We start from the raw sequence: 144,179 nt of genomic DNA on the forward strand, positions 1-144,179 counted from the left end.
CGTCCTAGTTTTTCAGTCTTTCAATCCTGATGTCCTCGAACCTCATTACGCTCTAAGATTTCATTTAATTCAAATCTCCTCAGAATCCCAATTTCAATTGCGCGATAACTGTTGGCCATGCCTTCATGTACTCAAATTCCTCAAATTCCCTCACTAAACCTCTTCAGCAATTGACTATATCCTTCTCCCTCCAACCTACATTTTTGACCAAGCTTTTGCTCATCTGTCCTAACATTGTGAAATGTGATTAAATGTCAGGTTTTTTTTGGCTTCTAACATGCCTATGAAGCACCTTGGGACATTTTATTCAGTTAACAATTCAACGTAAATTCAAGTTGATGTTTTTGCTTCATTTCAGCAAGTGTGGGAACAGTCTAGTTGACTGACTTGTGGTGTTTGTATACTGACCAGACAACAGCAGTGGAATGCCATTGGAGTATTGCGATTTGTAAAGGCGACAACATGTACCAAGTCCATGTCATCCCTGCCTCAGGGAACTGTCACACCAACACACCCGCCGGGGAAAGGGCAAGGGACTGGTACTTGTTGAGCGGCTCCTACAGAGATCCAGCATAGCCACAATCAATGACATCCTTCTGTGCTGTGGTCATTACAGGATTGATTCTATGCTCATACAATGAACAGATTCAATGAGAGTCAATGAGTTAAGATTAGATTTAGATTTAGATTAGATTAGATTACAGTGTGGAAACAGGCCCTTCGGCCCAACAAGTCCTCACCGACCCGCCGAAGCGAAACCCACCCATACCCCTACATTTACCCCTTACCTAACACTACGGGCAATTTAGCATGGCCAATTCACCTGACCCTGCACATCTTTTGGACTGTGGGAGGAAACCGGAGCACCCGGAGGAAACCCACGCAGACACGGGGAGAACGTGCAAACTCCACACAGTCAGTCGCCTGAGGCGGGAATTGAACCCGGGTCTCAGGCGCTGTGAGGCAGCAGTGCTAACCACTGTGCCACCGTGCCGCCCACTAACTGGAGACTGTCTCAATGCCTCCCTCTCGGAAGATGAGGTGGTAGACCCCAGGGACTGTATGGCGATTCTACTCCTGCGCAAGGGTCCTATTCCATTTCAGGCTCCCTCGTAGCGACACTATTGCAGATTAGCTCAGCATGAGGAGGTGCTGCATGGCGAGGTGCTGAACAATAAAACTCCATATGCAGAGATTTGTAGTCTCCTCCACATTATTCAGCACATTGGGCTGAAAGTTCCATGGAACATTCTCCAGTTAAGCCTCTAATAATCAATCATATTCAGAAAAAAAACCTCATGATCTGAAGAAAAACTAAACTGGAGTGGCCTGCATTCCCATTCAGAGAAAAATATGGATATGCTCTGGTTGTTGGCCCTTTTCTCTTCCTGCGCTACTGTTAGCTGTTCTTGTTTGCTTACATTTCATGCCTCTGCCTGTGCACTCTCCCCAAGGTCGCTGTCTATTTCCCATAGGGTGGCTATTGACTTCTTTGGCAGCAAGAACACCACTATCCTTTTAAGCATTTGCTCCAGTTCCTTGGCAGAACTCCAGCAGCATGCAATTTCCTGTTCCCTAACAGGCCAGCTCCCAGTTCCAGGCATGACTCATGACTGCAGCTCGCTGACATGATGGAAATTTGGCTGAACCTAGAAATAGCAAACTTGTGGGCAATACTTGTGGACATGCCACCAGTTCTGACAACAGACATTAAAATCGGCCTGAACAAGCTGATCTGAAGCAGTTCGTCTTTCAGTCACATTGAATTTAAGATTTCCTTAATAATCGTAACCCCCTCCCCCATCCATTCTCTTCAGTGTAAATAAGTCTAACCTCATTGATTTCTTTCAACATTCCCTAACTTTATAGATCTGAATTTTCCAATTTGACAAATACCAATGCACTTTGTTTGGGGTAAAAGTTCCACCCACTCTGATGATCTAACATCAGTTGATGTCTTGTTGTTGGTCTAACTCACACATCCTAAGGAGACTCTCATTGGAGCAAGCTGCCCTCTGTCACTTCAACCCATTCCCCATGTCCCTTGACAACAACCTCCCCCCCCCCCAAGCTAAAAAAATATCTGATGTCATTCTGAAATGATCAACCTTTTATCCTGAGACTGTGACCAAATTCCTCAGCTCTGGGAAACAATCATTCAGTGCTTGCCTGTGAACCCCTCTTATGCTGCTAAACATTGGAAAGTAGATGGCCAATTTACCCAGCTTCTCATCATAGGATAAGAGTCTCATCCATGGAACTAAACTTGTGGACTTTCACTGTCTTTCCTTCAATGCTATCCTCCCTTAAATATGGAGATACAAAATATGAACAGTACTCCAGCTGTGCTCCCCACTCTCTGCTTGCAGCCTATTAATCAATCAGGAAACCACACTGATATTTTACTTCACAAGCCCTTATCTTGCAGATTATCCTTTTTGTATAGCATCTATTGAATGCCTTTTGGATGTCCAAGAATAATATATCAATTGATTCCTATTTATCGATCCTATTAGTTACATCCTCAGAAGTCTTTAACATATTTGTCAAACACCATTTCCTTTTCAGAAAACAGTGTTCATTCCATCTGCTCATTGTCTGATTTTCTAAGACTTCCATAATACCTTAATTTCCATGACAACGGATGTCAGGCTAACTGTCCTGTCGTTCCCTGTTTAATGTGATTGTTACATTTGCAAGTGTATCTTCCATTGGGACTATTCTTCAATCTGGGGAATTTTGGAAAATCACAGTAATCTTGCAAAAAAATTATAAATCATGCCAGGGAAGAGGATGTCTACTTGCCTAAACTCAATCCTTATACTTGATACCTTACCTCACTATTCTGGCTGAATTCAAATTCACATCAAAAAGTTAAAGGACACTATCCAGACTCCTAACAACAAAGAGACAAAGATATGTGAACATTCCATTTAATGCCACGTTCTCTCCTCTTTAAAAGTTAAAACCTTGAGTTTCAAAGGTTTTCACCTTTCTTTGATCTTTGTCTCAAGACTAGTATATTTTACAAGTATATTAATCAAAACCGATACAAAATAATTCCAAGGGTCATCATTATCTCCAGTACTTTCTCACAGGAATCATAGTCCATTTATGCTCAAACTTCCTTTAATTGCATGTGAAGTGTTACTTTTCCTGTGAGAAATTTTATCAAAACATTTACAAAACATCAGAATACCTTACTTTCATTTCCCAATTCTGCTGCATTCCCAGAGAATTTCAAATAAGAAAGTGGCAACAGACTGAGGAATCATTTAATCTATAGGGGCTACTGCATCCAATCAATGAGCTTATGGCTGAACTGTGACTTAATTCTAGATACCTGCCTCTGTTCCAAACCTTTATTGTTTAATACCTTTGTCAAGTCATAACCTATCAATGTCAGATTTGAAATGAACAACTGATTTAACATTAATTGTTGTTCAAATTTTTAAAAAATCACTCATCCTTGGTGGGTAGAAATGTTTCCTAATTTCATTCTTGAAAAGTCAGATTCCCTTGTTCTGCACTCCCTATTTGGCAGTAATGGTTTCTCTTTCTGTCCATCTGGTCCCCTTAATTATTTTGAAATATTGGATCAACTGATTTCTTAAATTTTTAAATTCTTGGAAATAGAAGCCTAACTTGTAAATTGTCGATCGTGACCCTTGAATCCAGTCATCATTCTGGTAAATCTATGCTATACTCTGTCCAAAGCCAAACAAATCCTTCCTAATGTTCTGAATTCACTGATTATAAGATGATTTTGCTTTGGGATGGTTTTGTAAACTTAGGGTAAATGAAAGCAATTATGTGACATGTTCAAATATTTACCTGAAAATAGACTGGTAATTTGGTTGTTACAGGTCAAAGGAAGGCTGGGATTCCCTTATTGAGAAAAACACACAGGATATTTAACGTTGGAGACAACAGCAGCTAGAGTCGGGGGATTGTGTATGAATGGAGATTTGACTGGCAATCAGTAACTGATTTGGTAAGATGACCAGTCATCAATGACAAAGGCTTTCTGCCTGTTAACAACTGTGTAATTGGCTCCCAGGTTGCTAAACACTTTGGGGTATAAATGTTCGGATCAGAAGCATCAGATTTCCAACAATGAAAGAGCAGTCTGTGGTCTGTAGTAAAAAGCATCTCAAGCCTGAAGATAGCCAGTTGATTCCCCTTACAATTTGCAAAAAATTGTGACTTTTAATTAATAGACTGGAGACCACTGGAACTATGAACAAGTCACCCTGCGCCTCCTTCAAACAAGTGAACGTACCTGGAGAAGGAAGATTGAGAAACAACGTCCTGATCAGTAAAAGGATCATCTAAGCAAACTTTGAGGATTGGGACAACTGACATGTCTTCCCAGTCTTTCTTTTCGTCCATAATACCTATCTTAATTTGTGTGTGTGTATGTACAGTTTTATAATTGAGTTAGAGCATTAACTAGTGGAGTTATATGCCTATAATTCATAGTTGTTTATTTATAGTTACTTGCACTAAAGAGTCATTCCTGTTAAGTACAGAAATCTGTCCATGCATTCTGTCAACATGAGTCTGAAATATAGGTAAATTGGGGAATTCTGCACATGTTTTAAAATCCTTAACTGACTCTGGGTATAATGGGGCTTGATTTCTAGTGCGTTATCTCAGTGAAATGTAATAAGACCTGTGTCCACCCTTTGGATTGTGGGAATGTGGAAATAGGGAAAGCAAGTCAAGATCACACAAGGTCAAAGGTTGGATTCACATTTTGCGCCTTCAAATTCTGAGGGAAACCATTTGATTCTCCAAAGCATCTACTAGTGCGTGTTGTACTTTATTTTATTACCTTTGTTTCATTCAATGATTACCTTCAAATGCTTAAATTTCAGTTAATCATTACTTTCTCTTCAAACCCGAGTGCATCATTTATTCTTCAGCTTATCAATTGCTGGAAACCTGCTAACATCTTTTGAAGTCAACATTTTGTGAACAAAAACATCTTCCATACAAAAATGTAAACAGTGAAGATCAAACACCGGGGAAATTGAACCTAAGACAAATCTGGCTTTATCTGATTGCCAGTGATGGCACTTCCAATCACAGCAATGAGGAGCAGACATTTCTCCATAATGGACTGGAGTCCATGATGGCACTTTTAGTGTTTCCATGACCACCTGAGCTGATGTTCACCAAAGTCTGAAAATCCAGCCTCTTATCTGTTTGTGCATGGTTCACTTCTATGCTAATCATTGCACTCACCAATTCAACCAGTAAGAGGATTTATTCTCTGCTATCATCTGATAAATACCTAATGTACGTTTACTCCAGTATATCTTAAACAGAACCTCGTTCTTGTTTAACTTTTCCCATTACTAGTCCTGAAACTGTTTCTGAACAATTGTAAAATCATGCAATAAGACAGCATAGAAAGAGGCATTTTGGACAATTGTGCCCATACTGTGAAAGCTATCGAAATTGATTCCATTCCATCTTGATTTATGTTACTATTTGCTTTGATTTTTAATATATTCATAGGGTGTGAGTACCGCTTGCCTTTATTGCTTTCTCTAATTTACCCTTAAGAGTTGGTGCTGAATCATAGAAACATAAAAGATAGGAGCAGGAGAAGGCCATTCAGCCCTTCAAGACTGCTCTGCCATTCATCATGATCATGGCTGATCATCCAGCCCAATAGCCTACTCCTGCTTTCTCTCCATAACCTTTGATCCTATTTGCCCCAAGTGCTATATCTAGTCGCCTCTTGAATAGATTCAATGTTTTAACATCAACTACTTCCTGTGGTAATGAATTCCACAGGCTCACCACTCTTTGGATAAAGAAATGTCTCCTCATCTCTGTCCTAAAAGGTCCACCCCAAATCCTCACACTGTGACCCGGGTTCTGGACACACCCACCATTGGGAACATCCTTCCTGTATCTAACCTGTCTAGTCTTGCTAGACTTTTATACATCTCTATGCGTTCCCCCTCACTTGTCTGAACTCCAGTGAAAACAATCCTAATCGAGTCAATCTCCCCTCGTACGTCAGTCCCACCATCCCCAGAATCAGCCTGGTAAATCCTGGCTGCACTTCTTCAAGAGCAAGAGCATCCTTCTTGACCCATTACAGCTCATGTGGTTTAGTGAAGGAACTGTAGCATTTCGACTCAGTGATATTGAAGGAACAGTGAGGGATACCTGCCTGACCTCAATGAGAATGGTGTGTAACGTGAAGGAGAAACTGAGGTCTTTCAAATGCTCCTGCTCCTGTGTTCGGAAGATGCTGCCACAGGAGCCTTGATGAGCTGTGGCAGTGCATCTTGTACTTGTTAAAAGGACACTCTATTGCCCTGTACACTGATCATGGAAGAAGTGACTGTTTAAGATGGTGAATGGGTTGCCAGTCAAGCAGGCTGCTTTGCCTTGAATGGTTTTAGGCTTTTTGTGTGTTTTTGGATATGCACTCACCTAAACTATTTCATGAAAATCCTGAGTTGTGCCTTGTGGTTGATAGAATATCAAAAAGTATTTTCTTTATCGTATATTATGAACATTTTAGTTTCGTTTTTAGGTTTTTCTTTATATTTTTAAGTGCATCGTCAACTTGCAGGTTCATTATGTATTTTTCAAATCAAGTTGAGATGCTTTGAGAAATTATCTTCATTTATTTTGTCTGCTGACATTTGCTCTTGTGTACATTAAAAAAACACCTCTATGAACATACAGACACATGAACAAGAAACAAAAGTAAGTCCATTGGGCTTCAATTCAGTAAGATCATAGCTGATTTGATTTACCATCAACACTACATTTCTGCATATCCCCAATAATCTATCATTCCCTCTGTCATCAATATTGCTTTCTAGACTTTTGGTTTTGATAGGTTTTCTGAGTCTTACTGTGACTTTTAAGATGTTCACCATTTTTTTTCTTAAAAGTCCATTAAAAAGAACATGTAGTTTTTGTTTATTGCTCCATAATTCTGCTGACCTTTAGTTTCTATGTTTGAACAGAGGTCATTGAAGATGCCGTCCTGCGATTCCCACATTGGAGACTCGAGATTTGACAGTTCCAGTGAGTTATGCACGTTATTCATATTTCTCCTGTAAAGAAACAGAATTCTCATTTTAAGAAGCAGTTCAAATTTGACTGTCATTTGTAAATGCTGCAGTGGGTGACTTTTTAATACTAGCATATGTAAACGGTAGCAATTCAACTTATCTAGGACATGCAGCCTCAAGCCAAATGCTGCCACCATAAGTGAAAGAATGTCAGTAGTTTTTAAAGTGGAATTCTAAATTTACAGAAACATTTTAATTAAAAACATTGTTTTCAGCACAATCAGTTAGCACTGCAGAGGCTGGAGCATGTACTGGATAATAATGGTCTTCAATTATGCATTCGAAACATTTTATGGTTTAGTTCTTTATCAGTTCTGCATCTCTAAGAAGGGAAATGATTTTTGCTCATAGTTGGACAACACTCAGGGTCTTAATTAGAAAAGGTATGATGGTGAACTTACCTGTGGGGTCATTTCCGATAGACAGATATTCTTGAAGAAAAATAATTAAAACAAATGCAATTCTAGGTTGAAGAAAGTATCCAACACATCCTCTTTCTAAACAGCATGTAAGTGTACTTACAACTCTTAGACCGTACCAGTTCAAGAAGGCAAAGCTTCTCAAGCCCAGTTAGGGATGAGCAACAAAGAGGAAGCAATGGCCTCATGATATTATCATTATTAGATTAATCACTATTAGACTATTAACCCAGATAACGTTCTGAGGAATTCAATAAAATTTGAATTTGAATTCAATAAAAATATGGAATTAAGAGTCGAATGATGACGATAAAATCTTTGTTGATTGTTAGGAAAAACTCATCTGGTTCATTAATGTCATTTAGGAAAGGAAACTGCTGACTTTACCTGATGTGCTCTCCATGTAACTTCCAACCCACAGCAATGTGGTTGACTCTTAACTACCGTTTGGAATGGGCAATAAATGCTGGCCCAGCCAGCAACACCCACTGTTGACACTGGCTTGTTAAGTCTATTCAAAACTGTCTTACAGAGCCAGAGACCTGGGTTCGATTCCAGCATCAGGCAACTGTGTGTGGAGTTTCCATCTTGTGTATGGGTGGGTTTCCTCTGAGTCCTCCAGTTTCCTCCCACAGTCCAGAGATACAATCGTAGAGTCATACAGCACAGAAACAGATCCTTCAATCCAACTTGTTCATGCTGACCAGATATCCCAATCCAATCTCATTCCACCTGCCAGCACCTGGCTCACATCCCTCTAAACCCTTCCTATTCATATACCCATACAAATGCCTCTTAAATGTTGCGAGATGTGCCAGGTGGATTGGGCATGCTGAAATTGTCCTTAGCCTTCAGGGATATGTAGGCTAGTTGGATCCGCCATGGGGATTACAGGATAAGATAGGGACCTGGGTCTGGATAGGATGCTCTTTGGAGGGTCAGTGCAGACTCAACCGGCTGAAAAGCCTCCTTCTGCACTGTAGGGATTCTTTAATTCTATGAAAATCCTATGAAAACACACAGATTTCTAATCAAAAGAGTCAGGTTTATGAGGATAAAGCAGTGAAGTGAAATTGAGGATTTTTAGATTCGCCATGGAGTCACTTAATGATGGTGCAGACTTGTTGGACTTGATTGGAGTTAGTGTTTTGAAATGGATAGAAAATTGATTAGCAAACAGAAAACAAAGAGGAGGAATAAATGGGCTTTTTTTCTGATTGGTAAACAGTGACCAGTGAGTATTACAGGAATTGGGCCGAGCATTACAGTTATTCACAATACACATTAAAGATTTAGATGAGGAAACAAAATGTAGCATTTCAGAATTTGCAGATGACACAAGGCTGGGTGGAAGGGTGAGCTGTGAGGAGGATGAAGCGTTGTTGCAGTGTGATTTGAACAGGCCGAGTTGGAAAATGCATGGCAGATGCAGTTTAATGTGGATAAGTATAAGGCTATCCACCTTGGTAACAAAAAGGAGGGCAGATTATTATTGGAATGGCTGTAAATTGAGAGAGTGGAATGTTCAATGACACCGAGGTCTCCTCATGCGCCAGTCACTGAAAGTAAGTATGTAGGTGCAGCGGGTGGTAAAGAAGGCCAACTGTATGTTGGCTTTCATAGTGAGAGGAGTTGAGTACAGGAATAAGAATGCCTTAGTGTAATTATAACGGCATTGGTGAGGCCAGACCTGGAATGTGTGCAGTGTTTGGTCTCCTTATCTGAGGAGGGATATTCTTGCTCTAGAGGGATTGAAGCAAAATTGGTAGGACCGATGTATGAGGAGAGACTGAGTCAGTTAGAATTGTATTCACTGGAATTTAGAAAAATGAGGGAGGATTTCATAGAAACCTATGAAATTCTAAGAAGACGAGCCAGGTCAGATGCAGGAAGGACATTCTTGATGATCGGCGAGTTCAGATGCAGGGGTCATAGTTTAAGGATATAGCAGCAAACATTTTAGGACTGACATGAGAACTTTCTTCATTCAGTGAGTTGTGAGCCTGTGGAATTCACTGCCACAGAAAATGGTTGAGAGCTTGTGGCTAAAGGGATCAATGGCATTGGTTAGGCCACTTTTGGAATGTTGTGAGCAATTCTAGTCTCCCTCCTATAGGAAGAATGTTGTGAAACTTGAGGTTTATAAAATCATGAGGGGCATGGATAGGGTAAATAGACAAGGTTTTTTCCCTGGGCTGAGGGAGCCCAGAACTAAAGGGCATAGGTTTAGGGTGAAGGGGAAGAATTTAAAAGGGACCTAAGGGACAACTTTTTCCCGCAGAGTTTTGTGTGTGTATGGAATGAGCTGCCAGAGGAAGTTGTGGAGGTTGGTAAATTACAACATTTAAAAGGCATCAGGATGGGTACTTGAATATGAAGGGATTAAAGGGATATGGGCTAACTGCTGGCAAATGGGAATACATTAGATTAAGATTGAGGGTTTGTTTAAGAAAAAGAAGGAAGCATATGTAAGGTATAGACAGGATACATCGAGAGAATCCTTGGAAAAGTATAAAGGAAGTAGGAGTCTAATTAAGAGGGAAATCAGGAGGGCAAGAAGGGGACATGAGATAGCTTTGGCAAATAGAATTAAGGAGAATCCATAGGGTTTTCACAAATACATTAAGGACAAAAGGGCAACCAGGGAGAGAATAGGCCCCCTCAAAGATCAGCAAGGCGGCCTTTGTGTGGAGCCGCAGAAAATGGGGGAGATACTAAACGAGTATTTTGCATCAGTATTTACTGTGGAAAAGGATATGGAAGATATAGACTGTAGGGAAATAAATGGTAACATCTTGCAAAATGTCCAGATTACAGAGGAGGAAGTGCTGGATGTCTTGAAACGGGTAAAGGTGGATAAATCCCCAGGACCTGATCAGGTGTACCCTAGAACTCTGTGGGAAGCTAGAAAAGTGATTACTGGGCCTCTTGCTGAGATATTTGTATCATTGATAGTCACAGGTGAGGTGCCGAAAGACTGGAGGTTAGCTAACCAAGTGCCACTGCTTAAGAAGGGTGGTAAGGACAAGCCAGGGAACTATAGACCAGTGAGCCTGACCTCAGTGGTGGGCAAGTTGTTGGAGGGAATCCTGAGGGACAGGATGTGTGTGTATTTGGAAAGGCAAGGACTGATTAGGGATAGTCAACATGGCTTTGTGCATAGGAAATCATGTCTCACAAACTTGATTGAGTTTTTTGAAGAAGTAACAAAGAGGATTAATGTGGGCAGAGCGGTAGATGTGATCTATATGGACTTCAGTAAGGCGTTCGACAAGATTCCCCATGGGAGACTGATTAGCAAGGTTAGATCTCACGGAATACAGGGAGAATTAGCCATTTGGATACAGAACTGGCTCAAAGGTAGAAGACAGAGGGTGGTGGTGGAGGGTTGTTTTTCAGACAGGAGACCTGTGACCAATGGAGTGCCACAAGGATTGGTGCTGGGTCCTCTACTTTTTGTCATTTGCATAAATGATTTGGATGCGAGCATAAGAGGTACGGTTAGTAAGTTTGCAGATGACACCAAAATTGGAGGTGTAGTGGACAGCGAAGAGGATTACCTCAGATTACAACGGGATCTTGACCAGATGGGCCAATGGGCTGAGAAGTGGCAGATGGAGTTTAATTCAGATAAATGCAAAGTGCTGCATTTTGGGAAAGCAAATCTTAGCAGGACTTATACACTTAATGGTAAGGTCCTAGGGAGTGTGGCTTAACAAAGAGAGACCTTGGAGTGCAGGTTCATAGGTCCTTGAAAGCAGAGTTGCAGGTAGATAGGATAGTGAAGAAGGCGTTTGGTATGCTTTCCTTTATTTGTAAGAGTATTGAGTACAGGAATTGGGAGGTCATGTTGCGGCTGTACAGGATATTAGTTAGGCCACTGTTGGAATATTGTGTGCAATTTGGTCTCCTTCCTATCAGAAAGATGTTGTGAAACTTGAAACAGTTCAGAAAACATTTACAAGGATGTTGCCAAGGATGGAGGGTTTGAGCTATAGGGAGAGGCTGAACAGGCTGGGGCTGTTTTCCTTGAAATGTTGGAGGCTGAGGGACGATCTCATAGAGGTTTACAAAATTATGAGGGTCATGGATAGGGTAAATAGGCAAAGTCTTTTCCCTGAGGTCGGGGAGTCCAGAACTAGAGGGCATAGGTTTAGGGTGAGAGGGGAAAGATATAAAAGAGACCTAAGGGGCAACCTTTTCACGCAGAGGGTGGTACTTATATGGAATGAACTGCCAGAGGAAGTGGTGGAGGCTGGTACACTTGCAACATTTAAGAGGCATTTGGATGGGTATATGAATAGGAAAGGTTTGGAGGGATATGGGCCGGATGCTGGGAGATGGGACTAGATTGGGTCGGCATGGATGGGTTGGACCGAAGGGTCTGTTTCCATGCTGTACATCTCTATGACTATATGATATGAGGGGTAGGTGTGATTAGGATACTGAGTTCAATGATCAGTCATGATTATAATGAATGGCAGAACAAGCTCGAGGGGTTGAATGGCCTACTCCTACACCTATCTTCTATGTTTCGATGTCCTTCTGCTCCAACGTCTTGTGAACTCTGGCAGGGGCAATATTTATTACCAATCCCTAGTTGCCCTAGAAAGATGACGAGGGCTTTTTTGGTTGAGTCATTTTGGATACTGATGTTAAATACTCTCCACTACAGTTTAATTCAATGACAGCTTCAGAGACACTTCAGAAGGCAGTTGGCCTTGCTGGAGTCACAGTCAGTCCACATTGGATTTTTTTAGAACAGAACATGAAGAAAATCTGATTTTTCATACAACTTCATGGCCACTTCCACAGATATTAACATTTAAAAAATATTTCCAGCGACATTTCCTTCCTTTCTAAAATCACATTCTCAAACTGCTGTGGTGGAATCTGGACTCATCATTCTCTGAATTACTCATCCATTCCTCGAGGTTGGCCGGGATTTCAATAACACGATCACTTTTTAAAAAATGTATTCATTCTTGTGACGTGAGTATCACTAGCTAGGCCAGTACGTATTGTGTTTGCCTAATTTGCCTTTAGTGGGCACAGCTTTGAGTATAAGAGTTGTGATGTCATGTTGCGGCTGTACAGGACATTGGTTAGGCCACTTTTAGAATACTTGCGTTCATTTCTGGTTTCCTGTTCTAAGATTTATGTTGTGAAACTTGAAAAGGTTCAGAAAAGATTTACAAAGATGTTGTCTGGGTCAGAGGATTTGAGCTATAGGGAGAGGCTGAACAGGTGGGATTATCTTCCCTGGAGTGTCGGAGGTTGAGGGGAGACCTGCTTAAGGTTTATAAGATCATGAGGGCCATGGATAGGATGAACAGCCAAGGTCTTTTCCCCAGGGTAAGGGAGTACAAAACTAGAGGGCGTAGCTTTAAGGTGAGAGAGGAAAGATTTAAAAAGGACTTAAGGGGCAACCTTTTCATGATGAGGGTGGTGTGCATATGGAATGACCTGCCAGATGAAGTGGTGGAGGATGGTACAATTAGAATATTTAAAAGGAAGCTGGACAGAGACATGCATAGAGGGATATGGGCCAAATGCTGGCAAATGAGACTAGATTCATTTAGGATATCTGGTCGGCGTGGATGGGTTGGACTGAAGGGTCTGTTTTCATGCTGTACATCTCTATTGACTCTAGTTGCATTTGAGATGGTGGTGGTGAGATAACTTATTGAGTTGTTGTAGTCCAAGCATGGGAAAGGGTAAGTAGATACACCAATGGTGCTGGTAGGGAGGGAGTTCCAGGATGTTGAGCCAGTGAAGGAATGGCATATTATTCCATTGGAGGATGGTGTGTGTATCATGACCATGTTGGACAGAGATGAGACCCCTTTCTCACAGGGGGCAGTGAGACTTTAGAACTCTTGACCTTGAAATTCAGTGAGGACAGAGTCTTTGAATATTTTTAACACAGAGGTAAATAGAATATAGATGAGCGAGGGGATCAAGGGTTATCGGGATGGTAGGAATTTGGAGTAATCAGATATCAGCATGAGAAAACCATCAACTCCAAGTTCCCCTTCAGATCATAAATGATCATGACTGAGCTCAGGCATGTATCACCTTGTGTTCAATGTCACTGTGTCACAACACTTATTAAGAATGGAGCAGGTACAAATCATAGAATCCCTTCAGTGTGGAAGCAGGCCATTCAGCCCATAGAGTCCACACCGAAACTCTGAAGAGCATCTCACCCAGATTCACCTCCCTACTCTATCCCTATAATCCTGTATTTCCCATGTCTAATCTGCCTAGCTTGCACATCCCTGGACATTATGGGCAATTTAGCATGCCCAATCCATCTAACCTGCACATCTTTGGACTGTGGGAGGAAAACACACGCACCTGGAGGAAATCCACACAGACATGGAGGAACTGTGTAAATTCCACACAGTCACCCCAGGGTGGAATCAAACCCGAGTCCCTGTCACTGTGATGAAACAGTGCTAACCATTAAGCTACCATGCTGCCCAAGGATGACCTTCTGGAGAAATACCAGTAAAAAAAAAGAAATGTACTGCAATTACATTTTGAGGTATACGAGAGTTGAACCAGTGTGAATCATTTCGAAAGTTTTGCTGATTTTTGTCTCTGGGAGCTACTTGTGCACCTGGCTGGAGAGGGTCATTTTTGAAAACATCATAACTTTTCAAATTGGAAAGATTCAGTATTTGCTGAGGAGGTCTTACTGAAAGTGCTGGAGTATCTCAGTCAGTCCAACGGCATCTGTGGAGAGAGAAACAAGAGTTAATGTTTTGAGTCTGGTATGACTCTTCTTTGAAACTCATTTTGTTTTACTTCTGGAATTGTTCAGGGAGAAACAAGACTAGAAGTGGGGCGGGGCGAAAGAATACAATTTCTGAGCGGGCAGACAATTGTAATTGGGAGGTGTGTCAGCTCCATATTTGTTTTTGTTATTCACTCATGTCATTCAAGTGTCTCTGGCTATAAGTGTCACTTATTGCCCATCTCTTAGCACCAAGGAGGGCAGTTAAGAATCACTGTGGGTCTGGGGCCAAATGTAGGCCGGAATGGATAAGGACAGCAGATTGAAGGGTGTTTGTGAACCACACTGGTATTTACAAGAATTGATGATGGCTGCCATTAGATTACTTTTTAATTCCAGATTTCTAACTGAGTAGAATCACATGTAGGCCAGACTGGATAATGACAGTGGATTGTCTTCCTTGAAGGATGTCATTGAACCACATGGTTCTTTATGACAGTTGACAATGGTCTCATTAGACTAGCTTTTAATACTTTTGCTTCTTTATCTGGAAGCTTTTATCACAAACAACTGAATAGCTTTTTGTCCGACTAACAAATCACCATTAAATCACTTGTATTTCCAATTTTTCAATTTATATGCATAGCCCATTGCTTGCATTTAAGTGCAGATTTTAAATTGAATTCAATCAAATCTATGTCTCCATAACATTCGCCTAGGATTCTTGATTTCTACCCAGGACATAGTCTAAAAATTAGGGCCAGGCCATTCAAGAGACAAGTTCGGAAGCACTTTTACACACAAAGTGTGGTAAGAGGTTTGGAACTCTCTTGCACAAACAATAGTTGATGCCAGATCAGTTATTAATTTTAAATTTGAGAAAGACAGATTTTTCTGAAGCAAAGGCAGAAAGGGATATGGGCCAAAGGTTGGTATATGGAAGAAAAAACAAAAATTGCTAGAGAAACTCAACAATCTTATAAAACATTGTTTAGGCCACAGATAGCATAACAGTGTGCAGTTCCAGATGCTGCACTACGAGAGAGACATAATTGCACTCGAAAGCGTGCAGAGGAGTTTTACCAGGTTTTTGCCTGGAATGAAAAGACTCAGTTATGTAGAAAGACTGGATAGGCTGGATTAGTTTTCCTTGGAGCAAGAGAGGTTGAGGGAGGATCTGACAGAGGTATACAAGATTATGAGCGGCAGAGACAAAGTAGATCATGAGAATCTTTTCTCCATGGCAAATGTATCTAAGACCACAGGGCATAAGTTTAACAAAAATAGAAGTTGCTGGAAAAGTTCAGCAGGTCTTGAAGAGAAATCAGAGTTAACATTTTGGGTCGGGTGACCCTTCCTTAGAATTGACATAAGCTGAAGGAAAGGAATAGGTGGTTGAGAGGAGACCTAAACTTTTCACACAGTGGGTGGTAAAAAATATGGAACATGCTGCCTGAGATGCTGTTGGAGGAAGGTACTCTCACATTTAGTAAACACCTGGATAAGTATAGAACATAGAACATAGAAGAATACAGCGCAGTACAGGCCCTTTGGCCCTCGATGTTGTGCCGATCCAAGCCCACCTAACCTACACTAGCCCACTATCCTCCATATGTCTATCCAATGCCCATAAAGAGGGAGAGTTCACCACTGCTACTGGCAGGGCATTCCATGAACTCACGACTCGCTGAGTAAAGAACCTACCCCTAACATCTGTCCTATACCTACCACCCCTTAATTTAAAGCTATGCCCCCTCGTAATAGCTGACTCCATACGTGGAAAAAGGTTCTCACGATCAACCCTATCTAAACCCCTAATCATCTTGTACACCTCTATCAAGTCACCCCTAAACCTTCTTTTCTCCAATGAAAACAACCCCAAGTGCCTCAGCCTTTCCTCATACGATCTTTCTACCATACCAGGCAACATCCTGGTAAACCTCCTCTGCACCCGTTCCAGTGCCTCCACATCCTTCCTATCGTATGGTGACCAAAACTGCACACAATACTCCAGGTGCGGCCGCACCAGAGTCTTATACAACTGCAACATGATCTCAGGACTCCAGAACTCAACTCCTCTACCAATAAAAGCCAGTACGCCATATGCCTTCTTCACCGCACTATTTACCTGGGTGGCAACTTTCAAAGATCTGTTCATCCATACTACCAAGTATCCGACCATTAGCCCAGTACCCCATCTTTTTGTTACTCTTATCAAAGTGAATCACCTCACACTTAGCTACATTGAACTCCATTTGCCACCTTTCTGCCCCGTTCTGCAGCTTATCTATATCCCGCTGTAACCTGCCACATCCTTCCTCACTGTCAACAACTCCTCCGACTTTCGTATCATCTGCAAACTTGCTCACCCAACCTTCTAGCCCCTCCTCAAGGTCATTTATAAAAATGACAAATAGCAATGGTCCCAAAACAGATCCTTGCGGAACACCGCTAGTAACTGCACTCCAAGATGAACCTTTACCATCAACTACTACCCTCTGTCTTCTTCCAGCCAGCCAATTCCTAATCCAAATCTCCAACTCACCCTCAATGCCATACCACCGTATTTTTTGAAGTAGCATACCATGGGGAACCTTATCAAACGCCTTACTAAAATCCATATACACCACATCTACCGCTTTCCCCTCATCCACCTCCTTAGTCACCTTCTCAAAGAATTCAATCAGGTTTGTGAGGCACGACCTGCCCTTCACAAAACCATGCTGACTATCCTTGATCCCATTATTCCTATCCAGATGTTCATAAATCCTATCCCTTACAATTCTCTCTAAGACTTTGCCCACAACAGAAGTGAGACTCACCGGCTTATAGTTACTAGGGTTATCCCTACTCCCCTTCTTGAACAAGGGAACCACATTTGCTAGCCTTCAGCCTTCTGGCACTACTCCTGTAGACAACGAGGACATAAAAATCAAGGCCAAGGGCTCTGCAATCTCCTCCCTTGCTTCCCAGAGAATCCTAGGATAAATGCCATCAGGCCCAGGGGACTTATCTATTTTCACCCTTTCCAGAATTTCCAACACCTCTTCCCTACATACCTCAAAGCCATTCATTCTACTTAATTGTGACTCAGTATTCACATCGGCAACAATGTCCTGTTCCTGAGTGAATACTGACGAAAAGTATTCATTCAGTGTCTCCCCAATCTCTTCAGCCTGCACACGCAACTTCCCACTACTATCCTTGATTGGACCTATTCCTACCCTAGTCATGTATGTAAAATGCCAGGACATAGTAGCCTGTGGACCAAGTGCAGGTCAATGCGATCAGTATAGTTTGGTATTTGTTGTTCAACATAGACATAGGCATGTTTCTATGCTGTATGACTCTATGGCTAGATCCAGCAGTATCTGTGGCAAGACACTTCACTTCAGCTCTGATGAAGAGTCATCTATACTCAACACATTAGCTTGCTGTCTCTTCATGAATGCCGTCAGACTCGCTATGATCTCCAGCATTGGTTCTTTTCCATGGACAAAGTCAAAATTCACACCACACTGGGTTATAGTCCAACAGTTTACTTGAAACTGCGAGTTTGGACTATAAACTGGTGTCATGAGATTTTTGGCTTTGTCCACCCCAGCACCTCCACATCACATTTTCTGTGGAGACAAAGCAGAGTTAACATTTCCAGTCCACTTCTTCACTGGGGAAGGTTAGGTGGAGTTAGGCCACAGATCATCTCAGTGGGTGGTGGAATAGGTTGGAGGGGCCTGTTCCAGTGTCAAGCCCAATACCCCACCCTGGCTGCCCAACCCACCCTGAAAATACTGGTGTTGTGGAGGATGTCCGTGACATCAGACGGCCCACCCCTTCCTAAACTCCGCCCCCTTGCGACCGGGCCCCGCCCATTTCCCACAAAAGCCCACCCCTGTCTCCACTTGGTTCCGCCCCCTTTCCCATCGGAGCCGCGTAGCTGCGCCTGCGCGGTGTCGAGTTGACATCTGCGTCGCGCCGCCATTTTCTCCACCGTGCGGAGCCAGCGGGGCCGAGGAGAACGGAGGCCAGAGAGAGAAGGAAGGAAGAGAGGGAGAGTCAAAGAAAGAAAGAAAGAGAGAGGAGGGGGACAAACCAAAAGGAAAGAGACGAGGACTGTGCAGCCTGAGGAAAAGAGGAGGAGGACCAGAACCACTGTCCGGGGGGTGGGGGCCCCGGCGGCCGTCTGCCCCGCCACAGGGACGACAACAAGTCACAATCAGCCAAACCCCCTCCTCTTCCCTCCCACCTCTCCTTTCCCACCCCCCCCCCATCCCTTCACCCACCCCCGTTCCCAAACCCCATACAAACAAACAGCCCATACGTTCCCCCCCCTCTCTCTCTCTAAAAGTACAAAACTCGCCCTCCCGCCTCCCCTTTTCCACCGAATAAAAATCCGCTAATTTTATTTCCCGCGGCCCCCCCTGTTGTACCTTCACCTCTCCCTCCCGCACCGCCAAGACCCCCCCCCCCCCACCCCACACACCCTTGCACTCTCCTCACTAGGGGGAAGGTTTCAAAAAAAAACTCCTCCGGGGAGGGGGAGAGGCGCTGGCTCTCCCCGCACCTTTCTCGGGGCAGGTCGAGGCGAGTTCCCCCTTTGCCGTGACAAACGGGGAGGGGGGAGGGAGCTTCGAGCGCAGCACTCGGCCGAGATTGGGCGCATAGCGAGCAAATACGTCCGGGTTTCCGTTCCTGCCAGCCGCGAGCCGTCCCTCACGTCGTCCCAGCCGCCGCCGCCGGCCGCCAACGCCGCCGCCAGGAAGGCCGAGGCCTTCTCCGAGACCATGAACCACTGCACCAAGCCGAGCGAGCAGAATGAGCAGCACCTCAGCGAGCCCGAGGAGATGGAGATGGAAGGTAGGCGAGACCGAGGCCTGGTGTTTGTGTGTGGGGGGGAGGGCTATTCTCTACCCCAACCCCGACCCTTCCCAATCCCTTCACCACCCCCCCCAGGTCCTACCTCATCCTTTGAAATCCGGTTCAATTTTTTAAAATTATCTCTCTCTGTTCATGTGAGCAAAGTGTGAAGTGACGGTTAGGCCTCAGGGCCGAGTGAGCGCGGGGTTTCTCACCTATCCCTGCCCCCCCCCCCCCCCCGTAATGGGAACCACGCGTAGGCCACAGGCGCCATGCTGCAGCCTTCCCTGTGTTCAATCCCCTGGCCGTTCCCCATCAGCGTGTGCGCTTTTGCTTTCAGCCCCATTGACTGCGGCGGGCGGGGGGGGGGGGGGGAATATCTGAATTCACGTGGAATGTGAAAGCCCGACCGCTTTGCATCTCCCAAGCTTGACAATCTCTCTTTCCTTCTTTTCTCACTTCTCCATCTCTTTCTCCCCCCCCCCCCCGTTTATTTATGTTTGTGGCCTTGTTTATCCTTCCCCTCTCTCGCCCTCGATTTGCTAAACGCAAATAAAACAAATAAGGCCCGCTTTCGTGGAGGGGGTTTGAGAGGTGATGGAGACGACTGCTCTCAGAAGTCTCTTCCTGCAGTATTTGCTAGCTCATGCTGGCATTTCAAAGCTATCTTATTTCATCTGCCACCCCCCACACATCGAGATCTGGGAACGACGGTATATTCATAAGCCTTTACTCAAGTGCCCCTTCAAGTGTAGTAGATGTTTTAAAGCAATCAAAGTGGATATTTGCTCTAGTTTTTTTTTGTATGTTGCATTAAATTCATTGAAAGCTCAAGCCCGTTAAGACTTGATTTTGCCTTATTGTAAAGTATGAATTTTTGAGCCTGTTGTGTAATTTCAGTTTTGCCCTCTACAGTTTACATTTGTTCATATTTGGAAATGAACATTGATCACGAGTCTTAAAACTAGGTTCTGTATTTAAACCTCTCAGATCATGGTTTTCACTGTTTTAAAAGCAGTTTTCCAAGCTTCTTCGAGACCAAGTATAGTAGGATTCTATTTCCCAAGGATTAGACTAAATGAAAGAGTCATAAACACCAAGAAATGTTTTCTGTGCAAGAATAATGTTTTGATGAGTTCTTCACTTCAATTTTTCTTGCATCCAAAAATATAGTTCAAGGAACTATTCAGTCCCATTGTCAATAACTTTTGAATTGGAGGTGGTCTTAATTCTCATTTGCAAGCCTTTTCTATATTTTCCTTTTTGTTTGTAACTGTCTTAACAACTACTCTTATCTGGGAAAATGGTTTATTTCATTCTTCAGTCATACATATGCTAACCCTTAATCTGTGCCATTTTGTCACCTTTTCGCAGGCCATTTGAAACATCCATCAGCTGTTGTAAAATTGATTGTATTCAGCCATTGCACAAGTGTGTGAAAATAAACAGTTTGGGATTTACAATTTACATGGCATGAATCTTTGGTACTGTGTGCATCTGTAAATTGCTATTAGGACCCAGAATTTACTTACCTAGAAAGACTCCGTATTTTTCTGACCCAGGTTGTATCTACACAGCTGAGAAATAATTGACAAAGTTATAATGTTAATTATTTTGTAGTTACTGGCAATATGTCAGTCATAGATATTTTCACAGCATCTTCTACAATTTTTGGACACCCTGAAGCACTGTACATGGGGCGGCACGGTGGCTCAGTGGTTAGCACTGCTGCCTCACAGCACCAAGATCCCAGGTTCGATTCCAGCCTTTGGCAACTGTCTGTGTGGAGTTTGCACATTCTCCCCCGTGTCTGTGTGGGTTTCCTCCAGGTGCTCCGGTTTCCTCCCACAGTCCAAAGATGTACGGGTCAGGTGAATTGGCCACGCTAAATTGCCCATACTGTTAGGTGCATCATTCGAAGAGAAATGGGGCTGGGACTCTTCAGAGGGTCGGTGGGCCTGTTTCCACACTGTAGGGAATCTTGAAGTCCTGAAATATAGAGTTTTTATGCAATGAGGTTCCACAAGTGGCAAAGTGATAATGACCAGATAATCTGTTCTTAGTGATGTTGAGTCATGAGTTTTGATATAAGGCTCTCATTACCTCAAGCTTAATGTCTTTTGGATTTTCCAGTAGTATCTGTTAATCTAAATATATGGCCAAGTAGAATACTGAGCCATATTGACCAGGAAGATCAAGTTGAGACTTGGCTTCAGTTACTGTATGGAGTTTGTCTCCACCTCTATTCAGTGAGGGGTAAAAAGAAAATTGCATGCTTCCTTTTGATCAATTTTTAGGAGTAACCTGCTAGAATGCATATACACAGAATTACGTCTTCAGCTGTGACACCAGATGACTCCTAACACCAATTAAAGTAACTGTTTTAAAGTCGGGATGCAAGCGGGAGTGGGCTGCTAGTCTCAATCTTTGCGTTTGAGTATTGAAGTACAGTAGGAATTTGTCAGTGCCGTTTCATGTTGCACCGACCATTAATTTGCCAGAAAACTAATGTGGCATGATGCTTTTTTCCAATGCCTACATGCACTTTTTTGAAATTTATAGATACCTCATTTGGCTCTTTTTTTTTAAGATCTAAAATTTTGAATTGTACTTTGCAGCGCACCTTGGCAGAGATACGTTCTCCAAGTCCTGAGCTGAAATTGAAGTTTGGGAATAGTTATAGTTAGTAATAGTTAAATTGTTGACTCTGCGTTTCAAGTAGAAGTTCTATTCAATGTTATCTTCCCTTTCCCCAAACCCAAGCGATGCCAATGAAAATTTGGGTTTGTTTTATTGGGACTTGCAATTCAAATTTTGTTGGTCTGCCTTGATAGTTAACATCCTAACATGTTGAAAGGCAAATGAGCATCAAAATAAAATATTGCTCAACCTCCAATGCGATAAATTTGATACATCTAATAGAATTATAACATGCACTAAATGTTTAAGGCGAGGACATTTTTCTTAGTGTTACTTGGGGGGACGAATTGTATAACAGGTACAACTTGTCCTGAAGCGCTAATGTTTAAGTGTACTCGGAATGTGGGATTTAGGAAGGAAGAATTATTGAGATGGAACACTCTTTTCAAATGACAGGTTCATGGATAGATTAAATTACTTGCCTTCTCAACCAAAACACAAGCATACTTTTAATAAGATCTTGGATGCTGATGTTGACTGAAGATAAGAAATGGTTGTGTGACAGGTTTCATTACTTGAAGTCTTATTTCTCTGACTGATGACACGTTATGACATCTTTGGGCAGGCAGTTCATGAAATTATAAAATCACACCATGTGAATCACAGATTGAATTTTCCTGAAAGTAATTTGACCGTGGGTAATAGTTAAATTGTGCAGTCTGTTTCTAAAAAATGTTGTAGATAGAACATTTCAGAGTTTTCTACAGTTTTTTGATAAAACCTCATGTGTTCTGTTGTGATCCTGTGCACCCCTTTTTAGTAAGCTGTTGCATTTCACTGATCATGTAGAATCTTGCCTTTTGGGTCCAAGCTTCATTCTAGAGCCTGGAACATATAATTAGATTCCCTATAGTGTGGAAACAGGCCCTTTGGCCCAACAAGTCCATACCGACCCTCCAAAGAGCAACCCACCCAGACGCATTCTCCTACATTTACCCCTAACTAATCCACCTCATACGGGCAATTTAGCATGGCCAATTCACCTAACCTGCACATCTTTGGACTGTGGGAGGAAACCGGAGCACCCGGAGGAAACCCACGCAGACACTGGGAGAATGTGCAAACTTCACACACAATTGCCTGAGCCAGGAATCTAACTAGGGTACATGGTGCTGTGAGGCAGCAGGCTAACCACTGAGCCACCATGCACAGGCTAAAATTTCATTCCAGCACTCCCTCAGTATTGCATTTTCAAAGATGCAGGCTTTCACATGAAATGTTAAACCTAGGTACTGTTTACACCCAGGTGCATATAAATTACACCATGGTGGTATTGATCATCCCATCACCACTAAGACTGATATCCAGTCATAATTGATTTGCTATTTTAGGGACCTTACTGTGTGCAAATTGACTGCCACTGTCCAATATCTTCAAGTTTTTCAATGGCTGTAAAAGCCCTTGTGGCTGTTCTGACTTGTGATTTATACCCAAGTCGTCATTATTTTAAAACAAACTTTCCAGTACAGTTTAAAAGGTGCTAAAGTGATTGGAATGAAAACATCTTGCAGATACCACCATACTACTTTAACTTGCCTTTTACACTGTATAATTTATTAAAATATATTTAAGAGAGCATGATTTTAGTTTAATATGTGTTGCAATGAAGTTAGACATTTTAGAGGCAGGCTTAAAGTCAATTTAATCACACCTAATTATTGCAATGTAGAGGAAATGAGTTAAAATAGACTGAGGAGAGCAGCCACTCAAGTTATCAAGTAAATTGATTTATGATTTTTGCTGACAAGCAAAAAAGGCTTTCACTGTTAGTTTTGTTTTCAGTTAATTGTTTGTGTGTTGGTCACTATAATGGGAGTCGTACAATATTTAAGCGAAGATGCTATGGTTAATCTTTAATATGCACTGCTTTAGCTTCAGCTACAATACTCTGTTCAATCTTGGGAAAAATTCTACACTTTGGGAATGTTGTGAATCCATTGGAGAGTGTGCAGAGAAAATGGTCATGACACCCTGAGATGATAGACTCTTGGTACACATTAGACAAGCCGGTTGTAGAGAAAGTTGGGAGAGGATTTGTCAGAGGTGTTGAACAGTCGGTAAAGAAGCTATTCTAATTGGTGGATGGGAAGACAACCAGAAGACATCATTTTTGAAGCGGATGCAAGAAAAAATGCTGAAGTTGAGATGGAGCTGAAGTCATTCATTCATTGTCGGAGAGCAAATCCAAATGGCAGGTGCTCTGAACTGTGCTTGCATTATACATTTTACTTTGAAGGTAATAGAAAGTCAAATGTGATGGAAAACTTTTTTGTCTGCCTCTTTTTGTGCTATAACCATTTTATTCCAGTTTTCCTGGCATGTTTCCTTTGTTCCCATGCTTTTTGTACACTATCTTCCTTTCTTGTCACTTTTCATGTTTACCACTTTGGGCTTCAAACATGTTACTTCACTGATTTACTGAATATATTTTATGTTGGTTTGAAACCCAGACTTTGAGTAAGAGGTAAATGCCTTTCATTAAGGTGAAGGACCATGGCTAGAAGATACAATATCATAATCCTTGCAGATGGAAACCAAGCTAACAGCTGGAGCAGAGGATTACCAGATGTGCTGTTTCCTACTGTTTCGGAGGCCTAACTCCAGTGGTGCGGCAATATTTGAATCTGAAATTGCCATAGTCATCTTGGCTGGGCAGAGGGACAAGAGTAGAATATGCAGTCTAAGTCAGAGCAAAACCAAGCCAATCAAGTGAAATGTTGGAAGTTGTTTTTTTTCCCACGATGTAGTCTGTGGTTTTGCATGTGGTTAGCATGGATCAATGTTGGGAAGCTGATTGGTCTACAAGCTTAGTTAGGAACAAAAGGTAATATTATAAGCTTATTCCAACATTTTATAAGTATAAAAAGGAAGCCTTTTGTGTGCATATCTAAAGATGCAGTTCTGTTTTAAAATGAAGTTGCCACAACCTAGAGATTATAGTTCTCCTCATTTTACAGTAAATTGATATTAAATTAGTATCTGCTTACTGGCTTAATTGTACTGTTTTGAATGTGCATTGCATATTAATGGTCTCCAATTTTAAAGTGTACTGCTTTTTAAATTTAATCTTTTGTAGTTCAAAGATAGCAATGTGGAAGTTTTCATGGATCCATCCAAGATAATTTATCAGGCAATGTTGGTGAAAATTGCAGAGCTTTGGGACTTGTACCATAATTTTGTGTATGTTCACACAAGCATCATCTGTGGTTTTTGGTAAAGTTAATACACACTTGATACCATAACTGCCTAAGTTTAGCTTCAGCTGTGGTTATTCATGGGTACAGGCCAATACACTAGTCCATTTGCAGGTCCTATGACCAATACTTTATCTTCTGGGGCATAATATAGAAGCAATGGAAAGTCAAATGTAGATTTATTTAAAAAGTTGAATCTTTATTTTGATAACTTTATCTGTTTGGAACTTTTGCTACAAGAGAATTTGGTGCAGATTCCTTTTCCTTATAACTGTGAGAATGTAATTTCTATATTTCAAGTTTTTGCCCATGTGATTTTAATTGCTGTCACCCTCCTCCCCTGACTGCTCATGTTGTGCCTTGTAATAGTCGCAATGAAATTTTGACTTTATAAACACCTTTAGTATTGTTAAATGCTTGAATGTTCATGTGAACCATGATAAATCTTTATGTTCAGATGTTAATGTCTTGCAATTTATGCAAATCTATTTTAACATGCTAGTGCTATAGAGAGACAATCTTGCTATGAAGTTGTTCTTTAAATGTCTATGCCAAATTCAGCAAAAGGGACGTATTCCATTGAAAAAGGCTAGTCTAGTTTAGGCATTATTTTAAATTGTCTTTATTATGTATTAGTCATGGAGAGATTACTTCTGTACTTGTAATTGTCAATATAATTTATGCATGTTCATATTTTGTGCTCAAGTTGTTCAGAACTTCAAGTTTATGCATCAGAATGTGCAAGCTTTATTTTTGCACTCTGTAGCACTTCAACTTTATAGCTGTGAGTAGCCATTGTTGCAGCAGACTATTTCTTCATGTGTTTGAAGAAACCTGGTAAAGAACTGGTAGAAAACGCTGATGTTTCCAACCACTGGTGAAAAACCTTGTTGGTTTTCGTACACTAATGACTGCATATGCTTATCCCAGATAGTTTGTGAAGTTATTGGCAAAGAACCAAATATATCAGAGTACACCTGTGGCCATTTGTTGTGAAGTGCGTAGTCTTCACTGTGCGGTTGGAGGGTTTTGAGCGGGGGGGTGGAAGGAGGGAGAGTAGTGGAGAGAAATGTGGAGATGAAAACATGCTTTATCTGAAGAAAATATGCTGAGAATTGTATCTTATTTTGTTCCTGATAGTGTAGTGATCTATCAATGCATACAATGAGAACAGTGAAATCTTATCTCTTTTAATGTAATGATTCCTAACTGATGGGAATACTGGACAAGTCAGATTCCAGATTGAAACATGGCTTGTAAGATCTGAACTTTGTCTCTTTAAATCATGGAGGTAGTTTAAGTACATTAACAAAAGGTGACCAGTGTAGTTAGAATTTATTTCTTAAATGATAAGTGTTATATTACACTAGGCGAAATAAAAGTTTCATCCTGGGCCTCCAAGAATTCATTCTCCCACTACCCTTTTTCAACAATATCCTTACAAACGCCAAACCCTCTGTCTGGAGTTAGTACTATTTCCACCCCAAAGCTCCTAGCTCCTGGTTCAGGCTCAGATTCAGGTGGGTCTAGTTGTAATCAGTTTCCTTTTGGCAAATTTCTTTGTGGTTACTGGAGGCTTTTTCCCTTCATTTGTTGTTTGTTTCTTTGATACCTAAACAAGTCAAATTCAACATTACTTCAACTTCAGAACAGCATTAATGAAGTTCCCTAAACAGTGTCCAGTAGTTGTTTATTCTGAATGCACCACACTGCTGACTTTGTTTTATCACTTGTCATTGGACCCTGGTTGTAAGACAACATCAGTTTTGATATGTGAAATGTTAGCATGAATGCCAAAAACATCCTCTTGACATGCCAGTATCATGGCTTCAAGCTCTCAATTACCTACTCATGCCTTCCCTTTCATAATGCTTCATACAAAATATATATTAAACTTGAAGTCATATTAATCCTACTCATGTATTATGAATCATATTAATTGAAAGTAAGAATCTTAGGCTTATACAGAAACCCAAGATTCTAATTAACTTTTGATGTATGAGCTCTAGCGATCCTTGTATACTTCAAAGAATATAAGAAGTTGGAGTAGGCCATTTGGCCCCTCAAGTTTGATCCATCATTGAATAAGGTCATGGCTGATCTGCCTCAGGCCTCAACTTTGATACATATTCTTCATTGCCCTCAGCTCTGATATTTCTAAAATCTACTTAGTTCCATGACAAAGACTTTGCTAACACCCTGGATTTGAACATTTTTGATGTTCACTATCTTATGACAGAAGAATTCCTTTGAATCACCACTGAAAGAGGATGGCCAGAGTGACGGTAGGGCAAATCCAGGATAGTGAAGAGAACCTGTGCCTAGAGGTGGAGGAAGTCCTTTAATGAATACTTTGCTTCAATATTCACTAACAAGAGGGACTGCTGTCATCTGAGAGGACAGTGTGAAACAGGCTGATATGCCCGAAGAGGGTAATGGGAGGAGGAGAATTTGTTGGAAATTTTGAAAAACATGAGGATAGTTAAGTCCCATGGGCCAGACAAAATACGCCTCAGGTTACTACGGGAGGCGATGTGGGAAATTGCTGCGCCTATGGCGATGGTCTTTGTGTCGTCACTGTCCACTGCATTAGTACCAGATGATTGGCGGGTGGTAAATGTTCCCTTGTTCAAGAAAATGATTGAGGATGACCCTGGGAATTACAGAAGTCATTCTTATGTCTGATAGGCAAATTATTGGGAAATATCCTGAGACACCGGATTTAGATTATTTGGAAAAGTATAGTTTAGAGATAGTCAGCATTGCTTTGAGGGGGCAGGTCATGTCCCAAAACTTTGCTGAATTCTTTGAGGATGTGGCAAAACACATTGAAGGTAGAGCAGTGGATGTGGTGTACATGGATTTGGGCAAGGCGCTTGAAAGGTTCCCTATTGTAGGCTCATTCATTTAGGAAGGAAACATGGGATACAGAGAAATTTGGCTATCTGGAAACAATTGGCTGTTCCATAGAAGACAGGGTAGTAGTAGATGCAAAGTATTCAACCTGGAGCTCAGTAATCAGTTGTACTCCACAGGGATCTGTTCTGGGACCTCTGCTCTGTGATTTTGTAAATGACTTGGATGAGGATGTGGGAGGGTGATTTAGTAAGTTTACCCATGACACAAAGGTTGGTGGAGTTGTGGATAGGGTGGAGGGCTGTTGTAAGTTGCACTGGAACGTTGAGGATGCACAGCTGGGCTGAGAAGTGGCGGATGGAGTTTAACCAGGAAAAGTGAAGTGATTCATTGCAAAATACAGTATGGAGGAACAGAGGGTTCTTGAGATCATAGATCCCTCCAAGCTGCCACCCAAGTTGATAGGGTTATTAAGAAGGCATATGGTGTGTTGGCTTTCATATGCAGGGGGATTGAATTTAAGAGCTTATGAGGTTATGCAGCTCCATGGAGCCATGTTTAGCCCACAATTGGAGTAAGTATTCCGTTCAGGTTGCCTCATTATAGCAACGATGTGGAAGCTTTAGAGACTGCAGAGGAAATTTACCAGTGTGCTGCCTGGACTGGAGGGCATGCCTTCTGAAGAAAGGTTCAGTGAACTAAGGCTTTCCTCATTGGAATGATGAAGGGTGAAAGGTGACTTGGTCGAGATGTACATGATGAGAGGCATAGATGAAGTGGATAACCAGAAACTTTTTCCCAGGGTGGAAATGTCTGTCACAAGGGATCAGAATTTTAAGGTGATTGGAGGGAAGTTTTAGGGGAAATGTTAGAGGTAGGTTCTTCACACAGTCGTGGTTGTGTGGAATGCACTGGCAGCAGTGGGACGAGAGCCAGATACATTCGTGGATATTTAAGCGACTCTTAGGAAAGGTGCATGGATAATAGTTAAATTTAAGGTTATGTAGGTTAGTTTGGTCTTGGAGGTCAGCATAACATAGAGGGCTGAAGGGCCTGTACTGTGCAGTACTGTTCTGTGTTCTAATTCCATGTCCCCTCGTTCAAGATTTTCCGACTAATGACATTTTTCTTTCATTATTTGTCCTCTTCAGCCCCCTCAGAATTTGCTACACTCCAAGGTCACACATCATTATTCTAAAGTACCGAATAAGTTTAACCATGTCTAGCTGTTCTTGGTAATTCAACCCTTTCATCACAGGAATCAGTCCAATGCATCTGTTTTGAATTGCTTCTAATGCCAGTATATGCTTTGAAAATATGACACCAAACCTGTACGCTGCTCCAGGTGCAACTCACTAACAGTCTGTACAGTTTTAAAACTACTAACTCCAATCCTTTAGCATGAAAAGCCAAAATTCAATTTTCCTGCATTACCTGCTGCAAATTTATGCTAACTTTTGTGTTCTATGCACAAGAATATTGTGCTTTTTGGCATCTCACTTAATTTAAATCTGCTTTAGGATTATTTCCCAACTACCCCTTCTCAGCTCCCCCACTTTAAATCTGTCTTAATGTGGTCAAGGTAATTGTTATCCATGTTTGACTCTTACCATCTTCAATCTTGCATTGACTTCAGTTTCCTTGAATGCTTGCTCAATCAAACCAAGAGGCAAGCAACCTTCGTTTCCTACTCAGCTATGATTGCTTTGAATAATTTTCATGGGTTGGGATTAGAATTTTTGAGCCAACAAGTGAGAGTTTTCTTCGTGAGATAAGAAATCTGCTCATGCTTTGCCTCTTGTGTCCCATGAAAGAAACTCATTAGTTTTTCAAGTCCTTCTATGGTCTTGTGCTATAATTCTATTTGTTTAGACGTTTCCAGAGCGCACACTGCTTTCCCTTTTATTTATTCCTGTGTGATTATTACTAATGTTTCTTTACTGGCAGATTCCTTTGGTGACTTAAATCTTTTGGTTCATTTATGGCATTTAAACATCATTAGCTAGGTCAACATGTATTGTTCATCCCTAATTGTCTGAGGACAGTCGAACAGTCACATTGCTCTGAGTTTGGGGTCGCATGTAGACCAGACGAGGTAAGGTTGGCAAATTCCTTCCCTGAAGGACACTAGTGAACCAAGTGGGCTTTTCCAACAAGTGATATTTGTCTGAGGATTAAGTGCTTTTAAACTGTGAATTGAAAGCATTACCAAAAATGGCAGCAAAGGAGGTCATTTAGCCCATTTTGTCTTCAGTGGTAAAGTAACCTAATTTTTTTTTGTGCTTTATATTTAAAGTCTATTTGTTAATGATTTCTACCTTTGTTATCCTTATGATCATTGAACTAACCAGTCAGGCTCCAGTTCCCTGAAAGCTACTTGAACGTAGAATCTGACTTCAGAGGCCTTCTGTGTTCACAAGTTGTTTTCCGTCACAAACTCTATTTCTCCTAACACAAAGCTTCTTCCTTTGTCAACTACTGGTCCCTTTCTGTCCTTAAATCTGCTGTTACTGTTGTGCTCATAAAAGAGATTATTCTCAATGCCAGGATTAAAATTTTTTTAACTGGGATATATGTATATAAATGCTTATTTTAAGTAATCTAAGACTCCTATTTGAAATAACTTTGTTGATTTCTTAAGAGTATAGCAAAGTTTGCAGTTACAGTAGCGGAATAATACTTTGGCTAATGTCAGGTGAACAGAAATCTATACCCCTCTAATTGAGTTTCTCCATGGGCTTGTACATTGTACTTTTTACTGATCCCTTCAAGTGTACTTTTTATATTTTGTTCGAGTTATGATCTGTAGAGTGAGTTAACTGTTTATTTAGTAAGTCTTAACAATTTATGAACCAGCCACATGAGCATCTTCATCACTGGTGAATCATTTGGTAGATTTCAGATTGTGTCACATTATTTCAATTACTTGATCTGTGACTGCATTATTGCAGTTTTAACCATATGATGGGCATCTGTCTAGAATTAACCAAAATGATTGCAGTTATTGCATTTAACTAAAGGTGGATGCATTCTGTGGCTGGCTAGGAACAAATTTGACCCTGTAACACTAGAAATAAGCTCTTTGCTGAAGCACATTGTGTTTTCAGCCAAACAGTCTTAACTACGGCTTTCCTAGATGGAAATCAAGTTACATGTACAGGAGTTGGTCAGACTGGTAATCTACTCTGGTATTTGCTAGCAACTAGATTATTTTGATTGTAACATAATGAGAATTTCCCCTCTGCCATTTGGCCTTATAAAAGAATTCATAATTGTTACCTCCAATGAAGTACCACTGAAGTCGTAGCTTTGTTACTTTATGGAATCTAATTACTTTTGAATGTGTTGAATGCTGAAGGCAGTTGGGCTGTTGTATGACATCATGAGAAAGTTCTTCTGGCACAGAAGACGTTGCAACAGTAAGAACTTACAGCCTAACTAGATATATATTTTACAGGCCAATATTTATTTTCTGAAAGAAAAGATTAGGTGACATCATTTACTACACATGTTTCTTGTGCTTCTCAGCTCTCCCCTGTTCCTGTGGTGTAAAGAATTGTTTTCTTTGTAGACAGTTTAGAATGAGAATGATGGAGCGTTGAGTAAATTTATTTCACACTACGATATTTAAGTTTATTACTGCTCACAGTTGTTGGGCTGTTAGCTGAAGAACAGCAGGCAAACAAGAGACCATGAAAAGTAAGTGGATGGATATAATACAGAACTGTTTCCTCCAAAAGTTGAGGCTTCAAAACCTGGATTTTAGTTTTAAAAATCTCAATTGGCATGTTGGGAAGCCATCATGATGTGAGCAAGGGCACTGGGGAAGGTCTACTCCTCATTCATTTGGGCCTGCTCATTTTCCATTAGCTACAAGATAAGTTCCAGCACAAGAACCTAGTTAACTGACATTTTGTGCAAGGTACATTCTAATTGTACACTTCTAGTAAAACAAACTGTTATTAATTCTTGTTTAGAGCTAGGTAAAAACAAAATTGCCAGTTTAGAATTGATTTTTTTTGAAGGGAGGAAAATATGTCTGAACTGCCAATGTAAATGGACTCAAGAGTTTAACAGTACTAAAACGTTAGCTTCTCTTCTCAGTATGTACAAGAAATTACAAATTTCAAAAACATTTTGTTCATGGGATGTTTCGCAGCTTTTGCCAGCATTTATTGCCATTGTACGGAAGAAAAAAGTGGTTGAACTAATGCAGTCAATTGTGTTGCTACATCCACCGTGCTATTAGGAAGGGAGTGGCAGGGTTTAGACCCAGCAACAGTGAAGCAAAGGTGGTACAATTCCAACACAATAGTGCATGGTTTGGAGGTGAACTTGCTGGAGATGGTGTTCCCACATCTGTTGCCATTTTCCTTTTTTAAATGGGAGAGGTTGGGGGGATTTAGAAGATGCTGTCAAAGGAGCTTTGGTGAATTGTTGCAGTGGATCTTTGAAATGGCATACACTGCTCATTGTGGTGGATGGAGTGCCAGTCAATTGATCTGCTGAATAGTGTCAAGCTTCTTGACTGCAGAAACATTTGTTGCCAGGTCGTCCTTTGGTGTTCTCGGATGTTAAGTTTGAAGGAATTTGATTAACTAAATCACAGTGCAACAGTAGAACCCCAAGTTCCTAGTTTTAAAAATTAATTTTATTATGAGTAAATGGAAATAAATTTTTAACTTCTCTAGTTGTGTTAACTGCCTCCCCTGAAGTAGTGAAGTTCTTGAAGGTGCATCTTTCTATGTAGTCCTGTGCAGTTTGTCTGCACTTCAGACACAAGCCTCAGTGAGTGTCGAGAAGCATTTTGACTGTAAAAGGCTTTGCTGCCAAGATCTCTTTTGATGTTAGCAAATGCTTGTTGCACACAACTAAAGCAGATGTTGCTGGATCGCAATCTTCAAACCACTCCCAACTGTTTATCCCTCCTCCAAATTTAGGGAATGAACATAGTTTTAGTACGTCAGGTGTTGATCCAGAAGTAATCTAACACTACAGACCAGAGAGAACAGTGAGAACATCAGGATCCTGAACTTGTACAGCTTAACTCATTTGATAAACGTAATGAGGTTTTAATAAGTTGAAATTTGCATCATTTGTAGATTTTGACAGTCAGGTGGTCCATTTGGATATTGGGTCTTGTACAGAGAGAGTATACTGCCTGTGATTGTGTCAATTGCATGGTTATAGAAATAAAAAATATCATTTAAACATCTTTAAATATTTAATAGTTTGAGTTGATGATTCTAATTGATTGTGGAGAATGAAGCAGCACCTTAATGTGTTGACACCTTTTGCAGTTGCTTGGAATCCCTGATTAAGTTAGAGTAATAGATATGTACAGCATGGAAACAGACCCTTCAGTCCAACTCATCCATGCAGGCAAGATATCCAAAATTAATTTAGTCCCATTTGCCAGCAGGTGAAAGCCCATATCTTGCTAAACCCTTATTCATTTACCCATCCAGATGTCTTTTAAATGTTGTCATTGTACCAGCCGCCTCAACTTCCTCTGGCAGCTCATTACATACACACACTACCCTTTGCATGAGAAAGTTGCCCCTTGGGTCTCTTTTTAAATCTTTCCTCTCAACATAAACCTATGCCCTCTATTTTTGGGCTCCCCTGTTCTGGGGAAAAGACTTTGACTATTCACCCTATCCGTGCCCCACATGATTTTATAAATCGCAATATGGTCACCCCTCAGCCTCCTAGATTCCACAGAAAATAGCCCCAGCCTAGTCAGTGTTTCCCTATAACTCAAATCTTCCAACACTGGCAACATTCTCGTAAATCTCTTCTGAGCCTTTTTAATTTGCGCAACATTGTTCCTCTAGCAGGGAGACCAAAACTGAATGCAGTATTCCAAAAGTGGTCTAACTGGTCCTGTACAGCTGCAATGTGACTTCCAGCTCTGCTCGATGCATTGACCAATAAAGGCAAGTGATGCCTACACTGTCCTGTCTCCCTGCAAGTCCACTTTCAAGGAACAATGAACCGGCATCCCAAGGTCTCTTGTTTGGCAATACTACCTAGGAACATTAAATGTACTCATTAATCCTATCTTGATGTGCCTTACCAAAATGCAGCACCTCATTTGTCCAAATGAAACTCCATCTGCCACTCTGGCCCATTTGCCCATCTGATCAAGGTCCCACTATATTGAGGTAACTTTCTTCGCTGTCCACTGCACCACCAATTTTGGTATCATCTGCAACCTTAAGAACTATACCTCCTATACTCACATCCAATTCATTTATTAAATGACAAAAAGCAGTGGATCCAGCACTGATCCTAATGGCATACCACTGGTCACAGGCCTCCAGTCCAAAAGAATGCTGCACCACATTCTTCCTACTTTCAAGCCAGTTTTCCACCCAAATGGTTTTTCTCCCTAAATTTGATGTGATTCCAACCTTGATAACCAGTCTAATGTGCAGAACCTTGTTGAATGCCTTGAAGTCCACATGGACAATGTCCATTACTCTGTCTTCATCAATCATCTTGGTTTCTTAAAAAAATGAATCAAGTTAGACAATATCCCATGCAAAAAGCTATATTGACTATCCCGAATCAGTACTTGCCTTTCCAAATACATGTAAATCTTGTCAATCAGAATTGCCTCCAACATTGATGTCAGACTCACTGGTCTGTAGTTGCCTGGCTTTTCCTTACCAGCTTGCTGAAATTAAAGCACCATTTTAGCCAACCTCCAGTCTTCCAGCACCTCATCCATGGCTATCAATGGTACAACTATCTCTGCAAGGGGCCCAGCCTTTCCTAATTTCCCATAAAATTCTGGGTTGCACCTGATCAGGTCCCCAGGCTTTATCCATTTGTGCATTTTAAGATTTCCAACACCCCCACCTCTGTAATATGGGCACTTCTCATGATATCACTGTTTATTTCTCCCAAGTTCTCTAGCTTCCATATCCTTCTGCAGCAAACACTGGTCTAAAATACTCATTTAGTATCTCACCCATGTTCTGTGGTTTCATTCAGAGGCAGCCCTGTTGATCTTTAAGGGGTCCTATTCTCTCCCTATTTTTTTTAATTTTAATGTATGTGTATAATCTCTTTGGATTCTCCTTAACCCTATTTGCCAAGGCTGTCTCATGTTCTCCCTTGGCCCTCCTGATGTCCCTCTTATACTTGTTCTCCCCCAGCACAGAGACTAATTCAAGCACAACAAATTCTGCCACATCTGAGCATAGACCTGAATTTGAACCAGAGCCTTCAGTGTTTTAATGCTCAGTATTATAGTGGCAATGTTACCAGTGATTAATTGATTTAATTTTTCACTCACCAACCATATCTGCTGTTTCTGTATTATCCAAGTTTTTCCATGTGTGGGTCGCATGCTCAGGAACAGCCGGTTTGCATACATTCTCCCATGAAAATGGGAAACTGGTGTCCCTAGATCCAATAAGATATGTTTTGTCAATCTTTGATTTTTATTAAATGACCGATATGCTTTTGCCTTTGCTATTTGCCAGATGTTCGCAGCCTGCTGTGACCTTTCCTTGGATGGACCTTAAGCATTTGATGCCAGTACTGGATGTTGTAGATCCTTTGTAGCCACCAGAACCTGTTTTCATTGCGTAACTTCCAGCACTGGAGAGCTTGTGCACCGTTCTGCAAGAATATCTTGTCTGCTGGAAAACCGTCTTGTGGTCAAACATGTTCATAGTTGGTTCATTCCTGTATCCGTTTCAGTCCTGGAGCTCAGCATTCTAAGCAAAACATGCTTCCATCTACAACTTCGAATCAGTGCTTCAAGAAGCAGCTTAAGAATACATTTAAAGCAGGTCGCAAAATTTTAGTTCCTGGATTCTGGGACATACAGAAAATAACAATTTCAAGTGTTTGGGTGATAGAGTATATCCTTGTGCATTATAAGTTATGGCTTGTTGGCTACAGTTGAGATTTGTAAAACAATAATGCTAGTTATATGGTGCTGAATGAGCTGTTAAGTTTCTTGTGACTGAGGCTAGACCATTGAGAGCGATGTAATAGGATCTCGGAATATAACTTTACTATTTCAACTGATCTAGAACTTGATTCAAATTGATCAGCCATTTTTAGAACCTTGATTGGTTTGTGTGAAAACATCCAGTATTGTATTAAAATTAACCTCACTAAGTGTTTTATTGGAGACACTTTTTATTCAATGATTGGAATAAGTAGTAAAATGTTTTGAAAGCGCCAAAACATGAAATTGCGCCAAATGACCACCATTGTTCTCTCAAGCTCCATGGGAAAAATAACTGCATGGGTTAAATATTTGTTGTTTCAATAACCTCCAAAAATGCAAAAGTAACCTTAGATTTTTTACTGATTATGCAAAATGTTGACAAAAGCTCGAGGCCAGTATAGCAATCACTAATGGTCCAGAAACATAGTACATTTGGCCTTCCCATCCTTCCCAATAATTGTTCTCCCAAGTATTAGGATAGATTTCAAATGTTGTCTTTCATTTGGGACTGGATGTCAGACCTCCTCAAGTCAGGACTTTCTCAGGATACTTGAGAGTTGATGGCTTACAGTCCAAAGCTATATGTGTTTAGACCGTGGATGCTAAGTTCTAGTTTCCATGTCTGAGAAAGGAGATTACTGAGTTCGATCCTGAAACTGTGATGTAACTGTAGTACATAAATAGCTTGCCTTCCCTTTGACCATTCACTTTAGGAGAATGGGTCAACATCCAGAAGCATTGTTTTTGGCGATTTAAGTGTTCAAGGTTACCCAAATGCCTTGTCTTGTGTGGAAGAACCGTCGTGTTGGGATCTGGCATCAGAAATCAGACTGCGGGTTGCAACTGAGCTTAGCTATGTCAGCCTAGTAATGGAAAATCCTGAAATTTGCGAGCTTCTAGCAATGGCAGCTTCATGCTAAGTGGCAACTGTTGGTGGCTCTTAAAGTATCATATTCCATCTGAACCTGGATCATATTTAAATGTCCAGTTCACTTAGCATGAAATGGGCTACCGAGATCATCTTGAAGTGGGAAATTTATTACAGAATACTTGACGTACTTGAGCTTCATAAACTACTTCAGTTTAAAGACGTCTCTAGCAATGTACAGGTAACTGCAAGACCAATATGATGTGCTTTAAAGGCTATTTATACCTCATACCTGAAATAGTATTAAGCTATAAAACTGTGCTTGTAAATACTGAGAATGCTGATCTTTTTGGTTACGCTTTTTATGCAAATTTCAAGGTGATTCCCAAGTTAATTGTGATTTATGTGGTTAACGTAGTCTGAATGTAATTCAGGTCAACTTGCCAACCTCTAACCTTGCTATCCTTTTTGTTTTTTTATCTCAGATTCTAGCCGGAACTAAAAATCTGTTTGTGTTCTATTTGGTTGTGCCAGTTTTATAGATGTTCATTGGAGTCCCATGGATTGGCACACAATATAACTGAAGTGATTTCACCTTATGCAGGCTTGGAGAGCATCTCAGATGGAGCTCTTTGAAAATTTATGTACCACTTCCATTGATCTGTTAACAATTTTTTCCATCGCTGTTTCAAGATGGATGCTTTTTTGTGTGGTTGAAGCCAATTTAACAGGCATTCAGTAAATGAGACTCTGCCCAGTGTAAGCTAGGTGTCATCTATAGACTATAGTCTGCAGAACGTGCTCAAGCAATTGATCTAACATTTTATGACTAATTTTTTGGAAGATTTTTGAAGATTTTGGTCTACGTATTGGATGTTTATAGATTTCCAGTCGTCCTTTGATAAGGTGCATGAATAAGATTGGGGTTGGAGTGGTGATTAGAAATCATGGCAGCTGATAGATGTTGTAAATTATTTTGAATCATCATTTTTGGGTATGTTATAACATCTCTGACACAGGGGGGAATCTAAACCTGGACATTCTGCTCCAGAAATGGCAACATTTCTAGAGAATTACAGACAGGTGAGGAAGGAGCTCAAAAATGGTCTGAGGAGAGCCAGGAGGGGGCACAAGAAAGGCTTGGCAGAACGGATTAGGGAGAACACAAAGGCATTTTACACTTGAGGTATAAGAGAATGGTCAAAGAAAGAGTAGGGCCGATCAGGGATAGCATAGGGAATTTGTGTGTGGAGTCTGAGGAGGTAGGGGAAGCCTTAAATGAATTTTTTTTTTTTTTTTTTTTGCTTCTGTCTTTACAAAAGAAACTAACTTTGTAGTGAATGAAACCTTTGAATAGCAGGTGTGCATGCTGAAATGGATAGAGATAGAGGGAGCTGGTGTGCTGAAAATTTTGTCAAACATTATGATTGACTAGTCGCCAGGCCCAGACCAGATTTGTCCTCGGCTGCTTTGGGAAACGAGAAATGCAATTGCTTCGTCACTCCTCGCTCTCCACTGGCGTCGTACCTGAGGACTGGAGAGAGGCAAATTTAATTCCTCTCTTCAAGAAAGGAAATAGGGAAATCCCTGGCAATTACAGACCAGTAAGTCTCACCTCTGTCGTCTGCAAGGTGTTCTGAGGATTCTGAGGGATAGGATTTATGACCATCTGGAAGAGCATGGCTTGATTAAATGCAGTCAACACGGCTTTGTGAGGGGCAGGTCATGCCTCACAAACCTTATAGAGTTCTTTGAGGATGTGACTAGAAAAGTTGATGAGGGTCGAGCTGTGGATGTGGTGTGTATGGACTTCAGCAAGGCATTTGATAAGGTTCCCCATGGTAGGCTCATTCAGAAGGTCATTAGGAATGGGATTCAGGGGAACATAGCTGTCTGGATACAGAATTGGCTGGCCAACAGAAGACAGCGAGTGGTAGTAGAAGGAAAATATTCTGTCTGGAAGTCTGGTGAGTGGTGTTCCACAGGGCTCTGTCCTTGGGCCTCTATTGTTTGTCATTTTTATTAATGACTTGGATGAGGGGATTGAAGGATGGGTCAGCAAGTTTGCAGACGACAAAGGTTGGAGGTGTCGTTGACAGTATAGAGGGCTGTTGTAGGCTGCAACGGGACATTGACAGGATGCAGAGATGGGCTGAGAGGTGGCAGGTGGAGTTCAACCTGGATAAATGCGAGGTGATGCATTTTGGAAAGTCGAATTTGAAAGCTGAGTACAGGGTTAAGGATAGGATTCTTGGCAGTGTGGAGGAACAGATGGATCTTGGTGTGCAGGTACATAGATCCCTTAAAATGGCTACCCAAGTGGACAGGGTTGTTAAGAAAGCATATGGTGTTTTGGCTTTCATTAACAGGGGGATTGAGTTTAAGAGTCGTGAGATCTTGTTGCCGCTCTATAAAACTTTGGTTAGACCGCACTTGGAATACTGCGTCCAGTTCTGGTCGCCCTATTATAGGAAAGATGTGGATGCTTTGGAGAGGGTTCAGGAGGTTTACCAGGATGCTGCCTGGACTGGAGGGCTTATCTTCTGAAGAGAGGTTGACTGAGCTCGGACTTTTATTGGAGGAAAGGAGGAGGAGGGGGGACCTAATTGAAGTATACAAGATAAGGAGAGGCATAGATAGAGTCGATAGCCAGAGACTATTTCCCAGGGAAGAAATGACTAACACGAGGGGTCGTAGTTTTAAGCTGGTTGGAGGAAAGTATAGAGGGGATGTCAGAGGTGGGTTCTTTACACAGAGTTGTGGGAGCATGGAATGAGTTGCCAGCAGCAGTTGTGGAAGCAAGGTCATTGGGGACATTTAAGAGACTACTGGACATGCATACGGTCACAGAAATTTGAGGGTGCATACATGAGGATCAGTGGTCGGCACAACATCGTGGGCTGAAGGACCTGTTCTGTGCTGTACTGTTCTATGTTCTACGTCTGTCACCAGACCCTGTAGATTAGTGCATTTTAATCACATGGAATCTGGGTAATGCTTTATAGAGATTTAAAAATATGAATTGGTGCATGTGTATGAGAATGGCATTGAAGTTTGGTGCCAGAATTTTTTGACTATAAATGAATTGCAGATTTTGGGGGGAAAAGGTGGGCTTTTGGAGCCAGGTTGGACCATCCTCTACTGTCGCGTCATTCAATAACGTCATGACTAATTTCATTGTGGTTTCAACCCTGAATTACTGTCAGCTCCCAATAGGTTGTGAATCCACTGTGTTTCAAGAAGCTGATTCTGGCTTCAAGAAATTCAATAACACACTTGACTACTTTCTGGGGAAGACTGTTCCACTGGTAACAACCCTCCAAGCAGGCAACACTGAACGGTGTGGCTGCACAGTGACTCTGGGACTCCATACATGCCAATTAGTGTGTGAATGAATGGCTTCCACTTATTGAAGCTTTTGACATGTGTGGACCTCCAAGGTCTACCCAAAACTAAAGAAGTTAAAAGAATCATAGTGAGCAAGGCTGGTGATAGTTACCTATCCCTAATTACCTTTGAAATGAGTGACTTTCTAGCTTTTGTGGCAGATAGTTAAGAGTCCACCACATTGCTGTAAATCAGGAGGCAGATGTTGAGCAGTTAAGGATGTCATATGTTTTGTGAAAAGGAAGTTAATAACCGGCTGGATTTTTAAGATTGAAAACTGTCATTTTTACCATTCCTCGGACTAGCTTTATGTTTCCGATATGTTAATTGAATTTAGATTGTAAGAAGTGCTCTGCTGGTGTCTGACCCATATCACCAGTGAATTAACTGGGACTTTGGTTTGAATCAAATGATATTATCACTACACCACCATCTCCTCCAGGTCACCAATTTTAACCATAATGGGTACAGGCCCAGCATAACAAATTTGGATAACTTTTTGACAATATTCTCCCAGGAATTAGTTTTCTGAGCCTTCACATAATTGCTCTGATGCAATTCCAAACTATACCATAACCCCACAGATGGACTGCAAAATTGTAGAAATGGATAATTAGGTTAAGACAGATATGTTCATCATAAATTTTAGGTGAAAATGTCAGAAATGGTAAGGACATTGTAATACATCTAGAACTTTTATTCTATTTGCATGTTTAAGACTCATGAAGGGCTAAAAAATAAAATCTCTTTTGGGTTCAAACACAAAAGTAGTGCATTTCTAGATTTAAAAAAAAAATGAAGCTAAACAATGCTGAAAATGTGAAATTAAAAATAACAAACATATATTTTGGTTCTGTTGTATTTTGAACAATTTGAGAAGCAAGAGACACGAAAGAAAGCTGTTGAAGACATTGGCAGACTTTAAGCTTTGCTGAAAGGAGATACAAAGTTGTAACTTTTCACCTTGCAGTCAGCAGGGGTAGGACACAAGAAACAGACTTTGGAGTAGGAACACCAATTTCTACAGCCTGAGAATAGGGTGTTGATTGATTGGCCTGTTGATTGTTGGCATGGAGATGGAGCAGGAACAGGCATCTTCCAACCTTAGTTCTCAGATCAGAGCCAGTACACAATGACATTACACACCGTGCATGTATCTTGCATATTTGCATGTATCTTGCAAATTTGTCAAGCAGCCTACTGTGTAAATAGGTGATGTGATATTAGTTTCAAGACCTGTGGCTGCTGTGTTTCTACAATGGCACATTTTCCAGCAGCTGGCAGACTGTATCAAACATGTCCCATTGACTGCTGGCAGTAGACTGATAATGCTGAACTAGCCATGCTTGTAAGCTTCTGGACACCATGTCCATAACATAATGGGATTGGGAATAAATGATTGCAAATTATGCTAATAATAAGGTCAGTAATACTAATTATATTGCTGATGACTAATCTGTACTTGGAATTGCATGGAAACCATTTGAATGTTATCTGGCATGCTTGCATTTGTGCGCTGGAAAGCGTGTGTGTGAACACAGGGCTCTGACTATTTGAAGTCAGCAAAAGAAATTTGTCAACTGCTCTTTTTGTTGGGGAAGTGGTTATGAGAACTGCCAGTCTCTCATGTGCCATAACAACACACTGATCAGTCTGTCTACCTACCTAGCCTATGGACTAAGATTAAAGGTCACCTGTTCCTGCTACATCTCCATGTCATTGGCCCAACCAATCAGCACCATTACCTTGCGCTGCATTAATTTGTGCTCCTCTGAAGTCTGGTTTCTTTATATTTCTGGTGAATCCAAGGCAAAAGCCTTCAACTTTTATCCATGTATGTGTTCTGTTAATTATTTGCATACCTTCTGGATTTTGGGACCATTATCTTTGACTTGTTACTATTGTATATGTTTTGATTATTATGTCTCATTTCCATCTATCCGTTTTGCTCTTTTATATCTTTGAATAAAAGAGGTTTACTTCTGAACCAAGGTTCAATTTTCCTCCAGCAGAAATAAAAAGTAAAGGAAACATGCTCATGGATATCCTTGAAAGAGTATGAAGTTTTAAGAAGGAATTACTGTTCAATGTTCTATATGAATATGATGCAAGTCTTTCCCCTGTTTAATTAATAACAAGGAGTTTCAGACTTGATCATTAGCCAAAAGGAATTGCATACATTTTAGAAAAACATTTAATGAGGGCCATACAAGAAGCTGCATTGTCTCTTAATGCATGTAGCTGGACAAATGAACATTAGAATATATCTCGCAATAACTTTGTGTTAGAAGCCATAATACCTCAAAGATAAAATACTTGAAAAAAATGGACAATGACTCAGAGGATTTGAAGTAATGGCACTGGTGCAAAAGACTAAATTTCAGTAATTGTATGCTTAAAGGCTAGTGATTTGACTTGTTGATTAACATACCTTATTGATTTTTGCATGGTTAAGGCATTCTTTAAGGACAGTTTAGGGATTAAACTGTCTTAAATTGTTTCATTTCCCTCTGGAAGTTAGTGTTGGAATTTTGTCCTTCACACATTACTTTCCTGAAAGGGCAGTATCACTTGGATCATTGCTTTACTGTTCAATGTAACAAAGTAAGGATATCTGCCTAAATAGGCAGTTTGCATTTGGCAACAAAAGCATTTGTAAGCCCATGACACAGCAATCCGACTAAATAGGCTGTAGAATATATTTTGTTGTTTTGGCTGCTTTAGAACCATCAGGAAAAGTTGTTTTTGATCTGTTATGTAACCATAATACACAGTGCAGTTGCTTCTTTTGTCACTATCTGCAAGGAAAGACTTCTTCTGTTTTCACATAGTTACTGTTTTTATGTAGCATCTAAAGCCAACTGGTGCTTTCTGCTCAGCCAAGGTTTAGTGATGAGAATTAGTCATTCTCTGCATTTCACAAATTATGGCTACCAATTAATTAAAATTTTAGTTGGTGTGCTATTGTGGCATTTGTGCACTGGCTAGACCCCAATTGTCATTCAGTTTGCTGTTGCTGATTTGTTTAATATTAATTTCTATGTTGCAATTTATCATTATCAAATGTGCAGGTGAACTTTTATTTTCCCTTTTGAGCCTGGGATGTGTCTTGCAAAGCACATACAGACATCCCTTTCTGTTCACAAAGAAGCAGTCCTTTCAGGTTTTTAATTTGGTTGATTGTCTGAACCAGAAGGTTAGCTTCCAGCTCATCTAAAGGACTTGAGTGCGCTGTTTGGACTTAACACCTAAATCGATGACAAGTGCTACATTGTCTCCCTATGGTTCTGTCATTCAATTCCGATGCGATATCTGAGCTGCTTGAAGTAAAAGATCCAGTTACACCATTTCATGTCTTGTATTATTCTCCCTTAATTACGAAACAATAATTATCTAATTTACTGTTAGTTTTATGTGCAAATTAGGTACATTGTTCAAGAATGACTTAGTTTACTGATAGAGTTCTTACAGTCCTACAGCATGGAAACACACCCTTTGGTCCATCCAGTACATGACAACCCTAATCCCAAACTAAACTAATCTCTCTTTAGTGTGCTTGGAGTGGTTCAGAATAGAAGTTCTAGTATGGTGGTAAGTTGGATGATCAGCCATGATCATACTGAATGGTGGAGTGAAATTGCATGCCCAAATGGCCTATTCTGCTCTTCTGTGCAAGTCAAGAGGTGGTGTCCTCACATCAAAGAGCAATTGATCAGCCTTTGTGACCGCTGTTAGCACTGTTTGAGTTGAGGTCTTGCAAAGCGACCCTATTAAGTGTCTGTTGCATTGGTTCAGGAGGAACCTGCTTCCCTGGGGGCAAACCAATATGTCTGGGCGCAGAGTGGGAGAAGAGGGTATGGCAGAGGTACATTAGCCCAGGTTGATGGGGCTGAAGTGGGATCTTGCTGTGCTCACCACCCCCTGGGGAAAAAAAGCTTGTATTTATCAATTGGAAGCTCTCACCAGGCAACACCATCCATGCTGAGCCTAGAATCTTTCCGGATCATTTTGCTGGGAAGGATAAACTGGTCTATAGAAGACATCTTGTCAACCATTCACAATCAGGTTTGGTATGTCTTGAGAGCTTCCCCTGCGTAGCTGCCTCGGTCTGTGTTACTGGGTCTGTTTTTGCTACAAATGCATTTAAGGACATCATTGATCTAACACCGTATTTTACGAGCCACCTCTTTGTAATGAAATGCACAGTGAAAGTGTCACAAATGTCATTCACATTTTTCATACTTGCTTTCTTTGCTGATTACTTACTACAAAGCTCATGAAGTGTTGATGTCTACAGTTGGATGAATGTGAACCATAAGTTTTAAGGAAACTACTTTCAGTAAACCTGTGTTTTGATTTTGAGTGAAATACAGTGCAGTCAGACCTAGAAGTCTCTTCCTTCTATTTGAAGGTGGAGTAAGGTTCTGGGTTAATCAGGAGTTTATTGCTTTCAGATTTGCTTAGAACTGTCTGCAAGTAAAAGGCAGAATCTTCTGCAGTTAGGCTGCTGTTACCACATATTTCAGTTTACTGCCTCTTATTTTTTCCCTGTCTTAAAAACTTGGGACTAGAATTATGTAGTTGTCAATTCTATACAACTCCAAGTTGCATGTGGTTCTGCTCCTTGGAAGTACTGGCAAGTGTGATTTTTAGGTTAATAGTGTTAACAAATCTAGTCCATAATTTATGGTAGCTATTGTAAGCCGTAGTCTTCTAGGAAGATTTTTCTTCCCATAATTTTCTTGACAACCCAGTGTTCAAAGAGGAAACCAAACCCAAGTGATAAAGTTGTTCAAGTGATTATTTTCCATATTACAAGTTTTCCAGCTCAATTTGGAAAATATTTTGCTGTACTAGTTTTACGTCCATACTTGTTTTTATGGGGCTCAAGTAGTCAATTTGACCCCGTGAGCAATCTCTGACATTCAAGGTCTTGGCTGATCTGTTGTGTTCTAAATTCCACATTACCATTTATCCCTGACGATTTTTGATTCCCTTGCCTAACCAGAATTTATGTAGCTCTGTCTTTTATTTAAAAAGTGACCTTGACCCCATGACCTTGAGTCAGAGTACCAAAGTAGCACAAGCTGTGAGGAGGGATAATCTCATCTCTATCTTAAAAGGGTATCCCTAATTTTAAAATCATACGTCCTAGTTCTCGACTGACTCTGATAAGGAAACATTCTTTCCATGTCCACCCTCAAGACCTCATGGAGTTCAATCAAATCACTTACTCTTCTACACTCCAGTGGAAAGGAGCTCAGCCTGTCCAGTCTTTTTTGAGGCAACTTGCTCATTCAGTTATGATTCTTGTAAGCATCCTCTGATCTGCCTCCAATGCATATAAGTTCTTCCTAAATTTAGAGAGGAATGGAGATAGTGATACTTGTTTTTATTTCAGAACTGATTTCAATGGGGTTATGGTATTGCAAATCATAGTTCGTTAGTAACGTGAGTTCAGAGAGTTGACTTTCCTTCTAGCCTGGCCTCTGATTACATATCAAGAAGTTACTGCAATAGGAAATTACTGCTATCCAGCATTTTTTAGTGCCATCTGCTACCTTGCTACACGGCTGTTCTTTAGAAGTAATATTGAAGTGAGAATAAAACACTTCAGTGCACAGTGTAAACCAAATAGTGGCACACTGACTAACTTGCTGTCCTTTCTTCTTAGTAATTAAATGTTATGGTCATTTTTTGTGTTGGAATGGTATTTGCTTTTTTTAAAACGGCCTCAAATGTGGCTTTTGCATTTCCTGTAATTTGATTGTGATGTCTTTAATATTCCCCAGTCTTAAATTGTAACCTTATTTTGTGATATAAACATACAATGCAGTTATGATCTACAGATTATTAGGAAAAGTGTAAATGTTAAGTGTCCTAATTTAGAGTAATGCTTAAGAAAACGCAAATTCTGTGGTGAAAACCTGTTGCCTTTAGCAGTAATTTATTGATTTTTTTTTTCCAGCTGGGGATGCAGATGATCCCCCACGAATCACACCAAACCCAGTCATCAATGGTAACGTAGCAATGGCAGATGGACACAACAACACAGAGGAAGACATGGAAGATGGTAACATTTTGTTTTTTAATCTGTTCAGTAGTGAAGAAATCCTTTATAATTGGGAATATTAGTCTTAAGTTAGGCTAGCATCTATTTTTCAAAAGTTTGCTCTACAAATGTTTGCTGGTAGAAGGCATAACTTGAAAAATGTTTCTGGAAAATTATTCGAACAATAAACTGAAACTATTTTATTTAAGACTTCACATCCAACCAATGACTTTCTATCTTCATGGCTTAAGTTTTATGTTGGGTGGCTAATTCTTTTGCATAGCAAAGTAGTGATGGCTGTGCTGGAAATGAAAATATTTTGTCATATCTGTTTTAAGGATATTTGAATGTCCGGTTACACAGCTGAACTTCCTTTCTCCCTCCCCCTCTGCAGGATGTTTTAATATCATCAATAGATTGCTTAAGCAGCAGCCATTGATTTGACCTCCATACATTTGGGCTGAATATTGACAGCTTGGTGTGGATTTCTCCAATTCATTTGATTGGACAATGTCGTAACACGTGATTGGCTGTGAAAAGATGACATACCATCCACTTTGACCTCCTTTCCATGTATATTTTCTGATTGTTCTTGCTTTTTCAAACGAGAAAATCAGTCAAGAATAAATGTACTTGAAATGGGTTACATGGAAGTATTCCACTTGAAGATTAATAATAGATTGTGACTGATTTACAAATGTGCTAGGTTTAGTTTGTTATTACATAATGCAAAATGCTGGGGAATGAAACCTGAGGCTCTGCAACTGGTGTTTTGATAGTATCTTTTTTTCCCCTAAATTGTTTTAAGCTGAATAATACTAAAGGTGGAATAACTGGAAACATTGAAACTCCTTGAAATCCGTTTCCGGTAGCTCCCTAAAATTTGGAGAATAGATGATCCACGAGTAAGTTTTTAAACCTAGCAAAGAAGTTAGCTCCACTTCCTTTGAATTAGGTAAAGGTTTGCAAAAAAATTTTTTGAAGGCATATTTCATACATTGACAATCTCAAATGCATATGCCAACTTAATATTCTGAATCAAGATAGTAAATGTGACTAAAGTTGTTTTTGTTTGGTGGCAGAACTGTTTTGTCTTTAATTCTAGATATGTAGCAGTAATTATTAAAATAGCTTTGGATGTTTTGATACCTATTGTGAAACTTTTAAGGTTGAACAACAGTTTTGATGAAAATGGGACTAATAACAATGCTGTTGGTTATATTTTGCTAAATCTTTCTTGAAGACCAGATTTATTATACACATTCTCCTCCAGATCAGATATTCTACAAATGAACACTTGTGGGTTTTATATGCCTGCGCAGCTAAACGGAAGATTGAGAATTGCACACAGTTCTAGCAAGATGCCTCCCCATGGGGTAGGTGCTCTCTGATTAAAAATCCTGGTCACAAGGAATTATTTTCCTACTTGGAGCATGTTATGAGAGTTTCCTCAATTCTTCCTCATTCATTCAACTTCTGCATATAAATAGGAATTTCAGTTATTTGATAGAGGAGGTGGAAGAGGGAATGAGCATTTTAAGAAATTCACCATTGCACTAGCATTTTGGTCAGATGATCTTCCCTCCTCTGGTTTAAGACTGTACTTCCCTTGAATTTGTCTTGCTGTTGATTTTTTTTTTCTTTTGCTTTGTTCCTCATTATAGGATGAGATTTATTATGGAAAATCTGCAAAAATGTTTTTTCAAATTTAACTATATTTTTAAGAATGTTTTCCCTAAGTTGATGCTTCTCAATATTGGTCCCTAAGGGCTACATTAGTGGGTTTGGTTATAGTGCTGAATTTGAAATTTGTAAAGTAGAGGTTTCCCCTCAAGTCACTGACGTTTTAGCCGATCTTCAGTGCAGTTTCAGAATTGTCAAACTTGTGCTAATGTTTTTGAAAGTAGTTATTCATTGAATTTGAAAGCCAGAATTATTCAGTTACAAGAAAATCTGCAAATCCAGGTCAGGCAAAGAGTTGGCTTAAAGCAGGGAGTGCTTTTGAAAGATGATATGGCCTACTGCGGTGCTAACTAAAGAGAACATTGAGTTCCTTCCTGCTTTATCCAGTCATGTCGCAAGTCAGCAATTTTTTTTTTTGTCATCAGGCAATTGTCCAGTTTTTGTTCCAATTAAGCAGTAATGCTGTTGATCTGCATTTAGGCATTGCAGTAGTTTTATACGTAATGGGATATGGAACTTCAGTTTCAAAACAAGAGATACTGATTGGGATCAGGAAACGTTTTTCTCAAAGGGTAATGTCTTAGGACCTTTTTTTTTTTAAGTTGATTGAAGTAACATCTTTTGAATATTTTTAAGTGAGAGGTAAATTATAGATAAGATGGAATGAAAGAGGTAGATGAAAATGTGGAGTAATTTGCTTAACCTCTACCTTTATTGACTAGCAGAGCAGGCTCAAGTGGCTGAGTGATCATCTAATTTTTCTGTTCATAGCTATTGTAAATGGGAGTTGCCCTGGATAGCTGTTGAGCATGTAATGGAAGTGTTTTTAATGTTAGACAAACATTACAGAATTTTGACCCATGTGTTAAGTCAGGCCTGAAAACATGAAATGCTGGAGGTCACAGTGAGTCAGGCAGCATCCATAGAGAGAGCAAGCTAACGTTTTGAGTCTGGGTGATTCTTCGTGGGCTGGAGTGAAATGTGGAGGAGGCAGTGTTTGTGCTGTAGCTTGGCAGGGAGGGAGGTGGTGGGAATACTGGTTGTGCGTGTTTTGGATGTTCAGTACATTCAGCCATGTCCCTTTGGGTAGAAAGTATAATTGGTTCTCTAGTCATTGAAGAAGCTTTGGCTATGGGTGAGATCTATGTCAATAGAAGGAGTGTATAAAGTCACAGTCATAGAGATGTACAGCATGGAAACAGACCCTTCAGTCCAACCCATCCATACCAACCAGATATCCCAACCCAATCTAGTCCCACTTGCCAGCACCCAGCCCATATGCCTCCAAACCCTTCCTATGCATATACCCATCCAAATGTCTTTTAAATGTTGCAATTGTACCAGCCTCCACCACTTCCTCTGGCAGCTCATTCCATATACGTACCACCCTCTGCATGAAAAAGTTGCCCCTTGGGTCTCTTTTATATCTTTTCCCCCCTCACCCTAAACTTGTGCCCTCTAGTTCTGGACTCCCCAACCCCAGGGAAAAGACTGTCAATTTATCCTATCCATAACCCTCATAATTTTGTATACCTCTATAAGGTCATCCCACCGCCTCCGAAGCTCCAGGAAAAACAGCCCCAGCCTGTTCAGCCTCTCCCTGTAGCTCAAATCCTGCAATCCTGGCAACATCCTCACAAATCTTTTCTGAACCCTTTCAAGTTTCACAACATCTTTCTGATAGAACTGGTTAGGCCACTGTTGGAATATTGCATGCAATGTCCTGTACAGCCGCAACATGACCTCCCAACTCCTGTACTCAATACTCTGACCAATAAAGAAAAGCATACCAAACGCCGCCTTCACTATCCTATCTACCTGCGACTCCACTTTCAAGGAGCTATGAATCTGCACTCCGCGGTCTCTTTGTTCAGCAACACTCCCTAGGACAATTGATTTGTCAGGCTGTTGTGATGTTGCTGCTGCACCTGTCTGAGCAAGAGAGCAAGACTTGATTGGAATTACGACTTCTGTTTTAAAGATTATGCAGCAGCTTTGGCAAGTCAGGAGGTGAGCTTATTGTCAAATATTTGGTTCCTGAACTGAAAGCAGTAATTGCATTTATGTGGAAACGCCACCACCTGCAAGCTCCCCATCTAGTCATTCACTGTCTTGACTAGGAAATATATTGCCGTTCCCTCACTGTCACGAGGTAAAAGTCATGGAGTTCCCTCCTTATGGCATTATGGGTCTAGCGACAGCACTTGGACTGCAGTGGTTCAAGGAGGCCCTTCATCATCACCTCAAGGGCAACTAAGGATGGGCAATAAAAGCTCATGTCACATGAGTGGAGAAAAGAATTTCAATTTCATTCATGGTTAAACATTTGTGGGAGATTGTATCCAGGCTTTGCAACATGAATGTTTCTTGTCACTTCAATGTAGCCAGGTTTTGCAGCACTTTTGATTATTCCCCTGGAGCAGAATGAGTGATAGAAGGTCATTCTACTGCTCCCCTTGCTCAAAAAACGACTGTTGAATCAAGTGTTCTTCTATGAAAATATATGCAACTCTTCTGTGATATTTCTTGCCTCATTTTCTTGCGATGCATCACTGACTAAGTCTCCTGAAATAAGATCGTAAGAAACACAAGGAAGACCAGAACATTCAGACTGCAAAGCCTACTCTGCTGTTCTTAAGTGGCTCTGATTTGGGAGTAAACTCTATTTTCCTGTTTGTATTTTTTTCCCCAGAGCCCGAAAATCATTGACTCCCTTGTTGATCAATAATCTGTCTAACTCAGCCTTGACTATATTCAGCAATCTGCTCTGCACAATACTTCTCAAAATTCCAAACCTGAAGAAACTTCATAACTACTTCCTCATCCTTCCATGAGTGGTACTGATGATTGAGTATTGCTATTTCTTGTAAGAGCTTATGACACTTGGGTATCATTCGTGTTGTCCTTTGACAAACTGCTGCTTTTTGAGCTGAGTCACAGAACAATTATTTCCAGACGTAGTTGGGAATGTGTAAAAGTGAGTAAGTTGTCATGGTAATTTGCTTTTTCACCCACCCCCATTTCTTTTGGATTACTAACTTCATTAACTAAAGATGTAAACCTAAAAAACACATGAGGGAGTAGCATTTATTCAATTTCCATTTTCCAAAATTGGTCTGTCTTTTCACTGTATCTGTGGATGTCTTTCACTTGTGCAACCGCAACACTGCTGTGGGTGTAGTGGCTGAACTGTCTCAACCAGTCTCAGTGCCTCACATATTGGAAGCTACCTCCAGCTGTTTGAAAATCTGCAGTCTTTGATCAATGTATTTTGGCCTTCAATAACTTGGTAGAGGCACAGCATGCAACATAAACAATGGCAAAGCAATGTTAAGTTCTAGACCCATTGTTAAAACCTGAGGGACAAAATGTTGGGAAAACTGAGGCAATCAGTATCTGTGACCTCTGAAACTGAGCTCAATTGCAATAACTGGGGGTCCAGTCGAGCATATGTTGAATGAGCTTATTTACCTTGTGCATTCTGCACAAGATTACTTGTGCAAAACAAACCTTGTTTTGGACGTGGGCTTTCATCAAGATCTAAATAATCCACTAGGGGTAGGAGGAATGTTTTATTTTTCTTTTGGCCTTAACAAGTAACTTGATGAGGACTACATATTTCAGCATATTAGGTTTAAAAAAAGTCAGGAAGATTGTATCTCACTACCAAAGCTTTGCCATGTTTTCCTCCTCAAGCCCCAATTTTGATGTCACCAGAATGTACAGAAGAAGAATGACAAGTGATGCTGAAAGACCCTAGATAATTTCAATAACTTGGGGTGAAAATTGTGTTTTTGAGGTGACCTGAGTATTAGAAGAATGCAGAATAATTAAAGAGACTTTGTACTCTGCCAATAAAAAGGAGAACAAAAGTATTGGGTAAAATAAAAGCTGTGGCAGTCCCCTGCAGTATGCACTTTGTACAAATAATTGGCTGGTAAGTAAATCCTAGGAGCTTGCAGACATTTGTTTCTGTAGTTTTTTGTCCTTGTGTACTTAACTATTGACTCTTCTCTCCCTATTGGAAAAAGATGCTGTCTCCATGTACACTTGCCTGTAGTCCTGTAAATGGTACATCTATGGTGCGAAAATGCCTGCAAATTATCTGATTTAAAGAATATAGTACATGATAATGATAACTCCCACTTCTCTAAAGGAGGATCTTCCACACAGACATAAACCACCCACCGTCCTCTTCTGTTCTCTAACTATTTCATTTTAGCTCGGCTGTTCTTAGATCTACCTGCAAGTGGTGCATGCAATCTTCAATATTCCAGTTAATTGGATTGGTGCAGATTAACGCTTGTGTCTGTGGAAGACTCTCTGTGGAGAAATGGTGAGTTATGACAGTGTAAAGTATTGCTTTCTTTATAATTAGGTTGTGACTAAAGTAATGCAGAACTCAAATGTAAGGCCTGTATACAAAGAAGAAAATGCAGTCATAGAATTGCTGTATTCTACCACTGAATGTGGGAAAGTATTCAGTGATGTGAAGAGGATTTGCCTTAAGATGTGTAATCAGTGTTTCATATTGTGTAGATTTGTCTAAGTTAGCAAGTCTGTTCACTTTATTATTTTTTAATGTTGCTTGCCTTTCTATATTAATAACCAAAGAACAATTTTTCTGGTGGCTACTTGACTGGAAGTTGAGACCAGAAGAGCACAGTTCACTGTGTACCCTTCATGTTAATTGATTTATTCTAATTAGTTAATAAATTGATGCTAAAAGGGACTAATCTGAATACCCACCATCAAGAATATTTTGATCTATGTTGTATGATATATGCTTAGTTTATATTTCCATTGGGCGATTGGCTTTATTGATGTTTTGCCCTTTGGAGCAGTGAAAATGTTGCCATTTCTTCACAAATTTCGCTCAACTATTATTTTTAGTCTACAAAACTTTCATTTATTGATATCCTTGACCCGTTTCATCTGCTGTCTGTCTTGGCTAAGACTGCCACAAAGAAGTTCTGTTGCTTTATAACCGCTCTTCATTTTCCAAAACATTGATTTAACACTCAAACGTGAATGGCTGGCTACAGAAAAGATACACGTTGAGAATGGGCAAGAATATGAAAGAGAATACAATATGGCAGAACGTCTTGTTTTAAAAACCCTGGGAAATGTTTGTTGTGAGGCTCCTGGATGTAATTGCCCATGTTAACTTAGAGTAAACAATTAATTAAAGCAAATGGCATGTTAGCATTTGTTACCAAGGAATTGGAGCATAAGTGTAACTAATAAAATAATGCATAGCATTTGAGACCAAACCTGAAGTTTTACTGTATTGAGGCTTGTTCTCTGCTTAAAGATCTTTCACTTTAGAATGTGCACCATATCCATTAGATTTAACTTGAGGAATGTTCAAGACGATGAAGCATGAATTGCCTAGAGTTTGTACAAATCAAATCAAATGTAAATATTCTTCAGGGACTGTGCAGGGTCATAACCTCAGAATATCCAAAGGTCTGTGACACACTAATCCTGATGCTGAGATGTTGAAGCTGCAGGAGGGCTTTTGAGGTGACGTTTTGTGCCTGTACCTCTGTCAGAACGTCCAGGTTCAGATCCCACCAACCCTCAGTCTATGCATAATGTCTGTGAACAGGATGATTAGAAGTATGTATAACGGGGTTTGTTGTTTAGGACTAAGATGCGCAAGTTCTTGACTCAATTGACTGAATTGTTGGAATGACGCTGAGGGATGTGAGATTGAGTTGGATGATCAGCAAACACCTTGAAAGATTAATCTAAGTTTGAGCACCTCCTTTATTGTGCTTGTTTTCTCAGCAGTACCTTGTCTCAATTTCCCATCTTACTGAGCTCTTTCCAGCTTTGTTCATTGTCACTGGATTGATCCTTTATTTCCACTTCAATGTTAAATTAACTTGTATATTCTTGCCTTAACTTGGATCAAATCTTTATTTCACTTGGAGAATGAAACATGGATTTGTAGTCCTTTACCCTAAGACTCTTAATGGAGCTCTACTGAAAAGTTGTGGTATCATATCATGTCAGAGGGCAGATAAGCATGAGCTTGGTCAAAGAGGCAAGGGTAACGAGTGTCTTTTGTCTGAGGAAGTAACCAAAAAGATTAATGGGGGCAGAGGGGTAAGACATTGTTTACTTGGACTTCAGTAAAGCCCTTGACAAGGTTCTGTGTGGTAGACTAATTAGTAAAGTGAGATCACATGGGATTCAGAGAGAGTTTGTCAATTGGGCACAAAATTATCTTAATGGTAGGGGACAGAATGGTGGTGGAGGGGTTTTTCAGACAGGAGGCCTGTTTCCAGCAGTGCTTCTCAGGTATTTGTGCTGGGTCCAGTTTTGTTTCATTTGTTTAAATGATTTAAATGAGAATATAAAAGGCACAGTTAATAAGTTTGCGGGCAACACCAAAGTTGGTCATCTAGTGAAGCAGGTAACCTAAGATTACCAAGATATCTTGATAAATACAAGGGCAGGACTTCAAAACTTAAAAGTAGGGCCTTGGGTAGTGTGGTAGAACAGGAGACCTTGGGGTTCAGGTGCATAATTCATCGAAGTTTGCAGCACATATAGGATGGTTAACAAAACATTTAGCATACTTGCCTTTATTGCTCAGCCCATTTGAGTATAGGATTTGCAATGTCATATTTAGATTGTACAGGATGTTGCTGAGGCCTCTTAGGGAATACTGTGTCCAGTTCTGGTCACCCTGTTCGAGGAAGGATAATATTAAGCTGGCAAGGGTTCATAAGAGATTTACTAGGATGTTGGCAGGAATGGATAGTTAGAGTTAAAAGGAGAGGCTGGATAGGCTTGAATGTTTTTGACTGGAGTATAGGATTTTGAGTGGTGGCCTTGAAGCTTTCTAAAAGCATGGGTATAGCTAAGGTGAATGGCATGTGTCTGATTGGGGGATTTCAAGACTAGGGAGCATTATTTTTAAGGTGAGAGGAGAGATTTTAAAGTCATGAGGGGCAGTTTTTCTTTTGAGGTTTGTGTATGGAATGAACTGCTAGAAGTGGTGGATGCAGATGGAGTTTAAAATATTGAAACTACATGTAAGTAGATAAGTACATGAACAGGAAGGTTTGGAGGCATATGGCCCAAGCTCAGGCAAGTGGGGACTAATTTAATTTGGGATTATAGTCACCATGGACTGTTAAACCAAATAGTTTGTGTCTGTGCTGTATGACTTGCTGACTTTAAGTAGGAAAGCAAGGTGGAGAGTTACAGAGATGGAAGATTAAACATGGGCATGGCCATCAGTAGTTAAAATGAGGGCTTCTCAAGTCTAAAGTCACATGAGTGCATATTTTGGTATGTAGCAGGATGGATAAGATTAGAGATTGGAAGGGCAAGGCTGGAGAGAGATTTGTTAATGAGTATGGAAATTGGTGTATTGAAGGTTTCCAACACACAGGCACCATAGTGCTGTTCGCTGTTCATTTTTCAGGACTCCAAACTGAAATTGCTTAATTCGTTGATCTTTTCTCTCTCCGAATATGTGCAGATTCTAAGCCAAAGCTTTCCTTTCCTTGATCACTGGATTCCTTTATTTTACCTTCTGAACTTCATATGATTCTTGTTGCACAATGAATCTCGGTGCCTTTAACAATAAAGTTAAAGCGGGCATATGCCAATGAAACAAATTCTGAAGTTTCCCCATTAACTTAATTTCCCATTGATCTAATTACTCTTTTTCTGTAACTTCCATGGAATACTAATAAGGATAAATAGATATGGATTTTTGTTCTTGGGCAAATCAAGGGTGTAATTTTCTTATCTGATGTTGACAAAAGTTGTTGTAAGCCCAACTGCATCCCTCCCTCCCTTGATGTACATGCGCAGCATCAATCAACCTTTAGTAGTATGCTGTTTTGATAGAGTACTACCATTAGATGGTATTTCAGAGGTGTCCATTTGTATAGGCACAAGTTGTGGTCCTGTTCAGGAGAGCCAATGAATCGTTTATTGCAGCTGAGCAGGTTGCTTACTTCCTGAGCATTTCACTGCAACGGTGTTGTGCTACAATATGTAACTATATATTGGGCTTAAAGACATGAGGAAAATATTATCAACAGTGGGCATTGACTTAAACTTTTTGACCCTTGCATCCACTACTCTTGATGGGCCTAATCCAAACTGACAATACTGTCCTGCAGTTGTGTTTTGGCACTCTTAGAAATTTAAAGCAGCCCCCTGGAAGAAAAGGGCAAATGCTTGCATGCAGAAGCATGGGGCAAGACCAGTTAACACCTCACGGTGAAAAGTTTTCAAGAGAATCTATATCCCAGTTTTCCCGTTCCAATCTTTCATTTGTTTCCTGTTTACAAAGAATGAGGAAAGCTTATATATGGTAAGTAAAATGTGGACAACAAAGAATGTCACTGTCATGTACTCAGTTGATTTAAGTAGCTGCTTTTGGATGGTGTTTTGTTTCGCATATTTCATAAAATTGGTGGAGTGAGTGACTGTTTTATCCTTAATTGATCTGCGTTACTGTGTGCTACCTCCGTGAGCTGCTCTGTTTGTTGACAAATTTGGTCCTTCAGTTAAATCAGTCTGTAGCACACGGTTGTCAATAGAAAATATTGTCTGGGGTTGTGGAGAAGCTGTCTCAACTTGCTTTCCAGAACACACTATCGGTATACAGTGATCTAAAAAGCTGAAACTAATACTTTTTATTTTAGAAATGTATATAGGTGTTCATGTCCATTTGTAACTAAAATTGTTTGCTAAAAAGTTCACAACATGCAACAATGGTTGTGTTTTGCTAGTGAAAATATTTTTACCTCTGTCAAATGGTTACAGGATTGACTTGGAATTCTGCCAGCTCTGTGGAAACCACAGATTAGATTTGGGTGCTGTTCAACAAGGTAAGGTGTTAACCTTAAAATTGATTTTAGCTTTAATGTAAATATAAAAAATGTTTTTATTTTAACAGACACCAGCTGGCGGTCAGAGGCGACATTTCGTTTCACTGTGGAACGGTTTAGTAGGCTCAGTGAGTCTGTGCTGAGTCCTCCATGTTTTGTGCGAAACTTGCCATGGAAAATTATGGTGATGCCTCGCTTCCATCCTGATCGGCCTCATCAAAAGAGTGTTGGCTTTTTCCTACAATGCAATGCGGAGTCTGATTCCACGTAAGTAAGAGTTTATATTTTTCTTGAAGATTATGGATTATGATTGCGCATTATTTTGGATAGTTTGATTTGAAAAAGTTGCCTGATTTACAGAAACCTCCAGGCTCCTTTTAATGGGCCTGATTATGGCTTCATTTCAAGTGAATGATACTCTTACATAAAAGATAATGCAAGAAATATGAAATACACTATTGAACACTTTGAGACTTAGTGGTAGATCAAGTAATTAAAACTTAGGTGTATTTCTGCAAAACTAAGCAAATCATTAGAACTTAATTTGATTGGGAGGGATATAGACAGCAAAATATTTGTCCTAGTTGAATGATTCAAATGAAATTAGCAGCAGTTCTGTGCTGAATGAGTGCCAGAGATCCATAGTGGCAACTCTAAACTTAGCCATACACTTGTTAAGCAACTTCTGAATTTCAAGGACTGTAGTCTATTAAGTAAAGGAGTTGAAATTAGATTTTAAACATTAGATCTGCTTTTTAAACAGAGTGCCTTCCTGAGTCACTTCAAAGAGTATTGAGCCAGTTATGTAACTTATGATTGGGCTCGGTATCGGATTAGTTATGTGTGACTCTTGGCGAGAAATAAATCTTGTATTGATGAAAAATTCTTCATATTCCCTGTTGTAGGTCATGGTCCTGTCATGCCCAAGCGGTTTTGAAGATAATCAACTACAAAGATGAAGAAAAGTCATTTAGTAGAAGAATCAGTCACCTTTTCTTTCACAAGGAGAATGACTGGGGTTTCTCTAATTTTATGACTTGGAGTGTAAGTCCCAAAATATAATTGGTTTTGCGATCAAATTTTTTTTGTCGTCGAAGTCAATTTGCAAGTATGCTGTGTTTGTCTCTCTCATATCTCCCCCTCAAGCAATCCTATTTTCTTATAGCAATTTTAAAATACAGATATGGGAAGTAATGTAAGCAAGCTTAGCCTAGTATAACACTACTGCAGAAGCACAGTGTGCCTGCATCAACCCTTAACATCGAATTATCCTTCTTGGAATATTGTCATGCTGCTCTATTTGTTTAGCACCTTCCTGTGTAATTGAGGATCACCTATGTACTGTCCTTTGACAAACGATTCCCAAGATTTCTTTGCTCCCATCACTTTGCTGCTTTTACTAATTTACTTCAAATTTGTCGCCCTGTTCTTGAATACTGAGTGAGAGTATTTCTTCCCAATTTTCTTTGTCCAGACCACTCATGATTTTATATACTTGATTCATATCTCCTCTTTGCCTTCTGCAAGGAAAGCTGAATCTAGCTTCTGTAGTCCATCTTCATATATGAAGCTTCTCATCCTTGAAACCATAATTGTAAATCTCTTAAATCATTGTTGCACTGCCTTCACATCTGTCCTAAGGTATGGCACCCAGAACTGGTGCAGTATTCCAACTGAGGCTGAGCAAGTGATTTGTATAAATTCAACACACCCTCTTTGCTTTTGTGCTATAAATGCTCATATTAATGAAACTTGAAATATTGATTAGATTCCCTAAGGTGTGCGAACAGGCCCTTCGGCCCAAAAAGTCTGCACCGACCCTCCAAAGAGTAATCTACCCAGACCCATTTCTCTCTAACTAATGCATCAAACTCTGGGCAATTTAGCATGGCCAATCCACCTAACCTGCACATCTTTGGGTGGTGGGAGGAAACTGAAGTACCTAGAGGAAATGCACGCAGACACAGGGAGAATGTGCAAACTCTACACTCCAGCTCAAGGCTGGAATCAAACCTGGGTGTCTGGTGTTGTGAGGCAGCCATGCTAACTACTGAGCCAACGTGCTGCCCCACTGTATGTTTAATTAACTGTTCTCTCAACCTGTCCAGCCACCATTAATAACTGATGCACACGTTTACCCAGATGTTGCAGCCCATTTAAAGTTGTATCCTTCATTTTATCTTGTTTTTCTGTTGATCCGACCAAATGAATCATCATCCACGTCCCTGCATTGAACTTCCATCTGTCGCCTTTCAACCCCGTCAACCAATTTGTCCACATGTTAAAGTTCTACACTACATTCCCCTCAGCTTACAATATTTCCAAGTTTCGATTTGTTTACAGATTTGGAAATTGGACACTATACATCAAAGTCTAGATCAATAACTGGTATCAAGAAATGCAAGGTTCCTAGAGCTGATAGCTGGAATACTCCATTACGAGTATTTTGCTAGCTCAATAAACCTTGATTAACCATTTTTTTTTTCCTTTCACTTATCAATTCTGAAACTATTGTTATTACCCCATTTACTCCTGAATGAAAGCTTGTTCACGAGTCTGTTCTGCTGCATTGTCACGTGCATTCTGAAAGTTGATGTACATCACATCGATATCATTGGTCCATGGTTTCTGCCTCAATGTATAAAAATCTCCTTTTTGGCCCACTTTCCTCTTTACCACCCTTATACTGCTTTTATAGGTGAAGGCAACTTTAAGATGCCCTTTTTTGTTTGCCAGTCTCTCTTCATTCTCCCTCTGTTTCTTATATTTGCTTTTCACTACCCTGTGAATCTTCTGTATTCTGCTTGGATTCTAATGTATTTTCAACCTGTTTCGTATGACATTTGAGGACTTGAGGATTTGTATGTCTCCCCTTTCCCTTTTTAGACACATTTTTTGAGCCTAAACCATCTTTTTGTAGATGGCTCAGTATTCAATTACTGGTTTTCTGCCTGCCCCTCATTGCAGTTAGTTCAGCCCAGATCCATTCTGAACCCACTGAAGTTGGTTTTCATTCAGTTTATTATTTTTAATCTGGATTGTTCATTGTCCTTCTCCACAGTCATCCTTAAATGTTACAAAAGTGATCGCTGTCACCCAAATATTCTCCCATTGATCCCTTTCTCCAGCTGGCCACGTCATTGCTAAAAACCAATCCTGCCAGTGCTTTCTAGATCATTAGAGTAGAAACATAACATTCGATACATTTGCCATTTACACTACCATAATCTGAATCTATGTTGAGAGAATTTAAATCTCCTATTGTAAACACTATTATTTTTGCTGCTCTCTAATACCTAATTTCCTTGCAAATTTGTTCCTCTGCATCTCTCGCTAGTTGGTGACTTCTGGAATGCACCTGGCAATGTAATTGCATCTTTTTGGTTTCTTGGTTCAAGCCAGATAAATTCTGTCCATGACTCCTCTGGGGCGTACTCTTTATCCAGCACTGCAGTGGTCAACTGAAGCAATGCAACCATCTATCTCCTCTTGTGTCCGTCCTTAACTTTATGAATTCCTTCTATCCAAGAATGTTTAGCACCAGATCACACCCTCCCTTGAGCCAGTGATCTGCTGTAGCTGCAGCTTCTTACTTAGACTTGGTAATCTGCACCGACAACTCCCCAATCTTTTATTTACCAAATTGTATTCATAGTAATGGTGATTTGATTTTACTCCTTTTTCCTTATTCTGACATCACTTATTAATTTAGTATTCTGTATTCTAGTGCTTTCAATACTTGGAGAATTGGATATTTTTCTTAGTTACCACATCAAAGTTGGTTTAGATTCTCGCTTTATGAGCAGAATACCCCTCAAGGTGCTCAGTCTTTGCTCTGTTCAGGTCCCCTCTCTCTCTCCCCCTCTCTCTCTCTCTCTCTCTCTCCCCCTCTCTCCCCCTCTCTCCCCCTCTCTCACACACTCTCTCTCTCTCTCTCTCTCTCTCTCTCTCTCTCTCTCTCTCTCTCTCTCTCTCTCTCTCTCTCTCTCTCTTCCCCTCTCTCTCTCTCTCTCTCCCCTCTCTCTCTCTCTCTCCCCCTCTACACTTTAAGCCTTCCTTGCACCGACCTTGAAGCCACACATGAATCTATCTTGTCCTCCAGTTTCTGTTCAGTTGCAAGTGGTACTGGGATCAGTCTGAAGAACACTACTTTTGAGGTTATCCTTGCTAACTTGTGCCTAGCTTCTGAAATTCTGACTGCAAAATGACATCCCCTTTTGCAATCAATGCCATAGTTAAAATGTGGACCGCTGCTGTAAACCAGGATAAGAAAAGAGTAGAATTCAGGAGAATTACCATTGCCAGAGAAATGTTATTAAGTAAATTGTTGGAACTGCAGGCTGATCAGAGTGTAGATCCAAATAGATTTTGAGGAGTAACATAGTTGTTGTATTGGCTTTCACTTTTCCTAAGCTCCCTTGACTTAGGGCAGTCCCATAAGGTTGAAAATTAGCAAATGTTACTACTTTTTTACGAATGGGGTGAGTGGAAAGTAGGATATTAGAGCTTAGCTTAATGTGTCATCAGGTTGATGTGAGGTATTACATTTGTTATGGCAAAGCTGTTGGATGCACTCAAGATGTCAGGAAGAGTCAACATGGCTGTGAGAAAAAGAACTCTTCAATTTATTGCAGTTTGTTGTGATAGTAGAGTGCTGTGGATGAGGTGAATGAGTGGATGTTTTGTACTTGGATTTCCAGAGGCATTTGATGAAGTACTACATCAGTAATTATTGCAGAAAATTGAAGGTCATGATATAGGGGCAGCATGTTGGTATGGTTAGAAGTTTGGCTGGCTAGCGGAAGCGGACCATTCTTGGTATCAGTGCATCTTAGCAGGGTGACAAATGCAATGAGAGATTCTGGGATCGCAACTCTCCGCAGTTTGTCAGTACCTTTTTTAAACTGTCTCCCAATCCAAGCCATGTTTGTCAAACTTTGCTGATGGCAGAAAGATAAGTACGAAGTCAAGTTTGGAATTGTCCATTTTGGCTAGACGAATAAAAATTGACTGAAATGGTGAGAGATTATAGAGACTCGATGAAAAGGATCTGAGTATACCAGAGCATGAAATGAAAAGACTGCAGGTATAACAAGTAATGGGGAGAGTTTAATAGTGTCACTTATTGTAAGGGGAGTAAACTGCAAAAGTAGGAAGGTTATGCTTTGATTATGAAGGCTGCTAATGAGACCACATTTCGACACTGTGTATGCTATTAATAATCTTACTTCAGGATGTAAATGCCTAGCAAGCAGTCCAGGAATGGTTACCAAACAAATACTTGCAGTGGATATGTGGTCTCATGAGGATAGAGTCGAAAAGTGTGGTACTGTAAAAGCACAGCAGGTGAGGCAGCATAATTTGCTGTAGCTGCATGTCCCAGGTGAGCCATTACCATTATTCCAAATCTATAAACATGCTATCTATTTAGCTGTCAGTCTCAGTGGTTCACCATGGTGATATAACCTGCTGTTCAACCTCTGAAGCATTGAGCTCATGTTGCTGCAACTGATGACATTTGTTGTACATGTGATTGTCTACTACTGTGGAAGCATGGTGGAGCTGCCGTGGCACAGGATATGCAGAAGCAACGCTATCATTCCTTCATTTATTCATTGACCCACTGTTACTGTGTAAAGCTGCAACTGTACTGATACTGAAACACATTAAACCATGATTAAAACTTTGCTAGACTGATGAATACCCAAGTCAGTTTAGTTTGTTAATTGAACCAAGCCTTATTTCAAAAGAAATGCTCACCAACTAGACATTTGCTCTTAATACTTGATTTTATTTTTAATTTGTCATTTGTTGGGTCATAGTCTTCAATCAGCAGTACTCACCAGCCAAACACCTAATGTGCTTTCATGTGATGTTATACCTCTTATCTTTTACAAGTGCTGGAATAACTAGTTGCAGGTATTAGCTAGACGTGATCTCGTGATTTATGCTTCTGAGTCAATTCTTTGCTTCCTTCGGCGTATAATTTTCTACCCCTACAGTTCTTGCTCATTTGTGCTGTCTTGTTTCAGCTTACAGATTTCAAGATGTTGAACAGTAAAACTGCACCCTCTATCACTCACTCTCATTTGGCTGAGAAAAACTGAGTGATGCACAATAAATTTGCTCATTTCCCTCAGTCCCTGTGCAAATGTGCATCTGTATGTTTCAATCTTTGCACAGCTCGTGACAATGACATAATCGTACTTAAAGTTAGTCAAACAAAGGTGATACTGCCACCCCCACCCTGAAATTTTTTAACTGCAGCAAATATAGACATAATTGGTACAGTCTTTCTTCATACTCAGTCCTCCCATTCCAGGAATCAGTCTGACAAAGGTTTGTTGCATTCTTCTATAGCTAGAACATCTCTTTGGGTCTAAAGATCAAAACTGCCTATAACAGGTGTGGTCTCCCAAAGGCCCTGTATAGTTGCATTAAGGTATTCCTATTGCTGTACTTTAATCCACTCTCTAAGAAGGCCAGCATGTAATTTGCCATCACCATCTGCATGTTTAATTTCATCACTGGTGTACCAGGGCACCCGGGTCTCATTGCCTCTCCCCTTGTCCAGTCTTCACCATTCAGATAATCTGCCATCTTGTTTTTGCTACCAAAGTGGATAACCTCACTTATTGGCATTATACTTCATGTGCAGTTCATTTATGCATTCAGTCAGCTTGTTGAAATCACATTGAAATATCCCTCCGTTCTCCTCAGCTCACCCTCTCAACCAAAGTTGCTTTTCTGCAAATTTAGAGATATTACGTCAGATTTCCTCATCTAAATCATTAATGTATATTGTGCATATCTGGGGTCCAAACGCTGAACTTTTCAGTACTCCACTAGTTAATAACAATTAATAATTAATCTCTGCCACTGAGAAAGCAGCTTGTGTTTTCCTCTTGTTTCCTGTCTGGCAATGAATTTTCTATCCATGTCAGTACACTATCTCCAGTCTCATGTGCTTCTGTTTTGCATGCTAATACCTTAGGTGGACCTATGTGAAAGACTTGTCTAAGTCCAAAAACCAATCCACTGGCTCCTCTTCCAACTCTACTAATTACATCATCTTGATTCCAGTAGATTTGACAAGTATGGTTTCCCTTTTTGTCAATCCATGTTGATTCTTTTCAGTCCTGTCACTGTTTTCCAATTACTCCACTATTAAGTCTTCATAATGAGCTCAACGATTTTACCTTCCAATATCAGCTGAACTGGTCTAAATTCCCTGTTTTTTTTAAAATAGTGATGTTACATTGGATTGGAAGATGGGATGGCCACCAGAACTGTTCGAGAATCTTGAAAAATGACCATTAATACATTTAATTCTTGGGCCACTTCTTCAGTACTTCACGATTACAGTTTACTGTGCCCTGGGGATTTAGCGGTCTTTAATCTATCAGTTTCTACAACACACTTTCTCAATTGATGATTACCTTCGGTTACTTCCCCTCACACCAGACCCTGTGTTCCCCAGCAATTTTGAGACATTATTTGAGAGAACCAAGCTATTTAATTGCTATGCCGCCTCTGTTTTCCATTTATAACTTGCCTGATTTTAACTGTAAGGCAAACATTTGTTTTCACTAATCTTTTTCTTTTTGAATATGTATATAGTTTCTATGTTCACTGCAAACTTACCCTGGTACTCTATTTTCTTCCTCTTGAGCAAAGAACAAAAGAATTGATTAAGTCTAAACTGTTTTCAGTCCCTGGGTGTACTGTTTCTTTTGGCCAATTTGTAATTTCTTTCCCTGGATCTCCTACTATAATATCCCTAATTTTCCCTTGTTAGCCATGGTTGGGTGACATTTCCAAGTTTGTGTGCGCACTGGGCAGGAATGAACAATTGTTGTAGCTCGTCCCTACGCTGTTTAAATGTTCACCATTGCCTGTCCCTATCATTCCTTCAAGTGGGTTCCCCAATTTATCTTAGCCAGTTCACAGCTCATATCACTGTAATTTCGTTCATGTGGATTTGGCAGCCTAGCTCTTGCAATTGACTGTCACTGTCCATTTTAATGAAGAATTTGCCAATTTTTTCTCTCTCGCTCTCATATTACACAATGATAAATCTATCTGATCTGTTTTCTCATTGGTTCCACACCATATTGATTCAGAAAGCCATCTTGTTAATGTTCCACAAGTTCCTTTTCTACATTAGTGATTTGATTTGCTAGTCTACATGTAGACTTCAAGTCACTTGCAATTACAACAAAACCTTTATTGCTTGGGTCTCTAATTTTCTGTTTAATATCTTTCCCAGCATTACCAGTGCAGTTGGTGAAATACGTACAACCCCATACGAGGCAGTACTGCCCATTGGTGTTTCTTTGCTCTGCCCTTCTAGATTCCACTTTGAAGCTGCTGGGCTGGTTGTGAATAATAGGCAGCAGAGTGGCTCAGTGTTTGACACTGCTGCCTCTCAGCACCAGGGACCCATGTTCATTTCCAACTTCGGGCGACTCTGTGTAGAGTTTGCATGTTCTCTCCATGTCTGCATGGGTTTCCTCACAGTCCAAAGATGTGCAGGTTAGGTGGATTGGCCATGCTAAATTGCCCGTAATGTCCAGTGGATGGGTAGGCGAGGTGGACTAGCTGTGAGAAATGCAGGGTTGGGTCTGGATGGGATGCTCTTCAGAGTGTTGGTGTGGACTTGTTAGGCTGAATGGCCTATTTCCACGCTTTAGGGATTTTGATATATGGATCAATTTTTTGAATCTAACACAAAGGGCATCAGCTGATATATACTTTTTTTAAAAAATTGTCCCATGGAACAGAGGGTGCATTAAGTTCTATCCTGTATCATAAATGAGACGTTGTTTTGTATTTAACCTGCCTAGACTGTTGCTTGATATTGGATCAGATTAAAATGTTCATGCCAAATGAGTTGACCAGTCTTAAATCTATCACCCCTCAATTTGTAGTTATGCCCTCTCGTACAAGCTGACGTCGTCATCCTAGGAAAAAGTCTTTCTCTGTTTTCCCTATCTAATCCTCTGACCATCTTGTATGTCTCTATCAAAACCGGACTCCAGGCTGAATATTTTCCATCAACCACCACTTGCTGCCTTCTTCCAGAAAGCCAATTTCTAATCCAAACTGCTGAATCACCCTCAATTCCATGCCTCTGCATTTTCTCTATCAGCCTACCATGTGGAACCTTATCAAAGGCTTTACTGAAGTCCAAGTAGACCACGGCAACTGCCCTACCCTCCTCTACATGCTTAGTCACATTCTCAAAAAACCCAATGAGGTTTGAGAGACATGACCTGCCCTTGACAAAACCATGTTGACAAATTATTGGAAGTTTTTTAGAAGCTTCTAGGGTCAACTTGAATATTGGCACCTACAGTACGTTCATTGAATAACTTGTAAAACACTTCAAATCTGTTTAGGAAGCAACAGATGCTGAAAAGGGTTTCATTGAAGATGACAAGGTTACATTTGAAGTCTTCGTTCAGGCTGATGCACCACATGGTGTGGCGTGAGTATAGTATTTAAAATCATAAATTTTGGGGGTGCTTTGGAGGTTGCCTAAGTTTGTACTTATATACAAATAGTTAAGATTCTCCAGTGAGCAAAATATTATGTCATCACTTATTTCAGGCTGTGTAATGGACCTTTTTGTCCATTGTATGGCTGGTGTGATGACCATGAAATCTGCTACCAGTACTTTGCTGCTTACGAAGCATGAGGTATTGAAGAAGATTGCAGAGTGATGAATTGCTGTGAAGCTATTTTCATTTACAAGTATTTGAAGAGAAGCCACAAGTAGAAAAGTTCAATTACATATATATGTTATTGAAAATCTAATTCTAGATGGGATTCCAAGAAGCACACAGGCTATGTAGGTTTGAAGAACCAAGGAGCAACCTGTTACATGAACAGCTTATTGCAGACATTGTTCTTCACAAATCAGCTGCGAAAGGTAATGTAAACATTAGTATTCTGGTCAACCCTGGAAATATATAGTTGCAAGGAAAGAACATAATTGCATGCTATATTCCTGATTTTTGTTCTTGTACGCTGTAGACATAAATGGCATAAATTGAGAAATGAAGATGTCTGAGAACTAGCAACAGAAGCAAGTTTTTTAAGTTGGAAAACTGAAATATCTAGTATTGTTTTGGTTTCTTTTTGCTTCAGCTCTAGTAAATTCTGTTTTATATGTTTGGAAGAGCAACAATGTGATCTACCTTAAATTCTTTGCTGGGGAGAGTAAATTGTTCCGATCTTCTCCTGGTTGTGGTCTTTTCCATTCTGTACATATAGGTGTTGGATGCAGAATGTTTGGCTGTTGGTAATGCCCTGATGAATGTTGCTCAATTTATTACCGTTTCAGGTGTTGGTCCTCCAAATTAAGGTCTCAGGTGAGGAGGGATGAATTGACTCCTGAGTCATTCTGCCCCACCCTTCCCCAATTATTGGTCACAATAAGGTTACTTTGAAAAGGCACCTTTCCATTGTTGGTGCCCTTGTCCGAAACCCAAATGTGAGAGTTTGCAAAATAGGCAATTTAAACAGGCTTTTGCTAAGCTGTCAGCTAGTGAAGAAAGTAAGAAGCCATGGGATACAGGACATTTTGACAAAATGAATTCCACATTAACTTCATGACAGGAGGCTGTGAATAATAGTTGAAGGTTGTTCTTGTCACTGGAAACCTGTCTCCGGTGACACATCGCAGGATTTGGTGGGGAGTTCCCGGCTGTTTGCAGTGTTTGTTAATGATCTCTACGTGATGTAGCACGTTTGAGTAAATTCATAGATGATACAAAAATTGAAAGTTTGGTAAATAACAAAAAGGAAAGCCTTAGACTACAAGATAATAGGCTGGTCAGATGGATAGGACGGTGGCACATTAATGTAATGTGGAAATGTGAAGTGATTACATTCTGGAAAAACGAAAGGTAAAGGAAGTATGTTCTGAATAGTAAGAACCTGGAAGTTTGAGAGATTGGAATGACCTTTGTATGTGTGTCCTCAATCCTTGAAGGCAACACAACAATAGGTGGATATGTTAATAAGGTAATATCTCATATACTTGTACCTCTTATTTGAGACATTGAATACAAGAGCAGAAAGTTAATTTGAAACTGTAGAAAGTGTTGACTGGACCACAGCTGGAGAATTGAGTGCAGTTCTGGTCACCATACTACAGCAAGGATGTGATTGTCCTAGAGTGGGTGAGGAGCAGATTCACCAGATGTTGCCTGGTCAAGAGTGTTTCAGCTATGAAGAGAAACTCGATGACTGGTGTTGGGTTCTGTCGTGTAGACAGGACGAAGGAGAGAAGGACCTGATTTGAGGTGTATAGAATTGAAGGGCAAATAGGAAGAAACTTACCCCTTCATATAGGGGTCACTAACCAGGGAGCATAGGGGTAGGAAGCTTAAAGATGATTTAATGAAGGTAAGGCCATAAGACATAGGAGCAGAAATTAGGCCAGTCAGCCCATTGTCTGCTCCACCATTCAATCATGGCTGATGAGTTTCTCAACCCTATTCTTCCACTTTGTTACCATAACCCTTGATCCCCTTGACAAGCAAGATCTTTGCACCCAGAGGTTAAAAGATATCTGGAGCTCACTGCCTGAATACACATCGTAAGCTGTATTTAGATGAATTCTCAAATTGTTGTGGCATACATGGCCACAGGCCAAATGCTAGAATGTGTGACTAAAGTAGATAGGTTCTTGATGACCAGCACAGTCTCAGTGAACCAAAGGGCCTCTTTCAGTGTTGTAGAACCCTAATTTGGTCTTAAACACACTTATCCTGACAACCAATGTATCCCATGATGCAGAAAATCAGAAATCTTGCCATCTCGGTCTCTAACATATCGATGACTGAACTTCCGCAGCTTTGTCTGACAACTCCAACGCTTCATTTTCCCCCTCATCAGAGTTATATGTAGCCTGCTGCTTTATTCTGAGACACTTCCACTAGTTCCGAAGTCACCAATACCTGCATGCACAAGGGCTTGCAGATGCGTCCTTCTCATCTTATCAGAATTTCATATGTCACAACCAGCTCACCTCCCATTTTCCTAATCAGAGTGTAATAGGGCAATTCCTTTCTCTTGGGATTTAGTTTGGTGAAACTTTATTGTGCTTCCTATATGGTATGTGTATATTTCTATGGATAAGGAGATCAAAATACAGACTTAATGCATGTCTTTATGTACATAATTTGAACTCCCTTGTGAATAGTATGCACAGAACTTAAATGCATATGTCTTATGAAATCTTACTTTTTCTCAGTGTTGCAAATGAGAGTTAAGACTTCATGCTTAAATGAGCCATGATATTATAGTTAGCAGTTAGACCCACAATATTCTTGCATGGATTCCAGTTTCACTGTATCTTGGCTCTAATGTTGTTGCTGTTGGGCCAGATTATTGTATGAATATAGGTGGTATGGAGTAGTGGGGAGAAGTTGCTGGTGAAGTAAATTTTAAATTTGCATCACCAGAAGCATAATAGGGAAAGGATTGCTTTTGCTGAATTAGAAAATGTGACAAAGGAACTTCTGGCAGTGCAAGTTGTGTATTAACATGCTGAACTTGGAATTGTTTCTGCAACCAAAACTTATGACTATGCCAGGGCTGAATTATTCTTCAATTTTTGCTTTGTCATGCTACTTAGTATAATGTTTATTTTGCTGATTTGTTTTATTTATTATGCATAGGCTGTTTATATGATGCCAACAGAAGGAGATGATTCATCAAAAAGTGTCCCTTTAGCATTGCAAAGGGTGTTCTATGAATTGCAGCACAGCGACAAACCAGTTGGAACTAAGAAACTGACAAAGTCTTTTGGGTAAGTAGTTTTATTTACACACTGACTAAGGTTTCCTTCGTCCATAAATGAAGAGTTTTTTTAAAAGACTGTGTAGTCAGCACTGCCATTTTACACCTCCACGCAAGTTTTAATACTTTGAATGTAGATTGCTGAATGAATTGAAAACAAGATTAGCCTTTTTTTTTGAGAGGTCTTGGATTGTGCAATGGTATGTCATTCTGTTCCCTAATGTTTTGTTTTGTAATATGATTAACTCAACCTAATCAACAAATAGTTTAAAAATGTGATCTTGAATGCCTATTTATTCACTTATTTGTGTGGAGATAAGAATGGGGCAAACTTGAGTCAATGGTTTGTTTTCTACTTATAGATTGTACTTCAGTCAGTGAGTGAATGGCTGTATATACTTTCTAATTTGAAAGTCAGATATTGTTTTCTCTTAAAAAAAAATTTAGTTGCTGTGTCCATCCTATGAGAGTAAACTTTGCTTTAACTGGCAATCGCAATAAATGGGCAAAAATTATACACCTGAATTACCAGAAGGTTGCGGTATTATCACAATCTCCACAAAGGTTGAGTAGTCAGCTGAGGGAGCGAGTGGAAAGGTTCTCTGACAAGGCAGATTTGTTATTATTTGTGTTTTATATAAATAAAGTATAACACTGTACATACCCCTTCCATTACATTTTTGTTACTTAATATGTTTTTACATTGTGGTGGACCTCTTGATCAACCAGAATATTCTTGAACCAGTATACTCTTGATCCCATAGGTGCCAGTTGATAAAAAGTTTGCATTTAATTTTTTGCGTAAGTATTATTTATCAAAGAACAAGGCCTGCATAGTACCTGTCAGGCTAGTGTGCACTAATCAGCTTAGTGGGAACATTGACAGTGATGTCATTTTAAAATGCACTACTTTTGTCATTATTGACTGCCACGAAGTGCACATTGTGCCGAATTTGTCTTGTGCTGCTTTAGTTTATTACAAGCTGCCAAACTTTTAAAATTGGTTAGTGTTGTTCAAAAAATTAAAGCGATGTTACCTTTCTCCTTTAGATGGGAAACACTAGATAGTTTTATGCAGCATGATGTTCAGGAACTGTGCAGGGTGGTAAGTAATTTTATGAATTGTTGATTTGCATTTACCTAATAAGCACTATAAAGGTTAACTCGGTGCCGAGTTAAATAATCTATCTCTTTGAAGTGCGAACCTGTATTAAGCTATCCAAACTTAAGTATGGTTTAAACTAATTGTATATAAAGAATTTCTAATTTGACTGAGGAAGGCAGGAATGTTCACTGCTGTAAAGTGTTCGCCAGTTGGCTTTCTATTTTTACTAAAGATGTTGCAGTAACCTTTCTGAAGAATTTTAATTGACATATTTGAAAACTGTTTGGAAGATGGTTCTCCAGCAGAATTCATCTGAGGTTATCATTGGGAATATGCAAACTAATTTTTCAAATTGGTGTTCACAGTTTGTCTTGTCGTCTTAAGTGACTTATAAGGCAGTTTAAATACTTATGAAGAGCCATTTCTTCTAAAAGCTTAATTTATAGTTTTGGAAATTACAACACTTCACAGTATGAATGAAAATTCATTGTCATTCACCCTGTTAACTAGTGACATCCCTTCTGAATCACTATCCTAGTCTTTGCCACATCTTTTAATTTTTGGAGGTCGTGTGAAGTGTAAACATTATTATTTTATTATTATTCCTAAAAAGTTATGGTTCTGTATAATTGGGCTACATAACTTCTTGTGTTGAAAAATGTGGTGCTGGAAAAACACAGGCAGTATCCGAGGAGCAGGAGAATTGACGTTTCGGGCATCAGCCTCATTCCTGAAGAAGGGCTTGTGTGCCAAGCAGGCTGAGATAAAAGGTAGGGGGAAGGGAATTTGGGGGACGGGTGCTGGGAATACGATAGGTGGAAGGAGGTGAGGGTGATAGGCCGGAGAGGGGGTGGGGGGCGAAGAGGTCAGGAAGAAGATTTGCAGGTCAAGAGGGTGCAGCTGAATCTGAGGGTTGGGACTGAGATAAGGTGGGGGGAGGGGAAATGAGGAAGCTGGAGAAATCTACATTCATCCCGTGTGGTTGGAGGGTTCCTAGGTGGAAGATGAGGCGCTCTTCCTCCAGGCGTCGTGTGGCCAGGGTTTGGCAATGGAGGAGGCCAAGGACCTGCATGTCCTTGGCGGAGGGGGAGTTAAAGTTTTCAGCCACAGGGCAGTTGGGTTGGTTGGTGCAGGTATCCCAGAGGTGTTCCCTGAAACGGTCCGCAAGTAGGCGACCTGTCTCCCCAATGTAGAGGAGACCACATCGGGTGCAGCGGATACAGTAAATGATGTGTGTGGAGGTGCAGGTGAATTTGCGATGGATATCGAAGGATCCATTGGGGCCTTGGAGGGAGGTGTGGGTGCAAGCTTTGCACTTGTGGTTGCAGGGGAAGGTGCTAGGAGTGGAGGTTGGGTTGGTGGGGGCTGTGGACCTGACGAGTGAGTCGCAGAGGGAATGGTCTCCTGAATGCTGATGGGGTGGAGAGGGAAATATATCCCTGGTGGTGAGGTCTGTCTGGAGGTGACGGAAATGATGGAGGATGATACGATGTATCTGGAGGTTGGTGGGGTGGAAGGTGAGGACCAGTGGGGTTCTGTCCTGGTGGCGATTGGAGGGGTGGGGTTTCAGGGCGGAGGTGCGGGAAGTGGAGAGTGTCATCGACCACGTCAGAGGGGAAATTGCGGTCTTTGAAGAAGGAGGCCATTTGAGTTGTTCGGTAGTGGAATTGGTCTTCCTGGGAGCAGATGCGGCGGAGGCGGAGGAATTCGGAATATGGGATGGTGTTTTTACAGGAGGCAGGGTGGGAGGAGATGTAATCTAGGTAGCTGTGGGAGTTGGTCGGTTTGTAGTAAATGTCTGTGGGTCAGTTGCCCAAGATAGAAATGGAGAGGTCTAGGAAGGGGAGGGAGGAGTCTGAGTCGGTCCAGGTAAATTTGAGGTCAGGGTGGAAAGAGTTAGTAAAGTGGATGAACTGTTCAACCTCATGGGAGCACAAGGTAGTGCCAATACAATCACGGAGGAAAAGGTGGGGTGGTGCCAGTGTAGCTGCGGAAGATGTACTGTTCCACATATCCAACGAAGAGGCAGGCATAGCTGGGGCCCATGCAGGTGCCCATGGCTACTCCTTTAGTTTGGAGTAAGTGGGAGGATTGGAAAGAAAAGTTATTCAGAGTGAGGACTAGTTCAGTCAGTTGTAGGAGGGTGTCAGTGGAAGGGTACTGGTTGGGTCGACGGGTGAGGAAGAAACGGAGGCCTTGGAGGCCTTCGTGATGGGGGATGGAGGTGTACAGGGATTGGATGTCCATGGTGAAGATAAGGTGTTGGGGACCGGGGAAGCGCAAATCATGGAGGAGGTGGAGGGTGGTGGGTGGTGTCCCGAACGTAAGTGGGGAGTTCTTGGACTAAGGGGGACAGGACCGTGTCGAGGTATGCAGAGATGAGTTCGGTGGGACAGGAGCAGGCTGAGACAATGGGTCGGCCGGGCAGTCGGGTTTGTGGATTTTGGATAGGAGGTAGAAACGGGCGGTGCGGGGTTGTGGGACTGAGGTTGGAGGCAGTGGATGGAGGATCCCCTGAGGTGATGAGGTTATGGATGGTCTGGGAGATGATAGTTTGGTGGTGTGAGGTGGGGTCATGGTCAAGGGGGCAGTAGGAGGTGTCCGCGAGTTGGCGTCTAGCTTCAGCAGTGTAAAAATCAGTGCGCCAAACTACCACTGCGCCTCCCTTGTCTGCCGGTTTGATGGTGAGGCTGGGGTTGGAGCGGAGGGCTGCATGTTGAGGGTGAGAGGTTGGAGTGGGTGGGGGGGCTGGACAGGTTGAGACGGTCAATGTCGCAGCAGCAGTTCGATATGAAGAGATTGAGGGCTGGTAAGAGGCCAGCACGGGGTGTCCAGGTGGATGGGGTGTGTTGGAGGTGGGAGAAGGGGTCGTCAAAGGGTGGGCGAGAGTCCTTGAAGTAGGCACGGAGGCGAAGGCGGCGGAAGAAATGCTCAATATCTAGCTGCGTGTCGAACCCCTTGATCTGTCCCCCTTAGTCCAAGAACTCCCCACCTACATAACTTCTAGTAAGTAGCCCAGCTGTGCAGAACTGTAAGTTACAGAAAGGAAATTTGTTCAAACTTTAGAACTGTGAGCAGCCATAACGTTGATTTACTGTTGCTGTTGTAGAAATATTAAAATTTAATGTAAAGTTATTGGAACTTAAGTTTAGAAATAGGTTTGAAATTTTCTGTTTGGCAGCAGGGCTACAAGCCAACAGTGGAAATGCTTGAACCAGGAAGTAAATTGTAGCTGCACCAGTGGCAGCCATTTGTTATTTTCTGAGGACTACTAGTGTCAAAACTAGGTACTACGCCGGTATTGTGGTAGTTGTGGAATTCTCTGGTCTTTTAAAGCCTTTAGATTGTGATACAGGTACACAATCCTATATCCAAAACTCAAAAAGCTCCGAAATCCAAAGGTTTTTTTTTCGAAGTTTTTTTTCTGTACAAGCTGACTTAGCGTGCGAACAGAGAACCCAACTCTGCCCATGTCACTCAGATGTGACGTGGCCCAGTATTGGCAGGTGTCAGTTGTGTCTCAGCGCTTGTACTAGTCGTGGGTCTGCTGTTCAGTAAAGTTTTCTTAAATTTCACTGTGAAAATGTCATTTACAGAGGAACCTTGATTGTTGGAACATCATTTGTCTGAAAATTGGATGATCTGAAGGTCCTGTAAAACCGTTGCAGCATAGATGTTACTGACAATGATGCGATGATCGCGTCTTTTGTTTAAACGAGGGTTACCTGGACTGGAGATCATGTGCAAATGTTGCATCAAAGAGGTGTTGGTGACACTGGTGCAACTTGCTAAGTCAGTCAGTTGTAGCAGTGTTAAAATTTTAACACACAAAAAGGACTGACATGCTACAAGATTTAAATGCATGACAAAATCAGTGGTGTCTTCATTCCCTCTGACTTTGTTCTGAGTACAGTACATATCTGTTATGTGATCGAGTTTTTTTGTACGTATTTATCGAGTCTGGAGTGAAAGTAGATAGCAGTGACAATTGAATAGAAAAGCGAGATTTTACAGCGTCTGGATAGCAACTGTGTCCCACAACTTGAAAGCAAGACCGGCAATTGAGAAATTTATCAACCAGAGTGACGTTGCAAGTGCATTAACGAGAAAATTCTTGAAGCCAACAAAAGATGAGCAACTCTACCAGGTTGTATTTTTGTGGTTTTCACAGCATCGTGCAAAGGGCATTCCCATATCTAGCCAGATGATACTACGAAAAGCTGCCAGTTTCCATGAGTGACTCCACATCAGTGATGCCGACCATGGCGTATCATTGGGCTGGTTACAGCGTTTCAAGCATTGTCACAGCATTAGGCAACTTAGCATTCTTGGAAAGCAAAAGTCTTTGGATGACAGCACCGTGGAAGGATACTGACAGAAACTGCAATCCATCATGAAGGAGATTGTTAACCTGAGCACATGTACAATGCTGATGAAAGTGGATTGATTTGGCGTGCACTTGCATCCACCACAGAAATGCAGGTGTCAGAACATAAAGTGCAGAAGGATCGTGTTACGATTTTCCCTTGTGTCAACTCCACCGGCACTCGTAAATTGCAGCTTGTTTGCATTGGGTGTTATGTTAATCCACGTTGTTTCAAGAACTGACAAGAACTTGTTTCCCATAATTTACAAAGCACAAAACAAGGCATGGATGACACGTCCACTTTTTTCATCCTGGTTTGCTGAAGAATGTGTACCTGCCATCAGATTAGATTCAGCAAATAGCAATGTGCCCATCTGCTTGTTGACATCACGGTGGCACACTATGAAAGGCAGTCATTGAGAATCGCCAGATGGAGCTATCAAGTTTGTTTTCACCACCCAACACCACTTCAATGTTACAGCCACTCCATCAGGGAATCATCGAAATAATGAAAAAATACTGCCATAACATGATGTGTACTGTCCTCAGTGAAGGCAATGCAGGCGAGTGCAGGAAATTAATGAAGGCATTCACAGTTAAGGTTGCTTAGTGCATGATTGCTGAATCTTGGGACCGCATCCAGACATCGACAGTTGTAGAGTGTTGGTACAATGGCTTGTGTGTTGGTAGCCATGACAGTGAAGAGGACAGCACCTGTCCAGATCAAAGGCTCACCACTGACATCACTGAGAATTGCAGACACCTGGGATTAGGAGACTCTGTGGAGGCTGAGATCGATGTTAGGTAAACTGTAACAATGATGTTGGAACAGAGACACTCAGTAATGATCTGATAATCAACGTAGTCACCGAAGAACAGTGGCAAAGTTCAGACACCACGGACGGGAAGGAAAATCAGATATTGACACCTCCAGACCTCACTAACGAAGCTATCGACAGTTTGTGACTTTTCATGGAATGGTATGAAGCACAAGACAGTCTGTCATTAACTTGATGCCTCTTCGTCAAATGTTATCTCTTGCAAAAATAGACAGCAGTAGTACCTCAAGCAACAGAAGAGGTTAGAAGCTTTCTTTGAAAATTAATAATCAACCTCCACCAAGGAATTTTATTTACACAAATTGATTTGATTTGTAAAATATCATGATTTTTTTAAGCAATATCCAGTGTTTGTACAAATTTTCACGATTGACTGAAATAAACATATTTGTTTAGAGTTTTTAACGCACACAATTATGCACAGTATGGCTTCCTTTAAGATTAAATCAATATACAAACAATCCATTATCCAAATGAAAAACTGCCTGCCCATTGCTTTCAGATAATCAGGGTTTCTCTATTCTGAAAATCAAAAATTCCAATATCCAAAAAAACAACTGGCCTTAGGGATTTCAGATGAAGGATTGTGTACCTGTACTATATTAACAGAGCGTCTATGCAGCTGCTCTTCTGAATTGAGTGTTTTTAAACTTTTTCTGAACTGAACTGTTTTTCTCGTATAAATTATCAGTGTAAAATGTAATTTTGCAAAGCAGCATTGTCCATGGAAATCTTCACCTGCCAGTATTTCATACCAAGTACGTGAATCTATCATAAACAGTTTTCAGATGTTGTGGTTGTGAAATTTTGAACCCATGCCTATATTTGATATGGATTAGCAACAACTGGCAGCATCTAACTGCCCTAAGCTCTTTGAGTAGTTTTTTTTCTTGATGTATTACTAAAGAGCATTACTCTGCAAAGTTCTCTTAATTGATTTGCCTTTAGTATTATTTCTTCTTTTTCTAGCTACTTGATAATGTTGAAAATAAAATGAAAGGAACCTGTGTGGAGGGCACAATTCCGAAATTGTTCAGGGGAAAGATGGTGGTATGTACAAAATTAATTAGTTACAGAATTTGAAGAGATGTTGTTAATTTTGGCATGTTAACATTGATTTTCTTGCTTTTCAAGTCATATATTCAGTGTAAACATGTGGAGTATCGATCTGAGAGAATAGAGGATTATTATGATATTCAACTCAGTATAAAGGGAAAGAAGAACAGTGAGTATAACTAAATTAAATTGTTATCCTAGGTGCATTCAGAATTGCAACAAACTGATATTTTCTTTTGTTCTACAGTATTTGAGTCTTTCAAAGATTATGTAGCAGTGGAGCAGCTGGATGGGGACAACAAATATGATGCTGGCGAGCATGGTTTACAGGTGTGGAATTCTGCTGAATAATGAAATATTAAGATGTGACTAATTCTGATTTAAGACTTTAAAATGGTCAACTGATAATTAAGGTGTGGACAGAAACCAGTCAAATTATAAAAATTCAAATTTCTGGTTGCTGGACAACTAGTTCAGAAATGGTTTTCTGAAAAATATTAATTTAACTTTTCCCTGCTCCTTAAGAAAACAACTGCATTCAGAGCTTGCGTGTTTTAAGTTTCCGGCAGAGAGTTCCAAACAAAACCGTTATCATCAGAGCTGTACATGATGGAAACAGACCCTTCGGTCGAACTCTTCCAAGCTGACCAGAAATCCCAACCCAATCTAGTCCCACCTACCAGCACCTGGCCCATATCCCTCCAGACTCATCCAGATGCCTTTATAAATGCTGCAATTGTACCAGCCTCCTCCACTGTTAATTGTTAAATGAAGTAATTTTGAGTGAGTTTTGTGTTGGATGGCAGGTGGCATTGACTGTGCTTGTTACTTCATAAGTATTGCAAATCACCTGGAATGATTTGATTCTAGATGCAAGTAACTCTCCTGTTTTTAAAGTCTCTCACATCTGTTCCAGTGTTTAGTCAGAGAATCATACAGCCCAGACGCAGACCCTTCGGTCCATTTTATCTGCACCAGCTAAATTTCCCAAACTGAACTAGTCTTATTTGCATGCATTTCGCCTATATCCCGCTGAACCCTTTCCTATTCGTGTACCTGTCCACTTGTCTTAAGTGTTGTAACTGTTTACCTGCATCTGCCACTTACTTTGGCAGTTCATTCAACAAACTACCCTTTGTGTGGAAAAAATGCCCCTATAGGTCCCTTTTTTAATCTTTCTCCTCTCACCTTAAAAATATGCCCCCTAGTTTTGAACTCTTCACACTCTGGACAAGACTTTTGTTACTCGCCTCATCTGCACCCCTCATGATTTCATAAACCTCTATAAGGTCACCCCTCAAACTGCTATGTTCCAGTGGAAAAAATAAGTCTCAACTTGTCCAACCTCTTCTTACAACTCCAAATCCTCCAAGCCCAACACCCTGTTAGATCTCTTCTGAGCTCTCGCCAGGTTAATATCCTTCCTATAGCAGGCCAACCAGAATCGGACACACTACTCAAAAAGACACCTCACTAATGTCCTGTACAACCTCAACATACTAACTCTATACTCAATGATCTGAGCAATGAAGACAAGTGTGCTGAATGCCTTCTGAACCACCCTAATGATGTGATGCAAACTTCAAAGCATTATGTACCTGAACCATTAAATCTCTATTGGTCACTACCCAAGACTGATGTATGCATTTATAAAATCTGTGCAAGCTATTAGTCAATAAGTTCACTGCATGAAGACCACACCTCTAGTTTGTAGTCATTTCAAGTTTTGATTTTCCCAAACAATACCTGATATGAGTTGTCACACGCTGCTTTGCTTGCTATGAATGTACTATGCACAAATACAAAAAGCATTGCAAAGTGACTTCATAAGTGAGCCTAAATTTCCTTTGTCAGATACCTGATTAACTCATGATTGTCAAGGTCTCCAAGAAACTAATGTATATGTTACACACAGGATGCAGAAAAGGGTGTGAAGTTTCTTACCTTTCCACCGGTGTTGCATCTTCAGCTCATGCGGTTCATGTATGACCCACAAACTGATCAAAATATCAAGATAAATGACCGGTAAGCAAACTTGTATTTTTTTTGTCCAAATAGGCACTGATATTATTTTGGCACAAAGTACATTGTGTAGTAAACAGGTAAAATATTTCTCCTTCCAAAAGATAACCGAAGCCTGAATTCTGATGGTAGATCTTAATTGTTAATTAGCATCTCCTAATCTCATGTAAGGAAGATTTAAGAATAGTTGTCATGTCGTAATGATTTGTCAGTCAACTTAATGTTTTTGTTACAGCCGTTGTCTTTTGATGCATGTGGTTTAAAAAAAGTAACATCTGTGAATTACATCAGCACAGACGTAATTGATGTAAATAACCTTGTTACAGTCCTCTTTTTTTTTCTAAATTGGCTGTGCATTCTTTTTTTTTTCAAAAGGCTTTTTTGAAAGTGACTTTATGCAGTCAACTGTTACACAGGCTGTGATAAAAAAATTTTTATTTTGTATTGACCTTTTTGGCTTTCTCTTAGGATTTATATCCATGAGAACAAGCAGAAGGTTGGTACCCAAGCTCCATCACCATCCATCCTTCACCATGATCACTGACCACAAAGTGATATGTGAATTAATTTGGGTATTTCCCCTCTAACATTTCTGTTCTTGATTCCCATTGTAAGATTGAGAGCAGTATGAAATATGACTAGATATTGTGGTTACCACTTTGGCACTGTATATTAAAGCTCCAGACCATTGTGATGCTGTGCAATAGTTGGTTGATTTGGATCTTTGCATCTGATAAAAGGTTGTTTTTTCACAATTTTGGTGTGTCAAATGGGTCTCAAAGTTTTTTATGAATCTATGGTATGTAGAAGGAAGGAGTTGATGGATGTAGAAGAGAAACCATGGTAAGACTAACAGCTGACTTCCAAAATTTGTTTTGGAGGCTTGAGTGCTAGAGATTTTAGAACCTAATATTGTGGATCGTCAACGGTTGCATGTATTTCATTACTTCAGGACATTGCACTGAACGCTAACTGTATTCTTAAGAGTAGCTTTTTCATCATTGCATCTTTGTCAAAGGTGTGTTATGCCTAACTGTTCCAGTTAGTCTATATGCCGTAGACATATTTTGTGTTTTGAATATTTAATCCTTGATATTGGGTACTAATTGTAAGAAAGTATAGAGACTCATTGAATGTTCAGTTTCTTTACACGTTTAATCAGCTGACGTTTTGTATTCTGACTTGCCAAGGGGCAGACACATGAGCAAAACATGATTTGGACAAAGCACAATTTATTCTGAACAGAACATATACTAAGCAAGATGTACACACTGCGCAATTCATCTTCAACCGGTTTGAGACATTGAGGTTTGACTCTCATTCGCCATTTCCGTTCACTTGATTCCTCTCGTATGTTCCATACGCATACACTGTCTTTATAAAGCATCTGGATTAAAGATGTTTAAATGAGTTGCAAATTTGTTTTTAAATGAAAATCGACCATTATACTGGGGATGTTACTACTTAAATTTGAAAACCAACCCAATAGTTAGAATGCGTTACCTTGGTGAACTTGCTGTAGGATTTGCTAAAATGTTAGATGCAAAGTAGACTTCAATCATTATTCCTCCTCTTTTTTTTCCTTTTGTAATCCTCTCCGTTTAGAAATAGGAAGTGTTTCCTATAATACGTTCTAATAGATAATAGCAGATTTCTGTACTGTTTATCCAATTTTCCAAATCTTCCCCCACTGTCTGAACCAGTCATTTTTTTTTCTTCAGACTAGGTTCCAAATATCAATTTATTTGCTTTATTTATGGTGTGTTTAAAATAGCTCTGATACAAATTCTGAATCTTTGGGAATTCAGCATTATGGTCAGTCACGTGAGAGGAGAATTCTTCAGTTCTGTTATTATGACTGGCTCCAAGAAACTGAGTACAAAATATTCTGCATACTTCATGTTCAGGAATCTTAGGCACATGAGTATAGGTAATCACAAACATTTGTACAAATCATAGTCGCCTTGATCTAGCCTTTTATTATGAAGAGCACTGTTTTTGTCAGCTTTATTTTGAAGAGTTGATGTAAATAATCAGTTGAGGTTTTGCATGGTTTGTACTCGAGTAAAATTGTTTTTGTTCATACATTTTCAAGCTATTTTCTGTTAATGTGCTCAATGCAGTAAAACTGAAGTTCTAGCATTAGGTATTGCACCCAAATTATTCCAACCAACTTTTGACCCCCCCCCCCCCATAGACTTTGCTGAAATATAAAATGTACAGTTTTCTCCCATTTGAGTATTTTCTAAGGGAAATTTAATTTTATTTTTAAGGTTTGAATTTCCTGAGCATTTGCCCCTAGACGAGTTTCTGCAGAAACCCGATCCCAAGGATTCTGCTAATTACATACTACATGCAGTGTTGGTGCACAGTGGAGATAACCATGGTGGACATTACGTAGTCTACCTAAACCCTAAGGGTGATGGTAAAGTGAGTATATCAACCACTGGTGAAGTAGTTACACTTGATGTGCGTGTTATTAATGAGCAAGACAAAGTTACTGTTCGGTTCTTGAGTAAAACATTGAGTTTGTGTGGCAATTGAAGATCAACTTTCAGGTGATTGGCAGCATTTTGGCCCAGTTACAGTTTACTCCTGACCATTTTACAAGCACCACAGTTTTTTTTTAAACACATGGGTGGGAGGGACACCTTAGGATATTTTGTATTTCAGACTGTCCCCTTGAAAAGAAGTAACTTGTTTTTTATATGTTGATTCACTGAATAATTCCAGGAACAAGTGCGGTGAGCAGGGGATGTTAAACACTTAACTTTTCTTCTATATAAAAAGTTAATTTTTCAGGTGTAGTTATTCACTTACAGCTGGGAACAATTTTAAAACTACAAAATTAATACATCTGTGATCAGGGTCTGAGTTTTTGCTTTACTAGTTCTGCAGCTGGAGAAAGTTCTAGATTCAAAGGAAAATATCTATTTATTGTCTAGTTTAATTGAACTTAAAGGATATTGTTTTTGAAAAACTTTAAGAAGTAAATGTTCAACATGGAATTGTCAGGATGTGGTTTTTCTGTTGACATTTAAACTTAGCAAAAGTTCAGTAATTGTCTTTTCAGACTTAGAGACATGAATTTGCATTTTTTAATCTTTTTAAAACTGACCTTGTAAAAACGTGACATGAGCTTGTGTCTTATCTAGAGCAGATGTTTGAGTACTGCTTGTTATTCAAGGTTCCTCTTGAACACTGTTTTTGGCTACTATGCAGAAGTGACAAACATCCTTGTTGGACAAGATTGCTTCTAAGCTAGAGTTTAGGTTGCTTTTCACGCTTGCAGTTGATGATGTGGTAGCTGTCGCTTTCTTAACCAGGTGCTTAACGATGAGTGGCTTATGATAGAAAATGAAAGAAAGTGAGGATTGCAGGTGCTAGAGATTAGAGTAGTGTGTGGGGTGCTGTAATAGCACAGCAGGTTCGGCAGCATCCGAGGAGCAGGAGAATTGACATTTCAGGCAAAAGCCCTTCATTGGGAATGAGGCTATGAGCAGACAGGGTGGTGAGATAAATGGGAGGCGGGGGGGGATGGGGCTGGTTCCCTTCAGCCCTACACAATCCCATTTATCTCACCACCCCCTTGGCTCACAGCCTCATTCCCAATGAAGGGCTTTTGCCCAAAATGTCGACTCTCCTGCTCCTTGAATGCTGCCTGAGCTGTGCTTTTCCAGCATCCTACACCTTATGATAGAAAATATTCTGTTGTAATCTATTGACTACCTGTTTAACAAATGTGTGAATGTTTAATGGTCAACAAGCTTTTGTCCCAGACAACCTTCCCTGTCCCTCGTTAACATTTTACAGTGTATGATTAAAAAATTGCAACCTCGTCTGGTGTAACCCAGACTGTATTGCATCTGTAACTTCAATCTTTGTGCCAACTGAAACTCTGCATTGTCAAATTTAAAATAACCAAATTTAAGAGGAAATGATAAACTGATGTGTCTAACAACTATATCTTCCGAGGCAGCATGTGAAATTTTGCTGTGTTTTTTTCTTTACCTTTTTTCCAATGCACGTATTACAGAACATCAAGATAATTTTTGATAAGATACAAGTGGCAGATTTGCCAGTGGAATAAATATACTGACTTAACACAATGCAAGTAATGATCCAGAGTGGTTTGCTTGGCATTTTATGATGTAACCACACGTTGCTGTTTGCGTGGAGTTGTCCACTGTCTTGCGTGATACTGAAGTACAACAACTAGAAAAATATCTTTTTTTTTAAAGCCATGCTTCCTTAGTGGCAGTGACTTTGGGTGGAATATAACCATTCTGGGAGAGTAACTGGAGCTTGACAGCAACTCGTGAAGTCCAAGAGCAAATGGGTTGCTGCCTGGGAGAGGAGAATCTAGGAATGTTTTTGATACTGGGATTCTTCAACTTAATTTCTGTATGCCATCTTATGTTGGTATAGGATATTTCTTATCTGTACACTTTTTTTTATTTTGTGATACAAAAGTTCTTGATAGCAGTAAAAGAGTTGAACAAATACTTTGCATCTACTCAAACCCTACCACAGAGCTAATGTTTTATTTTTAAGTTAGAAGTGCAAAATGATGTAACTTTTCATAATTGCTTTTAACTAGAGGCCATCATACTTTACAACAGTTAGAATGTCTCAAGTTAATGCTTATTACTATGATTTAAAAGTGGTGTTGTGTACTCATTCCCTTTTGTAATGAGAAGGGTGGTGCTTTGGATTGTTCCTCTGAATTGCACTTAGTGTTTTATTCCTTTTTTTTTAAAAAAAAATGTCTTTTAGTCCCAACAATATGCAGCACTGAGTCGTTGCTTAAGTCAATATGTAGACATTTGGTGTAATAGCTGAAAATGTGTTGCTGGAAAAGCGCAGTAGGTCAGGCAGTATCCAGGGAACAGGAGAATCGACGTTTCGGGCATAAGCCCTTCAGGAATTTGGTGTAATAATACACCTTAATGGCAAAACAATCAAGTTTTTCGATAGTTCAAGGTGTTAGGTTATTTTTTGTTTTTGGATCGTTAGTGCCACTCATTGTGAAGCATGGCATCTACTTTGTCGAGCATTTCAGTTAATTGAGTTTAACAAAATAGTTCTGATATTTCTAACCAGATTTGGTTTGCTCTGCTTTTTGTTTGCTACAAAATATTTGGAATGCAGTGAAGGACTTAATTCTATTTTATTTCCTCTGTTCAAGTGGTGTAAATTTGATGATGACGTTGTATCAAGATGTACAAAAGAAGAGGCAATTGAACACAACTATGGAGGTCATGATGATGATTTATCTGTGCGACACTGCACGAATGCGTACATGATGGTATACGTCAGAGAATCAAAACTAAGTAAGTTTTCGATGCTGAATAGGGAGCTCTGTACCCATTGAAGATTTTTCTGTACCTTTATCCTATTAATACAGTCTTTTGAAAGATGGTTAACCATTGATAAGGGGGTTCTCATTTATCGTAGGACTTCATAGGCCATTGTCAGATTAGACACAGTTGCTTCAATATATGTAGTGGTATTTGAGTGATTGCAGAATCAGAACAAGTAACCAAGTCAATCTGTGAGTATGTTGGTCGGGCGTTGGTTAATGAAAACTACGTCATTGGGTTTATGTAATCTTATTCCATTTTGTACACTAAGTCTGCATGGAACTGCCTTAAATTTGTCTAAAAATGCACATTGCCACAAATTTAATAAACCAACCAAGGTAATGAGTTTTCTTGTCAAAAGCAAACTTGATACGTTGGTATGTATGTGCACCACTTCTTTCTTAAAAATGTTAATCTGTTAAGGTTGATCCTCACCAAGTTAATGCGAAGTGATCACAGCATGATTTTGAAGGCCAGTAATTTCTTCAGGTATCCTGGCCACTGTTCCTTCCTGAAGATTGATGAAACAGGATAACTTATTTTTCTGTGACTTGCAAAATCCTTTTTATAAATTTTCACATTTGCCAATAAAAGAAAGGACGTATGTAGATTAGTTATTCTGAAGTACTTCATGTCATCCTATAGACATGAAGGTGACTTCATTTTCCCTAGTTTTGCGATGATATCTCTATTTTAGATTTGTATGTTGGACAGTTTTAAGTGAACATAAATCTATTTGAATAATCTTTTTAAAGGTGAGGTCTTACAAGCTGTTACAGACCACAACATTCCACAGCAACTGGTGGAGCGCCTGCAAGAAGAGAAGAGGGTGGAGGCTCAGAAACGAAAGGAAAGACAAGAAGCACACCTCTACATGCAAGTGCAGGTACTGCAGCACTCTGATGTTAAATCAGACTTGCAGTAGTTGCCTGTCTACTTTATTTGTATGTAATTTGCTGCCTCTTGTGGGTTTAGGAGCTGGATAGCCCACTTGAAAACTAGAATGTCTGAGTGAATCCTTAGTTGAGCATGTTTTATTAAGTTTATTGATGTCCTGTAGGCTCTTGGACTGCATCCTCATTTGAAAGGTTGAGGGAAGTTGTCTTAATTGATAATTTAGCATAACCTAGGACATCTGTGGCATTGCTTGATGTTTTGCTACACATATTTTAGTTCATTTTTAAGCTAGAATGACCTTAGATGCAAAATTTATTCCCTCAAATTATGAATCATTTGGGTGTGTTGTTTGCTACAGAGTGCAAGATGATACTTGGTCATCGACTACATACTAGTCAGATTTAACCGAGGAACTTAAGGGGATCGGGGGATAATGCAGCAAGACTGAATGGATTGGGAATCTGTTGAAAAGGGCTCAATAGTTGTGCAGTTTTTGACTAGTAAACTGTATTGCAAGATCACAATTGGTGCCACTAAGCACACTGGAGATTATAGGTAAGGTTGATAAATGAGCTAAGTAAATCAGGAGCTTGTTTTCAACTGTTAATTATATGTCCCCCCGCCACCAATTTACAATTTGATTCATAGCTTTCTTGGGTGAGATGAATCTCTTAGAGCAGCTTTAAGCGGTTGAGAAACAAAGCGCAACAGTTATATTTCAATATTGTTAACTTTTTGTTTTAAAAGTAAAACTTGGCAACTGATTTCTGCATTTTGTTTACTTTAGATAGTAACAGAAGACCAGTTCTGTGGACATCAGGGTAATGACATGTATGATGAAGAAAAAGTGAAATACACAGTGTTCAAAGTCCTGAAAAACTCTACACTTGCAGAGTTTGTTCAAAATCTATCACAAACAATGGTGAGTATTTGTGTGAAATATTTGACATTACGCAACTTGAAGGATATTGCTGCAGAGGAAGGCTATTATGTTGTCGAGTGACTACATCATTAGAATGGCTGTGGAAGAGCAGAAAGGTGATCTTGAATTCATTTTGGATCGCTCGCAGGTTTACAGCTGAAGGTACTGGGTATTGTGGTATAATTAAAAACAAACTGAAATATTAATCCAGTATTGCTCAATTGAAAACAAATAATTGAAAGTAAGCCTATTTCATTTGAGGCATCAGACTTGGATCAGCAATAACATTCTTGAGTCTGAGGTAGTGTTCATTGTCCACTTCAGACTTGAAATCTAAATTAGTATTTCACTGCATGTCAGTAATGTTATGATCACAGCTTTTGGTAAAACTGCGCAAGTTGGAACCCTTAATCCTTGCTTGATAAATCACGTTTCATTTTCAGTTTGGTTGCAATGGTAGATAGGCACTAAACACAACTGCACAAGTTTGCCTATGTCCATTTTAACAAACTAACTTTCATTGCATAAATGGGGTAACTGTGTATAGATAAGATGGTTCAGATCTTCATATCAGCACCAAACATGTCCTCTTCCCAGCAATATCTTTCAAAAACTTTCAACTCCAGTTAAGTATCAGTCCTATCTTAATTCTTTTTAAATTTTTACTTAGTCGATGACTTTGCAATTGTTTCTTTCATTGATTTTTGATAGTGTTCACCAGATGTGATTTTCTCCATTGTTTTTCCTGGAGAGACAGACACTAGCTACTTAACTGACTTTTCCCAGCTAAATTTTAAGGAAAGCCCTGTCTCCTTAAACTAAAGCTGAAAGTAGATTCTGGCCCTTGGTCTGTCTTTACTCTAAGAATCTTATTAACTAACTGGCCAGGAAACTTAACTATTTGGCTTAAGTTGCTTGCTTTCTTGGAAATTGTTTGAACATGCTGTTCAAAACTTACTAAATGTTCGTTAAAAGAAGCAAGCTACGCATGCAGAAATGAAGTGTATTTTTCCTCTACCTTAAACCCAAATGATGATCGCAAGCACATAACTGATGCCTTTTAAATGGTATGGAGTGTGGGGCAGTGCTTTCCAAATCTATCCCAAAGTCACCAAACATAACTGCCCTCTTCTCTAGGATGGTCAATAAATGCTGGCCTAGTCAGTGATACTGCAAAAGAATGAGTAAAAAGGCGTGGAACCAAAATGATGTCTACCCTGTTGTGGAGATGAGTTATTGATTTTGACATGAATAAAGAATGTTATGTCCAGTTGCTGTTCATATGTCCAGTTTTAGCTGATGTTTTGAACTGGGAAGAATCACAGCCGACCTAGATACCTTTTGTTCAACTCTCATTTAAGAGCACTTTGTGGCTTCAGTCGGGATGAACAGGCTGTCCGATAAGGGAAATCGGTGACAACATTAAAGCCTGCAATGTGGTGACAATTAGTGGGAAGCCAGAGGATTGGTAAGATCTCAAAATCCAGCAGAGGACAACTCTGAAAACACTAAAGGGGGAGAAATGAAATGAGGCTAAGCTAACTAGTAATATACAAGACTTGCAAGAGGTGCTTTAGCTATGCAAAAAGTGAGGGGGGCAAGACATTGGGGGCTGCAGAATGCGCTTGGAGGAGTTGTAATAGGGAACTTGAAAATGTCGGAGAAACTGATTAGGTATCTTGCATCAGTCTTCGCAGTAAAAGATACTAGTAGCGTACCAGAATTTCGAGCATCAAGGGGCAAAGGTGAATGGAGTGGCCATCACTAAAAAGGTGCTGAGGAAGCTGACAGGATAAATCACTCAGACCAGATGGACCACACCCCAGGGTCTGAAGGAGATGGCTGAGGACATTGTTGGAGACTTTGGATCACCTGGAGTCAGGGAGGATCCAGAAGACTGGAAAATGGCTAATGTTAACACCTTTTGTGAAATTAGAAATTAGGGATGCAGAAGATGGGAAGTTGTAGGCCAGTTGTCCATTGGTAAGATTTTAGTCTGTGATTACCGATAAATGCGTGGAGAACTTGGAAGCGCATGATAAAAGAAGGCTGTGTCAGCATGGTTTGGCAAGGCAAGGTCATGCCTCAAATATTAGCATTCTTTTGAGAAGGTAGGACCAGGTTAGACAAAAGCCATTGGGTATGATCGGTTTGGCTTTCCAGAAAGCCTTAGACAAGGTGCCACATGGGAGACTGCTCAATAAGGTAAGAGCCCATCATTTTAGACAGTGTTGGCATGAATAGATGATTTAGATGACTGGCAGAAGGCAGAGAATGGGGGCAAGTGTTTATCAGCATGGGAGCTGGTCACTCTTAGAATTCCATGGAGGCCATAAATATTTACATTTACAATTTACACAAAGCGTATTGCTGCTAAGTCTATGTATCATACAATCTCCAGAGTGTGGAAATAGGCCCTGTGGCCCACCGAGTCCACACCAATCCTCAGTAGTCCACCCAGACCTGTTCCCCCAACCCTGTACTTACCCCTGAGTAATGCACCTACACATCTCTGAACAGTCTGGGCAATTTAGCACTGCTAATTAACCTAACTTGCACATCTTTGGACTGTGCGTAGAAACCAGAGCACACTCAGGATACCCACACACAGTCACACAAGGCTTGAATCTAACCCGGATCCCTGGTGCTATGTGGCAGCAGTGCTAACCACTGAGCCACTGCCTCCCTTTTATAGATGACATCAATGATAGGTGGAAGGACAATGGGGTTAAGAAATGTTATCAGCCATGATCAAATGGCAGAGCAGACTTGATGAGCCAAATAGCCTGATTCTGCTATTTTTTTAATGGGGTCACAAATAGAGACCATGGCCACTTCTTCCTCCTACTCCAATCCAGAGAAGGCCAATTTGAACAGTCCAAAAATGATCCCCTTGTTGGGTGCACTACCATGGCATTGTCCTGAAGCTATTTGTTTATGTAGTGTGGTGATGAACCAAGCATGGCCTGCACCTCACTTTCTGAAATATTCTTAGATAAAATGGTGCATTTTGCTTAATTTAATGTTCAATTTTCTTCTAAATGTTACAAATCACAGAACACCAGGCTATAGTTCCACAGGTTTCTTCGGAAGTGCTGGCTTTCAGAGTGTTGCGCCTTCAGATGGTTTGCAACCACCTGATCAAGGAACAGCGCTTTGAAAGCTAGTGCTTCCAAATAAACCTGTTGTTGTGATCCGTAACTTTGTACACCCCAGTCCAACACAGGCATCTCCCAAATCACTTCTAAATGTTGAGTACTAAAGGCAAGCTTTCTGTTTGTTAACATTTGTTATGAAATTCAAATGCTGTACTCAGGTCTTCAGTTAAGGTAACATGATGCTTTTATGTGTTTCAGTCTAATGTATGGATTTTGCTTCAATCCAGGGCTATCCACAGGAACAGATACGCTTGTGGCCAATGCAGGCCCGGAGTAATGGGACTAAGAGACCGGCTATGTTGGACTTTGAAGCAGACAGCAACAAAACTGTAAGTGTGGGAATAACAGGTTAAATCCTTATGTAGATTTTGTAATAGTATTGTGTTTTTCCTGGAGTAAACAGAATACGAGGCTTTGTTGGATGTTGCAAGGAAAAGGATGTTGAAGTTTAGAGGGATGGATATCCTATACAGAAATTTGCTTCTTTTAACCAAGTGAAAGGAGCCATCACATGAGAATCCCACAGCTTCTTGGGGTATTTTGGAACACTGATGTTTCTGAAGACAGTGCTTATTCAGGCAAACAATTGCTGACCTCTCATGCTGTAGGTGGGTTTAAGGTTTTCAGGATACGCTGTGCACCCATTGCCTGTGGCTGAGGTTGGCTGTGATGCTTAGCCTTGACAACATGGCTGTTTTGGGGATAGGCTAAGATTATATATAGGATTTTACAACCTCATTGCGTAAGGTTTGTTGGGTAACTTGTTACAAAGGAAGGGGAGTGCGTAAGATTCCAGCCCAATAGATAATTGGGCTGGACAAGTAGGCCATCTGCTTCAATACTATGGTTTGGATTTTCCTTGGTCTGTGGATCACAGACTGAATCCATTTTGGTGTCCGGACTAACTGGGTTCTTTCAACAGGAAAGGTTTCACTTCAGTGTTGAACCTTCAAAAGTGCACTGAATTCCAAGGTTAGTTCGATTTGGAGTTAAACCTAGATAATTCGGTTTTCATTTCATAAGACCACTTTTGTGGGTGGATCTCAGGTTACGCTGAATATTCCCATAAGTATTGGAGTTTCTCACTCGTGTGAGCAGCCAACATTGAGGCTTAGGATATGCATGTCAACAGTATGTAACTAGATGGGCAACCATTAAGTAGGCAGTTGGTCTTATGATGACTCATTTGTTTGGACCTGCTGGGGCAGCCATCCAACTGAGATCCTCAAGGCTGTCTGCCAAATGTGGTGTCACGGTCTGCCTTCTGCACAACTTGACAAAGCAGAGAAGAATGGATCTGGTGTTGAATGGTTCTCTTAAATGAGCCTTCTCCAATGAGGTTTACGGGTAAACAGTTCTTATCTAAGGCACTAAAGACACCATTTGTATAATTCTAAAAAGAATGAGGAAACTGGCTCTTTTCGATGGACCGTCCTTTTCGAGATAATGTTTCATATTTCAAATTTGTTTGACATTTGTAACAAAATATCAACAACATATCCGAGCTAATTAAAGACAGTGACAAATATGCTTCCTCATTTTGAGCAATTTTGCTTTTTTGTAACAGTTTTGTGCAATTTGCAGCAAAAGGACAAGGCAGTCATTTTTGAAAAGTCTGCATTTAGAAAAGCATCATGTGAAGTTGCATTCAAACTTAGTCTTCATTTGGTAATACATCACCTGAGAACTAGCAGTCAAATTCTACATTTGAGTAGTTGATATTTTATTCTGCGGTATGATAATCATGTAACATTGCAAGCAAGGATAGGAAATGTACTCTGTCACAACACTTGTATATTTCATGAATTGGGGTTGTACAACAATCTGTCATATTCATATGATTGCCTCATAATAAAAGTGAATCATAATTGAACAAATAGTTTAAATAACTTATATTAACGAACTTTGCTCATTTTACTCTGGCCTTAGTGTGCTTGTTTGAATGATGTTACTCGAAGCTTATCCTGCACAGTATCGTTGAGGATTAGATTTGCCAGGTTTCATATTTTAATGCTTAGGTGAGGCAGAAAATTGTTCCTTTGCAACGCCATAATGCCAATTAGAAATAATAGCTCTAAAAATTGTCAGAGGATAAGCAGACTGAAAGCAACATAAGAGATCAGTCGTATTTCTGCATCTAGCTATATTAGTCCCTGCAATACTATAATAACGAACCAGTGAGCCATATGTGGATGTACAGGGACATGTTAATACAGAAATGTTGTCAGCAAATATCATGTTGATACAACATTAACTGAACTCTTGAAATCCCTGCAATTTAACAACCTAAAATCTGTTTTACCTCATAGATGATTGAATTGAGTGATAATGATAACCCATGGACAATATTTCTAGAAACGGTCGATCCAGAGTTAGCTGCAAGTGGAGCAACGTTGCCCAAATTTGATAAAGATCGTAAGTCTCTGCACAATGACACTGCAGTGTCATTGTGCAGTGTTTATTTCGGTTTTTAATTTCTTTCGTACCTGTTTGCTTGAGGACATAGCTTTTAAAGGATGAGATGAAAATGCTCCATTACTGCACCCTAATAATAAAGAAATTGATTGCATGTGTCCAGTATATTAATGCTTTATCTTTTTCTTCAGATGATGTCATGTTATTTTTAAAGATGTATGATCCAAAAACACGGAGCTTGAATTACTGTGGACATATCTACACCCCTATATCGTGTAAAATACGTAAGTTGAGAACTGAATGGTTGGGGAAACAAAAATTTGAGATTATTCATGAATAATTAACTGTTACATTTATTTTGCACAGGTGATTTACTGCCAATCATGTGTGAGAGAGCAGGATTTCCGCAAGGAACTAGCCTTATCCTCTATGAGGTATGAAAACACGGTATCCAGATGTACTTTGCAAAATATCAGTAATATAGTTTCATTAAAATACAACACTGTTTTAAATTTAATATCAAAGAATTTCTTTTTGGAGAAATAAAACAAAAAACTTGTTGATTTGAGGGGGTTTCGAACAGCTTTCCAAAACTGAACTTAAAACATTATAGGCACGTAGCCTATAGAGGAAGAGTATGCATCCAAATCATGAAAATTTGGGGTTGCTTATGCAACCTCTCGTTCATAAAGTAATGGGTCAAACTTATTGAAATGCTACAAGAAGGGTTAAACAATCGTTTACCTTGCAGAAGTGGTGTAGATTCCATTTGTATACAAAGGCTTGCATGTGTAGGAAAGGTATATTTTAAATTCTCCACACCCACATGATCACCATTGCTATTTAGTCTTGAACACAACATAGTTGGGCTGGACAGAATTGAAAGTAAAAACACTGAAGAGCACACTTGGTATTGAAAAGGTCAGGAATGTTATTTGCAGTTTCCATCTATGGAAGTTATTGTAAAATTCAAATCTTTGAGTAATCAATTACATTTGTATCTAGCTACAATGGTTTTGTTTGCTTTTCTAGTCACTGCAGCAACTGTGTGCCATTGGTTTGTGATTTTAATTTTATAAAACTGTTAAATTCTTTTCTTTTAGGAAGTAAAACCCAATTTAACTGAGAGAATTCAGGATTATGAAGTGTCCCTTGATAAAGCACTTGATGAGCTCATGGATGGCGACATCATAGTATTTCAAAAGTAAGTAATAATTTACTGGAAAATTAATGGATCTCATCTTAGCAGTGTATCATTTTGGTATCCTGACCTGCACCTTTTCTAGTCTGCATTAGGGAAGAAGTAATTGTAAAGTTCCAGAAGAGTGTACTTTTTGTATTGTAGCATTTAAACAAAGATTTTTTTGAAAATGTTCAGACAGATCAACTAAATCAAGTGAATTCTCAATCTTTAGAGATGTTGCAGAGGTTCTTGCAGAACAATTTCTACGATAAGGAAACAGGCCCTCTGAAAGAGGCATTTCTTCCTGCAAAGTTTTAATTGGCTCCTTTTTTTCCTTTTTGAAATAGATATGGGAAATCTTCCGATCCCCTCATTTTGTTATTTTCTCGGGAGCTAAAATCCTTCAATTATGCAAATAGCCCACAGTACACACAGTAATTTATTATTTGTCACTCTAATTCTGAAAGACATAAATAAAACCTCAAAAGAACTTTTGAATACAGAAAGCATGTTGCCACTGGAGCAACAGAATTAATGTCTGTATCTCTAATTCTACTTCGTGTTGAACAGCAACTCAGACAATTTTATGTTGTAAATTATATTTTCATGAGACCTTTTATCTTGCCAGTTTTCTTTTCCATTCAGAGGAGGATAGTGTCACTTGCCAGGGTAAGATGCCCCTGGTTCCAACAGTCTTAATTTTGGTGTGTGTTGCCCAAATAGCCCACTGCTTGGGTAGGTTATTCAGCAGTGGAAGGCATCTCACCTAAGGTACATATTGTCCTTGATCCAAGTCTGACAAAGTACACTTGGCCAAAGTTATTGGATTGTGTTCGGTATGGGATTCCTCCTTTCTTTCTAACATAAACTCCTGGTCCTTGATGTTAATTGTAGTGCCCAATCCCTGTCCTACAGTCATCGGTTAACTTGGGTGTGGACAAGAATTCAACCAGTCCCTCTAATCATCTTAATTTACTGTTGTTACTGTGCTATTTATTTTGCCATGGGTCAGCGTAATGGTTTGAGCTGGGGGAAGCATCTCAAAATCTGCAATGAATGCAATTTTTAAAAAAGTTTAAGTTGAAGTTTGCAGTGATACTACTTGCAGTTTGGTTTTCTTTCTAGTGGGCATTTTCAAGAAATTGAAAATTCGACTGTAGAAAGTGACACTGGATGCTTGTAGCTATTTGATTTCTTGCCAATCTGGTGGCTGAAAGCATATTCCACCTTATTTTTCCAGTATTTTGCAGGTGTCAAAATTGCTACCCCAGCTCAAAATGTAATCCATCCAGCAGACGCACAAAACATCAGTGTGAGTTACTGCTCATTTGTGACAGGCTCCAGACCACAGCTTGCTTCCACATTGGGTAATGAAATTGCCTAGCCTTTGCATGTTTCTCCTTACAATTGGCAATATGTGCTATTCAGTGTTGGAGGGACAAATGAAAGCCCGAAAATGAGCTCGTTTATCAAAATCAAGTATATTTGTTGCGTGGAGATTCAATTGGCTATCATGTGCTATCCAGTGCTGTCTTAATTATTATCTAACTGGTTTAAATTTTCACTTTGCAATCAATAGTGCAGTATTGAATTTGAAATTTGATTCATGTGAATTTCAATGTTGGATCTTGTTCAAGTCTTGCATGCTTATACAGGCATAAGAAATTTGATAAGTTCATTTGACCACTGAGCCCACTGTGCTTTTCAGTACAGATCACTAATCTTCCATCCCAACGTTACTTCCTTGCCCACTTCCCATGTCACAGTTTCCTGAGCTAGAAGTCTCAATCTTTAATATGCTCAGTGGAGCATCCACAACTTTGAGCTACCTGTCAATAGTGTTCAATGGTCTGAATGCATGACTACATACCAAAGATCAGTAGATAATTTTGGCAGTATTGTGTTTGCCAAATCATCAACATTTTTTCAGGTTATTTCTTTGTGGTTAATGAGCAACTCCTGTATATGTGGTGCAGTTACTTGGGTAATGAGATACACCTTTCAATCTTAAAATATGACCCACATATAGGAAAATATATTTATTTCTTCATTATTGCACGTCATCCTTTTTTTGTTTTGCATTGAATGTAGTGAGAGTGTCTTGGCCTGTGTTCTAGGTGGTGATTGCCAACTTGCAACTCCCCATGTTGGGCACCACAGTTTACTTAGGTTGGTGATGATATCCTGTTGGTCCAAATTAGAACCCCTATTTGACCATCTCTACTGATGCAGCATAAACCCTGAAGACTAACAAGCAAACCCATTGCCCTTTTCAGTAGCATTTTTGTCCTGGTTGTGCTTCATTTTCACTTCAGATTGTGTTGATTGCATGCTGTCTGCAGATGTTGCCTGACCTGTTGGGTTTACCCAGCACTTTCTGTTTTTAATTTCAGAATTCCATCATGTTATTTTATTTTAACCATTGTAAACTACTACCCTGCTTCAACTGTCTTTTTTGTTTCCTATGTCTTAGCTGTGGTGTTTTTTTGCCTTCCAAATGCTGCCAACTTTCCCAAACTACAGATTGCAATCCTCCTAATCCAATGACTGCTCCTTGCCATGGTACCCAAGTTCAGTTTTCCCCCCTTTTTTTTTAACCAGCCTGCAGGCATTAGCACACTTGACCACATTATTCTTTTCCGCCAGTCTTTGCTGAGTGGGACTGCACTCATACAGTTTCACTTTTAGCTAATTAGTCCGGGCCTGCAAATTAGCAGGAATAACCTCCCTGCCTGCATTCTCATTGTTTGTTCAGATGTTCTGAACGATTTATTCTGGTTTCCTTGCACTCTATGCCATTTCTCATAAACATCAGCTACACAGTGACATTACTCAAAGAAAATCTAATTTTCCAGGTACTTGCTAATGGCATTTAATTTGGTATCACAAGTATGTCTCACTGTCTATAGGTCTTCACAATATTAACAGAAAAAGACAGGGTAGATAAACTTTTTCTACTTGTTGGTGATTCTAGAAGTAATCTGAGAATTGGACAAAACCATTCAGGAGAGATGTTTGGAAGCAGTTCTGCACAAGCAGGGTAATATATTTAGATTAGATTTAGGTTACTTAGTATGGAAACAGGCCCTTCGGCCCAACAAGTCCACATCGACCCGCTGAAGCGCAACCCACCCAGACCCATTCCCCTACATTTTACCCCTTCACTTAACACTATGGGCAATTTAGCATGGCCAATTCAACTAACCTGCACATGTTTGGATTGTGGGAGGAAACCAGAGTACTGGAGGAAACCCACGCAGACACGGGGAGAATGTGCAAACTCCACACAGACATTTGGCCGAGGCGGGAATTAAACCCGGGCCTCTGGCGCTGTGAGGCAGCAGTGCTAACCACTGTGCCACCCACTATATCTTTGTAATTTGTCTTTTGCCAACAGCTGTGGATACTGAATCAATTGTTAATCTAAAAATCTGACAACTTTGCTTAACAAAAGCTATCACTGGATATTGACCAAAGGCAGATATGTGGAGTATGGACATAGGTTAGCTATGATTGTGACATCATGGTGGAGTGGGCTCAAAGCCCAAATGGCCTATTCCTGCTCCTGTTCTTGTTAATAAGAGATTCTATAAATACAAACTAAAAGTTTGTAATGCAAGGGATAAACATCTTGCAAGTACAACCAGTTTACTAGCTCTAATTTTCTTACAGTAGCTGCACATCTATTTCTGGTCTTGACAATCTATTTAATTAAATGTATTGATCAATCCTTTCAATGGCTGAAATAATTGAAGTATTAAATGGGCATACATGGTTAAAACATAAGTTTGCATTGGGAATGCACTATCCAGCTTTTATTTCCTATCAAAGATACCTGTGTAATGTGCTGAAATTTTCACCAGTGATAAGTGTAGAATTACAGTTACTGAAATTGATGCTCTGCATAAAGGAGCTTGTTTACATGTCATGTGGTTGGGTGGGTCGAAGAGGGATCGCAAATTTCATACAATATGTTTATGTTTAAAATAATTCTGATGCTTCACGTTGCATTTGAACAGTATCTGAACGTCATGACCGATTTTTGTTTTTGTGTTCTCTAATTGCTATCCAAATGCAGTGCTCTTAATGGTAACAATGTAAAGCCCAGGCCAGTATCTACCATGCTTTTAATCTAAGGTTTACCAAAAAAAAGGACATCTTTGGGTGTGTGGCACAGCTGCAAAACTTTGCTGTGAAAAACGTAAGTGCAATCTCACAGACAAAATCTTTCGGGCACTTGAAATCACTAATATTGTCTGATTTTCAGGGATGACCCAGAAAATGACTCAAGTGAATTACCAACAGCAAAAGATTATTTCAGAGATCTCTACCATCGAGTTGATGTCATCTTCTGTGATAAAACTATTCCTAATGATCCGGGATTTGTGGTCACTCTGTCTAATAGAATGAACTACTTTCAGGTATGAAGATTTAAACTATTGGTGTACTTGAGAATTAGATTACTGAACTGCCTGATTGATTAATTTGGGGATATTGAACCAGTACTAGAAAGTGAAGTGATGCCTATTTAATTAGAAATTTATTTCAGTCTGGAGAGACCCCTTTTCTTTCTTTGTTTTTATTTGCTGAAAGTTCCAGAATTTTTAAATCACTCCTGTTATTACAACTTCTCATCAAAGATTGTGGTGTTGAGTTTGTAGAGCTGATGGAGGTTGCAAAGCTGAGACAGAAATCTGTTGGGGATTTAATGAGGATGAGGTTTTTAAAATCTCTATTCTTGAGCTGCATGCAAACAAGTCAGCAGTGACTGAATGGGACCTGCTGAAAGTTGGGACATGGGGAAAATCTTTCTTTGGACATGGTCAAATTAGAGGTTGGGAGACACTATGGTCGCTTCAGAATAGTCAAACTTACTAATAAAATTATAGGTTGGCTTCTTTTATAGCCGATAAGGTAAGGCAGCAACAGATCTGGTGATAAGGAAGTGAAAGTTGATGACCTTGGTGATGGAGTGGATTAAAGAATTTGAAGCTAATCTCTGGGTCAAACAAATTCCAAAGTTATGATCATTCTTTCACAGCTTGACCATAGCTGAGAAAGGAGTGGGGATTGATAATCCTGTTCTGGCAACTCAGCTTAAATATATGGTATTCTATCAGTAATTTAATATTTTGTGTGAAGCTGAATGTATGTATTGATCTAGTTTAGTCTTGACAGTGAAAGAAAAATCCAAAACTCTTCCAATCAAGTGTTCTTGCAAAGGCTTTATTTTTGAAGAGAGTCTCACCGTGAATGTTTTCTGTACGATTTTAGGCTTGTTTAAATTGTGATTTTATTTTGTAACCCTGAAGCAACAACGACACATTTCATTTAGATAATTTCATTAATTTTCCCTGTTTGTTTTTACAGGTTATTAAATTTGTGTAGTACGAAACAAAAGTTAGTACCAAGTGATTTGAAGTTGAATATTAATTGTGTCCCATGATGCATGTGCCTTTTCTGGAGCACTGAGTTGAATTTTTTTTTTTTATAAACCCCACCATAAACAGGCAGCTTGTAATACTGATTTTTTTTGTTGTTAATAGGTTGCCAAGACTGTAGCACAGCGACTAAATACTGACCCAATGTTGCTTCAGTTCTTCAAGTCTCAAGGGTAAGACTACGTAACTGTCGAGCTTAAATTTCTTAGCTTTTGTCAATGAATATATTTATTTCTCAATCATTACTGACAGCAGTGGAAAAATAATTATTTTCACATTGTTAGCAATAGCACCTGATAGGATAATAAAAATCCTTTGTTTGAAATCAACTGTTTTCTGGTAATTTCAAATAAAGGCTGTGTTATCAGTGTATTTGAGTGGCATAATATAGAACTAAATGAAAATAAAATCTTGCACACACAATAACATCAAATCTGTGCAGTTTGTATAATTTAAATCTATTTTTCAGTTTCACCAGTGTCACCAAAGCGTTCGTGTTCAGACTTCATATGAGACTATCCACTAAACAAGTAAATTTGACTTAGTTCAGTCAAAGGTCATTATAGCCCAACTGTTAAGATCTTTCAGTTGATGTATAAAGATTCATTCTGTTGAAAAAAAAGTTGAATTCATACTACCTAGTTCTCAAACCCTTTTCAAGAGTACGAGCATTTTTTTCTCTTTCTTCTACTCTTGTCTGAACCCTTCATGATTTTTCAATATTTCAGTCGGGTCTCCTCTCCGCCTTTCCTATTCTAAGGCAAATAGCCCTTCTCTAATGTATCTTTACAACTGGAATTTGTTAAACCTGAAACCAATCCCTCAAGTCACCTCTGCATCTTCTCCAATGTTAACCAACTTCTCCATATCCTTCTGAAATTCAAAACTGTCATCCTTTGCTTCCCAGTTTTGTCAGTTGCAAATTTTGAAGTTGTCCTGTACACCCAATGATCAATGATTAAATTCAGATAATGTCTGAAATGGAAAGTTGTGGACAGGTGCCAAAGGTGGTAGTCAAACGTATCATTGGACAGGAGGAGGAGCTGTATTCAGATGTGTTTTTGGTAAATTTAATCTGGAATGCTTGATGCCAACTTCTTTCCAGTGGTCTTGCAATCTGAAATGTCATTTTTTAAAGAGATCATTGATATTAAATTGAGTGCAAATAAGAATGCCTAAAATTAAAGAAATTTATTGTTAAAAGTTACAGGGATGGGCCTGGTAATCCTCTCAGGCATAATTATGAAGGCACACTTAGAGATTTGCTACAGTTTTTCAAGCCGAGGCAACCAAAGAAACTCTATTATCAGCAAGTAAGTATGTTTATACTTGACCCTTTGTTACAGGTGTGAAGGTCTGAAGATAAATCTACAATGACTAAGCCTTGTAATTGCAAATCTAAATATGTTTGCTTGTACCAATTCTGGAATTAACATGTTATAATAATCCAAATTTATCAGTTTTTAGAGCTTTTGATAGAATTTTGCATTTTCTTTTCAGTTTAAAACAACTGTCAATTTATGGAACAATTAAATCTTCAAGTTTCTGGCAATTTTGCCTTCTCTTTGTAGTTACAAAAAGTGTAGGTAACCATTTATTGGAATTTGATTTGGGGCAGTCATCCAGAAATGGTATGCACTATTAAAAGCTATGTTTGCAAGCATCATTGATAAGAATGGGCTGAGATTTAGTTTTAAGTAGTTTCAAAGTTTTAAGGACCTGACCATCAAATTGCAGACCTTTTATTGAAACTGTTAACAAAAGGAATCTGCTTTCTTAAATCATAAAATCCTTCGTGTTGAAGTAAGCCATTTGAGCCATCGAGTCCACACTGACTATCTGAAGAGCATTCCACTCGGACCAAATACCCTATCTTATCATTGGGACTCTACATTTTCATTGGCTAATCCTCCTAGCCTGCATATCTTTGGGAGGAAATGCATACAGGCACGGGAAGAATACACAAACTCCAAGCAAGCAATCGCTTAAGGCTGGAATCAAATCTGGATCCCTGGCACTGAGAGGCCGCAGTGTTACAATCAGTTAACTCTGGAGAACTTGTGTCTTGTTTGCAATTCTTGACAGGAGTCAATGAAATTGCCAACTTTTTCAATAATAACTCCTGACTCCACCCCAGAAAAGGTAGAATTGTGTTTAAAACAGTACAGAGACCCTAAATTAAGGTATTTGGGGTTTGTGCTGTCTCTGGAAAGATTGGGAGCAATAACTCAATTTGTTTAAAGTTGCACCTCAGTTTCTTGCATTGTTTTTAATTTGGCATCTTAAGTGTTCAGAAAAGGTTTTAAAAAACTTAGTAGCTGTTTGGCTCTGCTGTAACCAGTAGTATGGAAGAATATCAATACTTGGAGGCTGGGTAATCAAATGAGGTAGCAGGGAATGCAGGACTATCTAATAGAGCAAGCTGTAGTGGAACACAAATGCTGGATTGACTGGGTAAGTTGAATGGTCAGTTTCTGTGACAGATATTCTTTGTAAGGTAATTTTAAAGTATGATGTACCATATACTTTACACCACAAAGGCCAATGAAACAAAATCTTGTTTACCATTTCTAAATTTCTTTTTTGTGTAGCTGAAAATGAAGATCACAGACTTTGAAAATAGACGAAGTTTCAAGTGTATATGGCTCAACAGCAATTATAGGGAAGAGGTGAATATCCATTTTTATGTTAAAATAAATTATTTTCACTTTCACAATTTGATATAATGGATGTGCTATTTAAATAAATATCCTGTTTAACTGAAGATGAAAATATTTTCCCTTGTATTTGCAATTTCTCATACCATCCTTTTGCTTTCGTGCGCGTGCATATAAAAAGATATTTTTAGATTTTGTAGTACTGGGGGAGTAGCATTTTGACAAGGCCCCTCCTGTGGAAGTCTAGCTACCCTTTCCCTACTCCATTCCACCTACAGATTGAAAATCCAAATAATTGATCATTCACAAGTGTCTGCAGACATTCTGGTCCAAATCCCTTAAATATGTTTGAATTTATCATTTGTTTTCAAAGAAAATATAGAGTGGTTCTTAAATCGCTATAGTTAGAATCAGTTGACCAGGGAAGAAGTTCTCATAAATTGATAGGATAGAATTAAATATCAGAAAAACTGAGCGGTTATTTTTGTCCTTGCTGCAAATCAGTGTCTAAAATTAAACCAGTCAATTTGCAACCTTGGTGTCACATTTAATCCTAAATGAGCTTCTGGCTCTATTAGTTCCATTGCTAAGCTTGCCTATCAAGCAATGATTTTAAAATAGATCAATGATTTTAAAGTTCTTGCCCTTGTTTTCAAGTCCATCAAGCTCTGATTTGTTCCAGCCCTGATATCTGTGTTCCTCTAAATCTGACCTTTAAATTATTCCTGATTTTTGCTGGTCGTGTTTAGACTCCAAGCTGCAACTCTCCATCTTTGTCCATTCTTTTCTTTCTTAAGACTCATCTTAAACCTTGATCAAAGTTTTGGCTATCTACTCTCTACCTTCTCGTGTAGCTTTGTTACACTTTTTCTCCTGCTACTGTACAGGTCTTTGGGATAGTTTGTTGTTAAAGGTGATACATCAATACAAGTTTTTTGTCAACCCTTGAACGTCTGCATCTGTGAATGTCATTAGGAAAATAGAAACAGAAGTGGACCATTCAGACAAGAGAGTTGTGTGTGTTGCTGGAAACGCACAGCAGGTCAGGCAGCATCCGAGGAGCAGCAAAATGCGCGTTTCGGGCTGGAGCCCTTTATTCACTCTGGCCCGAAATGTTGATTTTCCTATTCTTTGGATGCTGCCTGACCTGCTGTGCTTTTTTTCAGCAACGCACACTCAACTGTGATCTCCAGCATCTGCAGACCTCACTATCTCCCCTTTCAGGCAATAGATCCTGCTCTGCCATTTAATGATTGAACACTTGTATGTCTTTTAATAACTGTATCCCCATAGATTACTTTTGTAGTAAATTATCCATGGCATAATGGGCTAAGTAAGCTTTCACAACCCTTCAGGGCACAATGCCAAAGATTCACCACCCTCTGAATTAGGCAGTTAGACTTCTCAATCTTTGGAACTCCAGAGAATACTGATCCAGTTTGCCCAATCTGTCTCCATGAGACAATCCCACCATCGCGGTAACAAGTCTGGTAAACCTTTGCACTCTTATGACAGTAATATCCTTACTGAGGTAAGGAGACTGCAGCATTACATGGTGTGCCAGACACTGTCTAACCAAGCTTCTATACAATTGAAGCAAGACTTCACTACTCCTGTACTCATGCTTTTGTGGAGAAAGTGAAGACTGTAGATCAGTGAAGAGTGTGGTGCTGGAAAAGCCCAGCAGGTCAGGCAGCACTCAAGGACCAGGAGAATCGATGTTTCAGCATCTATTGCTACTTTGTTAATACTAATTTTCTTCATCTGCTCAATCTCCATAGTCACTTGGATTTCTAATTATGGACAATTTCTTTGCATTCTAAAAACTTCCCAATCCTTTCATATCTTAATTCTGGCAACTTAATAAGGCTCTTCTTTCACGTTATGCAATCTTTAACTTTCTTTGTCAACTATAGTTAACTGACCTTTTAAAGACTGTCCATTGCCTATGTCATGCCTTTGTCTAATCCAGCTCAGCAAGTTTGCTCACGTTTCACTATTTCCCTTATTCAAACTTAAGACCCCTGCTTCAGATTGCACGACTCATTTTCGAATATAATGTAAAATTCTAACATTGTAGTCACTCATCCATAAAGATTCTATTACAGAAAGATTATTAGTTGGTCCTTTTCCATGACTAAATAAGATCCAAATGTGAAAACTGTCTAAGGCATTCCAGACACAGTCGTCTTAGCTTTGCTGCTGCTTTGGTTTATTAAGTCTATATACAGATTGAAGTTACCAATGATTACTTCATTATGCATGCTACAAGCTTCTCTCATCTCCTGGTATATATTGTGCCCCACACTACTACTATTATTTGGCCTAAAAGTAACTACAACCAGTATCCGATACCCCTGGCTATTTTGTAGTTCCATCCAAACAGATTCCACAAAGTTTTCTGATTTGCAATCCCCTCTTACTATTGTACTGAATTCATCTCTCATTACCCTTGCATGTGTGCATTTGTTTTCTTCTTATCTATCCTTCGTAAATGTCGCGTATCATTGAATGTTCAGTTTTGGTTGTCCTATAACCATGTTTCTGTAATAGTAGTTATATCATAACTATCGTTGTGGTTCTGTTCGCCGAGCTGGGAATTTGTGTTGCAGATGTTCCGTCCCCTGTCTAGGTGACATCTTCAATGCTTGGGAGCCTCCTGTGAAGCGCTTCTGTGATGTTTCCTCCGGCGTTTATAGTGGTTTGTCTCTGCTGCTTCCGGTTGTCAGTTCCAGCTGTCTGCTGCAGTGGTCGGTATATTGGGTCCAGGTCGATGTGCTTATTGATTTGAATCTGTGGATGAGTGCCATGCCTTTAGGAATTCCCTAGAGTGTGGCGTTGATGATCCGGTGTGTGTTCTCTATTTGCGGTAAGACTGTTTGTTCTGATCTTTGCATTACCGCTTCTGCTATGTGTCCAGTCTTACCGCAAATTCAACCCAAACTCTGGGTCAGATATGTGGATGACACCTTTGTAATCATTAAAAACACAGAAATAGAGAACACACACCGGATCATCAAAGCCACACTCGCAGAAATCCGATTCACTAGAGAGTAAGAAAAGGACAACCAACTCCCATTCCTAGACGTGATGGTACAGAGAACACCGAACGGAGAATTCACCACAAAGGTACACAGGAAAGCCACACACAGACCAAGTCCTGAACTATGAAAGCAACCACCCCAACACACAAAAGTTGCATCAAGACACTGTTCAAAAGGGCTACAATACACTGCAGTACACCAGAACTGCAAAAAGAGGAAGAAGAACACCTATACAATGTATTCGCCAAAAACAGATACCCGCGCAATTTCATCAACAGATGCCTAAGGGAAAGACAACAGAACGAGGACATGTCGAACCCAAAGGACTAGCCACACTACCATACATCAAGAGCATTTCCAAACTGACAGCCAGATTACTGTGACCACTAGGACTCATAACAGCCACTTAAGCCATGGATATCCAATCCCTCTACACCTCCATCCGCCATGACCAGGGCCTCCAAGCCCTCCGTTTTTTCCTCTCCAGACGTTCCCAACAGTACCCCTCCACCGACACTCTCATTCGTTTGGCCGAACTGGTCCTCACCCTTAACAATTTCTCCTTTGAATCCTCCCACTTCCTCCAGACCAAAGGGGTAGCCATGGGCACACGTATGGGCCCCAGCTATGCCTGTCTCTTTGTTGGCTACGTAGAGCAGTTGATCTTCCGTAATTACACCGGCACCACTCCCCACCTCTTCCTCCGCTACATTGATGACTGCATTGGCGCCACCTCGTGCTCCCGCGAGGAGGTTGAGCAATTCACCAACTTCACCAACACATTCCACCCTGACCTTAAATTTACCTGGACCATCTCTGACACCTCCCTCCCCTTCCTGGACCTCTCCATCTCCATCAGTGACGACCGACTTGACACTGACCTCTTCTACAAACCCACCGACTCCCACAGCTACCTGGATTACACCTCTTCCCACCCTACCTCTTGCAAAAATGCCATCCCGTATTCCCAATTCCTCCGCCGTATCTGCTCCCAGGAGGAGCGGTTCCACCATAGAACACACCAGATGGCCTCCTTCTTTAGAGACCGCAATTTCCCTTCCCACCTGGTTAAAGATACCCTCCAACGCATCTCATCCACATCCTGCACCTCCGCCCTCAGACCCAACCCCTCCAACCGCAACAAGGACAGAACGCCCCTGGTGCTCACCTTCCACCCTACCAACCTTCGCATAAACCAAATCATCCGCCGACATTTCCGCCACCTCCAAACAGACCCCACCACCAGGGATATATTTCCCTCCCCACCCCTCTCCGCCTTCCGCAAAGACCGTTCCCTCCGTGACTACCTGGTCAGGTCCATGCCCCCCTACGACCCACCCTCCCATCCTGGCACTTTCCTCTGGCACCGCAGGAACTGTAAAACCTGCGCCCACGCCTCCTCCCTCACCTCTACCCAAGGCCCCAAAGGAGCTTTCCACATCCATCAAAGTTTTACCTGCACATCCACTAATATCATCTATTGTATCCGTTGCTCCCGATGCGGTCTCCTCTACATTGGGGAGACTGGGCGCCTCCTGGCGGAGCGCTTTAGGGAACATCTCCGAGACACCCGCACCAATCAACCAAATCGCCCAGTGGCTCAACATTTCAACTCCCCCTCCCACTCTGCCGAGGATATGGAGGTGCTGGGCCTCCTCCACCGCCGCTCCCTCACCACCAGACGCCTGGAGGAAGAACGCCTCATCTTCCGCCTTGGAACACTTCAACCCCAGGGCATCAATGTGGATTTCAACAGTTTCCTCATTTCCCCTTCCCCCACCTCATCCTAGCTTCTAACCTCCAGCAACTCGATCTCCTGACCTGTCCGGACTTGTCCGACCTGCCCAGCTCCTTTTCTACCTATCCACTCCACCCTCTCCTCCCTGACCTATCACCTTCATCTCCTTCCCCACTGACCTATTGTACTCTATGCCACTCTCTCCCCACCCCCCACCCTCCTCTAGCTTATCTCTCCACGCTTCAGGCTCTCTGCCTTTATTCCTGATGAAGGGCTTTTGCCCGAAACGTCGATTTTGCCTGTCTTCGGATGCTGCCTGAATTGCAGCACCACTGATCCAGAATCTGGTTTCCAGCATCTGCAGTCATTGTTTTTACTCTCAGACAACAACTCACCAGGACGAAGGACCCGATACCCAGCATGAGCAAAACCAATGTAGTGTACAAAATCCCATGCAAGGACTGCACAAAATACTACATAGGACAAACAGGAAGACAGCTAGCGATTCGCATCCATGAACACCAACTAGCCACGAAACGACACGACCAGCTATCCCTAGTAGCCACATACTCAGATGACAAGCAACATGAGTTCGACTGGGGCAATACTACTGTTATAGGACAAGCCAAACAGAACAGCCAGGGAATTCCTAGAGGCATGGCACTCATCCACAGATTCAATCAATAAACACATCGACCTGGACCCAATATACCGGCCACTGCAACGGACAGCTGGAACTGACAACCGGAAGCGGTAGAGACAAACCACTATAAATGCTGGAGGAAACACTTCACAGAAGCACTTCACAGGAGGCTCCCAAGCACTGAGGATGTCACCTAGACAGGGGACGAAACATCTGCAACACCAATTCCCAGCTCGGCGAACAGAACCACAACGAGCACCCGAGCTACAAATCTTCTCTCAAACTTTTGAATATCATAACTATTTATCTCTTAGTGTTCATTTTGATTATCTTGTCAATGCTGCATACATTCAAGGTGCATTATATGTTTGCCTTTGTTTATACTGTCTTCTAGTCTCCCTTACAGTTCTTTGTTACCAACTTAAATTTGGGTAACCCCTCAGATTGCCACACCAAAAACGCTACCAAAACTCAGTGAGGATCTCAAGCTTAGCCTCTGTACTGGGTTCGAAATGAAGCCACTTCCCACTCTCCTTTATTTAAATATACTTGTTGCCCCTTGCTCAGTGCTCCGTTCAGAAAACAAGTGCTGCTTGTAATGCTGTCTCTTGACCACCGTGGTAAAACAGGCATGAGTGTCCTCCGATTAGGAGCTGCTACCAACAAGTAATAAAAGCAGAAGGAAAATCATTGGATTAGGGTTTGAGAGAGATGTTTCCTGTCTCTGCTCATCTATTTAAGCACTGCATATACATATGCCAGTTTTAACAGTATAGAATTTGCTCTTGTCATTTTAAGCATGAGTGCAATATATAGATGTTTCATTTGCTTTGTACAAACTCTACCTTTGATCTCTGTTCCAAGCATGTTGCCACTAAGTCACAGTGCAAAAATCATACGTAAAAAGCTAGGTAGAATAATAGCTTAGGAGACAGCTAAGTGCACCGATCACTAATGTATGTTATGATTATTGGGTTCCATGACTTTGTTTGATTGTCTTCTGTATCAACTTATTACTGTAAATGCAAGTGACCAGATCTACATTACCCAGACCATCAACAACATGCACAAGTGCACCTTTGTATACTCCAGCAGCTCCTGATCCTTACCTGAGGCTGTACATAACGTATCCCCTGTTCACCAGAACACTACGCAGCATGTGTACACACAGCTCAAGGCATCATTTTCACATGTAGAGGAAACCCTCACTTCAAAGTTAGAAATTTGAGCACTTTGTGCTTGTTTCCTTTTTAATCATTTTTCCATATTCTAAATAAGGTTTTTGGCGACAACCAAAGTGAAGCCCCAAAAGAGTACCTATTAAACTATATTTTATTTTTCACTTTGGTAATTAAGTAATGAGCATCTGATTGTTGTGCTGAGGAACTAGTTCAAATCATTCTCCACTTGTTCACTAATTGGATATGAAATTATAAGATGTTTTCAGTTAACTTGACAAGTTGTTGTATTACAGGAAATAACACTATATCCAGATAAGCATGGCTGTGTGCGTGACTTGCTGGAAGAATGTAAGAAAGCTGTCGAATTGTCAGAAAAAGGATCCAGTAAACTAAGGTAACAAAACATGTATTGAGTTATTCTACAGAGCCTGCTTTGTTGGAATGACTCCACTGTTAATACAGGTTTTGCAGATGTGTGGTAGTGTGCAAGCTTATTCCAACATGTACTTCAGGATTGCGTACACTTTAAATTTAAGGTTATTAAAGTTTCCTCCAGTACAATCTTGTCAGCAAAAACCCACCGTATATTGTGTCTGGGTCGACAAAAAGGCTTTACATTTGAGTTAAGCTTTTTGTAATGGTATGTACTGTTATCCTTTATGTATAACATAAGGGATTTTTCAATCACTAATCATACAAATTAAGTACAGGCTGGGTGAGGAATGACATTGGCATCTTTAGAGAAATCGAGATGCTACTTAGAATTTTTAAGGTATTTCCTGAAGTGTAATTACGTGGAGGAATGAGCAGTGCAAGTATTTGAATTAAGCGTAGATTTGTACTTAAATTGCTACCCAGTTGAAGTTGATTTCATTTATGAAAATTTCTGGTGCATGGGATTAAAATGGGAGCTTGGATATCTGGCAACATATTTCAGTTGGTTGGCAAATAGGGCATCATAGGCTCCTGCATCTGTGTGGTCTTCTTAGAATGTAGAGGTAGCTTAGATTAAATGTTAACAACTTGACTGTGTTTCAGAATTTAAACTCTGAACGTGCATACATTTGTTTTTAGACTACTGGAAATTGTAAGCTACAAAATAATTGGAGTCCATCAGGAAGATGAACTGTTAGAATGCTTATCTCCAGCAACAAGCCGTACATTTAGGATAGAGGTATGTCATAAGTTAAATAACCAACTATTCCTTGTGAGTCCATGCTTTTTCAATCAATTTCCAACTGGAATTTCATGTATCGAATATTTTTAGGAGGTCCCATTAGATCAAGTTGATCTGGACAAAGAGAATGAATTGCTGATCCCGGTGGCACATTTTCACAAAGAAGTTTTTGGCACTTTTGGAATTCCATTCTTGCTGCGAATATGCCAGGTGAAGTGTTAAATTCTACACTCTCTGCGTAATATTTGGTTTTTAGGAGTCTCCTAATTCAAGATTTGAAGTGCGGAAAAGTAGACAATGGGAGGAATAGGCCATTCAGCCCTTCGATCCTGCTCCACCATTTTTATCATTGGTCATCTAACTCAGTATAACCTGTTCCTGCTTTTCCACCTGTATTCTTTGTTCCCTTTAGCTGCAAGTGTTATATCCACTTCCTTGTTGAAACCTTGCATTGTTTTTGGTCCCGACTGCTTTCTTTTGTAGCGAATTCCACAGGCTCTCCTCTTTCTGGGTGAAGAAATCACTTTTTTTTTCCTCAGTCTGAAATAATTCACCTCGTATCCTTAAACTGTGACACCTAGTTCTGGATTCCCCTGCTGTTAAGGACATCCATCCTGCATCTATTCAGTTTGATCCTGTCAGAATTTCATAGGTTTCTGAGAGGACTCTCCTCTTTCCTTCCCCCTCCCCCCCTTCCCCTCCCCCGAAAAACTCACCACTCATTCCTGATGTCACAGCAGTTCTCGTCCTCACTGCTTCAAATGCTCTTCATGTCAGTCCTGCCAACCCAGGAATCAATGGGTTGCTGCACTCCAGTGGCAAGAACATCCTTTCTCAAATAAGGAAACCAAAACTGCACACAATAGTGTAGGTATGGTTTTGCCAAGACCCTGTACAACTGCAGCAAGGTATTACTGCTCCTGTACTCTTACCCTCTTGTTATGAAGGCCAACATTCCAATTGTTACTTGACGCTCTGCTGCTCCTGCACGGTTACCTTCAGTGGCTGGCTTATAAGGGCAGCCAGAAAATATGCCTTCCTCTGACTCCCCAAGGGAAAATGCATTTGCCCACTCAGCTTGTCCCAATCACATTTAAAACATCGCTGCATCCTGTTCATAGTTCATCTTCGTATTCAGCTTTGTCTCATCTGTAAATTTGGACATGTTGCACATTGTTCCCTTATGTAAATCGTAAATATATTGTGAATAACTGCACTCTGTAGTGACTGCAAACCAGTTTTCTATCCATTCCAATGCATAACCCCCAATCTCGTGTGCTTTTAATTTTATATACTAATCTTTTGTGTAGGACTTCCTCAAACTTCTGAAATTTCAAGTAAACAGCACTAACTGGCTGCCCATCAACTCTGTGCATTACATCTTCAAAGAATTCTAGTAGATTTGTCAAGCATGATTACCCTGTTGTAAATCCATGCTGATTGTGTCTGATCCTACCACTCCAAGTGCTTAGCTATTAAATCTTTTATAATGGACTGTAGCAATTTTCCCACTAACTACATCAAGCTGACTGGTGTATAATTCCTGGTTTTCTCTCTGCTTCCCTTTTTAAATAGAGGCACTACATTAGCTACCCTATGTTGTTCAGGAAGATTTGAGAATGTTTGTATTTTGTTTAGTTTTGTTCATGCGGTTGATCAGCGTTCATGTACTATGTTCTCTAAATTATTAGAGTGAACCCTTCAGGGAAATTATGAAACGAATTCAGGCCATGCTGGAAGTTCAAGAGAAGGAATTTGAAAAGGTAAAAGCAACTAATTTTGGCCATTTTTTGAGAGCATTTTTGCTTGAATTAGATTGCTTTAAATGAGCTGAGTATGCACTAAAATATCCATTGTAGTTAGCTCATGATCAGTCCATTGTAAAAACCCAGGAAGTTAATATTGAGCAAAAATAGTAAATGCTAGTTTGTGAATTCTTCTGATATGGCGTTCACTCGTCTTGTTTGGAAACCTTCTATGTTGAAGCTTTATTTCTCTTTCCAAGTTTAAATTTGCCATTGTGATGATGGGTCGGCACCAGTACATAAATGAGGATGAATATGAAATCAACCTGAAGGATTTTGAGCCACAGCCCAGTAAGTAGGAAAAGAATCTGCAAATTTGTTTACATAATGCTGATTCCGATGGAATTGTTTTGACTGTGCTGATGAATAAATTTCAGTTTTTGTTTACAAAAGTAACCTATGGGGATATAAGTTTTTTTATTTAAAAAAGTCTAGACAGCAGTGAGGGTTACATTTTTGTGGGAGTTTTATATACGTGACTTTTTTTGCAGAAGACTGGCCAGTTCCAGATTCTCTACAGTTAACGGGTAAGCTCTTGTGAGACCGAAGCTCATTGAAATTGCATTTGTACGTGTGAACATGTGACCTGAGTGCATGAGTGTCTACTCAAATTAAATGCTCTAATTCGGAGTCTGTCAAGTGATCCTGGGCCAGGACACTGCTGATATCAGGTTTTAATAATGTAATGGTTCCAATCATTTGGTCTGATATTTTCATGAGACTCTAAAATGCAAATTACTTTAGAAATGACTCTTCATCATGAAGATCTATTACAAACCCAATTGCTCAGTATGTTTCAGAATTTTAGGCATTGCCATCAACACACAATATGACACCAGTTTGAAGTGATCAGCAAAAGAAACAAGGGCTGAAGTGAGAAACTACTTGCATTCAGCAGGCAGTTAAACTTTGGAATGCACTACCTGGAAGTGTGGTGGAGGCAGGTTCAACTGAACCATTGAGAAGGGCATTGGTTGATGATGTATATAGAAATAATAGGCAAGGTTATGAGGAAAAAGTAGGAGATTGGCACTGGGTAATCATTTAACAAGGTGGTGCAGACACATTAAGCTGATTGGCCTCATGTACTGTAATACCTCTTCTGTGAAATTGGAATGTTTTACTGTAAAGCAAGTTTTCTTCTAAGGTATTTGATATGTAAATTGTTTGCTGTGCAAACCATATAGAGCTGTTTACTGTAGGAAACCGTTTCTCTTTTGTGATTCTTTTAAAAAGAAATGGGGGCTGGTTTCTGGACATGGGTTACAGCTTACCCAAAATATCCTATGTGATCATAAGAATAAAATCATATAAGATAATGTAAGAGCTTAGACCAAGGTTACTTTTACCTTTTTTTTTATCAAAACCCTTGTGTCTTATGCAATGTTATGCTGCATATAGATTTGCAGTTTGTCTAATGTCTTCCCTGGGTATACATGTGATCCGAAATAATGCAAGATACTATTAATGTCAGATTGTTCAAGGGATAATGAAAATGAACCATGTAAAACACAAAACTACAATTTCCAGGAGGGCTCACTATTTTGCAATTAAGCATGGATTGTCAATGCCAAAACTGATCATCACAAGATCACATCGATCTGACCCTACTTACAATAAAGAAAATTGCTATGAATTCTCTTTTCCGCACTCATGTAAGTTTGAAAATAATTATAGAATTTCATGGCTGCTAGTTCAGTATATTGCTTCTGAATTTATAGGGGGTCTCAACTCTCTGGTTCCTTGTAAAAGCCTACTTTCACTAAGTTTTTGGTTCCCTGTCCTAACTCTTAAGTAGCTTGATGTCCTGTTTTGTCTGATTAACTTTGTAATGAAGCACATTGTATGTTAAAGCAACACTATTTCTGTACCGCCTTTAACATTAAGTACCTTGGTGTTTCACAGTATCACTATGCAAAATGGGGTGGCCCAATGGCTCAGTGGTTAGCACTGCTGCCTCAGCACCAGGGACCCGGGTTCAATTCCCACCTTGGGCGACTGTGCTAACTCCACACTGCTAACTCCACACAGACATTCTTCCCGTGTCTGCATGGGTTTCCTCAGAGTGCTCCGGTTTCCTCCCACAGTCCAAAAGATGTGCAAGGTAGGTGAATTGGCCATGCTAAATTGCCCATTGTGTTAGGTACACTAGTCAGGGGTAAATGTAGGAGAATGATCTGGGTAGGTTGCTCTTCGGAGGGTCGCTGTGGACTTGTTGGGCCGAAGGGTCTGTTTCCATTCTGTAGGAAATCTAATCTAAAACATAATGTTACTCCTCATGACATTAGATTCGGTGACCAAAGATTTGGTCAAAAGCTTGTTCTTGAATACTTAAAGAAGGAAGTTGAGGTTCAGATATTTTGTTAGTGATGAATTTTGAAATCAGTTGTAAATGAATTAGGAAACACTTAGCCCAAGGGCTGATATTTTAATAAAAAAAAGTTGGCAGGGCGAAGGCATGGAGAGCATATATGGATGGTGTTCTGATCAAAGTAAGTAATGAAAGATCAATTACATTGATATAGAACAAGGAAGATCATGAGAGATGAAGTGTGGTAGAGGATTACGATTTTGAAAAAGGAGCAGAACCAGGTGAGATACAGACAGGAGGAGTAAGTACCAGAAAAAAGAAATTTATTGATGGAACTCAGCAGGTCCTGCAGCATCTATGAGGAGAAAGCAGACTTAACGTAACAAGTTCAGTGATGGTAGAACTGAATAGTTCGGTTCTGATGAGTCACCGAACCGAAAATGTTAACTGATTTCTCTCCACAAATGTTGCCAGACCTACAGAGTTCTGCCAACTGTTACTTTGTTTCAGATATCCAGCATCCAGTTCTTTTATCGAGAGGATTAGGTATTGAGAGTTGAAGTGTGACGCTAGAAAAGCACAACTGGTCAGGCAGCATCCAAGGAGCAGGAGAGTCAACATTTCAGGCATAAGCCCTTCATCAAAAATGTCAGGATTAAGTGTTGCTGCCATGTATGATCCAGTCGTCATGTTGTATTGCTACCCCAGGGCAAGTGCTGAAATGCTTAGCCACATGGGAGGCATCATTAAATGGAAAGGTGTCATCATTTGTCCACCCAGCTTTCTGGTAAGGCTGGGATATTGATGCAGTTATCCACAATACATTTGAGTTTGCCTTGTCCTTGAATAGATATTTTGAGGCATGATATAGAGCAGAAGTGGGCCGTGCTGATCTGTTGACAGTACGCAGGATTAACAGTTGGAGTTTTAAGTCAAAATTCTGGCGATTCATTGTCAATGAATGTTGGCTGGAACACATAGCAATACTAGTAGCATATTAGTAGCATAAATTTTATTTTTGCTACAGCACCACCATTGATGGGACAGTATAATTATAGCGCATGCTTTCCATTATGAATGTGGCGATAGAAATTTACAATGGACGGTGCTGATAGAGACTGTTCAACTCTCTTTGAAACTAAGTATGATGCCTTTAGTGAAATAGAGTAACATAATTACTTGAGTCAAGATGAATAATAGATGGAATGTTTATTCAGTACTTGTTTCAATGATTGAAATGTCCAAATTAAATGCTGAACTGTACTCCCAAGAATGCTGACATTATTTCAATGTTAAGTTCTGACCAGATCACAAGTTGACATTAGCTACAGGTAACAAACTGAATTCAAGCTTGGGAGACTATTACAGAAAGGTACCATGAGACTGAATTGTGAGACATGTTGGAAAAGTATATTGATTCAACTTTGAAAAGTTTCTTAGAGCAGATATCATGAAATTAGTATTTTTAAATTGATCAGCAAGGAGACTTGACCCAGAAACTCATACTATGTTTGGAGTTTCCCAACCAAACTGGTGAGTAATCTGCAAATATCATTTTTGTTTATAGTTTGAAGAGCCCCAGCTTTATACAGGAGCACTGCTGAAGTTTTGGGTTCATACTAGGCCACCCTTGCAGAGTGGGAAATTGTAGTAACAAACTACAAAGGCTGTATTTTGGCTACCAATTTATACTAGTATGAAATAACAGCTGTTTGTTTTTTTTTAAATAGAGCGTATTTGATAGTTCTGATGCGTACCACTGGCATAATTATTTGTCCAAATTTGTACTGCCTTCACTACAGCATTTCAATTCAAACACTTTTTGCTTTAACCTAACTGCTGCAAATCGCTGAATAGATGAGAGAAACTTTTGTTGTTAGCTTATTGCACGTCGATTTGGTTTGAAATCACTGCAAGTTTTTGCATATAGCAGTGTGCATTGTTCTGCAAATACTTCCATTTAGTTCAATGGATATCCGCTGGATGCATTTTAGTTTGGAGGTAGTCCCAGGACCTGCTAGTAAATGTTATGAATGATTGGCTGCTTTGGTTTTGTTGACATCTATTGTTCCTCAACAAATTTTGACAGCTGGAAGAGAAATGTACAAATTATCTATTTGAAAAATAGCCAAAAAGTAACTTTTTTTTAAGAAGCATGCAAAAGTGCATAACTGGAATGTGCATCATGAAAGTATTGCAAATGTTTGTTCAGCTACTGAAGCAGAAACTACAGACTGAGAAATTTGCACACCGGCCCTATGTGAAGCTCTCTGGGTGTCTTATTATATGTACAGGGTTCCACACCAGTGGTTTTAGTGGTTCAAAGAACTTTGATACCCTAATTAGTAGGGGGGTGCAATAAAGGTCATAGAGCTATAGAGATAAACAGCATAGAAACAGACCCTTTGGTCCAACTCTTCCATGCCAACCAGTTTTCCTAACCTAATGTAGTCTCGTTTGCTAGCACTTGGCTCATGTCCCTCTAAACTGCGTGGGTGCGTGTCTGCATGGGTTTCCTCCGGGTGCTCCGGTTTCCTCCCATAGTCCAAAAATGTGCAGGTTAGGTGAATTGGCCATGCTAAATTGCCCGTAGTGTTAGGTGAAGGGATAAATGTAGGGGAATGGGTCTGGGTGGGTTGCGCTTCGGCGGGTCAGTGCGGACTTGTTGGGCCGAAGGGCCTGTTTCCACGCTGTAAGTAATCTAATCAAATCTAAACTCTTCTTATTCGTATACCCATCCAGATGCCCTTTAAATGCTGTAATTGTACCACCTTCCTCCACTTCCTCTGACAGCTCATTCCATACATGCGCCACTCTGAAAATGTTGCTCCTGAGGTCCCTTTTATCTTCTCCCCTCTCACCCTAAACCTATGCCCACTAGTTCTGGACTCGCCCACCCCAGGGAAAAGACCTTGTCTATCTACCCTATCTGTGCCCCTCATGATTTTACAGACCTCTTTAAGATCACCCCTCTGCCTCCACCACTCTAGGGAAAACAGCCCTAGCCTATTCAAACTCTCCCTATAGCTCAAACCCTCCAACCCTGACAACATCCTTGTAATTCTTTTCTGAATCCTTTTAAGGGCAGAGTGGTAGACATGATCTATATGGACTTCAGTAAGGCATTTGACAAGGTTCCTGATGAGAGATGGGTTAGCAAGGTTAGATCTCATGGAATACAGGGATTTGGATACAGAACTGGCTCCAAGGTAGAAGGTTGCATTTCAGACTGGGAGGCCTGTGACCACGAGGATCAATGCTGGGTCCACTGCTTTTTGTCACTTTTCGAAGTGATTTGGATGTGTTGACTAGAAGTAGAGATTGTCACTTAAACTGCATTTCATTCTTGATGTGCAATTTAACTTACAATGCCTTTTTTAAAATTAGTGTTATACTTAACAGTATTAATTACTGAAACAATATCTATAACCTCTTTCTATTTCTGTTCATAGGTAATATGTCCCAGCCAAGGCCGTGGTTGGGGCTTGATCACTTCAATAAAGCTCCAAAGAGAAGTCGCTATGCATACCTGGAAAAAGCGATCAAAATTCACAACTGACATCAGTACCTAACTAGTCAGGATTGTGTCTTTAAAAAAGTTAATAATTAAAAAGACAGTGTGTGCACCCATTCAACAACAGTAAAAATGAACTTTGGTACACATGCACCTCGTCAGAAGTCTTCAGCGACAGGATTTGCTGCTGATGCTAATTTTATTTTGTTGAGGCTGTTCAGTTTGGCTTCTCTATCTATTGACTGCCTATTTTCCAGATGGAAAGATGAAATGATTTTACCTTCTGAAAGAGCAATGCAGTTGGATGTGAATTCTTGCTTGATTTAAAGTTTAAAAGATGTTGTGGCCGGAATGTGGCAGCATAGCGAAGGAACTAAGTAGTAAGGAAACAGCTAGTCATTTGCTAAATGGTTCCATGCCTTTAGAATAACCCACAGCTGATGGCATAGGATTCACATCTCTGGCTGGCTGCTCATTATAGGTGTTGTGAAACTTTGCGACACTGGAAGCAGCTAGCAAGTTCATGTTTACAGTCATTTGGATAGTTTTTCTTTATTTAGGTAGTTTGGATGAATTCAAAATTTTTGTGAATTTGTAAACACCACCAACTTTCACAGCATTAATAAATGGTGTCTGTACTACATCTTGCACGTTGTTGGCACTTAATATTAAGGAGATGCATTTTTTTCTCCCAGCTGAATGTGGTCTTTGATTTGTTTTTTTTAAACATGATCTGGGTTTTTGTTCATCCCATACTCTTTGTAGAACACCTTGGCAATAATAATAATAAATCAGTACTCATTGTATCCTGCCTGGTGCGAGTTTGTAGGTCTGGCTATGCTTGTTTTATTTTGATGCTATGGCCATTAGTACTTTCTAATGGTAACTGGCTGGAGTAGGTGGGGTTTACTGTGCTGCCGGTGGAAAACAGTTCTGAAACACAATGGTGGCTGGAAAGGGCAAAGTTGAAAAATCTGAATGTGTTCTCTTTTGTCATGGTGAGATGTGAAAATTATAACATGACAAACACAGCCTTTAGCACAGAGGGCATGCTCAATAACGTAAGTAGTAAGCTGTTGACTTTGTAAAAATTTTAAAAAATACAAAAAAAATTGTATATTTAATGATGAACATGTACAATTTAACACTCGAAGGAATAAATTCCCATGGCGGAGTCTGCAGGTAAAGTCACTGATGTTGATATTCATTGCGTGTAGTTTTATTTCAAACTGTTTTGTTTTTTTTTAAGCTAATTGCAGCAGCGTGTCTAGTTCAGTGCAGTGAAATAGAATCTGCAATTCACAACTTTTTTTTTCCTCTTCCTTCCTATCTTTTTAATTCACGTAGCAGTGTATGAAATCTTTCCTGTATATTGCCTTTTTGCTGGAAAAATGTTGTATGTTGAATAAAATTTTCTATAAAAATTGTGTTGTATTTATTTGCTTTGTGTATCCACAAAGGTTTTGGTTGGTTTTGTTTTTGGTTAAGCATTTCAATCTGGAAAAAGTGTGTTCAGATAGATTTGCAGATTTTTTGTAATGCTGAACATTATAAAGTAGATTTAGACCAAAATATGGACTCGAGTAGCATTTTATTTCTCCAATTATGTTTCTAATTGCACAGTATCATAGATGTTACTGTCTCACAATGCTTAAAATTGTTTTCTCTACACATTTTGGCTCCTCCTGATTACTGGCCAAACTCCGCATTCTTGATGATTCTATTTACTGAACTTGAGCATTGCTGCTTTTTTTAAAAAAAAAAGACTTGAGTCAAAGCTTTTATTCTAGAACGCATAATGACTGAAACATGGGAAAATCAACTTCAGAAAGGAAAGAGCAATTTAAGCCGTGTGGGGAGATGTTGCTGATAAGTTGGACTGCGGATGGTATCTGGCAATGCAGCAGAAACTGCTCACTGTTTTAGTTTAACTGCGTAAAATTCAGACCAGGCAAGTTAACTCTGAATGTTTTATTTAGAGCATGTGAACCCAGTTGGCTGGGCCGGTATTAATTGCTCATCTCCAATTGTCTTTGAGATGGTTGGAAACTACATTTTTGAACTGCTCCCATTTATGTCAGAACTAGAGGGCATCGGTTTAGTGTGAGAGGGGAAAGATATTTTTTAAAAAAAACCTAAGGGGCACCGTTTTCATGCAGAGGGTGGTGTGTGTGTGTGGGGAATGGGCTACCAGAGGAAGTGGTGGAGGCTGGTACAGTTGTAACATTTAAAAGGCATATGGGTGGGTATATGAATAGGAAAGGTTTGAAGGAATATGGGCCAGGTGCTGGAGGTGGGGTGAGATTGGGTTGGGATATCTGGTCGGCATGGGTAAGTTGGACCAAAGGGTCTGTTTCTGTGCTGTAAATCTCATGACTGTCTTAGAGTACAGTGGTGAGGGGAACAAGTTCTATTTTTGAAGCAACAACAGTGAAGGAATGGTGATGGACTTCCAAGTCAGGATGAGTGACTTGGAGAGGAATTTGTAGAGTTTTTTTTTAATGTATCTGCTTTCGTCCTTCGCAATGGCAGCAGAGATGGATTTAGAAAGTGCTGTCTAAGGAACTTGAGAAGTGTCTTCCTACTGTGTGTCAGCATGGAGTGGATGTGGTGCCAATCAAGCTAACTGCTTTCTCCTGGATGGTGTCAGTGTTCTGGTCTTAAGGCTGCACTCATCCAGGCAGATACAGAATATTTCATCACAATTTCTACTTGTAATTTGTAGCTGGAGAATTACTCACCTGGGCAAGCCATATAAATATTATATTCTGATCGATGGTAACCACAAGGATTTTGAAAGCAATGGAATTCAGGTGATACTTTTGTCACAAGATTCTTTCTTATTAGTCAGTCCCCCAAGTTTTAAGTTTGGCAATGTACTATTTTAGGATCAGTTATCAAAGTGCTGAATATTATGCAGTTATTGCCAAAAATATTTGTCTCCTGAACTTGTGGTGAAGGGAGACATTGTTGAAATGGGTGGAGAACGCAACTAGAAGGAACTTCTCCAGAGATGCCTTGGAGCTGAGATGACTGACCTTCAACCTTTAATATTTTTTCGATCTATTAGGTATGATTCCAACCAGCAGAAGGTTTCTCCTAGTTTCCATTGACTTCAGTATTTAGTGATTCCACATTTGGATGTATGCTACCTTAATGTAAAGGGCACTTACCCTCAAGTTGAGCTCTTTTGCCCATGTTTAAAGCTAAGATGATGAGTGATCCTGGTGGAACCCAAACAGCATCACTGAACAAGCTATTGCTAAACTTGTGGTATTTTGATAGCACTGTCCATGACGCTCTCCATTTTGATGATCGTGAATAAGCAAATAGTGGTATTTGCCCTGGTTTGATTTGGTTTGTCTTTTGTGGACAAGGGCTGACTTGGGCAAGTTTCCAATTTGTCTGGTAGACTAGTGCTTGCTTAGGCTTGCAGCTAGTCCAGGCGCACAGATCTTGAATATGATTACAGGCACTGTTGACAGTGTAACCTTTCCAGTGTCCAGTGCCTTCAGCCATTTTTTTGCGATCATCTGGAGTGAATCGAATTGGCTGGAGGATCGCTTCTGTGATTCTGGGGACCTCTCAAAAAAAAAAGCTAACTTGTCACTTCCGGTTGGAGGTGGTTACAAATGCTTCTGACTTGTTTGTACTCAGCTCCTCTGTTGTGGATGGGGGTATTGGTGGATCCTACCACCATTTGTCCAACCGCCATGTATGACAAGATTGCAGAGCTTTGCTCTGATCCATTGGTTGAAGGATTACTTAGGCAAGACTTATCATTTGCTGCTTATGCAATTGGTTCACAATTAGTCCTGTCGCTTCACTGAGTTGATACCTCATCTGTACTATTGATTGAAGTAGAATTTATCCTGTTTTGTTTAATAGTAGAGTGAGGAAAATGGTAGCACCTGAGTTTGCAGTTTGTGTTGGGGTGCAGTTCTGTTGTTGGCCCATGGTGCCTCACTTCCCAGGCTTGTTGCCACATCTGTTCAAACTCTATCCCATTTAGCACTGTGTGCGCGCCTTACATTTGCAGGCATTATCAATGTGAGGGTAAGAATCCAAGGACCATGTGATTTTCACTCATACTGATACTGACATGGACAAGTGCATCTTCAGTCAATTTGAAATCTTTGTTTTGTTGCTGACATCACCACTTGCCACAGACTCGGTCAAGCAGCTAAGTCTTTCATACACAACCAGCTCAGTGGTGGTGCTGGTAAACAACTTGGTGATGCATGTTCAAGACCCCACACAGTATAGTCTGTTTCCTCGCCAACATTTGTACTTCCTCAGTGGCAGGATACTGATTCATCAGCCAAGGTGAGGAGCGCTGTCTGTGATACTCGACCGGACAAGATTTCCATGCCCATGTTTGACTAGATGCAATGAGACTTCAATGGGTTTTCAGTTGATGTTGACTACTTCTCTGGCAAAACTCCTTCCTGCCTATGTTTCATTTGGGTCTGTCCTGCAGTTGGAGCAAGGTGTACCCAGGGATGGTGATAGTGTTGTAAAATAAGAATATGACTCCTGTCCAGGCTGTTGCTTGACTAGACAGAGATGTCCATATTTTAGTACTAGCCATGAGACATTAATGAGAACTTTACAGGTGGTTGGGGTTGTTTGCTGTTGTTATCTGGCCGGTTAATGCCTCATCTTCTGTCTGGTTTCCTTCCTTGGAGACTTTATTATTGATTTGATACAATTGTGTGCCTTGCTAAGCTAATTACAAGTCAACCACATTGGCCTTCTGTGTGCACAGAGTCACATGTAGCCCAGACCATGTAGAAATGACAGTTTCCCTTTTCAGAAGGATATATATAAAATTAACTTCCGCCATCTGCCATAAGAATTGAACCTGGGTTTCTCGAGTATTATTTGGGTATCTGGATTCAGTCTAGTAGTGGCAAGATCACTACAGTGTTGCTTCCTTGGGGTGTTGCCATAACACTATCGGTCAGGTTCACAGTATGATTGATTCATATGTGCTGGAAGCTGCATTTCTCACTCTCCCAGCCTTCGTCTTTGACAAAAACAAGCCTACAAGAGCAGTAGTGAAAACAACCAGTCCCTGCTCCATCCTGTGGCAACACCCTAGCCATTGATCCAACTTGTTTGATTTGGATTTTATCAGCTAAGGCAGTTAACAATTTCTGCTAAATATCGATGGTTGGACTGTGGGTTAGTAATCAGCAACTATTCTCATGTTGTATAACTTTTATTTTCTAAAGTTGGATTTCTTACACTTCAGTCCTGATGAATTCAGCATAAAAAGCTTTGACTTCAACTTTTGAGTATTGTGTGCAGTTCTGGTTGCCACACTGTAAGAGACTTTGCAGAAGGTGCAAGAGTTTTACCAGACTGGTGCCTGGATTGGAGTATATTAACTAATGAGGAAAGGTTGAACAAATTTGCATTGTTTTTGAAGGATTTGGAGGCTTAAGGGGTGATCTAATAGTACATCAAATTGAGGTGTGGATAGTCAGTATTTTTCTCAAGGTGGAGATGTCAAATACAAGGAGCATAGTTTTAAGGTGAGAGGTGGTGGAAAAGTTTAAAGATAGTGAGGCAAGTTCCTTACCCAGAATGTGATGCTGGGGTAGTAGAAAAGATACGATTGTAGTTAAAGTACTTTAGATGGGCCCCTTTTTGTCCAATAAACTCCGGTGTTGGATTTGGAGTAGATGTATGCTGCAGGGCAAGAGTTATAGCTGGGGAAAGGCAATTATAATGCGATTTAGGATGGGGAGGGAGACTGCAGGGAATGGGTACAATTGATTCGTGGAACTTGTTTAAGGAACAGCTACTGCATGTCCTTAGTAAGTATATCTCTGTCAAGGAGGAAGTGGCTGAGCGAAGGAACCGTGGTTTACTGAAGAAGTTGAATCTCTTGTCAGGAGGAAGGAGGAGGCTTAGGTAAAGATGAGAAGTGAAGGCTTAAGGCACTTGAGAGTTGCAAGTTAGCCAGGAAAGACTTTAAGAGAAAGCTAAGAAGAGCCAGGAGGAGTCTTTGGCAGGTAAGATCAAGGAAAACCCTAAAGCTATCTATAGGTATGTCAGAAATAAAAGAATGACTAAAGTAAGATTAGAGCCTAGATTAGAGTGGTGCTGGAAAAGTAGGCAGCATTCGAGGAGCTGGAAAATCAACGTTTCAGGCAAACGCAAGAGTGTTCATAATTCTGGAAAGTGTGAAAATAGATAAATCCCCTCAGCTGGATGGGATTTATCTTGGGATTCTCAGGGAAGCTAGGGAGAAGATTGCAAGGCCTTTGACTTTGATCTTTGTCTACAGGAGTAGTGTCAGAAGACTGGAGGATAGCAAATGTGCCCTTGTTCAAGGGGAGTAGAGACTATCTTGTTTATTATAGAGCGGTGAGCCTTACTTTGGTTGTGGGTAAAGGTGGTGGAAAGGATTATAGGAGAGGATATATAATTTGATTAGGAATAGTTAACATAGCTTTGTGAAAGGTAGCTCGTGCCTCACAAACCTTATTTAGTTCTTTTGAGATGGTGACCAAACTGGTGGCTGAAGGTAAAGCAGTTGGTGTGTATATGGATTTCAGTAAGGTGTTTGATAAGGTTCCCCACTATAGGCAATTGTACAAAAACAGTGTGGGATTGAGGGTGACTTAGCAGTTGGGATCAGAAATTGGCGAGTTCCAAGAAAATAGAGGGTGGTGGTTGATGGTAAATGTCCATCCCAGAGTTCAGGTACTAGTGGTGTACCACAAGGATCTGTTTTGGCCCACTGCTGTTTGTCACTTTTTATAGGAGAAAGTGAGGTCTGCAGATGCTGGAGATCAGAGCTGAAAATGTGTTGCTGGAAAAGCGCAGCAGGTCAGGCAGCATCCAGGGAACAGGAGAATCGACGTTTCGGGTATAAGCCCTTCAGGAATTCCTGAAGAAGGGCTTATGCCCGAAACGTCGATTCTCCTGTTCCCTGGATGCTGCCTGACCTGCTGCGCTTTTCCAGCAACACATTTTCAGCTGTCACTTTTTATAAAAGACCTGTATAAGAGTGTGGAAGAATGAGTTAGTAAATTTGCGGATGACACCAGGGTCCATGAAATTGTAGATAGTGCTGAAGGATGTTGCAGGTTACAGAGGGACATAGATAAGCTGCAGAGATAGCAAGTGGAGTTAAATGCAAAAAAGTGTGAGGTGATTCACTTTGGAAGAAGTAATAGGAATATAGAGGACTGGCCTAATGGTAAGGTTCTTGGTAGTGTGGATGAACAGTGAGATCTGTATCCATGTGCATAGATCTGTGAAAGTTGCCACCCAAATTGATAGGGTTGTTAAGGTGTACAGCGTGTTAGCTTTTATCAGTAGAGGGATTGCATTTAGGAGCTATGAGGTCATGTTGCAGCTGTACAAAACTAGTGCAGCTGCACTTGGAGTATTGCATACAGTTCTGGTTGCTGCATTATAGGGAGGATGTGGAAACATTGGAAAAGGTGCAGAGGAGATTTACCAGGATGTTGCCTGGTATGAAGGGAAGGTCTTATGAGGAAAGGCTGAGACACTTGAGGCTGTGAGAGACAAGGTTGAGGAGTGACTTAGATAACACACAAGATTATCAGAGAATTAGATGGGGTAGAAAGTGAGAGCCTTTTTCCTCTGCTGATGGCTAGCACGAGGAGTCATAACTTTAAATTGAGGCGTGATAGATATCAGAGGCAGTTTCTTTACTCATTACTAAGGGCGTGGAACATACTGTCCGCAACAGTAGTGAACTCGCCAACTTTAAGGGCATTTAAATGGTCATGGGATAAATATATGGATGCAAATAGACTAGTGAGGTTAGATGGGCTTCAGATTGGTTTCACAGGTCAGCACAACATCAAGGGCCAAAGGGACTGGGGTGCGCTGTAATGTTCTGTTTAAACTGATCACAGGCAGGAAATAAAGGGAAGTGGGCCGTGTGCAAGCTGAAGGGGTTAGTTTAGATTAGATTCCCTACAGTATGGAAACAGGCCTTTCGCAACCAGTCCGCATCAACCCTCCAAAGAGCAACCCACCCAGACCCATTTCCCTGTGACTAATGCACCTAGCACTATGGACAATTTAGCATGGCCAATTCACCTGACCTGCACATTGGACTGTGGGAGGAAACCCATGTAGACACTGAGAATGTGCAAACTCCACACAGTCACCCTAGGCTGGAATAGAACCTGGGACCCTGATGCTGTGAGGCAGCAGTGCTGGCCATTGTGCCGCCCATAATAGCACATGATCAGCACAGAATGTACCAAAGGACCTTTTCGTATGCTGTACTGATTGTTCATTGTTTTAGCAGTCTTTATGTTCAGTACTGCTTATCTAAAGTACTTTCTTGCACATTTCATTGTATCAATTCCATTTTCAAGCATCTAGTTTAAATTTTGAGTTTGTAACATCTGTCCACTTTCTCTGGCAATCCTGTTCATTGTCTGTTCAGATTGGGAACCAATCATATAGTTGATTTGTCTTTCACATATACTTGCCTTGCTCTTGAGTTTTGCCAATCTAATTCCTCTATGTCCCCATGTTATGATTTCAAAGTTCAAAAATTGTAAAGCTCAACTATACTTCGCGCTGGCAAAGACTTCACTAATTTGAGATGTTTACTTGACGCCACATGGTGCAATGTGCTCCATTGAAAGTGCATTTGTTTTGATTTCAACCATTTTCAAGTGTCAACTGTAAATTCTTTGTGACGTGCATGATGAATTGCACGTTTGGACAGGATGGTCACAATTTGACAGTGATTACAATGGATCAGCAGGCCTTTAACACTGGATGAATGAAAAAGTGGATAACTTGAAAAATCTCTCCCTCATGCAGTGCATCCATGCATTGAAAGGTTTTCACTTTGTAGAAAGCACTGCAGAGGACTAAAAGGAATTATTTTGATATTCATTTACTGTTACTCAGAATTGCAATATAATGTTGATTCTGTGCAGGGGTTCCCTGATTTACAAACATCTGACTTAGAATTACCTATCTGACTACGAAGACTATCCCAAACAGGTGTAATTTTAGTTATCAACTTAGAAACACTTCCTGTACTGAGGAATGGCACCCATTCGCAATTTGAGGACTGCCTGTTGTTTTTCCTGCTATTTGGTCAGCAGAAATATTCTGTCATTGTGCACCAAAAAAAGGTTTTACCTAGTGTATGATACAGATTTTCAGAAGACAAAATCTGTAAATTAATTGGCCTGCCATTGACATTTTGGATCAAGACCTACTTAGGCTAACAGACCAGCAAGCCTCCAACAAATGTAATGATTTCAGTGGCTTCAAAATTGACTTTATTGTATGTGTTCTTTCCAGCAAGAGATGCTTCTGTTTCATATGATGTGAATCATATTTCAAACTGCTGGAAGGTTAATGTTTCATTTTATTGTCTTTCTCACAAATATAATTTCGTTGGGCAGTGACAAAGGGGATGAACTGCAAAAACACACTGCTCTGGAAGTATTGCAAGTTGGAACACTCTGGAGTAAAGGAATGTGTAGATATTTAGTCTTAGCTAATTTTCAAACTGTGCGCTTCATCTTTGGACCTTTTTGAAATACTGGGAAATTAAAGGAGTATTTAAAATCCAGGATCAAAATTTCAAAATGCTGTTTCAGTATGAAACTTGACAACTGTCTCTGGGACTGACTGAACAAACTAGTTGGTCTTGCCTCAATAATTCAGATTGTTTTGTTTTTAAAAAGCCCTTTTTATTTGTTAATGTGGAAGTAGTGTATTATAGATTATCACAGCTGGGTGCAAGTTACTGTTGCTATTCCTTGAAGCTCAACTGATCTTGATAGTTTGGGCTTGAGATTTGTCTGGAATGTTTCAACTGTCAAACCAGAGGGCAAAGATGTGCAAGGTAGCTGATTTCTTTTTTTGTCTAGTCTGAGCAATGTTGAACGTTGAGTGGCACTAAGGCAGACTTCAGGAATTTGGGAGCTATCCTCTCACAGGGAAGCCAACAATGTCTATTTGTGTAGCACCTATAACTGGAAAGACCATGGTTTATGTTGCGATTGGGCATGGGTGAAAAAAATTAACAAAAGGCAGTTCAAAAGTTGTTAATGAATGTGTTTCAATTAATTTTCAGAAGTGGAGAAGTTTGGCAGTTTAGAGTGCTAGTTTTAAAATGCTGAATTAAGGTACTTAAGTTCTGTTTTCAATGTAGAGTTGGATAGACAGACATAACCCCATTCCAATGCTCAATAACCTTACATTGCCTCTCCCTTTAATGGTTATGATGTTGCAGAAGATTGGTCACGTAGAGAATGAAATTAAGAAAGACCAAGGAAAAGCTGGCTTGGGAAGTGCAGATTTGGATGATCTGATTTGACATTGAATGGATTTGTTAATGGAAAATTGACAAACCTATTGAGTTTTTTGCAGATGTTACTAACAAAGTTGATAAAGGGAAATTGATCATAGTATAGTTGGTTTTCAGAATGTTTTTTTAAGGTTCCCTGAGACTGAAGCAAAGGAAAGGAGGAAAGATACTGCCTAGGATAAAGGATTGGCTGACAAAGTTTAGTGAAGGATTGGATGGGTCATTGTCACTTTGGCAGGCTGGGACTAGTGGTGTACCGCAAGCATCAGTACTCAGGTCCCAGCTGTTCACCAGCTATATCAATGATTGGGCCCTCCCTTCCAAATGTCATTTCCAAATTTTCAGAAGATGCAAAGGTAAGTGGGAATGTGTGTTGTGAGGAAGATATAAAGTGGCTTCTGGACGATTGGATAGATTTAATTATTTGGCAAAAACATGGGTAGAAGGAATATGATGTAGGAAAATGGATCATGATTTGGAAGTGCCAGCAATGGGCTGAGGTGTACAAAGTTTAAAAATCACAACACCAGGTTGTAGTCCAACAGGTTTATGTGGAAGCACTAGCTTTTGGAGCGTTGCTCTTTCCTCAGGTGCTTCTGGACTACCTGAGAGGTTATCCACTTTAGGAGAGTGTGAAAAAAAATAGGTACTGAAAGCTTGGCAAGTGAACGTGCAAAGGGGCTTGGGGCTTGGGTGCTCTTGTCAATAAGTCACTGAAAGCTAAGTGGAGCAAGCCACAAGGCTAATGGAAAGTTAACATTAATTACAAGAGTTGTAGTGAAGTCTTGCTTCAGTTCTATAGGAGGTTGGCTAGACAACAAATTGAGTACTGAGAGTTTTAGTCTCCCTTATATCAGGACAATAGATGCAGGAGTAGGCTATTCTGCCCTTCGAGCCTGCACCACCATTCAATATGATCATGGCTGATCATCCTCAATCAGTATCCTGTTCCTGCCTTATCTCCATTACCCTTGATTCCACAATCCTTGAGAGCTCTATCCAACTCTTTCTTAAATGAATCCAGAGACTGGGGCAGAGCATTCCACACAGCCACCACACTCTGGGTGAAGAAGTTTCTCCTCATCTCTGTCCTAAATGGTCTACCCCGTATTTTTAAGCTGTGTCTTCTGATTCTGCACTCGCCCATCAGCGGAAACATGTTTCCTGCCTCCAGAGGGTCCAATCCTTTACTAATCTTATACGTCTCAATCAGATCCCCTCTCAGTCTTCTAAACTCAAGGGTATACAAGCCCAGTCTCTCCAGTCTTTCAGCGTAAGGTAGTCCAACCATTCCAGGAATTGACCTCGTGAACCTATGCTGCACTCCCTCAATAGCCAGATTGTCTTTCCTCAAATTTGGAGACCAGAACTGCACACAATACTCCAGGTGTGGTCTCACCAGGGCCCTGTACAGCTGCAGAAGAACCTCTTTGCTTCTATATTCAATCCCTCTTGTTATGAAGGCCAGCATGCTATTAGCCGCCTTCACTACCTGCTGTACTTGCATGCTTGCCTTCATTGACTGGTGTACAAGAACACCCAGATCTCTTTGTACTGCCCCTTTACCTAACTTAACTCCATTGAGGTAGTAATCTGCCTTCCTGTTCTTGCCACCAAAGTGGATAACCATACATTTATCCACATTAAACTGCATCTGACCACTCAGCTAACTTGTCCAGGTCACCCTGTAATCTCCTAACATCCTCCTCATATTTCACCCTGCCACCCAGCATAGTATCATCAGCAAATTTGCTAATGTTATTACTAATACCATCTATATATATTGTAAAAAGTCGCGGTCCCTGTGGTACCCCACTGGTCACTGCCTGCCATTCTGAAATGAGCCGTTTATCACTACTCTTTGTTTCCTGTCAGCCAGCCATCTTTCAATCCAAGTTAGTACTTTGCCCCCAATACCATGTGCCCTAATTTTGCTCAGTAACCTCATGTGGGACTTTATCAAAAGCTTTCTGAAAGTCCAGGTACACTACGTTTACTGGATCTCCCTCGTCCATCTTCAGAGTTACATCCTCAAAAAGGAAAGATGTTATTGGCATAAATTGATTACAAGGAAGGTTCACCAGATTCATTCCTGAGATTGCAGCCCAGTCCTAAGAGGAGAAATTGGGCAAGCTGAATCTCTATTGTGTTTTGAAAAAAATGAAAGTAGGGATGCTATGGTGGCTCAGTGATTACCACTGATGCCTCACAGCACCAAGTACTCTGGTTCAATTCCAGCTTTGGGTAACTGTGAAGTTTGCATGTTGTTCCCATCTCTTTGCTTGGTTTCTTCTGGGTGATCCCATTTCTTTTGTCAGCCCAAGGATGTGCAGGTAAGGTGAATTGGCGATGCTAAATGTGGGGTTACAGGAGTATGTTTTTTTTTTGGAGGGGAGGGGGCGCAGTGAGAGTAGTGGTGGATGCTGGGTCTGGATTGGATGCTCTTTAGAGTGTCAGTTCAGACCTGTTGGACTGGTTGGCCCCTCCGCACTAGGGATTCTAAGTAATCTCATTGAAATTTAAGAAATGATTAAAAGGATTGATAGGGTAGGTACAGGTCAGATGTTTCCCCTAGTTGTGGACAGTAAGATAGGAGGCACAATCTCTAAAATAAGAGGAATGCCACTTAGATTCAATAAGAGATTTATTTTCCCACTCTGGATTCTGAACCTTAGGAATCCTTGAGCACAGCTGTTAATACCTGAAATAAATGGAGTGGTTAAGTAGTTGTCACAACACCTTTGAAATCGGCAATATAAATGAATAATAGTTAGTAGGGTGAGGTTGCTTCCAAAAGAATGTTATAACAAATGTAGTATGGCAATACTTGCTTTTGTCTCCCTGAATGTGGATTTCATACCATTGAAGAATCCAGTAGTCATTCATTACAATTAATTGTTATATACCAGCATTACATTCCTCAGGCACAAATGTCTGGGACTAATATTAAGCCAGTAGGTTACAACGTCCATTAAGTGTAATTCTTCAGTGTTAAGGTAAAATGGAGTATATGAGAGGTTTTTTTTTGTGTTAAATTGATGGCTAAGATTAATCAACTATTATTGTGTAACTTGCTCATTAGCAATTATTACTTGGAAATACATTTCTGTCATTCCTATAGAGCTCAGGATGACCCTAATCATTTTCATTTCAATTGTCCCTTTGTCTATCCCCTTACAGAAAGTAGTCAGATATCTGTTAGCTGGATGGCCAGTTTGTGATGCTGACAGCATGGATTAAATTCCTATACTAACTGAGGTTATTATGTTTAAAATTACACCATGAAAGCTCCTCAATCTCTCCCCTTGCCTGAGGCATAGGTGATCCTCAAATTAAACTGCTGCCAGTAATCTCTCTATTGAGAGTGCAGATCTATGGTGCAGCAGGATAATGACCAAGTTATCTTTTATTTGTACAAACCCTAGTTATCTCTCCTGGTCTTATCTTTTTGCATTCCTTTACAGCTGATTTTTCTCCAACACTTTTTTGACTGATCCCCATGCTACGCAGCGTTTGGCCACTTGGTAGCATACTTGTAATACTGTGCTTGTGCTTACTGGCTGTAACTGTTTAAATGCATAATCAATATAGACTTGTCAAATGCATTTATGCTGAGAAAACCATTGCTTTCAGTTACCTTTGTGAACCCAAAAGCGCACTGACGTGATCAGCTGCATAAACAAATTGAATTTGTAGTTCAGAAGAGATTCGCAAGGTTGTTGCCAAGGTCGGAGATTTGATGTGGAGGGTCGGGCTGTTTTCCCTGTACTGTCGGAGGCTGAGGGGTGATCTTATAGAGGATTTTAAAATCATTAGCATGGTTGGGGTAAATAGACAGGTGTTTTCCCTGGCGTGGGGGAGTCCAGAACTAGAAGGCGTAGGTTTAAGGTGAGAGGGGAGAGATATAAAAGGGGACCTAAAGGGCAACTTTTTCATGCATGGTGAGTGAATGGAATGAGCTTCCACAGGAAGTAGTGGAGGCTAATACCTGTTCAGATGCCTTTTAAGTGATGTAATTGTATGTGAATAGGAAGGGTTTAGAGGGACACGGGCCAAGTGCTGGCAAATGGAACTAGATTTATTGAGGGTATCTGGTCGGCATGGGCGAATTGGTCTGAAGGGTCTGTTTCTGTGCTGTTTGTCTCTGGTTATAATTGTGCAGGTATGCACTTTTTTTATTTGCCAAGTGCTTGCATACTTGTTCTTGCTGTTATACCCAGTTGTCTGCTTTGCAACTATATTAATTTTCCAATTTTTCATTTATCAGATTTGTAATGCCTCCAGAAATGCTCACAAAAGAGGATACAGCAGATTTCTGTACTAACATTTATCATGTAATTATTGCCTTCAAAATGTTTCTTCCTCATTCATCAATACCTGATATTTTACTAAATTATGTAGATATTTCTTTAAATGGAAGATCATAAATGGATCAAAATACTCTGACCCACATTTTAATCTGTGAAGGTTTAAAAGAATATCTTCATGTGGGAACTTCAGTTATAAATTAGAGGTAAATGGGTTTTTGTTTTCACTTCTGTGAAAACAACTTGTTTTTGATTTAGGGTCAGAAACTTTTTGTTTAAAAAAAAAAGAATAAGAACAGCTGACTAAGTAGACAAGCTACCCGTTGAGATAATGGCTGAAGTGTTCACTGAGTTGAACTTTCTGTACTTCGAGAGAGAGGCTGAAAGCCAGTTCAGTTCAGAAGAAAAGATCCACACCTTCAACTTTGCTGATCAGTCACAAAGTAGCAATTGGCCATGCTAAATTGCCCATAGTGTTAGGTGGATTAGTCCGAGGGGAATGGGTCTGGGTGGGTTACTCTTCGGAGGGGCGATGTGGACTGGTTGGGCTAAAGGGCCTGTTTCCACACTGTAGGGAATCTAATCTAATCTAGTCAACATCAGGGAAAAGTCAATGATTTAATATTTCTGATAGAAAAACTGAGAGAAACGCATGTGGATGTTGTACAGAAACTCACCTAAAGGAAATAGTATCTTGTTTGTTGACTAAGAAATTGAAGAGCAAAGAAAGCAGTGATATTGCACTGGGGTTGACTGGCTGTAAAGGATATTGCTCGGCTAAAAATGTGCTGAGTTTTTATTTTGCTGTTTATGACCAGATATTTCCAAATTCATGTCAGTTTTATGTAACAACCTTATGGTTTTTCTACTAAAAATACATTGACAGCCTAATGGCAATACGTTGAGTGACCACCACACTAACCAGAATACAAAAATAATTCAACTTAGGGTCTGTCAAGCCAGGTTTCATTCTGAAGTTAAGCATAGTCATCAGCTCGGATCATAACATGTCAGCAGCACAGTGGAAGGGCTTGGACTCTATATACAGAGTTGGAGGAGTGTTTCCTGTTTTTGATTCCAATATATTTACTACCTCAAACTCTGCAAGAAAGGTATTTCTGTAGTACATTCTCAGCAAATGATTCATCAACTATGAAGTTAATGCATGCTTTTTTAAATGCGACAGTATCACATTATTGCAGTTCAGCTTTACTGTTACTTCATATATTCCCCTGAGATTTGGATATAAGCTGTTTGACATTTTATTTCTTGATGAATTGATCTGACCATAACGAGTAAACCAAGATTTGAAAACCTAATGTTTGAAAGAGTTGATTTTGCATCACTTTGTTCTCAGCCCTAAGGCAATGCAAGCAAATTCCATACCAATTGCCAGGCAATATATACAGGAGGGGACAGTTACCCAGCTAATGTCAATGTCAACTGCCAAATTAGAACAAAAATACTGCATTCACTGTAAAGCACTTTGAAATGCCCTGAGGTTGTGAAAGGCTGTTATATCAGTTTAATTACCTTGATTTGAGATTACTGCCCTATTTTAGATGGTAATGCCAAAATGTGCAATACTTTCTCAAAACTTCAGTTGCAAATGTACTTTTATAGCTCTACCAGTTTATCTGTTTCTCCTGCGTTGACTGTCCAAAGTCAAGTCTCATCTTGAGTGCTGTAATCTCCATTGTGTGCACAAAAGGGAATTCGAAAGCCTGCCACAGTGGAATACTGCCCTCTACTTACCCTTTCCTAGTGCACCTACCACTATGGGCAATTTAGCATGGCCAATTCACTTGACCTGCACATCTTTGGATTGTGGGAGGAAACCCACGCAGACACGGAGAATGTACAAACTCCACATGGACAGTCACTTGTGGTGGGAATCAAATGGCCCGGTGAGACATCAGTGCTAACCACTGAGCCACTATGCCGCATATGGACATATGAACCAGGCTGATCAATGCAGAGGAGCTTGGTTATGAGTTTAACATTTTGGAGGTGAATTCAACGTAAGCTGGAGAAAATTCAGGTGTGGGGCAGCATAGTGGCTCAGTGGTCAGCACTGCTGCCTCACAGCACCAAGGACCTGGATTCAATTCCACCCTTGGGTGACTGTGCAAACCCCACACAGACATTCTCCCCATGGGTTTTCTCTGGGTACTCCAGTTCCCTTATACAGTCCAAAGATGTACAGATTGGGCAATTTAGCACACCCAGTTTACCTACAGTGTTAGGTGCATTACAGAGGGAAATGGGTCTGGGTGGGTTACTTTTCAGAGGGTCGGTGCGGTCTTGTTGGGCTGAAGGGCCTGTCTCCACACTGTCTAGTCTAATCCAAGTTGTGGATTCAAAACATCTTGGCAATATTCAAGGAACAAAGCGAACTGGATCTAGTGGGGATTCCATGGCAACACTGTAGGAGTACATGCTGTTAGTAAATCTGAACTCCACTTGCAGAGTTGGGAAATTAATGCCACAGTGCTGGGTCTAGATTGTCATGATATCATGTATTACAGATGGTATTGGAACATTGTGTGGTATGTTCAGACTGGAGGCCTGTGATCAGTGGAGTGCACAAGGATCGGTGCTGGGTCCACTACTTTGTCATTTATATAAATGATTTGGATGTGAGCATAAGAGGTACAGTTAGTAAGTTTGCAGATTACACCAAAATTGGAGGTTTAGTGGGCAGTGAAGGTTACCTCTGATTACAACAGGACATTGGTTAGGCCACTGTTGGAATATTGCGTGCAATTCTGGTCTCCTTCCTATCAGATGTTGTGAAATTTGAAAGCGTTCAGAAAAGATATATAAGGATGTTGCCAGGGTTGGAGGATTTGAGCTACAGGGAGAGGCTGAATAGGCTGGGGCTGTTTTCCTGGGAGTGTCGCAGGCTGAGGGGTGACCTTATAGAGGTATACAAAATTGAGAGGCATGGATACGATAAGTAGACTTGCAAAACTCACCCCTGTCCAAGAGTGCAATGAATCATGCTGACCACCAATTTGTCAGTCAGGCTTGCAGTGTGGTGTACTTGTGTATACTGGAAACTACATCCAGCAGGCACTGAAGGAGGAGAATGAATACGCTGTGCTTGTTTCAACTTACAGTAGGGAACAGCAATTCACGAGTTCATTTTTAAGAATAATTCATTGAACAAATCAATGTTTACTTGCCTCGTTTAATGTTTAAACAAGGACTGGTTGTTAACTGTCAGTTGTCATTAACTGGTGCATTATCCATTACACTACTTTTATCAGTCAGTACACTTCCCTATCAATTATCATTTTCCTCTTATTTGTCTTCCCTTTAACTTGGTATTATGAATTGTTCTGATGGATGCAGTACAGCATCAAAAAATGTCCTTTTTCAGTGATAAAGATGGATCTTTGATTAAATAAGGTTATTAAAAGGTGTTAGGCATGGTAGTGGAATCAAGAACATCACTCGCTCAGCCATAATTCAAAGTACCAATTCTTGCTGCTAAATCTTATGAATTTCAGAATTCCAACTGCTCCACGTTTCTTTTTCAATGTAGTGCCATGGACTCAGTTACATCCACCAAACAAGACCTTAACATTCTGATAGAGCAGCACCTCCTCTGCAATGCACTGGAACAATGTCAATCTGAGTTGGAACTATTGTTGTTCATTTGCTGTCACTGATCCAAAATCTGGGAACTTGCTCCCTGAGAGCACTGTGGGTGTCTGTACACCTTGCAGGGCTGCCAGTGGTTCAAGGCAGTGTGCCATTATCTCAGGGGCAGATGCAAATGGCAGTAGTTGCTCACCTGACCAATTATGCTCCCATCTCATGAATGAATTTTTTAAAAAATATCTTTGCAATTTGCTTTGTGTTTGTGTAATTAGAATGCTATTTCAATCATGTCTCTAAAATGTGTATTTGTTTGTTGATATTTGGAGAAAGTGAGGACTGCAGATGCTGGAGATCAGAGTCGAAAAGGGTGGTGCTGGAACAGCCCAGCCAGTCAGGCAGCATCCAAGGAGCGAGAGAATCAACATTTCGGGCAAAAACCCTTCATCCGAGAGTTTGTTGATAATCGTTTGGATAAACAGATGTACCTTTATGGGCACAAGACACATAGCTCAACCAACGCCCAGCATTCAAGGTCTAGGATAGTCTATATAACATGCTCAGTGGAGCTGTGATTAAACAAGAAGGCAGTTTTCATCCCCTTCCTGTATGTAAGCACAACTCATAGAAACACTAGGCAACCCAGGAACACTCCCTTGCTCTGCTCTTACAGTTCCATTGAATGGGAGAAAGCGAGAACTGTAGATGCTGGAGATTAGAGCCAAAACGTGTGCTGCTGGAAAAGCATAGCTGGTTAGGCAGTATCCGAGGAGCAGGAGAATTGACGTTTCAAGCAAAAATCCTGATGAAGATCCTATGCTAAAAAATGTCAACTCTCCTGCTCCTCAGATGCTGCCTGGCCAGCCATGCTTTTCTAGCCACACACTTTTTGACTCAATTACAGTGAAAGACAGCTGAAAATAGAACGTGGCAAGAAAACAGCTTTGAGAATAGGTTCAAAGTTTGAACTTGGAAGTAGCTCTGCTTCAAGAAAGGAACACTTTCTCCCACGCGCAACTAGTTTCCCATCTGCACCCCTAGGTCCCTTGCTTCAGGGCACAACCGTTAGGTTTACAAGTCCTGCTCTGATGTGTCTTACCATAAACTCAACACTTTTTAAAATCTCAATTAAACTCCATTTGTCACTCCCTACCCCATTGGCCCATCTGATCAAGATCCTATGTACTCTGAGGTCATCTTTGCTGTCCACTATGCCACCTATTTTGGTGTCATCTGCAAATGTGCTAACTATACCTCCTATGTTCACATCCAATTCATTTATATAAATGATGAAAAGCAGCAGATTCAGAACTGGTTCTTATGGCACACTGCTGGTCACAGGCCTCCAGTTTTAAAAAAAACAACCCTGCACCATCACCGTCTCCTCCTTTAAAACCAATTTTGCATCCAACTGGCTTGTTCCCTCTGTGATCTAACTTTGCTAACCAGTCTACCATGCTGAACATTGTAAATCCTGTCTCTCAAAATCCCCTCCAACAACTTGCCCGCCACTGATGTCAGGCTCACTGGTCTAAAATTCACCGGCTTTTCCTTACCACCTAACTTAAATAATGGCATCAGATTAGCTACCTTCCAGTCTTTCAGCCCCTCACCCATGGCTATCGATGATACAAATAGCAATCACTTCAGAAATAAATAGATATTCAAATTAGTTGCTTACCAACCAATGAGTTTATTGTTTCTCCTACAATGTCACTGTTCTATTCATTGTTTCTGATCCAGGTCTCCCTGCTTCCTGGTTCCTCTTTTTCTGTTTTGCTCCAAATTTCTTATAGCCTTACATGGATATTAAAGAGCAGAGGCACTCACCAATGAGAAACTGATCACCTCCTCCTCCCTCTTTCACCCTCAAGTTACATTCAATGCAACAAAGCGACATTTGAATGTAGAAGTATAAATGTTTTACCAGAAATATTTTACTGAGAGAATTAATCTGTTTACATAAAATAATGTGCAAAAAAAGTCATCCAAACACTTTAAGGCTTTCATGTTTTAATATCACACATTGCAGTTTTTCTTAAAAACCACCTACCCTGAAATCAAACTATTGAAACGTGCCTCCAGTCCCACTCTCGCAGGCTGGTCCTGGTCTTTTTTTTTATTATTGAGTTCAAATGCAGTTCTCTACACAGAAGGAAGAATGTATTGTTCATATGCACAGTCAGATCACTAGACAGAATCTCAACAGAATAAAATAACTCCATGAAGCTGCTGAGCAATAGTACTTAAATCTTCAAAGTTGCTCAAACACTAAGATCTGACAATTCTTTCAGAAGTACACCTTTGGTACAGAAACTGCCCATCAGTGATGTTATCAGAACCTATGGTATGGAGATGATGGTGTTGGATTGGGGTGGGCAAAGTTTAAAAATCAGGTAACACCAGTTATAGTCCAACAGGTGTATTAACTTTCGGAGTGCTGCTCCTTCATCAGGTGGTTGTGGAGCAGGATCATAGAACACAGAATTGTGTCATGTAACTGATGTGATGTATTGATCAAACCTAGATTGCTGTTTAGTCTTTCATCGCTTAGAATAGGTTGCACGTTTCAGTTCATTTGATATGCACATCACAGAACTTCTTTCAAGTCACATTTGTGAGATAACAAGGTTTTATTAAAAAAAAGTGGCATCTCAGCTCAGACAATGCATTAAAGGTATGAGATTAGAGTCTATCTGTATTCCAACCTTGAATAAGACTGGTTCTCTGTTCAAAGTAGGAAATAACAAAATGTCACATGGACTGAGTGTCTACAATCTGCCTTTTAATGCATTGTCTGAGCTGAGATGTCACCTTTTTTATATAAAGTCTCAAGTTATCACAGCAATGTGACTTGAAAGAAGTTTTAGGATTACAGATAATGGGGTTGCAGGTTTTGATTCATTAATAAGCAATTAAAGGCAACAGCTGTCTAGGTTTGTTCAATATATCACATCAGTTGTATGGCACTGTGATCTTTTACTATAAATTCTGTATCCTATGATCCTGCCCCAGTAGCTACCTGATGAAGGAGCAGTGCTCTGAAAGCTTGTACTTCCAAAAAAACCTGTTGGACTATAACTTGGTGTTGTGTGATTTTTAAACCTGAGAACACCAATGTTTTGAGAGAATTTCACCACGCAGTATTGAGGAGAGATTGGATCGGCTGGGTTTGTTTTGTTTGGAGCAGAGGAGGTTCAGGGGATGGGATCTGAGTGAAGTATACAACATTACGAGAGGTGTAACCAGAGCAGATTGAGAATATTTTCCCTTGGCAGACATTTCTAAGACCAGAGGGCATATATTTCAGGTGAAGAGCAACAGGAGAGCTGAGGAAAGGTTTTTCACCCAGAGGGTAATAGAAATATGGAGCATGCTACCTGAGAGGATGGTAGAGGCAAGTACTCTCTCAACATTTAAGAAGCAGTATTTGGGCAGCACGGTTGCTCAGAGGTTAACACTGCTGTCTCAAAATGCCAGGGGCCTGGATTTGATTTGTCCCTCGAGCAACTGTTTGACTCTCCTTGTGTCTGCATGGGTTTCCTCTGGGTGCTCCGGTTTCCTCCCACAGTCCAAAGATGTGCAGGTTAGGTGGACTAGCCATGGGAAATGCAAGGCTACAATGGTAGACTGGTGGGACTCTTTGGTGAGGACCTGATGGGCCAAATGGCCTGCTTCCACATTACAGGGATTCTAAGATTCTAAGCATTTGACAAAAAGTACTTAAATTGCCAGGGCATAGTTGGCTATGGACCAAATGCAGGGAAAAAAGAGACTAGTGCAGTTTAACATTTGTTGAAATGGTGGGCCAAAGGGCGTGTGTCTCTGCTATATGCCTCTATTTTCACTTAGACATCTTCCTCACATGATTCATCACATGATCTCTAATTGGCCCAACCTTTTAGTATGGTTCCCATTAACATTGAAAACTTTTAAAAAGAAATTTGAACACCCAGTGAATGATTGATTGGACAATAAGATTCCAAGTATTTTTGTAAGCTTTTGCAATCACAAGCAAATTAAAAGCAACATTGATTAAACACTCAGTGGATAATTTCTACTCTATCGTACAAAACAATCCCCTTATAAATTTCAAAATTACCAAAACATTCCTTCACTGTTATAATTTACTTTGTCCCTTAAGTAGACTCTTCATTCTCCAGGTATCACTTCCAAACTATTCCCAACTCCATTGTTCTTCTGTTCTTGATGGATAACTTCCACTCCCAAACCGATTTTTGCTCTGACAGAAGAGCTGGTGATTATCCTCTCAAGCAAAAACTAGGCGAATCTTCCAGCTTTGTTTAAGCTCTCACAGACATAGTCCCTCCAATCAAAATGTGAGCTTCTGTCTACATAGTGTTTCATGAACATTCAAGATACTAGCACTATCTCAATGCTTGCTGTCTCTCCGATTTTCATGAACTAACCCACTGATTTGTGTCTCTGATATTTTAGAAAGATCTGCAACCCGATCCTACAATGGATCGTTATGAAGTCTTTCTCCCCCCGAAGGCCCATTGTCAAGGCATCTTGAATCACATGAGCTTTGTATCCAAGCAGAAATGCCAATCAGCTTTCCTCCAGACCTGCCAACTTAATTCTGCTTTAAATCAAATAGACAGTTTAAAGTATAATGGCTTACAAAAGCTGACAATCGTAACACCGTCCTGGGCTAAAAACCTCTGCATCATCAGAACAACTGGCCTGGTGATGAAATGTAAAAATGTTGCAATACTGAGACAAACCAGTCAGTCCATTGTGTCTACACCAGCTAAGTGAAATAATTATTTACTTCAATCCCACCTGGTCCATAGCCAAATACTCTAAGTATTGATCCAGGCTTTTTTCAAATGTGGCTGCATCTTACCTGCCCTTTGGGCAATTAGCGATGGGCAATAAATGCTGGCCCAGCCAGCAATGGCCACATCCCGTGAATGACATTTTTAAAATGAAATGAGTTGAAAGTTTCTGCCTCAATAACCAAATTTTGCAGCAAATTCCAAAATCTGGTCACCCTCAGGTTGAAAAACCTTTTCCCTCATGTATCCTCTCATCCTTCTACCAATTGGGTTAAATCTGTACACCCCCCCCCCCCACTAATTGGCCTTTCTGATCGTGAAAACAGGCTGCCCCATTATTTTGTATACTTTAATTGTTATCCATTAGCTCTTCCATGCTAAGGAAAATACTCTTCCTCTTTCCTCCTGGCTACAATTTTCAAGCCCTAGCAACATTCTTGTAAATTTCCTCTACGCTCTGTGTGTAGCAATTATGTTCTTCCTGTAAGGTTCTTCCTAATTGTGTACAAAACCCCAGCTGTGGCCTAAACAGTATCTTATATAGTTCCAGCATTACATTCCCACTCTTAGATTCAATGCCTTACCCAACTATTTCCATTCTTCATCAACTTATCCATCTGTCCTACCACGTTCAGGACATGCACTTCAAAGTCTATCTCTTCCTCTACCTCTCTGAATTTCCTCTCACTTATTGTGTTTTCCTTTGCTTTTCCTGCCCTCCCCAAATGATCAATCTCGCGCTTGTCTGCATTGAATTCTTTTTATCACTTTTCTGCCCATGCTGCAGATACATTAATCTTCAGACAATTGACTGAAGCTGTCCATGTCCAAATGCTGCAAGGTTTGAATAATACTCAGATTTGGGCTAATAAATAACATTCATACCACACAAATGCCAAGTAGAGACTGCTTCAAACAGGAAAGAATCCAATGATCATCGCTTCACATTCACTGACACTACCAGCACTGAAACGCCACTATCAACATCTTGGGCATGTCATTGATCAGAAACTGATCTGAGCTAGCCATATAAATACTGTGGCTATGACAGCAGGTCAAAGCCTAGGAATCGTACAGTGAGTAAGTCATCTCCTGACTCCCCAAAGCCTGTTCACTATCTATAAGGCACAAGTCAGGGCTGTGATAGAATACTCCCCGTTTGCCTGGATGGGTGCAGCTCCAACAACAATCAAGGTCAAAGCAAGCCCATTTGACTGACACCATATCCACTGCCTCCACTGCTGACCCTTAATAGAAGCAGTGACTACTGTCTACAAGATGCTTTGCATAAATTCACCAAGGCTCCTTTGGCACCTTCCAAGTACACAACCAATCCACTCACCATTCTGACATGGAAATGTATGACAGTTCCTTTTGTGTCACTGGGTCAAAATTCTGGAACTCCCCACCCCCATTAATGGCATTAAGGGTATACCTGCAGCACCTGAACTGTTCAAGAAGGCAGCTGGCCACCATCTTCTCAAGGGAGCAATTAGGAATGAGGAATTAATGTTGAAATAAAACAAAGAACTGTGGATGCTTCAGTTCTAAAACAAACAAAAAAAGAAATTGTTGGCGGATCTCCGCAAGTCTGGTAGCATCCATGGAGGCAGAAACAGAGTTAAGTTTTGAGTTCAGCAACTCTTCTTCAGAACTCTTCAGAACATCAGCAACCCTTCTACAGATGCTTTTTTAGATGTGTTCAACAGAAGAGTCACTGGACTCAAAACATTAACTTTGATTTCTCTTCACAGATGCTGCCAGATGTACTGAGTTTTCCCAGCAATTTCTGTTTTTGCTTTGGGCGCACAATAAATGCTGACTCAGCCAGTGTTGTGCACATCCATATAATGAATAAAAAATGTTACGCCCTGGGAAATTTGTTGGCTTTTAGTGTGCTAGGTTTCTCCAATAACTTTTCTCTGCTGACATTAATTGCTAGTATGAAGACAAAAACAAAATATTCAATCTATATCTACATAGAACACAGAATATTACAGTGCAGTACAGGCCCTTTGGCCCTCGATGTTGCGCCAACCTGTGTAACCAATCTGGTGCCCATCTACCTTACACTCAACCACACGTCCATCCAATGGCCATGTAAATTCCCTTAAAGTTGGCGAGTCTACTACTGTTCCATTTTATCGTTTCTTTTACTAATTTTTGAGTACTTTCCTTCGGTGTTCCCTTCTTTATTCATTTTTGAAAAGCTCTTGCCATATTTGTTTCTGTATTCCTGACTCGTTTACCTTCATATCCTGTTCTTTTCCCTTTCCTATCCACCTTTTGGTGGCTGTTTGCTGGTTTCTACAATTCTCATGGTCCTCAGGCTTAATCTGCTTCATCACAGCATTATACGTCTCTTCTTTTTTATCTAATTCTATGCTTAACAAAAATCGATTCCATTCCAAAGCAAAACATTCCGTATACATGATCCATGCTCAGCCAAGGAATGTGAAGCAAATTTGATTATTTCGATTCATTCCATTAAGAATTTTCCACTTTTTTTTAACCACCAAACCTTTTTATTTTGTTAACCAAACCAACCTTTGCCTATGCTCACCCCCTCACCTTTGTGTAATGTGTTTTGCTCAAATTTAAGATTCATGTCTTGGACATGAGCCATCAACTTTAACACTACAGTATATGGTCAGTTCATAGCAGATGTGCTGTGCTGGTGAGCTAAGATATGGTAACCTCTCTGTTCAAGGTGAATTCCACCTTTATTGTGAAAAAGTCAGAAGCCACACAACACCAGGTTGTAATCCAAAAGGTTGATTTGAAGTCACAAGTGACTCCACCTGACAAAGGAGCAGCACTCTGAAACCTTGTGATTTCAAATAAACCTGTTGGAGTCTAACCTGGTGTCGTGGAATTTCTTTGTATACCTCTGTCTCCAATGCCTCCACATCATGTTCATTATGAGAGACAGATTTGAGTGATGGCCTTCCAAATATCACGACAGTAATGGTGGGAGTGAATATTTGGAATCGAAATGCATTTTTCTGCTGGTGCAAATCATTCATCATGAGAGTTTGTTTTTGGAATTATTGGGCCTTCTCATTTGACACATACACCAGATGTCAGGAAGTTCCACAATTAGTGAGGATGCCAAGGTTTAGGAACTAAATCCACTGTTGACACAAGTCATCAGTTAAATATAACCAAGACTTTTATCTTCTATTCTCCGCTAGGTGTAAACAAGGCCATTTCAAAGCAGCAATGAACATTTATTATATAGAGCAATTAATAACATGGGAGGGCATACAGAGCAAGTTTTACACATTCAGGTCAATTTTTACACATTCAGGACATGGTTTGACTGTGACCTCAGTTCTGTCCATACATCACATATATTCTAGCTGCTTTTTGTTACAGTTCACTGGTGTAATGTTCTGCAAATCAAACCCCATCAAGCCTCACTGTCCTGACACCACACCCTCTCCAACGTTTGAAGATGAGGGAGGGCATGGTCAAAGTTGCTATCATGGAGGTAGGATATAATGATGGGTAGATTTGTCATTGAGCTTTACTGTGATGTATCTTGGAACCTAGTATTCAAGTGATAGGATTCTGTTGAAGGGTGGAATGGGTACAGCTCAGAGCATGGAGCTCTGCAGCGTTACTGTCAATGTATAATTTTGTTTAAAAGAATTCTAAACTGAGCTTGTATGAAGAACAGAAGAATCTACAGTTAAATAGCCTTTACATTTCCCATTCATAGAGTCATAGAGATGTACAGCATGGAAACAGACCTTTCGATTCAACCTGTCCACGCCGACCAGATATCACAACCCAATCTAGTCCCACCTACCAGCACTTGGTCCATATCCCTCCAAACCTTTCCCATTCATATACCCATTGAAATGCCTTTTAAATTTTGCAATTGTACCAGCCTCCATCACTTCCTCTGGCAGCTCATTCCATATACGTACCACCCTCTGCATGAAAACGTTGCCCCTTAGATGTCTATTATATCTTTCCCCTCTCACCCTGAACCTATGCCCTCTCATTCTGGACTCCCCCCCCCCCCCAGGGAAAATACTTTGCCTATTTATCCTATCCAAGCCCCTTCATTCCTTCCCAGTAGCAACCTAAGTGTCCTCCCTCAGGGACTCCAATGTGTGACGCTGCTTTAAAAAAATACCCTCCCGCCACCCTCACCCCTTTAAATTTTGGACCCAGTAATTCTGAATTTCATCTGAAAGTGCACTGCTCAGAAGGTCAGCTCGGCGAGCTTCCACTCAGAAACATCCTCTTGTAAGGTCAGTCCAATGCCCCATGATTCAATCTCCTGGAAGTCTAAAGGACTCTTGTCGTGAGTCAAGGAAGCCATATAGAAGTCACCAACTTTCACTGACTGACTTCCTGAAGATATGAAAGTGACATGGCAGCTTCACTAATTTGTGATAATGAGTTTCGATCACATTAAATTACATTTAAATAATATGTAATGTGGGGAATTGAGCATATCAATGATCTTCCTGCATCAACAGATGGGTTTCCTTTTAGAGTCATAGAGATGTACAGCACGGAAATAGACCCTTCGGTCTAACTCATCCATGCTGACCAGATATCCTAAATTATTATAGTCCCATTTGCCAGCACTTGGCCCATATCCATCTAAATCCTTCCTATTCATGTACCATCTGTTGGGTACAATTTTAAATGTTGTAATTGTACCTACCTCCAGCACTTCCTCTGGAAGCTCATTCCATACATGCACTACCATATGTGTGAAAAAGTTGTCTCTTAGATCACTT

General features: G+C 40.3%; 1 protein-coding gene and 1 long non-coding RNA gene across 5 annotated transcripts; one reads left to right on the forward strand and one right to left on the reverse strand.

Moving 5' to 3' along the window:
* Positions 1-6,563: 6,563 nt before the first annotated feature.
* LOC122560842 (uncharacterized) lies at positions 6,564-19,339 on the reverse strand. Of its 2 annotated transcripts, none has more exons than XR_015760532.1 (3): positions 17,096-17,197; positions 14,074-14,272; positions 6,564-7,094 (listed from the first exon to the last, which is right to left on the reverse strand). It is a non-coding gene; the product is annotated as an uncharacterized LOC122560842 (long non-coding RNA). The 2 variants fall into 2 exon arrangements; XR_006314827.2 differs by lacking the exon at positions 17,096-17,197 and adding an exon at positions 19,234-19,339 and having other exon boundaries at positions 6,565-7,094.
* On the forward strand, positions 18,735-117,934 carry usp7 (ubiquitin specific peptidase 7 (herpes virus-associated)). 3 transcript variants are annotated; one of them, XM_043711994.2, is made up of 32 exons: positions 18,735-19,130; positions 46,079-46,183; positions 56,781-56,979; positions 57,618-57,756; positions 66,114-66,202; positions 66,538-66,646; positions 69,405-69,535; positions 70,576-70,630; positions 76,805-76,885; positions 76,970-77,060; positions 77,139-77,221; positions 78,807-78,916; positions 81,187-81,343; positions 84,102-84,246; positions 85,032-85,162; positions 85,961-86,095; positions 89,481-89,582; positions 91,563-91,668; positions 91,860-91,952; positions 92,035-92,102; positions 92,772-92,872; positions 97,119-97,272; positions 98,398-98,465; positions 99,503-99,605; positions 100,884-100,961; positions 107,849-107,949; positions 108,630-108,729; positions 108,823-108,942; positions 110,424-110,495; positions 110,738-110,828; positions 111,029-111,064; positions 116,301-117,934. In XM_043711994.2, exons 1-32 carry the CDS (start codon positions 19,058-19,060, stop codon positions 116,405-116,407), a joined length of 3,333 nt encoding a protein of 1,110 aa, XP_043567929.1. In that variant the 5' UTR covers positions 18,735-19,057; the 3' UTR covers positions 116,408-117,934. The 3 variants fall into 3 exon arrangements, with proteins under 3 accessions (XP_043567929.1, XP_043567930.1, XP_043567928.1); XM_043711993.2 differs by having other exon boundaries at positions 18,740-19,130; positions 99,497-99,605; XM_043711995.2 differs by lacking the exon at positions 111,029-111,064 and having other exon boundaries at positions 99,497-99,605.
* The last annotated feature ends 26,245 nt before the right edge of the window (positions 117,935-144,179 follow it).

This window comes from Chiloscyllium plagiosum, unplaced genomic scaffold, assembly GCF_037043375.1.
Source record: "Chiloscyllium plagiosum isolate Xiang-an unplaced genomic scaffold, Cpla_swu_hap1 HiC_scaffold_20, whole genome shotgun sequence".
NCBI lineage: Eukaryota > Metazoa > Chordata > Chondrichthyes > Orectolobiformes > Hemiscylliidae > Chiloscyllium > Chiloscyllium plagiosum.

Excerpts from the sequence above, each read along its gene's own strand:
- usp7 (XM_043711993.2), top strand. The coding sequence starts at position 19,058 with ATGAACCACTGCACCAAGCCGAGCGAGCAGAATGAGCAGCACCTCAGC. Across the intron at positions 100,962-107,848 it reads ACAGCAATTATAGGGAAGAG|GAAATAACACTATATCCAGA; the intron begins GTGAATATCCAT and ends GTTGTATTACAG. Across the intron at positions 110,496-110,737 it reads AAGAGAAGGAATTTGAAAAG|TTTAAATTTGCCATTGTGAT; the intron begins GTAAAAGCAACT and ends TCTCTTTCCAAG.